This window comes from Phocoena sinus, chromosome 4 (assembly GCF_008692025.1).
Source record: "Phocoena sinus isolate mPhoSin1 chromosome 4, mPhoSin1.pri, whole genome shotgun sequence".
Taxonomy (NCBI): domain Eukaryota; kingdom Metazoa; phylum Chordata; class Mammalia; order Artiodactyla; family Phocoenidae; genus Phocoena; species Phocoena sinus.
In genome coordinates this window covers 45,543,842-45,688,020 of record NC_045766.1, presented here as the reverse complement: position 1 = coordinate 45,688,020, position 144,179 = coordinate 45,543,842, and the positions used below count along the sequence as shown (strand labels likewise).

At 36.7% G+C, this 144,179-nt stretch overlaps 1 protein-coding gene across 4 annotated transcripts; it reads left to right on the top strand.

The window, feature by feature from the left end:
- Positions 1-23,157: 23,157 nt before the first annotated feature.
- Positions 23,158-136,676, top strand: ZBBX (zinc finger B-box domain containing). Of its 4 annotated transcripts, none has more exons than XM_032631242.1 (20): positions 23,158-23,201; positions 29,436-29,552; positions 33,554-33,667; positions 36,325-36,415; positions 43,164-43,212; positions 44,083-44,156; positions 50,048-50,143; positions 83,902-84,060; positions 89,223-89,397; positions 96,953-97,073; positions 106,324-106,433; positions 106,814-106,914; positions 108,096-108,175; positions 110,193-110,332; positions 115,367-115,671; positions 119,335-119,488; positions 120,226-120,342; positions 127,704-127,961; positions 134,592-134,730; positions 136,489-136,676. In XM_032631242.1, exons 2-20 carry the CDS (start codon positions 29,485-29,487, stop codon positions 136,613-136,615), a joined length of 2,478 nt encoding a protein of 825 aa, XP_032487133.1. In that variant the 5' UTR covers positions 23,158-23,201; positions 29,436-29,484; the 3' UTR covers positions 136,616-136,676. The 4 variants fall into 4 exon arrangements, with proteins under 4 accessions (XP_032487133.1, XP_032487132.1, XP_032487134.1 ...); XM_032631241.1 differs by having other exon boundaries at positions 44,083-44,192; XM_032631240.1 differs by lacking the exon at positions 23,158-23,201 and adding an exon at positions 23,695-23,812 and having other exon boundaries at positions 44,083-44,192; positions 136,489-136,615.
- Positions 136,677-144,179: the final 7,503 nt, after the last annotated feature.

The window sequence follows — 144,179 nt, the reverse complement described above, 5'->3', positions numbered from 1 at the left end:
TCTAAGACAGGCAATTTTCTTTTAAACCAGTGAGGTAGAAATTGCACTTATCACTTCCATGCACAGTCCTTTGATAACTAAGTCACATCCCAGCTGCAAAGGAATCTGGAAAACATAGTCTCTAGCTAGATAGCCACATATCCAGTTTGAACCCTATTACTGTGGAAAAACAGGAGTATGGATTTTGATAGACCAGTAGCAGTATCTACCATAGAATCATTCAGAATATTTTCTGCATAATTAATTCAATAAAGTAACTATTGCTTTAGTGAAAACTTGAAAGTATGGGACATACGACAAGAATATTTTTAATGGGGAGAGAGTGAATAAGCCCTCTGTAGGCTACCTGGGCCTGATTATGAGTTGGGTATGGAGATGAGTTTACAGTTGCCTAAAATAAGCTTGGAGGAGAATATGGTAGCCAAAGATAAACATGGAGGCACTATGAGGGACTGGGGCACAGTGGAGATGTTACACTGAGCTGGTGGTAAGACCAGGTCAAGATCTTCCCAGAACTGTCTGAGAGCATATCAGTAATTATAACACTCGGATATTGTTTTCATAAACCATATTGCACCTCTATTTGCCTCTCTGATTGGAAAAGTCATGTAGATACAGACATTACCTTTGGGCATTCCTTCTATATAAAAATGTTTTAGCATTAACTTTAGAAAAAAACTATTTTAAATTAATGTATTACACTTGAGAGATTTCATACTCTTTCTTTCTGGTATCGTTATTTGGGTTTTGTTAGAAAATTTTAAAAAATATAGTGAAAGTTGTACATTTATACTTATGCATTTGAAGTTTTTGAAATGCTTGATGCTGCTGGGATTCTGTAGTTATGTGGTGATCTGGCGCCACCCAGCAGACCAAGTAAACATTGACGTAGTGGCCACTTAAGGCAGAGAGTGGAGCAAACAGGCAGAAGGTGCTCCTAGTGGTGGACTGAATGGGAAAGCTTCCAGCTTCGCAAGCAATAGCCTGTCCTCCCCGTTCCTGTGTCAGTAGGCAGACAGGCCGTTGAGGAGCTACTAGGAGAAAACTGATCTCTTGAGTTTGATTATTATTTTTCAAATGCTAAGTTCTACCCACAAAATGAAAACTTTTCCATCTTGCACAGTTTCCATTCCTTGCCTTCTTTTCAGGAATAATGTTAGGGCTTAGTTCTTGGTTGCCACTCCTCAAGGGCCTTCCCTCTCCCTTCCCCTTCCTTCCTAGAGTGGAAAAACTGAGAGAGCTCACTAATCTGCAGTGAAATCTGAAGTGTAAAACATTTTCCTAGATATATCCATGGTGCTCACATTGAGGACCATCCTAAGAAACATCTTATTAATGGGCCTACAGTTTAGTTTTCCCTTAACATTTACATCTTTTCCATACACACTTTCAATCTCATGAGCTCCCTGGAAAGTTTCTCCACTGTATAAATTACTAAGAAAGATGTGTTAAACTTTTCCACTGTTGGGAAAAATGTAAATTGGCTTTTGACCGAATTGCCTTTAAGCGTTTATTGATATTCTTCTTTATAAATGTATGCCTTACCTAGACCCTTCACACAGAAGTGGTGCTCATAAAAGCATATTATTAAGGGCTAATTATCTCTGAAGATGTCACTTAGGTTGCAAATCAACATAACATAAAGGGAGCTATGATAATCTCTTTTCCAGTTGGGAAGAATTTATTGGTTGCTTAAGTTGGAGAAAGCGCTTACTGCATCTTTCTCATCAGAGGCTTTTTCCTTTTTAACATCTTTATTGGAGTGTAATTGCTTTACAATGGTGTGTTAGTTTCTGCTGTATAACAAAGTGAACCAGCTATAAGTAAACATATATCTCCATATCTCCTCCCTCTTGTGTCTCCCTCCCACCCTCCCTATCTCACCCCTCTAGGTGGGCAAAAAGCACCGAGCTGATCTCCCTGTGCTACATCATAGGCTTTTTAATTGTTGGTGACAACGACTCACTGGAATGTCCTCTTCAATTACTAATTTCAGGTCAGGAGTTCCCATTCAGTTTAGAAGTTCAGGAAAGAAAAACCTATATTAATTTTTTCTTCACCTTCATCTCTCATTCTGTCTGCAATTCAGTGCAGTCAGTTTTCCATCCCACCTCTTCATGAAAATATCCTATTAGAGTTCGGGAGCAATCTTCTATTCCCCAAGTGCAATGAATGTGCTTCAGTCTTCATTCTCTTGCAGCATTTAGCTCCCTTGGACACTATCCTCATCTCGAATCAATCTCTTTCCTTGTTTTCTTTTTTTTGTGACATAGATTTTCTGGTCATCGTCTCATTCTTTCCTTCTCAGTCTCCCTCTCAGGGTCCTTATCCTTTGTCTACCTTTTCTATGACAGAGTTCAAGATTTCTGTATCATCTACCTTTTCTCATTGGGTTATTTCAACAATTCCAATGACTTCAGTCTCTGCCATTGTGTCTAACTTGATCTTTTTCCTGTTCTCCAGACACATAACCAGTACTCTATAAATGGCAGTTACTGTCCCTGTGCTGTATTAACAAAATAGTTGTTTTGATGAAGTATTCACAAGAGACTTAATGAGTGAGTGACTGAATGAATGAGTTCATGAGTGAGTGAATGAACAACAGCTGTCGTGATTTAATCAAACTTTCAGCAGCTTTAGCCTTTGCGTGGATTATCTCTGTAAGTTACCTTTTCTTGTATCTGATATTTGCTCATTCTCCTCGGTTTAACAATGGCTCTTAATTATCTACTCCTGTACAAGGTTTGGAATGAAGCCACATTGGCCTATGATAATACCCTGACTATTTAAGAACAATGTATTTCTGGTGTCTCACATGTCCTTAAATTTTGCTAAAAGTTTGCAAATATCAAAAACTAAACTTTCTTTCATGTGCTATCATAATTCTTTAGACAAAAAAGAGAAGGTTTTAGAGTAAATACCAACCAGCAGTGATTATAAACACTCATTAAAATTTTATATATTTGATTTGTACATATTACATAATAAATTCACTAGATATAGAAAATATTTCTTAGCTAATACAACATACATATCACAATTTGTGGCCTGTAATTTTAAAGTTCATAAAAATCCAGACAATATTTTTCTGAAGGAGGGGGGTTTTTATTTTCCACAGTAAAAGCATATTATTGACTATGTTATCCAGTCCTTCAGAGAATCTTATTCCTTTTTATGTTTGTTGTAGATTGACAGTAGTATATCTGACATTTCAAGATAAAATAAATTTGCATTTCACAGTGATAGTCAAATTGTCCCTTTTTGCTGTGATAAAATATTGAAAAGGGAAAAAAAAAAACCTAGTAAGACATCCTTACGCATCTATACATTTCTGAAACATAAACAAAATGAAGAATTTGAGAGCCCACATTGTAGAGGTCCATTATCTGTTATCTTGCTTGACTGAAAGGCTGTGTGACTGAGCAAGAATTAGAACTCATTCATTTTTTTATCTTGTAGCACACCCATGAAACAAAGTGCAAGGGTGAAATGGGCCCACTCCCAACTATGTGGATTTTTCTGTTGTATGTCAGGATGCCACCAGCCCCAAAGTACTTTGTTTCTTTTCTCCCCAACCCTTCTGCTTGATTGTCCTCATCTGAAACTTGGAATTTGCCAAGCTTAAACTAATTCTCATTTTACATACAAACACAGCCTTCTTTTTTGCCAGTGAGTTTAAGTTTAGTATTTAGAAAAATTTCCCCCCCAAAGGCTGCTGATTCAGCAGGGCATTTTTCCTTTTGAAAGGCAAAACCATTTTGAGTGAAAGTTCTCCTAAAAATGATTGTTTTTTCTTAGCCTTATGAGTTCTGTCATCGTCTGCATTTTTCTCAGCATAAAGGCTCCCTCTTGCCTTTCCCTTTTATTTATTGTCTGCTGTACTAACAATAGTTTTTCTGGTAGCAGGGCAATTTCTTACCTTCTGACTTCTTGCTGGTCAACACAACTCTCCACTTTGACATGTTATATTTGGGAATGAAATATTAATATATGAGACTAAGCAGTGTTTCAAGGAAGATAAAGTAAGGAAATAACACGTATCTGATAATTTTCTCATGACATGGAAGAGGAAAAGTGTGTGTGTGTGTGTGTGTGTGTGTGTGTGCGCACGCGTGCGCGTGTGTACTTATGTTGAAATGGGATAGGGAGTAATTTATTTATTTTCATGTCTCATCCATACAGTGTCTATGAGGTGACTTGTATACCTTTGCAAGCCTAGGGCAGTGCTCTTCCTTAGTCAAATGAAACTTAGCAATTCAACTGGTGGCTGAAGAAAAAACCTGAAAAGTGCAAAGAAATTGAAGTGAGGGAAGTCAAGTGAGATGTAGAAAAAGAGTTTGTGGAAAGGAGCCAGATTTCTACCACGAAGAATCTCTGTGCTTAACGAATATCTCAACAATTCTGCAGGCGAGTAGCTGAGTTCTTCATGTTTATAAATGAGATACTCAAAGGATTTAATGATTAAGAAAGAGAAAAAAACAGGTAGGCAGTGTCATGATTACCATATGAGACTAGGGCACATCGCCTTTCTCCCTGGTCTTTCCTCTCCAGTGACAACAACCAAATCCGACATTGTGGTGGTATTTTATTTAAGTCCTGCGAAAAGCAGAGACAAATCGTGATCGTTTAAGTTCTCTGAGGTCATTTTGATATATCTCAGTCTTCCTTACCCTTTGCTCTTCGAAAGAAAAGGACACAAAAAATTTGCTAATGCAGTTTTTCCAATTAAAGTGTTCATTGACAAAACCTTTAGACTTTAGTGTATCATGATCGTTGTGTTTATTTTGCAAGGACTTTGTCATTTGCACACTCTCAGTCATATATCATAAATATTTATAACATGCCCAGGCATTCATGACCTGTTTCAACAAAAAAAAAGAAAACAAAATGAGCTGCTACTTCTTAAGATAGGTCACATCTAGGTATAAAGATATAACAAAAATCTCTAGGTTTGTGAATCTCAATTTTACCTACCTTTTGAAAGTTATGAGTCCGTTTGGATACCACTTGGATATATAAATAAATAAATACACACACACACACACACACACACACACACACACACACACACCACACACAATATTTCTTTTCTATACACATAAAATACATTTCAAATGTGACCGAATTAAGATTTTCATGGAACTTCCTAATGGCATATTTTTTTCAAATTTTGATTCGTGATCTATCTGCATCAGAATTATCTAGATCAGGGCTTCCTAAACTGTGTGTGATGAAGGTCCTTTTTTTCCTTAATCTGTGGAGGACTGACATTTTTGTTCTATGCTCTGTGCAATGAGACAAGTTCACTAATCGTGGGGATTGGATGTTGCAGCAATGTCGGATGGTTCAGAAAGCAATAAGCCTCCTTATATACCAAGTAAGCCAAACCCTCAAACCAAAGCAGGCCACATGGCTTTCTCTCTTAATTCCATACTTTTGCCTTCACGCCTCCAAACTGGTAATTTATGATGTGTGTGGGCAGAAAGGCAAAATGGGCCAGAATCAAATAGAGAGATATATAAGGAAAAGGAAAAAGTGTGCACCCTGATAATGGTGAATCTGGTTTAAGTGGCCTCTTAGGTGAGCCTCAGGCCGGGCCAGTACATGTAAACTTCACAATTATGTCGGCAAGGCAGGGTGAGAAGGATGGCAGGGTCATGGTGAGGGGGCAGGCGCTGGTGCTTTCCTCGTCCAGCCTGTACTGAGTGGAGGAGAAGGGAGAAGGTGGGAGCACGTAAAGCAAGGTGTTGACGTCTTAGCCATTTCAAAGCCTTTTAAAACATGACCCAAGTTGGTCTTCTATATGCTGGAGTTGGGAAAGGTGGTGCAGCTCTTTCTCTGTCCCAGAGCAAAGGGGGCCGGGAGAAAAATGAGGCATGGTGCCTGCTCTGAGGAAGCTCAGGGCCACATGTGAATGGAGGAAACCAACATGTAATTTTTCCTATTTCCTTCTACAGTGTCTGGCATGGGTGTGGTATGAGCTCTAAAGATGTCACTCGTAGGTTAATTGATGTTGTCATAAAAATAAGAAAGTAAAAACCTTACTCCTTTTGAATATTTATTACTGTAGAAGCACATATGTCATGCTCTCCAGACCAAATTAAATGCTTTTATTTTTTAGGTATGTCTTTGTCCACATTACTTCGAGCAAAGGTGTCCAGCACATAGCATCAGTGTGTATCATCACAAAACTCACCACTTATAGTGCTTGCTGCTGTTTCATGTATGTGATCTTGTCTTTCCAACTCTTTGACTGAAAGACTAATGATAGAATACATTACCCTTTGAAACCGAGAAATGAAATATTTCCTGCCATATCAATAAACAAAGGATATCACAGTCATCAATGATTGCAACCCTCCAACATGAGGCGAGGAAACTCAGGGCTGAAAAGAATCCCTGCCATCTAACAGCCATCAGACTGCAGCCACTCCCTGTAGTGAGCCCTGAGGAAACTCAGGATGTGCCAGGATACTGGCCCCAGAGAGCTGAGGTGCACATCAGAGGAATGATTTCAGTGAGCCCAGACTCTTGCATCTTCCCATACATAGAAAAGCGCTAAATTCCTTAACTTGAGATATCTGGTTTTCTTCAATTAACAATAATTTTTGACGTTCCCAACTACCTGTCCTTTGTTGAAAAACTCCTATATATCCCGGCTCGACCGCTCACCTCGAGCAGTTTTTCAGAGTTATCTGAAACGCGCTCTCCAGGGCTGCAGTCTTCATTTTGCCCCCAAAAAACTTAACTCGCAGCTCTCACGTATTTTTTTTTAAGTCAACAAAATGTTAAAGGGTATTGTCTCAGCAATACTTAACATTGTATAGGAGTTTGGAGAAAAGTGGCTTAGAAACGGTTTCCCAGGTTTCTATTTCTGATCATAACAATATCCTTGTATTTATTACAGAATACAGATTCTCAGGTCTCCTGGAGATTCTGATTCACTAGATCTGATGTGGGGCTAGGAAACTGGAGATTTTAACAAACACCCCAAGTGAGTCTTATGATCAAGAAACACACCTATAAGGTGTCTCTCACTCTAATATTCTGTAATTCTATTGTAATCACCTGGACCATGAGGAATATATCTTTTTTTTTTTTTTAAGAATAGGTTCTTATTTATTTATTTATTTATGGCTGTGTTGGGTCTTCGTTTCTGTGCGTGGGCTTTCTCTAGTTGTGGCGAGCGGGGGCCACTCTTCATCACGGTGCGCGGGTCTCTCACTGTCGCGGCTTCTCTTGTTGCGGAGCACAGGCTCCAGACGCGCATGCTCAGTAGTTGTGGCTCACGGGGCTAGTTGCTCCGCGGCATGTGGGATCCTCCCAGACCAGGGCTCGAACCCGTGTCCCCTGCATTGGCAAGCTGACTCTCAACCAGTGCGCCACCAGGAAAGCCCATGAGGAATATATCTTTAATGGCTGTATCAGAGTTGACATTGCACTGAAAACAGAAAGGGTGCTCAGTGTTGATTTACTTATTCATTGATGAACATTCTGACAGACTCCCAGCCTTCAATTCATATGCATAGTTTACAGCCAGTGGTCTTTTGGATAATGACTTGGAAGTGTGAATATGTTGTTAGAAACAAGGTTATTGTGATTTACAAAACATTTCACAGCTTACAAAGTATTTTTATTATTTGCTCTCTTGAGAACTTCATCACAACCATCATGACGAAGTTGTTAAGGCACTATTATTGATATTTTACAAATCTGAAACTCATGGATGTCAAGAACCTACCCCTTTTTTACTCAGCTACTACATATGGAATAAAGATTCAAATTCAGTTCTCAGGATTCTTTATGATCTTTCCATGGTGCCAGGCTGCTTTCTAACACTAGTAATCCTGCCTATACTTACTGCATACCCAGCAAAAGAAAATTCACAACCTTATTCCCGCATAAAAAGACCAGTACTACTTGTGAAATCAGCTAAGACCAAAATTGATAACCATTATATACAAACTGTGAGAAAAAAAAGCAGAATATTCAAGAACATTATCTTATCCTAAGAAAGAATTTTAGTAATTCCTAACGAATCAAAGAAAATGCTTATCTAGAACAATCTGTAAATTCCTATATCTCATCATTTTCCCACTACAATCTTGGCCTTCATTCTTCTAAATGACATAAGTAGCTGGTGCATTTTTGAGAGGGTTGGGGAATGAACCCTAGGGAGCAAGTGAGAAAATTTTATTTCTTCCTTCAGAAGATGAATGAACGGAATTGGAGGGTTAATTGAGTCACAGGCCAGTTTTAATATGCCTCTATTTCCTCCCATGGCTCAAGACTGAGAACTAACTGAGGCCAAGTCCCCATCTTCTTTGTTCTTCCCTCAGGGTGGTGCTTTCACATGTGATCCTTGGACTATTGCAGGTACCTGTGAAATTCTTGAGATCCACCTCTTATGGCTAAATCAGAATTTCTAAGATTGGGTCCTTGATATTAATGCACACTTAAGTCCGAAATTCTGCCAGAGAGAGATTAACCTGATTGTGTATGCAGGCACAAAACTTTTTTTGAGAGCTTGTTCCTCAAGAATATGTAAAACTTTTGGCAACTTTCTGTAGCATGTATTAGAATGGATGAACATTAATGAAACCTTGCCTATTTGGTGTATGTAGCATTTTGTCTCAGAGGAGCTGCAATATCAGATGTTTACCTGTCTTTTTTTTTTTTTTTTGCTGTACGCGGGCCTCTCACTGTTGTGGCCTCTCCCGTTGCGGAGCACAGGCTCCGGACATGCAGGCTCAGTGGCCATGGCTCACAGGCCCAGCCGCTCCGCAGCATGTAGGATCCTCCCAGACCGGGGCACGAACCCGTGTCCCCTGCATCGGCAGGCGGACTCTCAACCACTGCGCCACCAGGGAAGCCCCTACCTGTCTTTTTTGATGGCAGAAAAAACATGAGTTTGAGAGGTGAAAAGACAGAGCAGCATTTTTTTTTTTTACCAATCCAGTTGTTATTTTCTATTTAATCTCATTAATCTGCATATTTTTTGGAAAATAAGCAACTATATTCTTTGACAGGATTATTAAATTCTAAATTGCATGTGACTTGTATTAGACACAATCAGAAAAGAGAATAATGCCTAAACCAATAATCTCCAAACAATTTCTAGTTGGAATAAAATATTTTTTAGGTCTTCAAATAGCAAATATTGCTTAGCCATAAGCTATATAAAGACTGGAGAAAAAGTTAAAAAGACACAGTTGAGAAATACTTCGAAATGTTAAGCTATAGTACAACTCCACCCAATGGATTTCTGTTGAATTTCACTTGTGCTGAGAAACACTATGTTTTTTAGATGCCATTCTGAATTTATATTTGATCACAATTATGTGAAAATTAAATGATTAGTGATATGGATGGAGAAAGGGCTGGAAAAAATACATCCAGATACAAACAGATTTGATAAGTGTGGAAAATTTGGAGTGAGTATATTTTCTATTTTAAAAATAGTTTCTACATCTTCACCTATCTTTCTATATCTATGTATATTTATGTAAACTTAATAGTGAAAAAGGTCAATAAAATTCACTAAAAGAAACATTTTACAAACTGCTAATGGGCAGGTTTTTGGGGCCTATAGTTTACATGATAAACAGGTTATACTGCTTAGCTCTTACATCATGTTTTTAATTGGTTGTGACTTGTAATTCAATAGTTCAATAAAGACAGAAGTGAGGTAATTGCATTTTACTTCCACCTTCTCCATTAATTTGGTTTTCTTATAGGCAAATTATATCTCTACTTCAGTTTCCTCTTCAGTGAAATGAGGACAACCACGTTAGCTACCTTTTTTTAAACTAATTGCCTTTGACAAATTTTAATATTATTTATTAAACTTTAGCATCAAAAATTAATTGAGGCAATGACTGGAAAGAATTGCAGGTATATGAAGAAAATATTCATTAATATTCTGTAAGGTAGTATCTTTATTTCTTGGAGCAGTTTAGAAATACTAGCAACCTAATACTTTTTGAAAACTAAACCCAAATAAATAATGCTAAAAAAAATCCCAAGATTGTGATAAAATCAATAAGAATGAATAAAATGAGTGGCAGTGGAGATTCATTTAGTTGAGCATAAGAAATAATTGGATATACTTCTTGAATCAGTTAAAACTTAAGCTGCTACAGTAATCTGATAGACCAGTTCCTGGCTATTGTTACAGTAAAATAAATTTTCTACCCCAAGGACAAATCCTTACTACAAAGTTAGATTTAATTTACTTGAGGAGGGAGGAAAATAGTGCTCTAATGTCCTTCTATAAAGTTGATTTTCAAAAATTTTATATCAAGTCAGTTATGGAACTTATTAAAATGAAGATTCTAGGAGACAGATTCAGTAAATCCAAGGTGAAGCCCCAAAATCTGTATTGGAAAAAATAAGAAGGATCTGTGGTGATCCTGATGGAAAAGGTCCTCAGAACTTAATAAAAGAAACACCAGGTCTACAACTTCCTGACTTCATAGTGAATTTTTGTCAGTATCCCAATTGTTTTACTCTTTGCCTTTGACAAATTTTAATATTATTTATTAAATCTGGCCATCTGATCCTGAAAATAAAAACTTAAGCTGCTAAAAATAAATTCAAATATAGTGGCTTTAAATAGGAAAGAAGTTAGTTTTTCCTTTTATAGAAGAGTCTGTCTGGGGATGGGCATCCAGACTGGAGATTCACTCACATTCTGTTGGTAAGAATTTAGTCATACAGCCACACCTACCTTTTAGAGAGTCTGGGAAATGTAATCCTTAAGTAGTTTACTATATTACCAGGTAAAAGGATTTTTTGTTTTGTTTTGTTTTAGGCTAACTAGCATTCTGCTAGCGATAGTTATATTTAGCTTGGGCTCTGAAAGCAGTTGGTGAAATCATTGCATCATCAGATAGAAACCATATCTTACACTTACTCCCTAGGGACTCTTATCTCATCCTATTGCTTTAAATTCCATCCATATGTTGATGATGCCCAAATTTATATTCTCAGCTTTGATCAGTGCTGGAAATATATCAGAGTGTTATAGTGAACAGTTTACTCATCCATCCACTTAAATGTCAAATCAGATAATGGCACCAACACCCATCCAAAATCTAGAAGCCAGATTAGACTTCTCCCCTTCGCATGAAGACAATCCCTGACATTTCCATCTTGACTTTCTTCCATTGTAATAGAAACCCTGAGTTTTAGACAGATACCTGGTCTCCCAGATACAGACTATATTTCCAGCTTCCCTCACAGCCAAGTGTTGTCACATGACCAAGCCCTGTTTAATGGAATATAGATGGAAGGCATACATGCAATTTCCAGGTCATGCCCATAAAAGAAGTGGTGGCAAATTGAACTCTCATACTTTCACATAAGTATTTATAGCAAGTTTATTTGTAAGAGACAAAAACTAGATACACTTAAATATCCATTAAAAGGTGAGTGTATAAACAGATTGTTGTATATCTATCCAGAAATAGTTCTCAGCAACAGAAGGGAACAAATTGCTGATATACACATCAACATGGAAAAATTTCAAAAACATTATGCTGAGTGAAAGAAGATTTACACAAAAGAGAACAAACTTTATGTTTATAATAAATTTTAGAACAGGAAAAATTATTCCACAGTGGAAGATAGCAGATCAGCGGTTGTTTGGGGGTATTAACTGCAAAGAGGCAAGCAGGAACTTTTTGGGGATGATATATATTTTCTCTATCTTGATTTTAGTGGTAGTTACATGTACACATTTGTTAAAACTCATTGGCTGTAAACTTAAAATGTGTGTAATCTATTGTATTACATTTTAAGTATATATCTCAATAATTTGGGTGAAAGAAAAGATGACCTTATTTACAGTAGAGACCAAATGGTAGCAATTAAAAATCAATCATGTTGAAAAGAAGCACTTTGCAGAACTAGAAATACAAATGGCCATTAGAAAATGTTTAAACTCACTATGAAGTAAATGCAAGTTTAAGATTTGAAAATTTTTATGATTGTCTCATATGAACTATTAAAAAAACAAACAGAGGATTCTGGTTTCTGGTCTGGTGAGCTTCTACTGGCAAGAAGGTTGGAAGTCACCATTCAGTCCTAACAACAAGTAAAAAGCTGAATAAACTGAAAAAATCAACAGTGCTTCTTAGATCCACAAGAGAAATGAGGTCACAGGGCCAACCACTGCCTCCAAATTATAGAGACCCGTAGGCAAATACAGAGAATTACAACTTTCTGGACCAGAAACATCCTGGGGAACCAGTGCCAGGGCCAAGAAACCTGAACTGTAATTGAAGAATTGAAGGAGGTGCAGTGTAGACAACTCAGAAAATTAAAAACTCCAGAAGGATCCAGTCATTGGAGGGACCACACACTTTTGTGTGTTTTGCCTCCTGAAATTCTACCAGGTTCTCACAGTGAATATTGGAGGAAAACCCTTTATGCTTTTGGCAAGGGGAGGGGAAAAAGTTGTTTTTAAATATACCAGAGCTTTCTGTTCTTCTTCAGAAGATTCACGCTTAGGAAAAATTATTTAATCAGAGTCTAACCTGCTGGGGTTTTAGCAGAGCCTAACTGACCTGGGGGAAGGGAAATACCCAACTCCAGCTTGCTTCAGTCATTCTGTCCCAGCTGAAGGGGAGGTGGAACAACTGAGAAGCATATGGGAAGATCACAGTCCAGAGGCTCAGGCTCACTAAAGGACTGAGACCTAGTCATAAAATGAACATTTCCCCTCTTCCCACACCTTTCAGTACATTACTAAAGGCCTACTTACACCAGTTCCTTTTACCGAGTGCATCATGCCCTGCTATCAGGAAGAACATTACAAGACATACTAAAAGGCAAAAAGCATAGTTCAAGGAGACAAAGCAAGCATCAGAACCAGACCCAGATATGTCAGGGATGTTGGAATTATCAGTTCAGAGGATATAAAGCATGACTGATATGCTGAGAGCTTTAATGAATAAAGAAGACATCATGCAAGAACAGATGGGCAATGTAAGCAGAGAGATGGATATTCTAAGAAAGAATCAAGGAGAAATGCTAGGAATCAAAAACATTGGGACAGAAATGAAGAATGCCTTTGATAGACTTATTAGTGGACTGTACATGGCTGAAGAAGGAGTCTCTGAACAGGAGGATATCTCAATAGGAACCTCCAAAACTGAAAAACAAATAGATTAAAGCCTAAAAAACCCCAGGATATCCAAGTGCTATGGGACAACTACAGAAGGTGTAACATACATGCACTGGGAATACCAAAAGGAGAAGAGAGAAATATTTGAAACAATAATGACTGAGAATTTGCCCAAATAAATGTCAGACACCAAACTACAGATCTAGGAAGGTCAGAGAGGATGAAGCAGAATAAATGCCAAAAACTTTACCTAGGCATATCATTCTCAAATTATAAAAAAATCAAAGATAAAGAAGCCAGAGGGCGAAACACCTTACCTAGAGAGGAATAAAGACTGATTTCTGCTTAGAAACCATGTGAGCCAGGAGACAGTGGAATGAAATATTTAAAGTGTTGAGAAAAACATCCCACTGACCTAGAATTCTGTAATTTAAGAGTTAACATAGAATTATCCTTCAGGAGGGAAGGAGAAGTAAAGAATGTTTCAGATAAACAAAAATTGAGGAATTTGTTTATAGTAGACTTTCTTGAAATAAATGTTTTAAAAAAGTTCTTTAGAGAGAAGGAAAAAGGTATAGGTCAGAAGCAGATCTACACAAAGAAAGGAAGAAATCTGGAGAAGGAATAAGTGAAGATAAAAAGAAAAACTTTTATGTTTCCTTATTTCTCAATTGAGCTAACAGACAACTGTTTGTTCAAAATGATAATAGCAACAATGTATTCAATGTTGTATATATATATATTCATATGTATATATAATGACGTGAATGATAGCAGTGATATAATAGAGGTGAGGGGAGAATTAGGATTATTTTGTTATTATAAGGTACTCATACTATCTGTGAAGCAGTTTAGTGTTATTTGAAGGTGGACTTGGATTAGTTCTAAATGTATATGATAAATACTAGGACAACAACTAAAAAGCATTTTAAGAAAGGTAAACTAACATACTAAGAGAAGAGAGAAAATGGAATCATGTAAAGTGCTCAATTAAAACCAGAAAAAGTAGAAAAAAGTGGAAGATAAAAATAACAAAGAACAAGAGCAAAAAAAAAAAAAAAAGTAACAAAGTTGTAGACATTAATTTAACTATATCAATAATTACTTTGAATACCAATGGACTAAATGGACCAATTAAAAGAGTGTCAGCATGGATTAAAAACCAAAATCCAACTATACATTGTCTAAAAGAAACTCACTTTAAAATAAAGACCCATATACAAAAAAGTAAAAGGATGGAGAAATATAAACCATGCTAACACTAATCAAAAGAAAGCAGAAGTAATATTAATTTCAGACAGAGCAGACTTCAGAGCAAGGAAAGTTATCAGGAATAAAGAGGGACATTGTCTTATGATAAAGGGATCAGTTCTCCAAGAAGACATAACAATTCTTAATATTTATATATTATATTTAACAAGTGTTCAAATATGTGAGGCAAAAACTGGAAGAATGGCAAGCAGAAATATATAAGTTCATTATTATAGTTGCAGACTTCAACACTCCTCTATTGGAAATGGACAAGTCCAACAGGCAGAAAATCAGTAAGGACAGAGTTGAAGTCATCAATGCCATCAATCAACTGGATATAAAGTACATCAATAGACTACTTTATCCAACAAGAGCAGAATATACATTCTTATAAAGCTCACATGCATTTTCACCAAGATAGACCACATTCTAGGCCATAAAAAACACAGTAACAAAAATAATAGAAATCATATAGTGTCTGCTCTCAGGTCATAATGAAACTAAACTAGAAATCAATAACAGGATGATTGCTGGAAAGTCTCCAAATACTTGAAAATTAAACAACACACTTCTAAATAACACAAGGGTCAAAGAAGAAATATAAGAGAAATGAAAAAATGTTTTGAACGAAATAAAAAAGAAGACACAATTTATCAATATTTGTGGGACACAGTGAAAGCAGTGCTAAGGTGAGAAATTTATAGTATTGAATACATACATTAGGAGAAAAGATCTAAAATCAATCACCTAAGTTTCTACCTTAGAAAACTAGAAAAATAAGATAAAATTAAATCCAAAGTTAGCAGAAGAAAAGAAATAAGAATTAGAGCAGAAATCAATAATATGAAAACAGGAAATCAATAGAGAAAATAATGAAACCAATAGCTGGTTCTTTGAAATGATCAATAAAATCAATAAGCCTCTATCCAAGCCACCTAAGTCAAAATGAGAGAACAACTCTATGTCCACAGATCTGATAACCTAGATGAAACTGACTGATTTCTTGAAAAGACACAATTTGCCAACACATATGAGAGATAGACTATCTGAACAGGCCTATATCTATTAAATAAACTGAACCAACAATTAATAAGCTTTTAAAACAGAAAGCACCAGGCCCAAATGGATACACTGGTGAATTCCACAAACATTTAAGGAAGGAATTATACCAATCATGTACAGTTATTTTCAGAAGATAGAAGCAGAGGGAATACTTCCTAATTCATTCTATGAGGTCAGCATTGTCCTTATAACAAAACCAGAAAAAGACATTACAGGAAAAGAAAACTACAGACCAATATCTCTCATGAACATAAATACAAAAGTCCTATCTTCAGGTCCATAGATACTAGGGATCACCCTTTATTCCTCAGCCTCTCATCTAATCAATTCCAAGTCCACTGATGAATTTTTCATATAAATATTGAATCCTTAAACTTTCTTTTAATCGTACTATCTTGTCCTAGGCCACTAGTATCTGCCTGACTGTAGCAATGGCTTTTATTCTCCCCTTTGTCAGAGTTGTGTGACTGTCACTACTCTTCTCCCTCTTCCCCACTTCTCCTAAGTCCCTTTCAAGTTTCAGTAATGCTGGACATTTTTAGATTCTCTAAACTTAACCATATTCTAACTCATCGTGGGGATGTTTGCCTATGCTTTTTTTTCTATCCAAAATACCCCCTAATTTCACCCATTCCCCCAAACCAGTCTGGAGCTTCTACTCAACAACTGGGCCAAAACCAGATAGGGCATCACTTAGGCTAAGAAGCCTTTCTTGAACCTCAGTTGTTGGGTTAGGTTCCTTCCTCTTTGCTTCTAGACTGTTATTTCTCATACAGTTTTAGTAGTTAATATTCTGAGTTTCTTGTCTGTACCTCCCATCTAAACTGTCTTTTCTGCAAGGACAGAATACAAATCTGTCTTGTTCATCATTGTAGCCATTATTTATCCAAGTAACTGGGACATAATAGGTCCTCAAGAAATATTTGGTGAATGTCTACACCTTCATGAAAGCTGGCTACATTAGATGCATATGGTTTTCTGAATTAATGTGAAGATGGATACATAGGTCATGTTAACTCACAGTGGGCATAAGAATGGTAAATCTAGTTTGTTCTATAGTGGAGAGAGTTGTAACAGCTCCTTTGGAATGTTTTGGGAGCAACTTCTGTAAAAGGTAAGGCTGTTATAAAATATTTCACAAAATATGCTGAAAAATCTGCCCTTGGGGATCAGAGCTGTAGAATAAAGTTGATGAAAGAAATTTACTGTTAGATATCTCATGTCAAACAAACCTTATAACTCTTGTTTTGTGCCTCCCAGCTTGAGTGCATAAGAGAAAAAATGCAAATTTTCCAAATGAACTACAGCTAACAGTGCATAAATCTCAAGAAGACAGTACGATACACTTATTAAAACTTGTCAAGGATCAAAATGAATGTCTTTTTCTCTGAAATGCCAGCCTTTTTCTTTTTAAGGTTAGCTTTTCCCTAAAGCTACATCAATTATAAATAACTGTCTGCTAGCAAAACTAGCACAGCTACACTTAAAGTAAATAAACTAAGGAATTAAGCTGATTAAAAAATAAACAAGAGATTTTACCTTTTTTTTGATAGAATGGCTTCAAAAGAATGCCAAATGACCTTCCTATCTTTGTATATGTAGGAATATTAATTTAAAATTATGAGAGACATAGATTAATGTTCAACCATTGTTTAAAATAATTCTCTGGGAATCTAACTTTGGACTTGCCTTATAAAGGAAGTTACTTTAGTATTACAATTCTGACAGTCATCTTAGTCAAGATTCTTTTTTCTGTACAACTGAAATCAAGCCATGCCAGTTTAAGTAACAAAGGGAAATTTATTTTAAGGATATAAGAGTGTATCATGGAACCCAAAGGCTAGAATGTAGCTAGTCCTCAGGAAAGGGAAAGCTTCCATAAAATTCTCTCCCTTCTTCCTTTTTAAAATTACTTTTGTCCTTTCTTCCATTTTTTTTTTTTGTTTTTCATTTTCTAGTCGACATGGCAGAATATTGTTAACCCAAGAATCACTCTCAGAGTCTCAAATATACATTCTCATGAGAAAAAATGTTGTTTGAATGTATTCACTTATTTATGGACTCTGTCCACTACATCATTACAAGGGTGGGCTGGGTAGTGCAGGAAAACATGGCTGCCAAAGCTCACAGATTGTTGCCAGGCAAAGGGAGGGAAAAGAGGGTCAGATTATTGGTGCACTATAGGTGTTTATTCATCTCTGGATGGAACCAAGAAATACTAACCTCATATTAAATTAGAGGATATAGTAAAAAAAAAAAAAAAAGAACATAATGTTATGTTCAAATAAAGTGCCTTTCTAGTTCACCTGAGTTCTATCTTCATCTACTCTGAACCTGTTTACCTAAGTTGTATGTAGGTGTAGGTGTATTTGTATTGGCAACACATGTTTCAGGGACCAATGCCAGTTCTTTTTTTTTTTACCACTTATGTAGTCCATGCTTCTCAGGGGTAAATATATGAATGACAGGATAACTGAGGATCACATTAATAAATTCATTCAGGGTGTCATGCTCATTTGTGAGGACCTTGCAATGAACACTGCTGGATAAAAAAGGCCAAGTATGAGTTTCATACCCATCTGTTTTAGCAATGTCGGATGAATGTCTCTCTCAAAACCACCTCCTCCATAGTTTTTTTCTTTTTTCCCCCTTTTTTTTGCGGTACGCGGGCCTCTCACTGTTGTGGCCTCTCCCGTTGCAGAGCACAGGCTCCAGACGTGCAGGCTCAGAGGCAATGTCTCACGGGCCCAGCCGCTCCGCGGCATGTGGGATCTTCCCCGACCGGGGCACGAACCCGTGTCCCCTGCATCGGCAGGTGGACTCTCAACCACTGCGCCACCAGGGAAGCCCTCCTCCATAGTTTTTTGAAGGCTCCTGGGACGTTTTCAAAACTCCTCCTTTAGCTTTGGTTACTCTATATATGCTGATGCCACTCTAATATACATGGCCAACCCCATCACTTTCCCAACAACTTGACCTATATTTTACTTTTTATTATTTCCAATTGCTATCTCAAAAGTAAAAACTTCAAAACTGAACTCATTTCTGTGCCATCTCTTCAATCCGCACTCTGAACTGTTCCCTGTTCTTCGACAACCACGTTTCTTCAGTCTTCAAATCCAGTTGGAGTTTATGAAATCCCCTTGAATCTATTATCTTTGGCCTGTGCCCTCTGCGTTGATTTATTCCAGACTCATCATTTCTATGTCAGACTAATATAACCACATTTTAAGCGTGTCACTTTGTCTCCATTTTCTCCTTTGGCTCTATTTTTACATTACCACCAGAATTATCTTTAAAAGATGCTGTTATAAGCATACTGAGATGATTAATTTCTGTTTTAAAAACAATTTTGTAATTTCCATTGTGAACAGTGTAATGTCTGAGGTGCTTTTAAATTTGACCCCAGCACAGCTTTTTATCCTATCTCCCTGCCACACATGGTATGTTTGAACCACCCAGAACTTCTGGCCATGCCACACACGTCTTGCTCCCATACTTTGTGAATATAATACTTGCTACATTACATATTAATTATTTGTTATCTCTCACCTCCCTCAATAGACAATGGGTTCCTCAAGGGCAGAGATACAGTCTTTGTTCCTATTTGTGTCCCTCTTAAGGGCAGCGTCTGCAATAGACGTGGTGTTGAATAAATGCTGGTTAAAAACACTATGCCCATCCAAAAAGCTTATACATTTATTTTTCAACTGGGAAACGACTGCACATTGCAGGAAGCAGGAATTTAGTATATGCCCTGATGATTTTCCTCCACTTTTGAAACATCAGTGATCATTGCCTTGTGTTATGGAAATTTATTTGCTGAAGAATTCTGTGTCATAGGTGACAGCCAGAAATTACAATGCTGAGAAAAATTATAAAAGGACAATCTCACCTCCTAACTACAAGTTTCTTCTTTTTCCTTTTTAAGTTTAGTCCTTAAGATATATTTAAATATATTTATATCATACTAATTTACATTTTTGAGAAATCTTTTTGTAATTTCATGTTGCATCTAAAGCTTGGCTACCCTTGACAATATGAAAAATCCCATACATATGTAATAGGACACATAGTCAGTGTCTGCCAGGGCATGAAGAAAGTAGATGCTCCATTTCAAAGTAAAGCTAAATTTCAGGACGTGTAAAAGGGAGATGGTGGAAAACATGTTTTACAATCCTGAACTGACCATCAACTTCTAACTATAAAAAAGTTTGAGAAGCCAAGAGTGGAGTGAAGATTGAAAGAGTGCTTTTGGCCAGTTTCTGGTCTGCCTTGTGTCCCATCTCCCTTCAGAAGACGAAGGCTTGGTACCTACTATCAAAATATAACTTCAAGAGTTAAGAACATTTTGTTCCATGACTATAGAATTTACATGTTTCTTTTATTCATTGAGGACGGAACTACTAGGACGGTTCAAAAATCTAGATGCAAATGATGTGAAAATTGTAGATGAAAAAAACCCTACCGATTAACATGTAACTTCACAGAAACAGAGCTTTATGATTAGTAAAAGATGATCACACAAAGGTACATTTTCCTAGAGGATAAGATAACCTTTGAGTGGGCTCTTAGAGTGTATCTGAAAAGACATGTAATTGTTCCTTTAACTTATTTCCAGGTTTTGGATAATGTCTGTTGACAGTCCCTGACTATCATTTCAAGCCTGGTAAGATGTACATCAATGGGTCCCTGCAGCTGGGGACACAGTTGGCTGGGTTGTTACTCCATCTGAGGAGTCAGAAGTGCAATTGTTAGGCCGGTGGGTTGCTGGTGTCTGAGCCAAAGAGAGGCTGTCCTGCGTTCCCACAGCCTGGCAGGGCAAAGGATGAAAGAGCGTTTCTGTAGGTCTGACATGGGACATGCAAAAACGTAAGAGAAAATGGGTCATTTATAACTCTCTCCAGGAGGACCACTGATATCCTGCAGAGAGAAGTGAGAATGATCATTTGATGCCTAGGGGCTCATAAGCAAAAGTCTGAGGAGAATGTGGCACCTGCATCCAGAGCAATGCAGGTAAGAAGTCCCCACTGGATGGAGTGGAGTGGTCTTTGGAGAATGGGCTGCTTTAAACACCTGGGAGGCTCATACCAGGCAAGTTAAGACTGTCCTGTTTTAACCCTCATCCTTTCCTGCAATCCTAACATAGGCAATCAATAAGACTGAAACATGAGTGGATGATGAGGAATGAAAACGCAAGCTTTTCTTAATGGTTGCTTGACTCCGGGCTTCCCTGCATTCAGGAGGCCCAACCACTGTGAAACAGAACAGCCTTAATGTTAAGTCACATGCAGAGTTTTGACAATTATGCGGGACTGGACATTTTTATTACTCATCTAAGAACTTTTATTACCTGTGAGTGACTAAAAAGTCCTGAGACCAGCCACAGTTTCCCTCCAGGTAGTGTCTACCAAGTACAAAATAAGGTTACTTGATGAGCTGGGCTTACTTAATGGAAGTGTGTGTGTGTGTGTGTGTGTGTGTGTGTGTGTGTATGAGAGAAAGAATGTGTCTTTTTAAGCATGACCTTGCAGTTATTTTTTTTGAATTCAGTAAGTCTGTGCTCTCAATTTCTTCATGGTTAGTTTTTATCTCTTTAAATTAAATTTCTAGTTCAGAAAACTTGCATTCAGATCTTGTCTTCAGACTGACACAATGAAGCATGGATTTGCCCAAACTCTCAGGAATACTGTCCTCCTGATACAGATGTGGTAACCTGTTTGCACAGTTGCTGGTGTGCCAGTTAAATGCATTCTGCTTCAGCAGAAAGGATATTTTATCTCTAGAGGTGTTACTGTTTCTACATGTTTCATTTTATTTTGTCACTAATCATGGTTTTGAAAAACAAGCACTTCATATTTTTCACTTTAGTATGTAACTTGGCATGGGATTATTTTTTGGCTCTGCTTTGTTTTGTATAAGTATGCATAAACTATTTCCCTAAATATAAGTATGATAATGTCCATTTAAGGCTTCTGAAAAGTGCCAGAATAATTTATACAATATTTTTATGAGTTTAATTTTCTATTGCGCCAGTCAATGCATTGTAAAAATTCTTTTCTGAAGTAAAAAAAGTGCTGTACAGAAGTCATCAGAGTTTTTATGCAACATACTGCTCTTGATTGAGTCAGAATTGAAGTTTGTTTACTGTTCCCTCTGTCTGGAATGTTCCTTGCTCTGACTGCCCCACGTCTTCCTCTATCCCTGCATTCAGAGACCTCTCTGATCATCTAACCTAAATTTGGGCTCAATTATTTTCTATTTCTTGATCCTTATTCTTCAAAGCCCCTGACCTATAATTATATGTTTGTTTATTGTCTTTCTGCTGGCAGTAAAATATAAGATGGACAGCAGGAGGGGCTATGTTTTCTTCACCGCAGTATTTTCAGAACCTGGAACAGTGGACTCTCAATAAATATTTGTTGAATAAATGAATCAAGGGATGCATACTGGAAATACCATTCCTGATCATTCAAAGAGCACAGCTGTCTGAGAAACACAGTCTTGCACAAGAAACTTCTAGTAGTATTACACATCCACTTGAAAGTTGTCATTGTATTAGATTTAAAAGAAAGACTTGGTGAATTTATACCATGAACAGTAAGATAACCACCATAGCCTCAAAACCACCATATTTTTCAAATATTTAGCACCTACTGTTGGCCTGGCTTAGTGCCAAAGACTTAACATACATTGTTTCATTTACTCTTCCATGTTACACCATGTGTGAACTAAACGTATCCTTACCTCATTTAACCAATTAAACTGGGTCTTACAGCTTACCCAAGGTCGCACAGTAGGTGAGTTGTGGCAGGACCAGGACTCAAACTCAGGTCTGCCTTCATTTCAAAGCCCAGTCATAGCCACATGGCTATCATTGTCTTTCTTATCCATGCTGGTTATAATCTTATATAGCTGACTGCCAAGGGAAAATATTTGATGTGTTCTTAAATGAGTATTGGCAGGCACATTAATGTGGAAAGCAGTGGTGCAAGAGTTAGTGTCATAACTATAATACTTGAGATTATTAGTCCAGTAGAAGATAGATTCAGTGTGGAGAAGCATAGGAATTTTTTTGACTGACTGACTGCAGAACCAACCAGACATCCTACTTGCAGCATATATATAAACAGAGATTAAAAACGACAGCATATTTAGGAAGCCAAAAATAAGTTCACCACAGGTGACACTCTGGAAAAGTTGGAGAAGTGTGAGTTGATATTCTCTCTCTCTCTCCCCCCTCTCTTTATCTCTCTCTCTCTCAACTCTTAAACTCACATACCCCCATGGGTCCTGTATTTGATATAAGGAAAAGAGAGTTCTAGGCTTGTCAAAGACTTAGATTCTAGGCCTGACTTTGCCTATTGTGACCTTTGATGAGTGACTGAACAGTATGTATGTGGGAGTTCTGAACTACTTGGGTTAATTCTACTTGCGTCTGCCATTTGCTAGCTTTGTAATTTTGGGTTGTTATTCAAACTTTCTGAAATATGGTAGGGGCTCAGTAAGTGTTAGCCAAGTGTTACCCACTCCAGCACAAAGCTCCGGCACCTTCCCTTTCCTTCTCTTCCTCTCTTCCTCTCCCTCTTCCTGCTTCTCTGCAGGGCTCCCTTGCTCCCTCTGCGGGCCGAGCGCCGCAGTACCAAGCCTTCTGGTTGCTATGGGTACTGAGGTAACGCGGTAACCAAGGAGACCAAGGCGGAAGCTCCAGACAGCTCTATGCGGCGGCGATGGTGACGCACACGTCTGGGGGCTCTAGGTGGGTCGGCTGGCTGCGGTGGCGGCGGGCCTCGCAGCCGGCGTAGCGGGCAGCACGCCGGGTCTGGGTGGTGCGGGGAGCGGGCCGGAAGGCGGGAAAGGGTACTAGGCCCCAGGGGAGCTGGGGGCGCCGGCCCAGCGGGTGTTTGTTGAGCTCCTGCCTTGTGCCGGACACAGTACCAGGCCCGCGGGCTGCAGGAAGCGGCCTAGACTGCCGGAGTTGGGAGTCTTATTTTATTACAAAGCAAAGACTTCCCAGCCCTTAATGCTAATGGAGACATGAACGAGGGTGAACCCTAAACAGTGAAACCAGGCCTTCGTCACATCACTTGTACCTCTTCTACAAGCCAGCCTTTTCGAATTAAGTCTTTTTTTTTTTTTTTTTTTTGCGGTACGCGGGCCTCTCACTGCTCTGGCCTCTCCCGTTGCGGAGCACAGGCTCCGGACGCGCAGGCTCAGCGGCCATGGCTCATGGGCCCAGAGTGTAAGTTTAGTGAGGGTTCTGGTTTAGTGAGGTTTAGTGAGGGTTTAGTGAGGGTGAACCTATGTGGTTCACCTTGTTCCTCATTGCTTAACCTGATACCTGGCACATGGAAAAAAGAAAACAAAAAGGTTTGTTGAAGTGGGTGTGTTTGTTTTAAATTCTTTTTTCATGGAGTTGATTATACAGTAAATTCAAAGCAGTAGAAAACTATTAAATGCTAAAACCTAGAACACTATTATTGACAGTACACTATGTGTAGACACTCTACTAATTGCTAGGGATTCAAAGATCAATGGTAGGACTACCCTCAAATATCTGGGATACTTGGGGAAATAACATCTATATAAGCAAAGCAGCAAAAATAACACAAGACAGAATATAGTAGCAAGTGGGTGTAATACACGTTATGTCCTTAAAGGAGAGAAGCTCGTTTCTGATGGAAGAAACTTTCATGGTAGAGGTGGCCTTTGAACTGGGCACTGAATAGAATAAAACTTGGTGAGCTGAGAATTGGAAAATAAAGCATAATGGAGAATCTTAAGTACCAAGCTGAGTAGCTGGGTATTTTTTTTTCCTGTGTTTATGGGGAACTATTTAGAGGCAAAATACAGAGCAATCTGACACTCAAAAGGGTTTCAATGGTGTTTAAATAAATTGCTGTAAAATTTAGAAAATAGTTTTGGTAAAAGAGTTCTTACTCTAAATTTCCTTTTTATGATAGGTTAAGAGTATGAAAGCGGGGGAGAATCTGAATGATATGAATTAGTTATTTTAAGTATGTAGAACAATTTAGATTTTAAATCCTAAGAGGAGCTAACAGGACTGAGAATAAAATTGTAATTTCTGGCTTTGTCACCAATCTTGGATGGGTGCCTTAATTTTCCCATGCCTAAAATAGTCACAAGAGAGCACCTAGGATAACAGTAGATTGTATGAGAATGGATGGGAGAAATAAACTATAAATATATAAAAGGACTTAAGTTTCTAAAAGGTATGATTTATAAATTTAAAACTTGTATTTTTATAATCATATAAAGTTTTTAGTTGATAGAGAATAATAATTATGTATTACTTTATTATTGTGCCTTTCAGACTTCTTTAAGCTCTAGAATTTCTTTAAGTCTGACCCAGAGGCTCATTATGTAAAAATAGATGAAATCAGGGCAGCTGTGGGTAAATCAGAGCCTTGATGCTCCCCTCATTTGCTTCTCAAGGTAGTTTCTAAGGCTGCCCCCTTCTCTAACCCTGAACTCTCTGAAGCCCTTTATAGGCCACGAATCAGAGACCTTTTGTTCAGTATTCTGCAAATTAGGGAGGGGGAGATCCCTACCTTTTTATACTGGATAAACAAACTGAAGTTCAGAGACCCTCTAACACAAAGGTCTTCTGAACTTAAACCCAGCATCTTTTAATATCACTTATTTTTATTTTATTTAAAACAATTTTTATTGAAATATAGATCATTTAAAATGTTGTATTGGTTTCAGGTGTACAGCAAAGTAATTCAGTTATATATATATATTCTTTTCCATTATAGGTTATTACAAGATATTGAGTATAGTTCCCTGTGCTATACAGTAGATCCTTGTTGGTTATCTAGTTTGTATATAGTAGTGTGTATATTTTAATCCCAAACTCCTAATTTATCCCTTCCCCCACCCTTCCCCCTTTGGTAAACACAAGTTTGTTTTCAATGTCTGTGAGTCTATTTCTGTTTTGTAAATAAGTTCATTTGTGTCATTTTTTTAGATTCCATATATAAGCGGTATCATATGATATTTGTCTTTCTCTGACTTACTTCACTTAGAATGATAATCTCTGTCCATCCGTGTTGCTACAAATGGCCTTATTTCATTCTTTTTTCAGGGCTGAGTAATATTCCATTGTTATTCTTCATGGAACTGCTTATCATTTTTAGTCAGAAATTATCTTAAAAGGATATCTTGCCCCTTGATATTTAAAACCAAACTTTTTCAGTTGTTCTCAAGGGAACTGGCACATAGAAGGTAAAAAGTGGGTGACTTGGGTACCATTTAGTGCCCTGAAGCAGTGTTTAATTATCAGATATTTTGGTTGGTTGAAAGATTGAATGCAGCCTGGATGTTAATCTCTGATTTACTTTCAGGGTCTATGGTAGGAGAAAATGACATATATTTATTTAGTAGGGCACTCAAGCATAAGATGTTATGCTAAGGACCACGTGTCCTTAGATTAGTCCTTTCCTTAGATTAAAAAATATATATATATATACACATATATATTTAAAATAAGGATTATATCAGGCAGAGAAACTGTTAAAATTCTTTTATCAATTTAACTATTTTTAATTAAATGCATTTTCATTTAACATTTCTTGCTTAGGCCTTTGATTTCTAAATACTATGGTAAATACCCATCCCCAAAAGTTTGCTTATTAGACCCCTTGAAAGTATGTGCTAAAGTAAGGAAAAATCCTTATTTATTGGCTTTTAAGTTTTCAGCTCTAAGATGATCTGGGTTGTTAGAAGAATCAACTAACCTTAGATAAGTTTTCAGTTATATGAAAACAGTGGTTTCCCAAATATCCCATTCTGCCAATGGTGTGATGATAAATTCTCTGAGTCTAGGGCAGCTCTTGAATACTCTGAGTTTGTAGATTTATAGAGCATAAATTCCTTGTTTCCATTCTGTCGCGGCAGACCTTGATGCTTGGGTTGCTTTCCCAAAATGGGAACTTATGTAGAAGGATCTTTCAAACCATCATGGGCAGTTCTGGGTCATATTGTGTGTATGTGTCTGGGGAAGAAGAAGGTTGGGGACAAAAATGATGCAGTCTAATAAATCAGGTAACTAGAAAATTTTCCAAATAACTACTGAACTTTTGGTATTCAATTATAAGAAGAAATTTATTGATCAAGGGACACATGGAATTATGAGGTTTGCATAACAGAGAGTATATCTGTATTTCCATGGTTCCATTAAGTGACTAAAGTTTTGTGCCTTGCTGTTTTTCCTGCTGACATTGTTATATCCTTGCTGTCCCAAGAACGGTGACTAATTCTCTGTTGGTTTCAGGAAAGGAAACAGGCAGAAGAGCGCGACTCACAATTATAATCTTCCTTTTTTTCTTCATGCAAGAAAATTGGCCTTTGTTTGTGGCTTGATAAAACATTTAATTGAGAAGAAGCCTTACTAATTGCATTCAGTGAAGTGAAATGCCCCCTGAATAAGGCTATTTATTGGCTAAATCACATTATCATCAGAGCTATAAATCTGAATCATCTCATCATAATGAAATTTACAGATTTTTCTTTCATTCATTTCAGTCCTTGTGTATCAGTTCAGCTTTATGCATAATGTACACACACATATAAAACTGTATATCTCAATGCATAAATGAAGTTAAGGCAATTTAAGTTATTTTAATTAATCAGACATATTAACTTTGGGGATTCTTTTATTTTAATTTTTGATGATAATGGTAATGATAACATTATGGAACTTTTCACGAAAAACTTACTGACAGTAGATGAGTGTCCAGCTGTTGGATTTCCTGATATAGGTCAAAAAGGGATACATAGACTCTCTGTTACTCTATGTCCTAGAAGTTTTTAAAAGGTGCCTTTTGTAGTCTCTGATAGAAATGAGACAAAGGTTTTACCTACAAAGAAGGGGCAGAAGCAAACCAAATTTTTTCATTCCTGTGGTATCTTTGGTTTTCTTTGACACTGATTTTAGCTTTGAGAGACAGGACTTGGTGGTTGAGAAATGAGTCTGAGTTAGACGTCTCCCCTAAGTACTTTCTTCTTTCAGAATGTCGCACGGTATTGTCTTTATTTGTGTGTTTTCCCCTTGACTGTGAGTCCTTTGAGGGAAGACACCATGTCTTATTTACCATTGTAACTTCAGTACCCACAATAGGGCTCACAAAGGAGCAGCTAAATAACTTGATTGAAGGCACAAATACACTTTGTCCTATGATGCAGCCATTACATTACTTACAGTATAAAATCCATTTTGGAATTCTCTTCAGAGAATAAATTCCCTTAGAATTTCCTCTAAGGAATTAAAAATCTACCCTTTCAGGCTAAATCTGATTTCTGGAGGTAGAGTAATTTGAAACTAGATTTGAGTAAACAAAGTAGTTGCTTCTGCTGGCCACCATCATTTTTAGTTTTGAATGAGGTATATAGCAAAGTAGATTTGTGTGTTTGTTGGATATATGATGGACTCTGCAGACAGTCTCAAAAGAGGCATTCCAAAAATGTTTTGATCAGTGGTTGCATCGTTGGAATTGTAAAATAATCTCCCAGAGATTCGATTCATTCGATCGTGTTGACTTTAATGTCACAGTAGACTTACACTTGATTGCTCCTGTTCTGATGTCTTCTCTGCTTAAGTCTTTGAGCATACCTTCTAGGCTTATTTCCTGTTCTTCCTTCTAAAAGTTTCAGTGATTCTCATTAGTTACAGAACACAGTACAAATACTTTAACTTGGGATTTAACGTCACCCATTATTGGGCCTCAGCCTACATTTCCGAGTTTACACCTACTTTTCCCCCTCCATTCAAGAGATGTTTTCTTCTAGCGGTGAGGAAAGTTCATCCCATCCATATCTTTATATATATTAGCCCCCTTCACCTTAAAGCCCCACTTTAAATGCTGTCCAGCTTGAATTCTCTTCTTTTGCTCCCCTCCTATATCTGTAAGTTTTATAGCCTTTGTAATTCCTACCTTGTTTTATGGCTTTGATATATAGGTCTTATATGCCCTATTTGACTCCACACTATTTGAGCCCAGAGAACAGATCTCCTTGGGCCTGGACTCCTTCATGTCTCTCAGTACAGTGCTGTGCATATAGCAGAACCTTAATAAATATTTATAGGGGTTATGAGCACATGGGAGCACATACATAAAATGACGGTATCAAATGGTTTGGGCATTTATGACTATGGACTCTATTATATTGCCTCATATTTAAGAGTGTTTGGAATTTGGAAATTTTGATTCATATAAAAACCTAATAGTTGTGCATGTGATTCAGCAGTTCAGCATTACAGAGTAAATTATTGTAGAACCGTGAGTAACTGGGATACTCAGGAAAGAGGGTGTTCTGAATAATTTAATTTTCTGGCTAACTTGGAGTTAGGCAAAAAATCTTTTTTGTTTCATTTCTTGTTGAAAAATCCTTTCTAAATATGCTAATTTTTGATCTTAGGCAAAGAGCATCATTAAATTTTTCTTTGATAAATGAGTATACTTGAATGCCTTTGGGTAATTATTGCATACCTTAGTTCTCATTTTACATTACCGTATATGTAAAAAAAAAAAAAGGTTTTCCAGTTTGGATTGTGTTTCTAAGGTTCTTTTCACTACCTACCTAGCTTTGGATATTATTTTTGGCTGGGAACAAATACCTGATATATATTGTTATAATCTTAATCATAGAAAGAGCCAGATTATGTGCTCTATTTGTCTTAAGGAATTCATTCTTCACTTTCAGTTTCCACAGTCTTTTGCTATATAATTATTGGTAAAATTTTAGTTCCGTCAGATATGTTATAGTTATAACTATATTAGCATATAAATATTTGTATAACATAATACATTTATCATTTATAATAATTTCTTGTTGTTTAACCATTGATTCGATTTTTTTCCCTCATAATGTTTTCTTGTTTAAAAATTTTCCTGAGTTATATGTATTTTCAAATTTGTAACGTTAACCACTTTATGTTGACGTAATTCTTTTGCCTTTGTTACTTTTTCAGAAGTTTCCGCCAATCACAATAATTTTTAGGCAATACTAAGACAGTAATCATGAACACCAAAGATTTTGTGGTTCTTCCATGGGGAAAAGCTGGAAATTCTGTAAAGCTAAAATATAAGTAAGTGCATATGTGTTTATTACTTAAATAGAATAGTTGCTAAAGTTTCTGTATTTTATAATTTAAAGTATTCTTTTCATATGAGGCTGTTTAGAGTTGAAATAAAATTTTGTGAATTCTCATCTCCATTTTCTTCATGTTGCTCTATTTTAAGAGAGTAGGTTTGAAATATTGTAAATCTATAATGGTTTAAAAATGAGGACTAAAATTACTTATGACACAAGAATCTATGCGAATTGGGTTCATCAACTATTGAAGCAATACAACAGAAAGTTACAAATATTTTTGTAACACTTATACAAAATTAGAAAAGAATCACCCTGAAGAAACTGAAATTTAGGGAGACTGTTAAAGTGAGAGACGAGACCTTTAAACAGGGAAGAGAAATCACTGACTACCCTTGCACTTTGCATCGTTAAAGGACTTTATGTTGAATTCACCTCTCCCAGGACAGGTATCTTCTGTCCTAGATTGCCTTGGAGATGCATTTGGACTGAGTCAGGCAATTCTGGGTATCCTAGAAATTTCAGGACATGGTAGGGGTACCAGAAGGTTCAATATACCATTTCCCTTTGAGATCATCTAGAGTCACTGGGAATTCCCAAGGCCTTCCTCTCAAATATGATTCAGGGCCAGCCATCATGGGCTGGGGGCAGACTGTCAATGTTTAATTTTAGTTTCTGAGTTCCCTGATCCAGATAAATAGTCCTGTGGGTACTCAGTGTCTTCAGAGCTTTCCTAATTCTCCCTTTGCTTTTGAGATACTGTGTGGAAAAGCATTTTGTCAACTGGAAAAAGTTATATGGCATTATCATTATTAGGTTTACTAGTTTTTGGTAGGGAGGGGAGCTATCCAATTGCTAGTATTACTAATTTTACTTTTTTAATGCAAAAAGAGAAGGGACAATGCATTTTGGTGATACGTTTTAAGTCTGTGTGTATATATCTATAAACATTCATCCAACAAACATTTGTTAAGTACACATAGTCTATACACTGTGCTAAGGAACAATGGGTACAAAAGAAAGAAAGTCACAATCTTTGCCCTCAGGTAGCTTGTGGAGGATGTGAATAAGTAAAATTACATTTACAAAGTAGTGTGAAACATGGTGTGATATTAAAGCACAGGTAGCTATGAGAACATGGCCCAAACTGCTAGGCCAGGGGTGAGGAGGTCTCCAAGCTTTGCCTGAAAGATGCAGTTAGTTGGGTAGTTACTGGGTGAAACTTGTTCAAAGGCACACAGACACATAGTCTGGGGACTTTCAGACATATCCAGTTCACTAAGATTTATAGAACAAAATTGGTGAGAATGGCAAGTCATGTAGCTAATAAATTAACTTGTATGCCACACTAAGGAGTTTGGGATTTATCTTGGAGGTGAGGGGTAATCACTGTTCCCTGGCCTGCATGTCTCCCTGGTCCAGCCATGAACCACAACCCATAGAAACTAGGGCGGGAACACCCATTCTATGGTAATTGCTCTGGAGTTTCTTTTCTTGCCCTTTACTTCTTCCAAGTCTATCTTATTTGACATTGTCTCAGCAATTGTCTTAATGTTGTCTTACGTTTTGGTGTTCTCCAATTCCTCTCTACTCTTTTCCAGCCTCCACACCATTTCTGTGGGCTGTTTCTGCCTCTTGGATTTGTTGTGTTGACACGGTCCCTGTGGGATCAACTTTAGTTGCCCTTCTGGCTCTGTGTCTAAGGATGTCTCCAGGAGGAATCTTTTGTCTTGCTCCAGACCCATGGAATTGCACCATCAACTTGACCACTTGGTCAGTAGGCCAGTTGCTTTTCTTCAGTCGCACCCCCTTCCTCTACCGTAGTGGGGACTTTCAGAACATCAAAAGTTTTGTAAGCAAACAAATGACACAATCACATGTGTGCTTTTGAACTCTTCCTCTGGAGGCGATGTGGAAAGTGTTGTGGGCCACTGAGACTTTGGGCCACTAATCCTGAACTGTGTCCCCAGCCCACCCCAGAGTGAATTAGTTCAGGAAATGGCGTCACTGGTCTCCTGGTTGCTCTTGAGATTATCTCAGGTTCCTTCCTTGTCCCTTCCTTGGTCAGTTACCTACTTCTGGTCAGTCTCCAACTCCAGTTAATTCTATTTTCTTATATTTCTCAAATGTTCCCATTTTTCTCTCCAGTGTCTCTGTCCAGTCAGACCAGCACAGTCTCTCTGTTATTAGGATTACTGAGATAGTCTCCTAACTGGCTGCCTTGCTCTCAGCCTTACACCCTCTGATTAATATTCCATTATACAGCCAGAGTGAACTTTCTAAAGTGCAAGTATTATTAAGTCTCAATTCTCTCAAAACCTTTTAAAAATTCTTATTGCTAATAGAATACAAATCCCAATTCCTCATTATGGCCTACACAGCTCTTCATAATCTGGCCACTGTCCACCTCAGCAGTTCCATTTCTTGCCACTCTCCCCGTCCTGCACTTAATGCCTGGGCACATGAAACTTCTAGTTCCTGGACCCACAAATCACTCTTTTCTACTTGTACCCACACTTTTCTTTCTTCCTGGAACACTGCTCTCACCACTTCCCTTTGACCGGCTAAGTCCTTTCATCCCTTGGGACTCAGCTTAGTCTTCACTTCCACCAGGTACTGTTCCTATGGCCCCAGGGGCTGGGTATGTGCCCTTTCTCTGTGCTCAGGTATCTCCCTGTACTTCTCCAATGAAAACACCATTATACTATACTTCAATTACCTTCACGTTTGTCTACGTTCCTGTCTATAATGGAAGCTCCATTGGGTCTCACATCCTATCACTTACGACAGTGCTTGTTTGTAGTAGGGGCTGAATTACTCCTTGGGGAACAGATATAATGAAAATAATGCCTCTCTTTCTCAATATCTTCACCAGCTTCTCTGAACGCTCTAGACAGTTTTCGCCTCCTGTCACTTTCCATATATCTTCCTGGACTGTCCACTTGGGGACATATCTTTGGCCCGCTTGCTCTTTGGTGGATTGCTCACCACCTCTCAATTATTTCCCTCTCTTATCTTCATTATTCTTATTCTGGTTCCTTGCCATGGCACACATACCCAAGTAGCCCACACTACTTGATTATAATAAGACACTAATGAAATAACGAAAGAAGAGATTTAAACTCATGATAGAGAGTGAAAGCTAGAGAACTAGGTTGGTTTGCTTCTTGAAAGAGAGACTCAGTGACTGAGGCTGACAAGGGACCAGAATTGTAGAATGGAGAAAATAGCTTGTGTCAAAAGCTTGATGAACTTCAGATATTGTTACGAAAGCTCTTGTACAGGAATCTGTAAGGGGGCTCTGCTCTGTCCTCTGAAACTTTTCTTCTTGTTGCTTCCCTTCAGTGGAAACAATAGGTGATGCTTGGCTCAGTTCCCATTTATCCCTTTGATGGCTCCTGTTCCAAGACCCTTGACAGGGGTTTTCTTCCTAATAGGCTCCAAGCAGGCCCTTCTCTCTCTCTCTTTCTCTTTTTGTATTATACATACATGGCATAAAGGTAGAAATTTATCGAAGTTTTCCAAGATGATTAATTTAGCAAAAATGTGTATTCTGCCCATACAGAATAGTTATTTTAAACACTATGATTCAAAGTATTAATACTTGAATCCTTTAAGGACAGTATGAAAATTAGAAAATAATTTTTATTTTATTTTCTATTTGTGTGTCATGGATATTTGTACATATATAAAGACATAGCTCATGTATAACATGAATTATGATTTGAGACCTCTAACAATGTAATAAAACAAAAGTCTAAGATTTGGAGCGATACCTTGCTTCAGGAGAATATTAATTGAAGGCAAATGCTAACTTTAGAAACCATATTTCAAAGACTACAAAGGAAGTAGTTAAAATAGTTTTTCACATATTTATTATTCATAATTTTAATTAAGGGCAAACCATAATATAAACTTAGTTTGCCTTTTTTTTTTCTTTTTGGGGGGTTTGTTTGTTTACCCCAAATGAACATTTTGCATTTAAATCTTATTCAGAAATGCTCAAGAACTGAGAATGGAGAAAGTACAGTTAGAGTTGGAGAACCAAGAGATGGAAAAGAAACTACAAGAATTCCAAGCGACAAGGAGCAAAGAAAAGGAAGAAAGAGGGTGGGTGACATTTGTAGAGGATTTTATAGGAATAAGATGAATTTTATTATAAACTGAAGTCCTTATGTCAAGAACTATTTTGTATATTATTGTCACTCCAATGACTGTCCGTCCTGAATGAATCATTTCTGGCTTTTCCTGATGAGCAAGCAATATTAAATTTCCCCTACTTTTTCTCTTTGTGTCCCTTTCCTCTGAACCTTATTTGGTCTTACATGTTCTTATTTCTCTTCTTACATTCCTCTTCTGAACCAGTTATAGTCTGGAATGTTGAGGACAGCAATGCAGAACTTGCCCTTTGCTCCCATAAAATTGCCATGAATAGGAGATTGCCAGTTTATGTGTAGGGCATTTTTATTTATTAAAAGACTTTTGGGGGGCAGGGGTTAACATGCACATAGATAAGAATCATTCAGACCCTCACGTATGTCTGAAATATTTTTAGCAAATGTGCTTTAGCTGAAATTTTATTAATGAGACTTCTCTAATATTATGCTTGCATATCTGTACTAATTTTACCGAGCATTTTGCTTTGTTGTAAAAATAATACATAAATATAATTAAAATCAAGTATAACTGATAGTTATATAATGAAAATTATCTCTTCTTCACTTTAGGCTGACTCCCAGCCCATTGTGTAGTACCACTTTTAACAATTAAAATGTTTCTTCCCACAAATGTCTTGTCTTTGTACAAGCCTATGTATATATAAGTGTTTGAATGTGTGTGTGTGTGTGTGTGTGTGTAGGTTTGTATCTGACATGTCTTTTACATTTTTCAAATGAGTTCATCTATAAAAGTCTGTGGATGGAGTCACATTCTACTTTTCTACTTGATATATCTTAGTGCTCTTGCCACATCAGTGCACAGGGATCTCATTCTTTTAGTGGCTGCATAGTATTTCTTTGTGTGGCTATAATAGCATTTATTTTTCATATCTTTATTAAGTTTTCAGTATTTTGTGATTATATATGCTGCCATGAATATGCTTCTACATATATTTTTGCTTACATCTATAAGAGTATCTATGGGATAAATTTCCACCCATGTAATTTTAGGTCAAAGTATATGGCAGTTTACATTTTGGTAGACATTGGAGAACTCCTTTCAAATAGGCTTCAAAAGTGCATAACTTTCTCCTACAGAGAATGAGTGGGCATATTTCATATGCTTTTGGTGGTACTAAGTATTACCAGACTCTTTGTGTATTAAATTTGCTTTTGTTTAGTATTCAAAATGATGATTCTCAAATATCTATAAAGTACCTTCTGAACCATTAAAGAAAATTCAAAGGTTTATTATAGTTTTAGTAGTGTTTGTCTTTAGAGATTAACTCTGTGAAAGAGTATTCATGAGCTATACACACAACCTTTCTAATAACCAGAGTATTGGTTTAATCAAAGTCATCTCAATGTAGTACATCCCAGGTGACAAAGTTTATTCTGTATCTTGCTGCTCTTATCCTAATGATCCAATGGCCAGTTCTCTTTTTTTATTGTGTTTTTTTTGGTTTTTCGTTTTCTTTCTTATTTTTTTAAAGATTTTTTTTTTTGTGTGGCATGCGGGCCTCTCACTGCTGTGGCCTCTCCCGCCGCGGAGCACAGGCTCCGGACACGCAGGCCCAGCGGCCACGGCCCATGGGCCCAGTGGCTCCGCGGCATGTGGGACCCTCCTGGACCGGGGCACGAACCCGCGTCTCCTGCATCGGCAGGCAGACCCCCAACCACTGCGCCACCAGGGAAGCCCTCTTTCTTATTTTTTTAAACCTTCACTAATTTGGATTTAGTTTGGGCTTCTCAGTGGATCATGAATATATCTGTGAATCAGAGTTCCTGAAAGCAGCCCCCAAGAGTAAATGTTCATTAGTTGAGGAACCTTTTCTAGATGTTTTCAAAAATGTTCTAAAGCTTGACTGGGTTTTCAGAATAGTTAAATGCTTTTCTAAGGTCACACAGATAGTAAATGTCACAGCCGGAATGAGAACCTGCTAGTCACTGGTCAGGAAGACGTAAAGTCTGGTTATCCAATCTTGGTTTTATGATTTATTATTTCTGTGGCTTTGGGCAAGTTTTTCTCTCATTATTATTTAAAATGGGAATTGGCCTCCCTGCTCTGTTGACTTCAAAAGATTTTGTGAGGCTCAAATAAAAGTACTTTGAAAACTGTAAAGCGAAACAGTTTGCCTTCTTTGAAAGCTCTGTTACCTTTTGCTGTGGGAGCTAATTTGAAGTCTTAATAGGAATTCATCACATAGTAGATCTGCTGAATTTTGGGGGGTCTTGTTTTGCTTCCTTTTTCTCTTTGCATTTGTGAACACTTAGCTTTTAAAACTGCATGACAATCTGTAACATTTCCTATAAATCAGTAAAGCTATCTTTAGTCATTGTAAATATCTAAAAAATGAAATTCTTCATCTGTGTTTGGACATTTCACTTTTATTCATTTCTTCTCAAAAATTCCAAATATAACAGAGCTATATTTTAGAATTACTGAGGATATTGTGGCATTCTTGATATTTCATTTTCATTTTGTGGTGGTCTGTTAAATGTTAACAACTGAATTTCCATTTTCTGAAACAGGGAAAATATATTTGTTTTCATTAAAAGGAGAAATATATTTAGTAATTACATTTTGTCTTCTGTTCATATATATTGAAGGTCAAGTGGATGTCGCTGGAAATCTGCACAAGTGGGCAGATTGGGTAATCAATCATGCATGATGTCACAAAATAAAGGAAATGTTATTAAGGTAAGAAAATACCATTTGATTCTTAGGCAGTTTGCTGAGAAGATATAAATTATTTTTTCAGATCTTGCATTCCCTTCCATACTTAAGAACCTCCTATTCTTGTTTTAACAAGTTTGCATGTTATTGGATTTCAATTGTATTTTATGGGCTAATATGCAACTTTCACTATTCAGATATGTTTTTGTTTTTCATCTGAAAGTTGATTTTTAAAAATTCATCTTCAGGTGAATTTTCTAAACTGAATTTTTCCATTCAGTTCAGTTCTGGTTTTTAGTATGTGAAATAGAACTATGTAGTTCTATATTAAGGTGAAAGCAAAATTATTAGATATAACAAAGGACAGACTTTTTTCTGCCTTTTTGTTATATCACATTTATTTAATGTATTTATGTTCTGCTGGAATAATAATTATTCATAAACTGTTGATTCCATATGTGAAGATACCCAAGGGAAAATGCTTTAAAATTCCCCAGCCATAGAATTGCTTTATCTTTACTGTGTATTGTAAAATATAACATTACATAATATTTAAGGTTAAAGGCAAATGAGTGTCCTTATGTAAAGAAAACTGTTTTGCTTCTGGATTCTTTAGTACAAAATCTGTGACTTTGTAAGTTTTAACTTCTATAGCTTTTTCTTTTTTATATACCTATCATTAAACTTTCATTGGGTCGGTTGGCATCTACAGACATCTTGGCACTTCTAACATTTTTGGCTTAGAAAAGGCATTTTATTCTTTAGTGTCATTCTCTTACTGAGATATGTTTCTTTAATTTTTGCATTAAAAGTTTTATAATCCACTTTGCATTTTTCATTATCTTTCTGAGACAGTGTTCCATACTTTAGATGTTGTTGTAAATATATTAAAAGTGCTGACTCTGTGATTATTGATTTATTTATTCAATAGCATTTATTAATGCTATTTATTTATTTATTTTTGCGGTACGCGGGCCTCTTACTGTTGTGGCCTCTCCCGTTGTGGAGCAGCAGGCTCCGGACACGCAGGCTCAGCGTCCATGGCTCACGGGCCCAGCTGCTCTGCGACATGTGAGATCTTCCCGGACCGGGGCACAAACCCGTGTCCCCTGCATCGGCAGGTGGACTCTCAACCACTGCGCCACCAGGGAAGCCCTGCTATTTATTAATAGCATTTATTAATGCTTCTTTGTCTTATACTGAATTATCCTTGTTCTCAAGGATATCCTTACCTAATGTAAAAGATGATGCACATATGTAAATATTTATAGGAAAACTCACTATGTAATTTTTGCCCTGTAGTGTATTTGTGCTTGGGAAATAATAGTTTAGCTCTACAAATATTTGAGAGTGTACTAGATATATTTGTAAGGAAAAGTGATGAATAAGTCATAATGCCCATTCCCATAAACCTCATAATTGATGATGAAAGCATGAGGGGTTGGGGAGTTACAGAAGGTGGGAGTAGAAATAAGATTGGGCAGGAGGGTAGGAGGCCTGAATACCAGACTCAGGAGTGTTGACTTTTTCACTGGGTGAATAGAATTCCCTGACAACTTTGAAGCAGGAGAGTAGCAAGTTTAAGGTAATGATGTATGATGGTTGATCTTGTTAATATCCAGTGCATTTGAAGTTTATATAAGTAGAGTTTAGAGCAAATGATATTCAAACTCTTTTGATCATGTACCACAGCAATAAAGAATATATTTTGAGGGCTCCCCTGGTGGTGCAGTGGTTGAGAGTCCACCTGCTGATGCAGGGGACACGGGTTCGTGCCCCGGTCTGGGAAGATCCCATATGCCGCGGAGCGGCTGGGCCTGTGAGCCATGGCCGCTGAGCCTGTGCTCCGCAACAGGAGAGGCCACAACAGTGAGAGGCCTGCGTACCGCAAAAAAAAAAAAAAAAAAAAAAAAAGAATATATTTTGAGAATGGACTTTCTATCCATGAATTTTTTATCTACTTATAAATATAATTTATTTATATACATACTAATATGTCATGTTCATTGTAAAACAAAATATGGAAATTAATCAAGGATGATATAAACATGAATAGATACTTCTTTTCTTCTCTTTGATCTTTTCCGAGCTCCCTCAGGCATGCATACATGCTGCTTTGGAGGCCACTGATATAGAAGCAGAGAGACTATTTATAAGTCTATTAAAAGGTCAGATGAGAAGAGTCTGAATGAGAACGTAGCAGAAGAAATATAAAGGAAACATGGACCCAAAACACAGTGAGAAAGGAAAAGAAGAAGTCAAATATATAACTGGTATTCCAGGATGAATTGCCTAGGAGATAGAAAAATAAAGGAGCTGGAAAGAAAAGTTCTGGTGTTTAGATTTAGAGCTAGATAGTTGGCTTCCTCCTTCTCTCCCTCCCTTCTACCCTCCTTCTCTTACTTTCTTTTCCCAGCTTTATTGTATAATTGACAAGTAAAGTTGTAAGATATTTAAAGTGTACAACACGGTGATTTGATATACATATACATTGTAAGTGAATTCCTTCTATCGAGTTAATTAACACATCCATATTTACCTTGTTTTTTTTTTAATAAAAACATTTAAGTTCTACTCTCTTAGCAAATTTCAAAGATTTCAGAGTTTTGTTTGCATTCTCATGTGTTAGTTGAAGCTGAGAGGGTAAATGTGCTCTCTAAGAATTTATAAAAAGGATAAGAAAGGTGTAAAGGATAAAGGGCAGGTATGAAGGATAAAGCCCAGAGAATATGGAGGCAAAGAGAACTTGAATATTTATTCACTATCTGTTTTATACCAGTCAACAGTGCTTTTCCTGTTACATCTCATTAAGTGCTTATATCACTCTTAAGAGGCAGTTGTTATTTTTTCCAGTTCCACAAATGAAGTAATTTAACATCAAAAAAGTTAAATAACTTGCTCACGTCAAGGGTCAGGGCCAAGATTTGAAATGCAGGCTTTCAGGCTAGTTTTAAGATAATTTGCCAGCTCTCCAGTAAAGGGAGCCTGAGAAGAGAAATAATGGGAGAAATAGAGTCAAAGTAATGTAATTTCATAGGAGATGAAAGTAAAGGAGGACATTTTTAGAAAAAAAAATGGAGAAGTCAACCTTGATTGATGTATTCGTAATGAAAAAGTTGGGTTTAGTTTTAGCAGTGTTTCTCAACAGGTGGCAATTTTGTCCCCCAGGAGACATTTGGCAATGTCTGGACACATTTTTAGTTATCACCACTGAGAGGGATTTTTTTGATTAATGGTGTGTAGTGGCTACAAGCCAGGGGTGCTGCTGAACATTCTACAATGCACTGGGGAGACCTCACGACAAAGAATTATTTGGCCTAAAATGTCAGTGGTACCAAGAACAAGAAACCCTTTGGTAGACTATATAGATTAAAATCCTGACTCATCTCATTAGCTTTGTGATTTTAAACAAATGATGTAACCTTTCTTGGGCTACTGTTACCATATTTGTAAACATGCATAACAGTACTTGCTGACTACTCCACAGAGTTTTGAGCAAGGTGTGAGATAATATGTGTGAAACCAATTGTAATATTAACTGAAAATCACATTAAAATGTTTATTTACGGAGAATGAGAATTTTTAAAAACAATAAATTTGATTTGATGGTTGGATTGTTATCAGATGTAAAAATATATTTCAAGTGGTTGAAAAAGAAAGGCAGGTGGCAATGAGTAAAGGCTAAAGTTTCAGTAAACATGAGGACAGAGGGTGATCTCTCAAGGCTTTAATAGGATCAAGGAGACTTTATATATATAATACAAAAATATATAAACAAATACTATATATATAAATACTGTGTGTGTATATATATATATATATATATATGTGTGTGCATATATATATATATATATATATATATATATTTAGAATCATGGGGAAGATGTGAGCCACTCTGTAGCTGAGGGATAGATTCACTAGTGGAAGAAAGATTGAAGATTCAAATGAGAGAGGTGCCAGTTGCTGAGGGCTTTGAAGAGGTAGCTCCTTGAGGAGAGCCTGGCCAGGGGAAGGAGGGCACATTTTCTCTGAGACAAGAAAAATGGAAGAGAAAACAGGTGGCAGTAAAGGTACATTTTTAGAGGTTGTTTTTGACAGGCGGTAAGGCAGGAAGCTGTGGAAAAATACTAATAGGAAGACCTTGACATTCTTAGTAAATTTGAAGGCAAGATCATCTGTTCAGATTAAGGAAAGGAAACGGGGTGGATCTGAGGTTTTTGGAATGGAGAAGATTTGGAGTAGCCAAATAATGTGAGAATCATGTTTGAGGTTTAGTAGCAAATGGATGAATGGATTGCTGAAGAGCCATAAGAGCCCACAGGGCTTATTCAGCATGGATTTGTAGGGGACCCAGTTGCTATTATTTCATCACAATGGTTGGTAGATAATGGGAGGTCTAAGAGGAAGGAGGTAAGGAGATTGCAGTTTGCACTGAGAAACTCTGAGTTTGGGATTTTGAAAGTATGGCCATTCAGATTGCTGCTTAGGTCCAAGGTTTGGTCATAATGGTCAGGTGGCTGAGGAGGCACTTAGATGTTCATAGTAGTCAGCACGTCGGAGGGTTTTCAGCATCAGGATATCAGGTGAACATGGACAGTAAAGTCTCCACGATCATCACCCAGAAATGTGCTGGAGAGAAATACTGAACAGACTGCTGAGGTTTCAGGTGGAAGAGGATCCTGGGTATTGATAAAGGTGGTAAGTGGATGGTGGGGACCTTCAGTAGAGGCAACTTCACGTATTGGTGAAAGCGGACCAGTATTCTGGAAGCAGCACTGGGGAGCAAACAGGGAGAACATTTTCCTTCTCTCCTGGTGAGTGAAAGGGGGTAGAAATGGAGCTCTTTCCTCTGGAGAGTTCTGTGGAGAAGGTTGAGTGTGAGGAAAGGTGGGTCCAGTTACTGTGAACTTTTGGAAGAGATATTTTAAGGAAATTTTTAAGGCATAAGATAAAGGACTTTAATAAGGGCTTCATGGAAGGGCAGAGCAGCCTGGACGGAAGGACAAGTAGTGGAGAATGGCAAAGGTTGAGTAGCTAATTGGATTAAGAATGAGGATATTTGAAAAGGTGGCTTGTGGAAGGAGTGTGGGCCCAGCATGGTGGATTAGGACATTAGTGGCAGGATGGAGGCATTTGTGAATGCCAGGGAGGCCGATGAATACAACGTAGTCTGACCCCAAGGGCCCAGATGATATGTCTGCGTGGTAGAGACACTAAGCTGCCCTGACTCCTGATAGGACCCCTTTAGCATCTCCTTGTGGAGTCATAAGTGGGTTAATAAGGTATAGGCTTCAGTATATTGAATTCCTGGTGTTTTATATATACACACATATGCATATCCATATATCTTTATGGTGTTTGTCTGTGTGTGTGTGTATCCCTGGTCCAACCCTACTCCACCCTCATCTCTTTCCCCAACAGATAAAAATCAGACTTAGGAGGAAATTCTATTTGCCTAAAAATAGTAAGCTAGCAGTTTGTTCATTGAAATATTTGTATACAGTTTGATTCATATGAAGTAAATATGGCTATATTCATAGAGCAGAAAAATATTATTCACAGTAACAAGAACAAAGTATAACATGTCCCTAGTAATGAATTCATTTTGCTTTGGTATATGCATTCTGCCCAGGTAGCCTATAAACACATAGATCATGTTGCAATTCAGATGTATCATTAAGGTAATAGTATTGGATAATTTGGTTATAAAAAATAGGATTAAATTATCTGTAACTTGTACAACACTGCCAGTTTAAAAATAAAAGTGTGGTTCACATAAAAATTGATTATTTCAATTCTATTCTCTTGTCTGCTGTGTTTGGTACATAGCATTTCAGCAGCTCCTTAAAGAATGGGAACAAACAAATGCCCTTTTGAAGCAAAAGCACTAGATTCACTGAAAATAATTAGGCCTAAATTTTCAAAGATGACTGCAGTTGGTACAGCCATAGACATAGAGGCAACCATGATTCTCATATTCTCATGTACAAATTGGGCAATTGAGCATGCAAATTGAAAATTGAAAATGAGGCATGAATTGACAGTGTGTGTATAAGTGTGCGCCATGCTCCGTGAATGTCTGTGTACTTCAGACGTTGGTTTTAATAAGACCAAGGCAAGTATGTGCAATTGGAGAGTCTGTTTTGTTTCTTAAACTCTTAAGATCCAAGGATTTTAAGTGATTATTTATTTGAAATACCTATCCATAATTGTTACTTACTCAATTTTTTTGGCTACAACTTGGGAAAGTCAGGGATCACAAATAATATATTTGAAGGTTATGCCTATGATGCTTAAACATGTGGTTCTCTGATTTGGGCAATTAAGATAATAATATTAGCTTCTACAGTTATGTGAGCAGAATAGCTTAGTCAGAATTCAGCTTAGATTCAGTCTACACAAATATTAGGCTTTGTGTGTTTCAGAAAGATCAGAGATAGAAAAGGCTTACTGAGCCTTTACAATATCTGAATTCCAGTGCTTTCCTAAAATCATTTCATGGTGATATGTAATTTTTGTTTAAAGATAATTTGTGACATTAAAAAAAAAACTGGTTTATATATATTTCCAAAATATATTTTTCTTTTATGAATTTTCTCTTGATTTAATTAAAATTCCTATATATGCATTAAAGATCTCATATTATTCTTTCAAAATGTTTGTTTTGTTCAAGATGCACCAAAATGTTATGGCTTTATAATATTTTTATTAGTAACTTAAACTTTATTTGAGTTTGTATACCTGACATACAATATCTATTTTATTAATACAGCTTTCTGCTGGAAAAGTGAAATTAAAATTACTGAAGGAGCAGCTTCAAGGTAAACAGTTTACCATTGTATTATTAGATGCTGAAGGTATAATTTCTTTTTTTTACATTTGAATTACATAGAAAATTTAAGTACTAGAACTGTTCATGCAGCATAAAGATTCTAAACCCCAAAATGGTGACTCTTTATCTTTGATACTCAAAATATATTTTATCTGTATTTTGGGGAGGGGTGCTTATTTTATGTCAAAAATCAACTTAGAATATGATCAAAATAATAGTATTTTTGAAAAGTGAGGACTTTCATAGCATTGTTCCTTAAACTCTAGGAAGAAAATTTTAGCAGTATAAAATCATAGATTGAAATTTTACTCTGGGAAATTAAATGAATATTGAAAATTGCTTTATATTTTAATACATTATTTGAAAATAGCAAAAACCAAAAATAAAATTTGAATTTACAGTACTTCTAAAAGAAATAAGATTTTTAAAATAGAGGATAAACATTTAATTTGGATAGTTAAGATAATTTGATAGAACAAATTATAGAAATATATATAACATTTATTATAGAAGTTGTTCTGTGTGGGCTTTAGTTTGATCCAGAGATGGGGCAGAAGACTATGGGAATTCTATCCAAAGCATAGTTTTTAACATCTGTAATTTTACATGTCCAGTTCAACTGAGTTTACAGCAGAATGGATATGGGTGGATATGTGTGGCCCTGTGGTCACAGTGGGTGGGAGGGGGACTGTGGGCTCCCTAGTCTACTGGGAAGATTAGACTTGGCTACATGCCATTCTTATTGGGCAACTAATATTTATATACTGTTTGAGAATTTAGAAATGTGCATAATTTCCTTTATCAATCAGAAAACTGAACATTGTATTTTAATGTGATTGGTCTTTTTTTTCCCTTTCAGAGCCAGTGAAACAACCATCTAATTATAAAATGGCAAATTCTTCTGAACATGAAAAACCCAAGATAAAAGGGAAGGTTTGTGGGCAGTGTGAGAACAAAGCCGCTCTGCTAGTATGTACACTGGAGTAAGATCAGACTTTCACACGGGCTCATACACCTGTCCCAACTTAACCTGCTTGGTAGCCATGTCTTTTTCTTCATGATCATTACTAAGGGTGAAGTGTGCAGGCTGCCAGGAAAGGCTAATGCTACACGATGCCCTGAATCTCATCCTCTCATTCTTGTTTAAAGACACCACCTAACTTTTGTCCTCTCTCCCTTGGATCGTGCCTATCAGCACAAGAACATGCAGTATTTCTCGAACCAAAACTGGAACAGAAATTCTTCTTTGGTCCCCACATCTCCCCCTGTACCCCTTTTAGTAACATTTCTAAAGAGTTGTCTACACTTGCTGTCATCACATTATCTCCTCCCATTGTCTCTCTCTCTCTCTCTCTTTTTTTATTGAGGTATAATTTACCTACTGTGAAATGGACAAATCTTAAATGTATACACCCCCATCAAGATAATAGAATACCCCAGAAGGTTCCCTTGTGCCTTTTCCAATTAACTCCCACTACAAAACCAACTACTATTCTGATTTTTAGCAGCATACATGTAGTGGTGCTAAACCTATTGAAATTTATATAAATGGAATCGTATGGTATGTATTTTTCTGTGTAGGGCTTTGTTGTTTTTCTGTATTCTTGACCCCTTAACGTTGGAGTGCCACAGGGCTTAGTCCTCAGGCCTCTTCTCTTGTCTGTTTATACTTGTTCTTTAGGTAGTTTCATCTATTCTCTTGGCTTTAAAGCCCATCTTTAGTTTGATGGTTCCCAAATTTACATCTTTAACTCATATCTCTCCCCTGAACTTTCAACTCAGACTGCCTAATCAACACTTCTACTTGGATTTCTAACCAAAATCACTAATTTAGTGTGTTCAAAATTCAACTCTTAATATTTCCCCATCAAATTTTCTCCCCCCAAGGTCTCCTCATATCAATAAAGGTCAACTCAAACATTGCCTGTCCTAACAGCTCTTTATAAAACAGCAACAGCTGAGATGACTCTATAGTTTTGTGAAGCTGCCTCATTCATCTACATAACATTTATCACCCTTTAGTGTATGTTTATTTGTTTATTTTCCACTCACCCACAATGTAAATTTCATGAGAGTAGGGATTACTTTTGTTCCCTGCTGTGTGCTTACCACCTTGAATTATGCCTGCAATTTAATAGGTACTCAGCAAATGTTTGTTGAATGAGTCATTTCTTTAAAGCGTTTCTGTTATTGAAAACACTGTTATCATTGAAGCTAACTGAAAGGAAGATATCCAATATATTTTGCAATTAAAATATTATACATACCTAGGAAGCAGTTTTCCCCCAAAGAATTTGATTATAACTAATGTTTGTGGATCACTATAACTAATATTTATTAAATTTCAGAGAATTTAGTTATAATCACTTCTGGTTTAAGATTGTATTACTAGCCTTATTTCATGGCAGTTGTAACTGAGCTCAGAGAGTTAGAGTGCTTTAAGTCTAATAAAGCACTAATAATATTAAATGTAAAACCCTGGCTCTTGGAATAATGCTCTTACTTTTACATCATACATCATACTATTTTTCTCCTTACTTGATATGATGGTGGAATTTTAACAAGTTATACCTATCCAGAAAAGTTAAGAAAATATAAACAAATGCTAATATTCCTGAAGTTTGAAGTATGAAAGCTAAAAGGGTCTTATGGCAGAATTGAATTGTTGGATTCCACTGTTCATGATCTGAAAAAGTATTTGCATAGGAGCTATGAGTTAATATTTCTTATTAATCCTCTTCTATGTTGAGCACTTTTTAAAGGCCATGGAGTTCAAACAATATGGCATATGTAGATAAGATTTGACTTGGAAATAAAGGATCTGTTTTTCCAGAGAGAAGGAAAAGCAAGCAAAGGACATTCCCGGACAGTATAAATGGCATGTGCCTTGGCTGGAAAGCAGATGGGAGTGATGAAGTGTGCAGTGATTACAAAACTGATTTGCCTGAAAACTGTTGTAAATAGAAGTCAGGGTTTAGGCCCTAACCATTCTTAAAGAATTTACTAAGATTTTAAGAAAAGATGTTCTTTGATCTGAAATGAAAATAATATCCCATGATATTTGTTAAAAGCACAAAAATTATTTAAAAACTCAAGCTCGGTAGATGTAATGAACTCTATAGTGTTGAACTCTGAGGTTACCTTGTGTTCTTAGCTTCCATCATTCTAGATGGTCATGCTGACTGGATAATCAGAGTCAAGCTTTCTATATCTTATGACAGGACCTTAATCAGGGAAAATTGTACAGGAATGGGAGGTAGGGAGTCAGAGCTTACATTTTGGGGGTTTGAGTCTCAACTTTACCTGTTGTTAGCTATGTGAACTTCAGCAAATGACTTAATTCTTTTGTTTCTGTCTTCTCCTTTGTAAAATGGGACAAAGCGGGTAACAGTAGTATAATGACCTCAGAGTTATTGAGGATAATGGTTAATGCATGTGAAGTATTTAGCATTGTGCCTAGCACACTGAGAAGAGATAGTAAATTGTATGCCTTTTGTTGTTGGCACATTTTATATATGTTGCATTCATATATGTTGGTGGTAAAAATAAAACCCCAAGTTTGCAGATTTCTTATTTTTAAAAGAAATTCCAGTGGCTTTAGGCTGTTTCTACATAACAAAAGTGAAATGGATAGTTAAAAATTACATATTAATTTGGCAAATGTGGATACTTTAATTAAACTCAAATGGATTCTGAAGGCTTAGCATAAGTGATCTAACCTTGAACAAATTAAAAAGATATTTGCTAAAACAGCACTTTAGTACTCCATCATCAAAGAAGCATCTGTGGTGGAATGGCGTCCTTATCCTCATTTTTAGTATGTTCCTGCCAGTTATACAAACTACCTAAAAAGATTTTCCAGTTGGTGGTCATTTTAACCCAATTTAAATCCAAATATGCTTGTATAACAAAATATATAAGCTTACTCTGTGACTCCAGCTTTGATCTTCCAGTATAACATCTGTTTGGCTACTTTCATTGAAAGTCTATTGTTAGCAAATATTTGGCTTAGAATTATATGCTGAAACTGACTCTCAGTCCTCTATATTACATTGTAAAAATGGTGCCGAACATTTATGAGAAATTCATTAAAATATTAGCTGGCATGTTGTAGAATACATTTTGAAGTCTACGTTAATACAATAATACTTCCATATGTGTATGTGAAATTATAGCTTTTAATTTTTCACTTAAAAATTATGGATTTAGATAATGTTTGTATCATCATTTCTCTAAGAGACTATAGCTCTTGAAACAGGAGTTGAAAGGCTAGGATTAGTTCCCGTATAGGGATAGTATTTATTTTTCTTCCACTAAAATTATAAATCCAGTTCTGTGTAGCTGTAATCACATTTGAAAAATAATTTGGATTTTGATAAATACCAGACCATGCAATCATTTGACATTTTGGCTTTATTTTGTTGCAGATTTTATGAAGGTTTTCTAATAAATGATTAATACTGAAATTAATGGTCAATGATTATTAGTAATGTGGGTCTTGGGTAAGAGCTTAAGCTTTGAACCAGACTCTGGGGTTGAAATCCTGGCTCCATTAGCTGTATGACTGGACACATTCTCAATCATTATGTTCCTTTGTTGCCTCATCTTCACAATGGAGGTACAATGGTCATGCTAACCTTATGGGGTTATTGTGAGAATTAAATGAGATGGAACATACGAAGCCCTTAGAACAATGAGTAAGTGCTCCCTGAATGTTGTGGATATTGTTATTGTTATTTGACCCTTCCTTTTTAGTTTCATTTTAGTTATATACAACTTCCTACTCTTTTAACCTATTTTTGGAGTGTTGTCCTAATCATTTCATATTTAATAAACATGGCTACATTATTGTAGGTAACTGCATCATCATGTGGGAACTTGCAATACAACTTTAAAAAATTAATGGACTCTTATTGGGTTTTATTTAATTTTTATTGAAATATAGTTGAATTACAATGTTGTGTTAATTTCAGGTATACAGCAAAGTGATAGATATATGTATGTATATATATTCTTTTTTTAAAAAATAATTAAGTTATTTTTGGCTGTGTTGGGTCTTTGTTTCTGTGCGAGGGCTTTCTCTAGTTGCGGTAAGTGGGGGCCACTCTTCATCGCGGTGCGCGGGCCTCTCATTATCGCGGCCTCTACCGTTGCGGAGCACAGGCTCCAGACGCGCAGGCTCAGTAGTTGTGGCTCACGGGCCCAGTTGCTCCGCGGCATGTGGGATCTTCCCAGACCAGGGCTCGAACCCGTGTCCCCTGCATTGGCAGGCAGATTCTCAACCACTGCGCCAACCAGGGAAGCCCTGTATATATATTCTTTTTCAGATTCTTTTCCCTTATAGGTTATAAAAAAATATTGAGAATAGTTCTCTGTGCTATACAGTAGGTCCTTGTTGGTTATCTGTTTTATATATAGTAGTGTGTATCTGTTAATCCCAAACTCCTAATTTATACCCCCCTAAATTTAGTTTCCTTTTCTTCATCCAATACACTCTAGTGCATTCTTACTCCCTGTGTGGTCTGCACCCAGCAGCTGCATGGGCGTCACCTGGGATCTTATTAGAATGCAGGATCTTGGGTCCCATTCCAGACTTCCCAAACCAGCGTGTGCACCGTAAGGAAATCCCAGGAGATTTGTATGCATGGTACAGTTTGAGAAGTGTCACTGAATTGAGCATCAGGTCACCAGTGACCCGTACAAGGCAGAAGAACCTGGTCTGTCTCTCCCCAGTCTGCCCCAGCTGCTTTATGCTTATTATACCCTGAGAGAGGGGAGAGGAAGGAGGGGGAGAAGGGTGGTGGGCACCCTAAAGGGAGAGGAAATGAAAGAGAGCTAAAGGGAGTGTGAGCTCCCTGGCACAGACTTTCTGACACTGTCTCTCCAGGCCTCATGCTTTCTTATTTGTACTACTGGATGTTCTCAACCTAGGCCAAACTCAAGAAAAGGGGGGCTACTAGCCATTTGCACTATTTTTTTTTTATCATACTGTAAAGGGTGTTAGAGTGGCTGTACGTCTGCACAGTAGTAATTACTCTTGCAGTAAAAATTCCATTTCCTTTTCTCACTTTCACCCTTGCTTGGCACCATCATAGGTAGAGATATATCACATTTTCCAACTTATCCGCAAATTTAAAGAATGACATTTTAGCACCGTAGAGAACTTGCAAGACAAATATACACTTGTCTGTAATCATTTCACCAATCATAAACATTGCTGACATGTTGATGAAGATCCATCCAGTTTTTTTTCTTACACTTTTTTTCCTTTGAGTAATCTAAGAATGCTTTAAAACAACATTTTGAGAATCACCAGTGAAGTAGTGCCATTCAAAGAAGACTGTGGGGAATTTTGGAGACAAATAGTATACACATCCTTTGAAACTAATTTTGTCATGTAAATCAATACAGAAAGATAAAAGAACTCATAATGAAATAGTTTTGACCCAGAGATATTGCTGTTAATTTTTACCAGGTTAAGAAGTTTGATCTGAGGTTGCCGTTTTTTTAGTGATTTATTCAGAAATTGTACATACATACATGCACTTAACACATATATCTAAAACCTACTTACAGCTATTATATTTATTTTGCTATGAGAGTAGTTGAAGTTTATAAGTTAATTTTTCTCAAAGTTACATCTTAACTGAGACAAACTCAGTTACATCTCTTAACTGAGAAGCCCGTTTCCTTGGGCTTCTCAATTCGGCTGACATCTAGGTGTGTAATTGGAGAAGTAAAGATGAGAGCAATGAATTTTTTATGCAAGTATTTTCTCAAAGTCATATTTTATAAGACTGTATGATTTTTCAATATCTTTTAAGGTATGCCTTGAATGTGGAGAAGATTATTGTTCAGGATGCTTTGCTAAAATTCATCAAAAGGGGGCACTGAAACTCCATAGAACAACTCTTTTGCAGGTATGACTGTTTAAAACTCTTTACTTGTAGTGTATTTGTAAAATGTTTCCACACAAAGACATATAAAACATGTTTAATTATCTAGAATTTAGGATGATTTGCATTAATTTGTAAAATTCTATTATCTACAGTCTTTACATATGACTTAAAATTATTTTACTGAATGCTAATCTGGATTTTATTTTATTGTTTAAACTGTGCTTTAATATAGCTCCTGGAACACTTAGCTTGATTAGAGTTTTTACATTACACATTCTATCTGTGAACTTGACATTTAAAAATTAGACAATATTTTTATCTATTGTGGTTTCAAATGAACACATGATTTGTTTTAAGTATTACTTCTATCTAGTTTATAAACAGAAGTCTCTTGTTTTCTTCTCATGTTTATTTTTTTTAAATTTGTCTTTTATTTGTCCTCCCCCACTATTTTTTATTTTTTTATTTTATTTTATTTATTTATTTATTTATTTTTTTTGCGGTACGTGGGCCTCTCACTGCTGTGGCCTCTCCCGCTGCAGAGCACAGGCTCCGGACACGCAGGCTCAGCGGCCATGGCTCACGGGCCCAGCCGCTCTGTGGCATGTGGGATCCTCCCGGACCGGGGCATGAACCCACATCCCCTGCATCGGCAGGCGGACTCTCAACCACTGTGCCACCAGGGAAGCCCCCCACTATTTTTTAAATAAGCTTATCTCTCAGGTTTCTACTTTTCCTCCTACATATCACAAACTTTTATTTATCCTCATATAGTTGTTTTTTGAAATGCCTAAACTCAAACGCTGTCAGATGGCTTTAAGATTCTAATACTTAAACAATAATTATGGTTAAATATTGATATAACATTATACCAGTTATGTTTGATGATGCATTGTTTTGTCATAGATTTCATTCATTGTGCAGGGTCAGTGCTAGGCAGTGACCCTACACAGATGAATAACACTAGGATCCTCCTCTTAAGGACCTGGAAATAAAAGTGAGAGTCGAGTACCTTGTATAATGGATTGAAGGGTTAAATATTATCTTGTAAATTTTAATATTGATATCTGTATTTAGAAAGGTCACTGGTAGACTTCAATCTTTACATGTTGCTTCAACATATATAAATAAATATTGGTAGCTCTCACAGATGCTGATGACCCACGTCATGATAACCACAAAGCATAAAACTGACCTTACTTTTTAATCAGTATTTACCGAAGTCTGTTAACTTTTGAGTGGCTAGTCAGTGTTGAGAGCCTTCTGGCAGAAGTGATGGAGGGAAAACAAGGAAATCCACCAGCTGCTCCCCTGCCTCAGGAAGTATCCTAAGACTGGACAGTCACAGGAAATGAAAATTAATATATACAAAAGTGAGTGTAATTGTTAATATGCAAATAATATAGAATTTAACTAAAGGTACTCCACTGTAAGGGTAAGGAGTGTAATTTCCCACTGTGAATTCTTGTTAGAATTTTCCATTCAATGATTTATTCAGCACATTTTCTGAATTACCGCTCAGTGATTTTAGGCACTGTGCTAGCTGGTGTGGAGGATACAAAGAAGAATCAGACATGGCTCCTTCCCTCGACTTCAGTATTTGACCTTCAAGGTTTATCTAAGTCTGATTCTCTTTTCTCTCTCCCTTCCTTCCCCTCTCTTTTCCAGACCTCTGTCCCTTTCTGCTTCTCTCTCTCAGTCCTCCCCCACCCCCCACATTCAATTTCAAAACACAGTCAGACTTTGCCATGATATGGTTTATTGTAATCCAGAGGCAGATATGACATGGGTCAAATCATGCTTACTAAAAGTTATGTGACATAGCATATGTATAGTAAACATTGAGTATTTTTCTATTCCATGTTAATGTCATTAAAATGGATATATTAGATATCTTAACATAGAAGATGATTTTTGTAAATTATATTCTTATAAAATTCTAAATGTGGAATTGATGCTGAAGTGAGAGAATTAATACTTACTGAGTGTAAGCTTCATCTCATCCCAGCATCACATTTTCTAGTTTTGGTTGCAGGGGAGGAAAGGTTGGTAAGCCAGAAATAGCAGAATGGTATTTAAGTTCCTAGTGAATTTCTAATTGTAGAAGATGCATTCATCTCTGGAAATTAACATAAATGAATTTCATAATATGTATACAAATCAAAGAACATAGCAAGTAATAATGAATCCTTGAGAGTTTTTTTCAAACACAGGGATTCTCTTATGTATATATTTTAAAGTTAAATAATGATAAATAGCTATATATCTTCTATATTTATGTTACTCTTCTGGATTGCCCTCTAGTCTGTGGAGACCAAAGTTGCTACTTGATGCTATCTTGAGGATTTTCCTGGGAAGTTCATTGTCTGCTGGGGAAGTCAGATTGTGAGGCTGACCCTTAGAAAAGAGCAGACAGAGACCACCTGTATTGGGAGCTAAACATACATGGTTACTACTCTCTTTGTATATAGCATCATTTTATGTACCCGGATTGCTAAGTAATGAAATACTTTGAAGGAGCTATCTTTTTTTAGGTAATTCAAGTAAATTTGAGCCTTTATTTTATTCAACTAAAATTTTAAAATTGAAAGAAGTTTTTTTTAAAGGAAGCTATTTCAGAATATATAACCTACTCCCTCCGATCTTAGTAAAGTGTACAGTGGACAGAGTCTCACTATATATTGGTGACTCCTGCCCATTATGTTGACCATAATGCTGTTATAACAGTTAATAGGAGGTCTCAACTAGCTGATGTAATATGTGTCACTACACATTCATCCTCAGAGATTTGCTTTTCCGGTTAGTACTTTATTTTTGCTCCTCTATCATGGCCTTACCCATTCTGTTATCCCATCTTGAATTTAATCCATTGTCCCGTTAGCTATCTGCCATTTTCTTATTATTTCTGTGCACTGTTTAGCCCTTTGTTGTTGTTGTTTTTTTCAGTCATCTTGCTTTTTTTCTTCTTGTTTCCATCATTCTTCCCTGTGCATTAAGGTAAGGTTCTTGATGCTGTTGTGTCTTGGCCTGATGGCCATTGTTCAGCAGCGAGTGGATACCTCTTTCTGTTTAGCCCTCATTAACCAGCCATAGCATTTTTAGTTTTCCACCACTTTGGTAACTGTCAAAGTCATGAGATTTTCTTTTGTACACCTGTAACTTATATAATATTGTACAGCAGCTGTATCTCAATTTTAAAAATATGCAAACTGTGAAGACAAAGAAAAAGAAATCATGAGATTTTTTTTGTTGACTGTTGAATTCATACCTAATCTGAGAAGTTAGAGCAGACATCTTATATCTGAATATTAAGCATTACTATATAAAAAGCAAGCATTCTAGGCTAATGACTGCTATACTTTATATTATTTAACCTATGTTGGCATTTCTGGTTATTATGAAGAATAGCTTATTTTGAGTGTTGTTAATCATTTCAGCCCCCAGCCTACATACCAGTGAGTCTTTACAAAGTTCACAGTCAGTAGGGACTATTTTGTCCTGGCATATTTTGTTTCACTTAAGAGATAAATCCCTGAAAGATTGAAGACAAACTATTACCATTTCCATGTTGACTAACATAATTTCAAAGGGTCTTTCTTTTGATTTACAATTAATACTTGGAAGTGATTTCAGCACAAGTTTTTTTTTTTTTTTTTTTAACCTTCTCTAACCTCTGTGAAATAGTTAATTATCTGCAAAATGATGTGTAAATTCATGAGGGGAATTACCAAGGATGAAAATTCTACTTCTGTATTTAGAATGATTTTCAACACTAAGGGTTAAAACAAAAGGTTTTTTCACTTGGTAAGCCTCACATTGGTGAGAAATAAGGCCTCAATATATCAGGAATTCCTATTTCCTTTTAACAACAAAAGATCAAAGAAGAGACAAGGTTAATCAGAGATAAGGGATAACGGGGGGTGGGGGGGTGGGGGGGTGGGGGGCGGGGGGTGGACAAACAAAAGGCATTTCGTTGTGAGGTGTGACATGCGCAAGGGGAGGCTGGATTAAGAAAATCTTTAATAGATTCTGGTATATATATTTTCTTAATTAGAATGGAGATTTTCTTAACTGGAAAGGAGAGACCTTGGGAAGAGGGGTGGTTAGTAATGAGAGAAGAGATAACTGAGGTAGACTTTCTATGTTTTCTAATATGAGGCATCTATATGCAGCCTCTTCACTTTTTTAACTATGAAGTAAGGTATACCTACATAAATATGGATTATAAGTGGGAGTATTTGTTTGCTTGAACATACCTACAGGAAAATAATTACCAGGCAGAACCTCAGTTATCATAATACTATTTATGCTTTCCGACTTCGGTAGAAAAATGGTCGATTTTTTTTCTTTCATTTGACAATGACCAGTATCAGCTTTTAGGCTCACACTACCATTATCCTGTTAATGTTCAGGATAATACAGTAATTTTAGGCCATAGCTGGTCCTTTGGATAATATCGTGGTTGCTTACTTGGATGATCCTAATGTACCCGTTTTAAATGCTGTGTACACACATAATGTAGATGCTATGTGTGCCACCCAGATCTTCCTCTTTAGAAATGAGACACTCACTACCCTAGCTGCCTGGAATGTTGCCTGCATTTGTATCATAGTTGAGTCTCTCCCCTGGAATTGCCTTTGTCCAAAGAGAACTGCCACCTCCAAGCTTACACTCCATCCCTGGAGGCAGCCCATCCTCTGGGCCAATAACTGCTCTATGTTAGGGTACAAATTCCCAGCTACTTCTTGCCTCAATTGGGGACAACTCCGATGGGCCATCACAGCTCCTCCCTTGGGATTGGCAGTTGCATAAAATTCAACTCTCTTCTTTGCCCAATTCTGCTTCCTTCACTCGCCCACAGGTGTTCTTCTCAGAGAACTCCCCAGTAAAAGTCAGGCAGGCAAATCTCAGAATTGGTTTCTTGGCCAACCTGACTTGTGACAATATGTAATTCAGAATGAGATTACAGTATAGATAATTGTTGGCCAGTTTCAGAGTGTACTGCAATTTTTGAAGAGCAATATATAACATCTCTTTCTTCACTTTCCATGTTCTAAACCAATTGAGAAATAGGTATTAGAGTCAGAAGGTAGAAATCAAAATATCAGTTTTATTATCGATACAATCAGAATTGGTGGTTGTAGCATGGGTGTTCAGACAGATCAGCTTCCTGCTATTTCCTGGAACTGAACTTTTTGCCCTCCCCGCCGCCCCAGTGTTATAGACAGGGCAGGACCTACCCAGAAAAACTCCTTAATGGAGATCTAGACTGGAATACATCCCTCTCTGGACAGGTAGCCCTTGAAGAACCCAGAAAGGGCAGAGGTCAGCACACTCACTTTCTTCTCCCAAAGTCTCACAAATAAGATAGAAATATAAGGATGGGGAGTAAATGTTCCCTCAAAAAGGAATTATCATAAATTCCCATGATTTTAGAGTCCAGGTAATGTCAATATCCTAAAAAATTTATAAATTTGCTATTTATAAATATTAGTGTTACACATAAGAAAAAATAAAATATTTAAAATATATATAAACAACTGAGTATTGGCATGCTTTTCTTTCTTAAATATAAATAATTCTGTATGATTCAATATGATTATAACTTTGAACTTCTGTCAAGGGATTTTTTAAACTATATTGTTATTGACTTTTTACTCTTTTATCTCTTCTGATAAATTTCAAATCTTGTAAGGAGAGGAACTATTTCTGTCATGTTCATCACTGTATTCTTAGTGCTTAACATTGTACCTGGCATGTAAAAATCTCATTTTTGAATGAGTGAAAGCATGAATAAATCCTGAATGATATGAGCAAGCTCGTGAAATAATTTAAAATTACATTTTAAATGGCAAAGTTTATTTCTCTCTAAATTTTGAAAACCAAAGATTGGACAATTAAAAGAACGTATGGTATGTTAATATGTTGGTGAAGGGTTAAGAAAAGCTTTTCCTCTTGTGTCTGAGAATTTGACCTTTAGTTAACTTTCTAGCTCTTTTCCTGGGAAACAGATAAAGGTCCTAATGTCACCTATGTTCCTAGACAACATATTCATGGTAAACGTGACTCCTCATTGGCAAATTGCGTCTAATGGGAGGACTATAAATACTTGGGGTAAGCCACAGCTCCCTGAACGTGGTGAGCTTTGTAGCTGGCACGTGGGCTGTGGGGCTCTGGAAACCTGCAGATGGGGATTGACTCTGGTGGGAAATAAGGCTTCTAAAACAGGTCTGTCCCTCATCTATCTGAGCTGTACTTTTGCGTGAACTATTGCAAGACTCCCAAGAATAACAACTGATGCTGTCCCATTGGTAAACTGTTGTTCCTGTTCTTACCCTTGTGAGCAGACTGTTGCCAAGAGTGGTTTGCTGACAGCCTGGTGAGTCTGAAAGTTTAGTTTACCCAGGTAGACTCCTTGGAGGGCATTGCAATTAAGTCTTTGATTAACCAAAATTTCTAAAGACAGAATGATGGCTTACCCAAAAGATAGATCAAGAGCACTTATAGAGGCATCATAGACAAGAATTTTTTAAAAACAGTTTTATTAAGATATAACTCACATACTATACAACTTATCCATTTAAAGTTTATAATTCAATAGATTTTAGTACATTCACAGGTATGTGCAACTATCACCACAGTTAATTGTAGAACATTTTTATCACTTCAAAACGAAATCCTGTACCATTTTGCTACTATTCCCATCCCCCCTACCATCCTCCCTGTAATCCCCTGGCAACGACTTATCTACTTTCTGTCACTATGGATTAGCCCATTCTAGATGTTTAATATAAACTGAATCATACAATATGTGGTCTTTTTGAGTAGCTGCCTTTACTTAGTATAATGTTTTCAAGTTTCATCCATGTTGTGGCATGTATCTGTGCTTCATTTATTTATGGCCAAATAACATTCCATTGTATGGATATATCACATTTTATTTATCCATTCATTGTCTGATGGACATTTGGCTGTTTCCACCTTTTGGCCATTATGAATAATGCTGCTGTGAATATTTATGGACAGGTTTTTGTGGGCATATGTTTTAATTTTTCGTTGCTATACCTCTAGTAGTGGACTTGCTGGGTTGTATGGTAACTCTAGTATTTAATTGTTTGAGGAACTGCCAGAGTGTTTTCCAAAGTGGCTGCTCCATTTCACACCTATCAACAGAATATGAAAGTTCCGGTTTCTCTGTGCCCTAGCCAACAGTTATTAATCTCACTTTTTGACCTAGTGGGTGTGAAGTAGTATCTCATTACGGTTTTCATTTGCATTTTCCCGATTACTAATTATGTTGAGCATCTTTTCATGTGCTTATGGCCATTTTGCAGTGCTAGGGTTTAATGCAGAGGTGGCCTGAATTCATCTCAAAGGGAAAAGAGGGTGTTTCTGTAATATTTATGCTAAAAGAATCTTTAAGATAAAACTCATATATGCAAGCTCAGAAGCTTGCAGAGATGTTGTGAGGATCTGATTAAATGACAACAAATATAAAAGTATTCTGCTCATAGCAGGTGCTCCATGCATTAGGTTTTATTATTCAGGATATAGTATTTGTAAAAATTCAATGCAGTTCTTAGACCATCTAAATTTAGAATCTAGAAAGCAAAGTATTTTAATGATAATGACTCTAAAGAATTAATGAAATTGTTACTTTTGGTTTTAGGGATTTTTAAAAAGTGTTATAGTAATACATATTTTGGAAGACTTTTGTGAAAATACAGTGAGGTAAAATTTTAGAAAAATACAGACCTCTTCCTTATCCAAATAGGAAATAATAGAAGCTCAATATTAGAGGGGACCATAAAGATCATTAGTCTGAGAACCTGTGACTTGCCAATAGAATGTGACAAAGGTCAAGGGGTTTTGCAGATGTAATTATGGTTCCAAATAAGTTGATTTTGAGTTATCAAAAAGGAGTTTATTCTGGGTGGACCTGGCTTAATCACATGAAAGCTCTTAAAAGGGAGACCGAGGCCCTCCCTGAGGTCAGAGAGATCCTCTAGTTGGCTTTAAAGAAGTAACCTGCTCTGTAGTGAGAGGACCTGGGAGAGGGAGAGGGCCACATAGCAAGAAAGTGTGGGCAGCCTCTAGGAACTGAGAGCAGCCTCAGGCTGGCAGCAAGCAAGAAAACCGGAACTTCAGTCCTGTAGCCTCAGGAACTGAATTCCGTCAACAACCTTGTGAGCTTGGAAGAGAACCCCAAACTCAGGAAGGAATGCAGCCTGGCCCACACCTTGCCTGCAGCCTTCTAAGATCTTGAGCAGAGCATCCAGTTAAGCTGGAACTAGACTCTGACTCATGGAACTCATGAGATAATAAATGTGTGTTGTTTTAAAAAAAATCATTAGTCTAACCACATGTCTGACCCTTTAATCAATCACATTGATGCTGATTATTTGAGGAGTCTTTATAATTTACAGGTGCTACCCATATTATCTTACAGGTTTCTCATGGAGTCTGACAAATTTTACAGTAGTTTTTTCTTTTTTTTTTTTTTTACTATATTTTATGTTCATTGGTATTTATGGGATAAAAATTGTCAATTGTGATGTACTACTTATACATAGTAGTAGCGTTACTATGTATAAGAAAACGAATGAAAAACTATTGATTGTTATTTATTAGTGAGTTTATTCTGCTATGCCTAAAAATCTGTAATTCAAATCATTGCATATTAAATCATTTGTTCTTCATGTATCTCAAATATGTATAATTGCTAAAAGCAGCTAAGTCATCTGGATACATTATACATGTAATATTAGTTGAAAACAGTAGTAAGTACTTGCTAAGATAATTAATATAGTGTATAATTATATGGCATCAAAACTGCAAATAGAAAGCAGATTGCAGGTGTGAATTTCCTAGGTGGTTTTCTTGTTGCTATTCTGGCTCACTTTTAAGATTGCTCTCTAAATAGAATTTTTAATGTTGCAATAAAATTTGAAAGGCTGAGATCACATTTTGTTATTTTTCTTAATAGCAAGTGATTTAAAAATTTTGACAATATATAATTTTTTAGTTATTACATTTATATTGTCTTATTTTTAAATAGTTTAATGGCATTAAGTGTGTTTTATTTTGTTACTCTCACGTTACTTTATGATAGTACTAAATATTGAGTCCAGATTACTTTTATTTGACATTTACTGTCTATTGAATAGTAAATTGCATTTATTATCTGAGGCCTGTGTCCAGGTACTTGCTTATTTTTTTATCCCTTATGTGTCAAGGAGGAATAGTAACACATAAATCTTTGATTAATAAAACCTGTGGTTTCCATTAGATGTTTAGAGGAAAGGTAAATCTAAGGGTCCTTTAAGTTCTACTTAAAGTTATATTGAAATGATGCTGGAATAAGCAATAAACTTCAGTCAAATGAATTTCACACTTCCAGGATTTGATTCCTAACTAGCTTGCAATAAGTAGTTCTTTATACCATTGACATTTTTGTACTACTCATGCAAATTTCGTATCTGTTTTTAGAAATGATGAGCAGAACTGGATTTGAAACATGATTCTGTTGTGAGTTTCTCTGTTGCAATTTTCTTTCATCCTATAAATATTTAGTTTTCTCCTGTTTCTTCATGTATTTATATGGGGACTTTTAGTCAAACTCTGTTTTTCTTTCTGGTGTCTGCTATATGGAAATTCCTGTCCTTTTTTCTTTACCTTTCAGCTGGCCTGAAGTTGACATTTTTCTTTCTTTCTTTTTTTTTTTTTTTTTTGTGGTACGCGGGCCTCTCACTGTTGTGGCCTCTCCCGTTGCGGAGCACAGGCTCCGGATGCGCAGGCTCAGCGGCCATGGCTCACGGGCCCAGCCGCTCCGCGGCATGTGGGATCCTCCCAGACCGGGGCACGAACCCGTGTCCCCCGCATCGGCAGGCGGACCCCCAACCACTGCGCCACCAGGGAAGCCCTCTTTCTTTCTTTTGATCCTAACAGTAGACGAAAACTTTGGTCAAGTCCTTTATTTATGGATACCTTTTACTTTGATTTTCATGGAAAATTCAGAGTTGACCCTATGGTAAAGCCTCTTTTTAGGGAATAAATTTGTACTAAGACTATCTGTAAAGGTGGATTCATCAGAAAAGCAAAATAACAATTTGCTTTAAGAATAGAGTATATATTTTAATAATGTGAAAAAATTGAGAGATGAAGCTCCATCTTGATCTCAGAGAGACAGCAGCAGGGTCTTAGTTCCCTGCCCAGGAATCGAACCTGGGTAGCCTGAATGAAAACCAGGAATCCTAGCTACCAGGGGCTAGAGGCTAGAAGCAAAGTTCCCCCGGCTCCTGCCTCATTTGAAAAATCAATTTCTTAAGGAGGCAAAGACTGTAAAAACAGGTACAAAGTTTATTATTAGAGACACAGTGCAACATGTGGGGGAGAACACAGAGAAACTGTTTTTTAATTTAAGACAGAAGCAAGGCAGAAATACACACCTGGAGAGAAAGGGTGTGGGCATCCTCCCTAATGAGGAAGAGTGTAGTAAAGAGATGGTTAAATCATTTGTACAGGGCAGTTAGTCCAGGTCATTGTTTACCTTTGACCAATGATCTCACTTCTCTTCCCACATCTGACCTGTTCTAGGACACTCCCCAACATGCCTGCACATGTTGCGTTTTACCAAGATGGATTCCAGCACAGAGGCTAGTGGGAGGTTTGACAGCACCTATTATGGGGTGGCGCCCCTCCCTTTTGACCCCCAAGGAGCCTTTCTGCACATGTGCAGTCGGGGAGGTCTCCTTGACCTCAAGAGTGGTCATCTTATCTCTTTACTCCAGCAGAGCTCAGCTCCTGTCATTAACTTGGTCCTTGAAGTGTCTAGAGAAAACAAAGCTCCAATTTTACTCCGCTTGACAAATACCATCTGTCCAGCCCAGGGGTCCGTCCACCTCTTACCTCAGTCTTTTTCATTCTTGTTTATTGGGTTAGGATGTTCATAGTTATGTATTTTTATAAATAATTTTTACTCTGCAAAGATAGTTTTACTAGGTGGAAATTTCATGGGCTTATTGCATCTTATCATAGATACATGATAATTTGAGAAAATTTATCTGCTCGGTATGTTTAGTATTCCTTCTTTTCTATGTAGCTTCCAACTCAGAGAGATTTAGTATGGTTTGTTATTGTTGATTTTAGTTAACAGGTTTATCATCATGTACTGTATTTAATATATATATATGTATATATATAAATATATAAATAGAAATACGCTAGCAAAATAATCTGTGGAGGTTTCTTTGGATAAATATACCTTTAGCAAATGTTTTGATGAGTTTTAATAAAAAAGTCTATTTTACTATAAATTAAAGCACAGTTCTTTAGTGTACATGTATTACTGCCGTAACAATATACAATTTCTGAAAAACTTCCCATTCTGGATAATCCCCTACCTATCTAATAGGGCTCCAGGAAAAATTAGGGTTAGGGGAAGGCCACTCAAATCCCATGGCACTTTGTAATCAGAGCCCTAACAAAAACAGTTAACCATCCTTATAAAACCACTGGCACATGTTCCTTGAGGACTTGTGTTTCCTTCTCTGTGATACAGGTCCTGGTAGTAATTCACTTCTAATGACATCATTTTTGTCAAAAACGAAAACTCTGAATCAAACTGTTGCCTCCTTTCTTAATCCATTGTTTTAAATGAGAGTATCTTTATTACTTCTTTATCTGCACTCACATTTTTTCCAGATAGCTTAACTTAGTGGAATGCATGGTCATTAAAGTCATTAAAGTAGTCTGTACTTGCACTGTGGGGAGGCATTTTTATAGATTTTCAGCTTTTTTTCCCCCTAAGATCTTTATAAATTGCTAAGATTTTGGCTTTAATTGTGAGACAGCTTGCCCCCAATTGCCTCAAAACAGTAATGTGCCGGAAAAGAAAAACTTAAGAATCAATAAAACTCCATAGTTTTATGCTGACATCATCCCCTTATTTACCAATTGCATATGAGTTAATTCACATCAAAGAAACTAGAAAAAACTGTACTTGGGAAAATATTCTCTGTATGGGAGGGAAGTGTTTTCTCAAAAGTAAGGCCAAAAAACCCTATATACCTATACATATATATATACATATATATATATATATATATATATATTCCTTTTTAAAAAATTCCATTAGTGCATAATTTCATCTTCCTGAAATGACTTTTATAGTTAAAAGCTATCCAAATTCCAACTGTGTTCAACAGTCATTGTAACCAGTGAATTCATAATGTTTCTTGGGTTCTGTGTATATGTAACACAATTTTTTCTGTGTATGTGTATATGTGTACACCTCTGTCTCTACCTCTATTATCTATTTGCCTAGCAAGTACCAATAAAATAACAAAACTCTTCTACGGGAATTAGAGTTTTCCATTTTTTAAATGTTTATCTATCTATTTATTAGTCATCCATTTTATACACATCAGTAGAGTTTTCCATTTTTAATACAAGGCTGTGGTTGCAGTAAATCTCTTCTAAAATTTTGCAGCTGGAAAATCAGTGAAAGTTAGGACCATGAAAAGAGACATTTCAACATTTTGTTTCAAACTTAGGAAGTAACCGTCGGTCTAAATCACATGTGAACTTCTTTGAGCTGGAACTTCTGGATCATATAAGGATGCATGGTTATGTCAACATGATTATTAATGTTGCTGGATAGCCAGGGTTTGGGATGATGGTGCTAGAGTTTTGAAACACTGACACTACCATAAAGTGTATCATTTTTCTAACTAAACTAGAACTTTTACTGTTGGATCTTAACTTCTATAAGGTGCCATCCATTCCAAAATGCTATAAAATATCAACCCTCTTTACTTTGATTAATGATACATTGTCAGAGTGATGAATTCTTCTAGAGTGTAATTTGAAAGATAATATCATTCTAGGGAGAAAAAAAAAGTTCAGGCGAGAAGTTAGAACAGTTATCCGATGAAATCCTACCATCATGCAGTGTAGTGAAGGCTGTGGGGAACTCTGGAAATGCTGGTAGTAAATCACATTCTTTGACTTTAGTTTAAGCCTCTCTCTTACAGTGAGATATATGATTTACTATGTGCCCTGAAGGCTGTTTTGTCTTGATTTTTAAACATTTTTGGCATGTAGAGAAGTTACACAGGTCATTTTATTCAATTTTAGTCCCCTCTGCCTCCTATTAGTTGCTACCTATGAGTACTGCTATATGTAAATTTTTATGAAGATGGAAATGAAATTCTCTTCGAGTTAAAAAAAATTTTTTTTATTGTGGTAAAAGTCACATAATATAAAACATACTATTTTAACCATATTTAACTGTGCAGTTCAGTGGCACTAAGTACATTTACATTGTTGTGCAACTCTCTCCATCATCCATCTCCCGAATTTTTAACCTTCCTGAAAGTGAAACTCTGTCCCCTTTAAACACTAACTTCCCATTCTTCCTCCCCAACCCCTCCCCACCCCTGCCCTTCGGCCCCTGGCATCGACCAGTGTACTTTCTGACTCTATGAATCTGACTATTCTAGGTACCTCGTATAAGTGGAATCAACAGTATTTGTCTGCACCTAATGTATATTGAAATGTATTTCTAAGGTTAACTTAATAAATGTCCTGCAAACAGATTGTACCTTCTTTTTTTTTTCCTGTGCTATACACATTTACCATTGCAACCAAAGAATAAAATACCTAGGAATAAACCTACCTAAGGAGGCAAAAGACCTATATGCAGAAAACTACAAGACACTGATGAAAGAAATCAAATATGACACAAATAGATGGAGAGATATACCATGTTCTTGGATTGGAAGAATCAGCATTGTGAAAATGAGTATACTACCCAAAGCAATCTACAGATTCAGTGCAATCCCTATCTAATTACCAATGGCATTCTTTACAGAACTAGAACAAAAAGTTTTACAATTTGTATGGAAACACAAAAGACCCCAAATGGCCAAAGCAATCTGGAGAAAGAAAAATGGAGCTGGAGGAATAAGGCTCCCTGACTTCAGACTATACTACAAAGCTACAGTAATCAAGACAGTATGGTACTGGCACAAAAACAGAAATATAGATCAATGGAACAGGATAGAAAGCCCAGAGATAAACCCATGCACCTACGGTCAACCAATCTATGACAAAGGAAGCAAGAATAAACAAGAAGAAAAGACAGTCTCTTCAGTAAGTGGTGCTGGGAAAACTGGACAACTACATGTGAAAGAATGAAATTAGGACACTCCCTAACACCATACACAAAAATAAACTCAAAATGGATTAAAGACCTAAATGTAAGGCTGGACAATATAAAACTCTTAGAGAAAAACATAGGCAGAACAGTATTTGACATAAATATTTAAGTTTTAAAATTTGAAAATATCTTATAATACATATTAGACAGTGTTATGACACAACATTTATAGTTATCTATTTTAAATGTTTTATAACAATAACCTTTACATTCTTGTTCATTGGTTACTTATTACTTAAAATGATAGTTGATATATTTTTAAGTGAAAGATAATGTGTTTTGTGTTGGAAATCTACATGTGTTCTTCTAAGGAAAGACAAAAGCTGCAGGGATATACACCAAACTGTTAATAGTGGTTACCCTTGAGAAGTAGTATTCATGAATTGGAAGGAACCTCTGTTTCTTACTTTTTAGTGTGATGGCATGATGATTTATTTTCACTGGGTTTCTGTAATTTTTTTTTAAATGTTGCTAGTGTAAGTCTAGGTCTGTGTTACTATTCCTCAATGGGAATCTCTTGAGTGTTTGGGGCAGGAACTTTTCTTGAGGTGGACCATTCCTCACAGTTCAGAATATGTATTAAACCTGGTTATCATCCATTAAATGTTAGTAATGCTCGTGAAAACCCAAAACACCTCCCCACTCTTCAGGTTTCCTTGCCTCAATTGGGAAGCACTGATCCTTGCATTAGTTAGGACTTTTTACACTAACTTAGTCAAAAAGAATTTTTTCTTGTTATTAAAGACCTCACAGATGTCTCATTGTATGAGAGTAGGGGTCATGTAGCTGAATCATGGTAAGAACCAGGACTGGATTTTGGAAATTGTTGAAAGACTAGGCAGACTCCGTCTTCCACTTTTATTATTTTTTCCTGTATATCTACTTTTTTTTCTTGTAATTAACAAATTATTAACAAATTATAATAGAGGATCAATGACAGAGAGATCAATGTTGCTTTCTTGATTTCTAATCTAAATCTTCATGAGCTCAACCTGGTGCCCACTTATTGTCCAGTGAACCGTGGCCCAGAGGGCAGAAATATGTTGAGCAGTTGTATTTTCCATGGTGGGGCTGGTGAGGATGAGCACTGCTGTGGGTCAGGAAGAAATTATGATAGAAGAGGACATGACAAGAGACTGAACATTCACCCTAATACAAGTTTCTGCTGCAGTCAGCCTAGTCTCGTCTATTGTTTTATTGTTTAGTCTAAATTCCTTTTATTGAGGTTTAATTTACATACTCTGAAATTCACATTATAACTGTACAATTTGATGACTTAAAAAAAAAAGATTTATTTTTTGGCTGCGCTGGGTTTGTTTTTCATTGCTGCACACGGACTTTCTCTAGTTGCCGTTAGCGAGGGCTACTCTTCATTGCAGTGCACAGGCTTCTCATTGCGGTGGCTTCTCTTGCTGTGGAGCACAGGCTCTAGGCACACGGACTTCAGTAGTTGTGGCATTCAGGCTCAGTAGTTGTGGCTAGTGGGCTCTAGACCGCAGGCTCAGTAGTTGTGGTGCACGGGTTTAGTTGCTCCGCGGCATGTGGGATCTTCCTGGACCAGGGCTCGAACCCGTGTCCCCTGCATTGGCAGGCGGATTCTTAACCGCTGCGCCACCAGGGAAATATCAATTCAATGATTTTTTTTTTTTTTTTTTTTTTTTTTTTTTTTTTTTTTTTTTGCGGTATGCGGGCCTCTCACTGTTGTGGCCTCTCCCGTCGCGGGGCACAGGCTCCGGACGCGCAGGCCCAGCGGCCATGGCTCACGGGCCCAGCCGCTCCGCGGCACGCGGGATCCTCCCGGTCCGGGGCACGAACCCGCGCCCCCTGCATCAGCAGGCGGACTCCCAACCACTGCGCCACCAGGGAAGCCCAATTCAATGATTTTTAAAGTAAATTTACAAACCTGTGCAATAATCACTACAATTGAGTTTTAGAACATTTCTATCACACCAAAAATTTCCTAGTACTTTTTTGCGTTCAATCCTTGCTACCACTTCCAGCCCTGGGCAACCACTGGTCCGTTATCTGTTGCTATAGATTTGTCTTTTCTAGAAATTTCATTTAAATGGAATCATTCCTATGCAATCTTTTGTGTCTGACTTATTTCACTTAGCATAAGATTCCTGAGGTTCTTCCACAGTGTTGCATGTTCATTGTAGTGGTTCATTGCTTTCCAGTGATGAATAATATTCCATTGTATGGATATATCATATTTTGTTTATTCAGTCATCAATTGATGGACATATAGATTTTTCTTTAGACTTTTGGCTGTTAGGATAATGATGGTAGGCGTATTTCTTTGTGTACAGGTGCTTGTGAAGACATATCTTTACTGCTCTTGTGTAGGTACCTAGGGGTGGAATTGTTGAGTCCCAAGGTTAGTACTTGTTAACTTTTCAAGAAACTATCAAACTATTTTCCAAAGTGTCTGTGCCATTTAACATTTCCTTTTTGTTTTTGGGGGGGTGCTGTGTTGGGTTTTCATTGCTGCGCACGGGCTTTCTCTAGTTGCGGCGAGCGGGGGCTACTCTTCATTGCGGTGTGCGGGCTTCTCATTGCAGTGGCTTTTCTTGTTGTGGAGCACGGGCTCTAGGGCACGCAGGCTTCAGTAGTTGTGGGACGTGGGCTCAGTAATTGTGGCTTGCGGGCTTTATAGCACAGGCTTAGTAGTTGTGGTGTATGGGCTTAGTTGCTCCGTGGCATGTGGGATCTTCCCTGACCAGGGCTCAAACAGTGTCCCCTGCATTGGCAGGTGGATTCTTAATCACTGCACAACAGGGGAAGTCTGCCATTTTACATTTCTCACCAGTAACATATGAAGGTTTTATTTTCTCCACATTTTTGCCAAAGCTTGGTACTGTCAGTATTTTGCATTATAGCTGTTCTACTATGTGTGTAATGATGTCTTATTGTGGTTTTAATTTGCATTTCTCTAATGACTAATGAAGTTGAACATCTTTTTATTTTCTTATTAGCCATTTATATATCTTTGGTGAAATGTTTATTCATATCTTTTGACCATTTTAAAATTGGGTTATTTGTCTTTGTTTATTGAGGTTTGAGTTCTTTATGTATTCTAGATATATGTCTTTATCAGATATATGATTTTCAAATATATTCTCCTAGTCTATGGCTCAACTTTATTTTTTAATACAAATTGAAAAATTCAAATTCTAGGTCTTTTACATTTCCATATACATTTTAGAATAAGTTTGTCAATTTTAGGATAAGGTTGTCAATTACTACAAAAACAAACAAACACAAAACTCGATAGAATTTTGGTATAGAATATATGACATTCTCAGATCAAGTTTCATTGATCAAATTTCATAACAAAGCCTCTATTTATCTTTCTTTCATGGGTCATGTTTTTTTTTTTGTTTTTTTTGTGGTATGCGGGCCTCTCACTGTTGTGGCCTCTCCTGTTGCGGAGCACAGGCTCCAGATGCGCAGGCCCAGCGGCCACGGCTCACGGGCCCAGCTGCTCCACGGCACGTGGGATCCTCCCTGACCAGGGCATGAACTCGTGTCCCCTGCATCGGCAGGCGGACTCTCAACCACTGCGCCACCAGGGAAACCCCGTGGGTCATGTTTTAAGTGTCATCTTTAAAAATTTTGCCTGATCCAAGGTCCTTAAACTTGCCCCCTATATTTTATTTCATAAGATTTATAATTTTAGCCCTTGGATTTAGAGCTACAATGCATTTTATTTTGTATACGGTGTGAGGTAAGTGTTTGTAAGTTCATATTTATGCATATTGCACTCTAATTGGCCCAGTACTATTTGTTACAAAGGCTATCATTTCCCATTGAATTTCCTTGGCATCTTTGTTAAAAGTCATTTGAACATAAGGTCTTATTCCTGGACTCTGTATTCTGTTCTTTTGATCTATTTACCTAGCCTTATGCCAATACTACACTGTCTTGATTACTGTAGCTTTATAAGAAGTTTCGAGATCAGGTGGTATAAGTTCTCCAATTTTTTTCTTCTGTTTAAAATTATTTTGGCTCTTCCAGATCTTCTACATTCCATATACATTTAAAATTTTTAAATTGTGGTAAATCATACATAACATAAATTCTACCATCTTACTCATTTTTAAGTGTATAACTCAGTATGTTCACATTATTGTGCAATCAATCTCCAGAACTTTATCTTGCAAAACTAAAACTTCATCCCCATTAAACAACATTGTACTTTGTTTCTATGACTTTGACTATTCTAGATACCTAATATAAGTGGAATCATACAATATTTGTCTTTTGGTGACTGACTTATTTCGTTTAGCATAATTTTCTCAAGTTCATGCATGTTGTGGCATATCAGTTTTCCTTCTTTTCTAAGGTTGAATAATATTTCACTGTATCTATATACCACATTTTATTTATCCATTCATGCACTGATGGACATTTGCATTATTTCTACCTCTTGGCTACTGCCAAGAGGTAGAAACAATGCTGCTATAAACATGGGTATGAAAATATCTCTTCAAGATATTTTGGATATATACCAAGAAACGGAATTGCTGGCTCATATGGTAATTCTATACTTAATTTTTTGAGAAACCCCCATTTTCCATAGCTGCTGAACCATTTTACATTCCAATTAATAGTGCATGAGTGTTCCAATTTCTCCACATCCTCACCAACACTTGCTATCCTCTGTTGTTTTGATAGTAGCTATCCTAATGGGTATGAGATGATATCTCACTGTGTCCATATACATAATAGGATAAGTTTGTCAATTACTACAAAGAAAAATCTTGATGGGATTTTTTTTTTTTTTTTTTTTTTGCGGTACGCGGGCCTCTCACTGTTGTGGCCTCTCCCATTGTGGAGCACAGGCTCCAGACGCGCAGGCTCAGCGGCCATGGCTCACGGGCCCAGCCACTTCGCGGCATGTGGGATTTTCCCGGACTGGGGCACGAACCCGTGTCCCCTGCATTGGCAGGCGGACTCTCAACCACTGCGCTACCAGGGAAGCCCCTTCATGGGATTTTGCGGAGTCCGTAAATCAATTTGGGGAAAATTGCCACTTAACAATATTGTCTTTCAGTCTATGAACATGATTTTGTTTCATTTATTTAGATCTCATTTTATTTCCTTTGTCAATGTTTTGTGGTTTTTAGTCTTAAGTTCTTGTGCTTTTCTGTTAAATGTTTTCCCAAGTATTTTATTCGTTTTGAAGTTACTGTGTATGTAATTCTTTTCTTAATTTTATTTTCAGGTTGTTCATTGCTAGTATATAGAAATAAAATAGATTTTTGAATGTTGATCCTGAGTTCTGTGACCTTGATGAACTCACTTATTATAATAGTTTTTTTTTTAGGTACCTTGGGATTTTCTACATAAAGGATTGTATCCTTTACAAATAAAAGTAGTTTTACTTTTTCCTTTCCAACCTAGATGCCTTTTATTTCTTTTACTTGTCTTAATGTGTTACCTAGAGCTGCCAGTAAATGTTAAAAAGAAGTAGTGAGTGTTTACTTCCTGGCTTTTTTTCTGATTAAGGGCAAAGCATATAGTCTTTCACCATTAATTCTGATGTTAGTTATAGGTTTTATTGTAGATGCTCTTATCAGTTGGCTTATTACAGTACTTGATCTTCAGATGTTATGATTGCATTAGTGGGGTATAATTTCACTTGGTCATGCTGCATAAGTTACATGTTGGTGGATGGAATTTGTTAATATTTTGGGAAGGAACTTTGTATCTACATTCATGTGGCATATTAAGCTGTAGATTTGTTTTCCTGAAATGTGGTTATCTACTTTGGTATCAGGGTTGTATTAGCCTTATAAAATTCATTTAGAGGTATTTCCTTGTCTATTTTCTGTAAGTGTTTGTATTGGATTGGTTTAATTTCTTCCTTAAATGTTGGATAGAATTTGCCAGTGAAGCAATCTGAGTCTGGGATATTTTTCATGGGAAAATGTTCAGTTACTAATTCAATTCCTTTACCTTATTATTCTACTTTTCTTCTTTTTCTTGAGTCAATTTTGGTAATTTGTGTCTTCATTGAATTTGTCCATTCAATCTAAGTTGTCCATTTGTTGGCGTAAATGTTTCAAATTCCACTATAATCCAGAAATTACTGTAGGTCTATAGCGATGTTTTTTATTTCATTATTGATTTGTTAATTTGTATTTTACTCTGTTTTTTTTCTTGGTCAGTTTAGCTAAAAGTTTATAAATTTTTAAGTCTTTCCAATTTTAGTTGCCTTGATTTTTTTGCAGTTGTTTTTATTTCATTGATTCTACTCTGATCCTTATTTTGTGAATTCTACCTCCTTTTGAACTTTTTTCTTTTCTTTTCTGCCTTCTTGAAGTGAAGCTTAGATTATGATTTTAGATTTTTCTTCTTTTCCAAAATAGCACTGAAAGCTATAACTGTCACTTTAACCACTGCTTTTACTGTATACCATTCATTTCTATATGTTGTGTTTTTATTTCCAGTCAATTTTCTAATTTTCTTTGTGACTTATTTTTCATCCAAACATGATTTAGAAATGGGTTGTTCAACTTCTAAATATTTTATTATTTCCCAAAACTATTTGTTCCTGATTTATATATTTTTGTTGAGATCAGAGAGCATACTTTCTATGATTTCAATTCTTATGAATTTATTAATACTTATTTTATGTGGAGCATATGTCTGTCTTGGAGAATGTTCCATGTAATCTTGAAAAGAATTTGTAATCTGATGTTGTGAGGTTGAGGATTCTTTAAATGTTATTTAGGTCAAGTTACTTGATGTCGTTAAAGTTTTCCATGGCCTTACTGATTTTCTGCCTAGCTGTTTCATTAATTTCTGAGAAGGAGGTATTAAAATTTCTAATGGAACAGCTAGGCAGAAAATCAGTAAGGCCATAGTGTTAATGATAATGCTAATGATGTTGCTATATATGATTTTATGCTTCTAAAAGAAATTAAGAAAATAAAAGAGAAAATAAATACTTAAGCATCTTTTCTATTTACTCATGTATTTATGCTTCCAGGCCTCTATCTTTCTTCTGGTAGATTTAATACCTTTCAGCCTTAAAACCTTTCTTTAGTATTTCTTGTAAGGCTGATATGCTAGAAATGAATGATCCTCTTTCTGAATATAAAATTATCTTTGGCAGTTTTTCCTTTCAGCACTTTGTATCATTCCATTACCTTCTGGGTCTCCATTTTCTCAGATGTGAAATCAGCTTGTTATTCATACTGATGTAGCCTTATATGTAGTGAGTCATTTTCCCCTTTTTCCTTTCAAATTTTTCTATTTGTCTTTGGCTTTCAGTAATTTGATTATGCTATGTTTTGGTGTGGATCGCTCTATGTTTATCTTTCTTGGGACCTGTTGAGCTTTGTGGATTTTTGAAGTGATAATTTTTCATCAAATATGAATATTTGGGGCCCTCATTTCTTATAATTTTTATGCTCATTTCTCTGCCTCTGATATTCCCACTAAATGTATGTTGGATGCTTGATGCTGTCCCATAAGTCTTTAAAGCTGTGTTCTTTTTCTTTAATCTTTTACATTTTTCTTTTCAATTTAGATGATTTATCTTGGTCTGTCATCAAGTTGATTGAATCTTCTTCCTTTCATATCAAATCTATTGTTAGTTTATAGAAGTCATACTCAAGAATTTTCACTTGGGTTTTTTCTGTGATTTCCATTTATAATCAGCGCTTATATAGATCTCATTTTCAGGATCATTCCATTAAGTGTTTGTCTGGTCCACTGCTCTTCCCAACTGGGACCAAAACCTCAGGCTGTCAGAACCGAAGGTTTTCCCCATTCATTTATAACCAAATTTTCTAGTTCACTGATAATGCCAATGTAACTTCAAGACTCTGTCCTCCCCTGGCAATCAGGCACACTCCCTGTTCAGCAAGGCCAGTCTTGCCTTAGTAATTGACAGACTTGGGAAGGGACATTTAATATAGGAATAGCCCCATGCAGGGAAGCCTTACACTTTTACTGTTCTTCATTAATTTCAGCGTAGTTTTTCTTGAATAAATATTTCTTAATTTGTTTGCTTTTGGTTGGTTTCCAGAGTTCTGAAATGGTTTTTAACAAATTTATCCAGTTTAGCATTTGTTTTATGGTGATAGAATTATTTACTGACCTCTTCATTATACCGTCGTCAGAGGTCTATTGAATTTGGCAGGAATTCTATTTTCTGGATATCTAAACTGTTTATCTTATTTACAGAGAAGTAGTATGCTATCATGATCTAGATAAAATGATAGCAGTCATTTGAATGCATTTCTTTATGTCATCACTCTGCTAGGTGTTTTTCTTAAAAGATATGTATTCACAACAGCCCTGCAAGGTAGAGATTGTCTTCATTTTACAGGTTCATTTTAGGCTTAGAGAGGTAAATGATTTGCCCTTTTGTGCTGTTATTAATAGTGCCACTTATTTTGTCTGTGTTGACATTGACTCAGCTTGGGTATAAGGAATGAATGTTCAAATGGAATTTTTCGTTATTTTTATCTCAGTAAGTCAATTAAATTAGATTCAACCAATATTTCTCAAGTACTTACCAGCATCAAACAATGTTCTAGTTGCAAAGCATGAAGGACAGGGCTGCAGGGAGGAGAATTTTATATATATATGTGTGTGTACACATTTATATATATGACATCGTCCCCCCTCTCAAGGAATCAAGTAATTCATCATCACAAAAGAGAAGATAGATATTTTCAAACAACTGTAACACATGACTAGGTGTTCTGACATAGTGATTCTCAAACCTTAATGTATGTTAAATTACATATTAAACTGCAGATTCTGATTCCGTGAGTCTGAGTGGGACATAGATTTCATATTTTTAGCAAGCTTTCAGGTGATGATAATACTATTGATATATGGATCACACTGAAAAGCAAAGCTCCAGCATAGATGTAAGCTGGGAGTTATAAGAGCACCCAGAAGACATGAGGTTTTTTTGCTGTGGTTAGTTAAGGAAGAAAACATCATCTCAAAAGGATAAACAGTTTGCTCTTGGAGTGATGTCAACATCATGGTAACATGAGATGCTCTGTCTCTCTCCTTCAGTCTACAACTAGTAAAACGTCCATAACTCAGCAAAGCTTCCTCTGTCCAACACACTAGGATGCCAGAGAGTTCTACACGTCTGTACATCTGGAAGTGAGTGGACTGGAGCACAAAGAGGAGGCAGAACTGTTGGAGCATTGGAGGTGGTACCCATGATCCCAGCCTGCTGACCATGGCAGGTGATCCCACAGCCCCAGAGAACCCAGTAGCAGAGCACATAACTCCAGAATCCCAACTGCAGTGGCACCCATGGTCACAGGGGACCAGGCAGCAGTGCTGGCGGCAAGGGCCCACAACCATGGTCCCTCTATCCATGGTGGGTGCCTGTGCTTCTGTCCTCCCCCTACCTTTGGCAGTGGCATCCTTGAACCTGACAACCCCAGATGCAGCAGGGGTACTCTTGACCCATGCTACTCTCCCCACAATCCGGGTGACCTTGGATGCGGTGGGGTGTCTACTACCCTGGTGTCCCCAGTGGCAAAATGCTAGCAACAGCAGTGACACTGGCACAGCAAGGCACCAGCAACCCCGGAGACCCAAAGAGTGACAACTTGGATACTGAGGACACCTCTGACAGAGGCAGTGGAAGGTGGAAAGTGCCCATTCTCAAACATAGCCAGAGGCAGCTCAGGTAAGAGAAACCAAAAACTTGTGCTGTAGTGCCACCTACTGAAAAACAAAAGAAAGGCTTCTAATATATACCAACTTGTTTAACTGTTAGAATCAAAGCTAAAAAGCTTTATCTAAATAAGACAGGTGTTTGCTACTTCAAATGCGCTGGCAGAGGAACAACTCCTCAAGCACCATGAAAAACCACGATAACACAGTATCACAAAAAGAAAATGACAATTCTCTAGAAATCAAACTTAAAGTCATAGAATCATGCAATCTAACTGATAGAGAATTCAAAATAGCTGTCATGAGGAAACTCAGTGAGTTACAAGAAAACTCAGAAAGACCGTTCAAATGAGCTCAGGAATAAAATTAATGAACAGAGGGAATACTTTAGCAAAACTGAAACTCTGAAAAACAGAACAAACAGAAAATCTAGAGCTGAAGAACTCAATAAATGAGATGAAGAAGGTATTAGAAAGCACTGGAAATAGAGACAATATGGAAAAAAGAATTAGTGAACTCAAAGATATAAATATAGAAGTGATTCAGGTAGAAGAGAAGAGAGAACTAAGATCTTTTAAAAATGAAGAAATTCTATGAGAACTATCCACCTCCATTAGGAAAGGCAGCATAAGGATAATGGGTATCCCAGAAGGAGAAAAGAGGGAGAAGGGAGCAGAGAGTTTATTTAAAGAAGTAATAGCTGAGAACTTCCCAAATCTGAAGGATCTGGAGATACCAGTCCAGGAAATTAAGAGAACATATTATTATCTCAGTGCAAAAAGACCTTCTCTAAGACACATTATATTAAAACTGTCAAAAGGCAATGATAAAGAATTTCTAAGGCAACCAGGAGAAAAAAAAATAGTAACTTACAAAGGAACCCTCATCAGGCTATCAGCAGAAACTCTACATGCCAGATGAGAGTGGAATGACATTCTCAAAATATTGAAAGATAAAAACTATCAGCCAAATTTTTCACAGAACTAGAACAAAAAATTTCGCAATTTGTATGGAAACACAAAAGACCCCGAATAGCCAAAGCAATCTTGAGAACGAAAAAAGGAGCTGGAGGAATAAGGCTCCCTGACTTCAGACTATACTACAAAGCTACAGTAATCAAGACAGTATGGTACTGGCACAAAAACAGAAAGATAGATCAGTGGAACAGGATAGAAAGCCCAGAGATAAACCCACGCACATATGGACACCTTATCTTTGATAAAGGAGGCAGGAATGTACAGTGGAGAAAGGACAGCCTCTTCAATAAATGGTGCTGGGAAAACTGGACAGGTACATGTAAAAGTATGAGATTAGATCACTCCCTAACACCATACACAAAAATAAGCTCAAAATGGATTAAAGACCTAAATGTAAGGCCAGAAACTATCAAACTCTTAGAAGAAAACATAGGAAGAACACTCTATGACATAAATCACAGCAAGATCCTTTCTGACCCACCTCCTAGAGTAATGGAAATAAAAACAAAAATAAACAAATGGGACCTAATGAAACTTCAAAGCTTTTGCACAGCAAAGGAAACCATAACCAAGACCAAAAGACAACCCTCAGAATGGGAGAAAACATTTGCAAATGAAGCAACTGACAAAGGATTAATCTCCAAAATTTACAAGCAGCTCATGCAGCTCAATAACAAAAAAACAAACAACCCCATCCAAAAATGGGCAGAAGACCTAAATAGACATTTCTCCAAAGAAGATATACAGAATGCCAACAAACACATGAAAGAATGCTCAACATCATTAATCATTAGAGAAATGCAAATCAAAACTACAATGAGATATCATCTCACACCAGTCAGAATGGCCATCATCAAAAAATCTAGAAACAATAAATGCTGGAGAGGGTGTGGAGAAAAGGGGACACTCTTGCACTGCTGGTGGGAATGTGAATTGGTTCAGCCACTGTGGAGAACAGTATGGAGGTTCCTTAAAAAACTACAGATAGAATTACCATATGACCCAGCAATCCCACTACTTGGCATATACCCTGAGAAAACCAAAATTCAAAAAGAGTCATGTACCAAAATGTTCATTGCAGCTCTATTTACAATAGCCAGGACATGGAAACAACCTAAGCGCCCATCATCGGATGAGTGGATAAAGAAGATGTGGCACATATACACAATGGAATATTACTCAGCCTTAAAAAGAAATGAAATTGAGCTATTTGTAATGAGATGGATAGACCTAGAGTCTGTCATACAGAGTGAAGTAAGTCAGAAAGAAAAAGACAAATACCGTATGCTAACACATATATATGGAATTTAAGGGAAAAAAATGTCATGAAGAACCTAGGGGTAAGATAGGAATAAAGACGCAGACCTACTGGAGAACGGACTTGAGGGTATGGGGAGGGGGAGGGGTGAGTTTTGACAGGGCGAGAGAGAGTCATGGACATATACACACTAACAAACGTAGTAAGGTAGATAGCTGGGGGGAAGCAGCCACAAGGCACAGGGATATTAGCTCGGTGCTTTGTGACAGCCTGGAAGGGTGGGATGGGGAGAGTGGGAGGGAGGGAGACGCAAGAGGGAAGACATATGGGAACATATGTATATGTATAGCTGATTCACTTTGTTATAAAGCAGAAACTAACACACCATTGTAAAGCAATTATACCCCAATAAAGATGTTTAAAAAAAAAAAAAAAAAAAAAAAAAAAAAACTATCAGCCAAGAATACTCTACCCAGCAAAGTTATTTTTCAGATATGAAGGAGAAATAAAGCATTTACCAGACAAACAAAAGCTGAGGAAGTTCATCACCATTAGACCTGCCTTACCAAAAATGATAAATTAATTAGGTTGTTAAACAATTATAGCATAGAGGTTAAAGGGGAAAAAGCAGTAAAAATAAGTATAGACACTTCAATTTGGTTACAAACTCACAACATAAAAATGGATAATTTGAGACAACAAAAACATATAAAGGGGAAGAGGACAAGAATGGAACTTGAATAGGCAAATGAAGATAATATGCTATCAGCAGAAAAAGGACTATTTTATCTATGAGACTTTTATATAAACCTCATGGTAACCACAACACATAAATCTAGAGCAGAGGCATAAAATATAAAACAAGAGGAAACTGTGAAAAACATTGTAGGAAACTACCAAAGTAAAGTGGCAGATAGAAACACAAGGAAAAAGAAACAATGGAGATATAGAGCAACCAGAAAACAAGATAAAATGGCAGTACTAAGTCCTTATCTGTCATTAATCATCCTAAATGTGAATAGATTGAACTCACCAGTCAAAAGACACAGAATGGCTGGATGGATTAAAAAACAAGAACCAACTCCATGTTGCCTCAGGAGACTCATGTCAGCTCTAAAAGCAGACATAAGCTTAAAGTAAAGGGATGGGAGATGATATTCTAAGAAAATGGTAGCCACAGGAAAGTGATTGTAAACATACTCATATCAGTTAAAATAAACCTCAAGCTAAAAAAGTAACAAGAGACAAATATGGACATTATATAATGATAAAGGGAACAATTTATCAAGAGTATATAACATTTATTAATATATTTGCACCTAACATAGGAGCACCAAAATATATAAAGCAATTATTAACAGACCTAAAGGGAGGAATTGACAGCAACACAAAAATAGTTAATAGTAGGGAACTTTAATACCCTGCTTACATCAGTGAATAGATCATCCCAGTCAGAAAGTCAACAAGGAAACAGCAACCTTAAATGAAACATTAGACCAGACAAATTTGATAAATTTGTACAGAACATTCCATCCAAATGCAGCAGAGTACACATTCTTCTCAAATGCACATGGAACTTTCTCAAGAATAGACCATACGTTTCGGCACAAAACAAATATCAATAAATTTAAGACAAGTGAAATCACGTCAAGCACCTTTTCTGGTGACAGTGATATGAAAATAGAAATTAATTATAAGAAGAAAGCTGGAAAAGTCACAAATGTATGAAGACTAAACAGCTTGCCAATGAACAACTGTTGGGTCAATGAAGAAGTCAAAGGAAAAATAAAAAAATACCTGAAGACAAAAATGAAAATACAACCTACGAAAATCTATGGGATGCAGCAAAAGTGGTACTATGAGAGAAGTTTGTAGCATTACAGGCCTGACTCGAGAAACAAAAAACCTCTCAAACATTCTAACCTTACACCTAAAGGAACTAGCAAAAGAAGAACAAATGAAGCCCAAAGTCAGTAGAAAGGAAATAATAAAAATCAGAGTGGAAATAAATGAAATAGAGACTTTAGGCAATAGAAAAGATCAATTAAACAGAGGTCATTCTTTGAAAGGATACAGTTGACACACTTTTAGCTAGATTCACTAAGAAAAGAGGAGGTTCAGATAAATAAAATTAGAAACAAAAGACTAAAAATTACAATGGATACTACAGAAATACAAAGGATCGTAAGAGAATGTTACAAATAGATATACACCAACAATAGGACAACCTAGCAGAAATGGACAAATTCTTAGAATCAATCTTCCAAGACTGAATCATGAAAAAATAGAAAATGTGAATAGACCAATCACTAGTAAGGAGATTGTAACAGTAATCACAAACCCTCCAAAAAGCAAAAGTCCAGGCCTAGACAGCTTCATGAGTGAATTCTACCAAACATTCAGAGAAGATTTAATACCTATCCTTCTCAAACTCTTCCAAATATTTGAAGAGGTGGGAATGTTTATTTTACAAGACCAACATTACCTCGTTACCAAAAACCAAACAAGGACAGCACAAAAAAATAAAATTACAGGCCAATATCGCTGATGAACGTAGATGTGAAAATTCACAACAAAATATTAGCAAACCAGATATAATACATTTAAAGGATCATGTACAATGATCAGGTGGAATTTATTCCAGGGATGCAAAAATGATTCAACATTCACAAATCAATCAACATGATATACCACATTAACAAAATGAAGGAGAAAATCAAGTAATCATCTCAAAAGACGCAGAAAAAGGACTTGACAATATTCAACACCCATTTATGATAAAAACTCTCAATAAAATATTCAAAGTAATAAAGGCCATATATGACAGATTCACAGCTAACATCATACTCAATGATGAAAACCTGAAAGCTATCCCTCTAAGATCAGGAGCAAGACAAGGATGCCCACTCTTACTACTCTTATTTAATATAGTATTGAAAGTCCTAGCCAGAACAATTAGGTAAGAAAAAGAAATAAAAAGCATCTAAATTGGAAAGGAAGAAGTTAAACTGTCACTATTTGTGGATGACATGATTTTATTTACAGAAAACCATAAAGACTTCATTGAAAGGCTATTAGAATAATAAACAAAAACCATAAATTTGCAATCAATATGAAAAAGGTTGTGTTTCTATACACTAGCAACAAATTAGAAGAGAGAGATATTAAGGAAAAAATTCATTTACCATTGCAATAAAAAAATAAAATATCTAGGAATAAATTTAACCAAGGAGGTGAAAGGCCTGTGCATGAAAACTATTAACAATATTGCTGAAAGAAATTGAAGAAGACACAAACAAATGGAAAGATATTCTGCAATCATTGGAAGAATTAACATTGTTAAAAATAACATATGAGTGATATATTTTTCACATATGTAGGAACTTTTAAGTATTATAAAATAGCATGTAATAGTATTGTGAATTTCTAATCTTAATGATTCTGTTAAATTTTATACCTCTTAGGGGATAGATGGCTTAAGTTTGTTGTATAATTCTACTCTTAAAGAATACTTTTAACTTTGTTGCTCAAAAGTTTTGTTTTTTCAAAGTTCATGTAGCCCTCCAATTCCCCTCTCTCCTGCAATATGTAGGTGAGATGAGTGAAAGGAGTATCTCTATTCCTCCCTTCAATGTGCTAGTGCTTGGTCAAACATGAAAATAAATAAGCACAATAAATGTAATTAAAAACAAGGACTTAACAATCTAATCTCTGCACAAGCAGTTGTATATATCAATGTTATATATGAAAGTTGTTAAGAGAGTAAATCATAAGAGTTCTCATCATAAGGAAAATTTTTTTTCCTATTTCTTTAATTTTGTATCTATATGAGATAATGGATGTTCACTAAACTTATTGTGGTAAACATTTCACGATATATGTAGTTTTGTTTTGTTAAATGGAAGGAACAATGTTCATATCCATTATTAGAGATACAATTGAATAATTTTAAGTTTCAGAAAGTCAAAAGTAAAACATATTTCCTGTGTTAACATAATTTGTTAGGGAAAAGGGATTAGGCTGGAAGAAGGAAGACCTTGATTCTAACTCAGGCCGCAGCGTTTTGTATCCACTTGGCTTTGACCTAAGCTTTATGAGCTTGGGTTTTCTTGTCTAAGTAATGGGGATCACAATTCTGTTCACTTTCCTTGTAAAATTCTTTTAAGAATGAGAAAAATGAGTATACATATACACTCTAACAACCAAGAAGAGTAATATTTAAATGTAAGGTGTCATGGGAAAAAAAATTCACATTTATTGGCATTTTATTTATGTTGAATTAATGGAATCTTAAGACATTTAGATATAGGATTCCAATTTATCAGTTATTCATGATATTTATCTTATTTTTTAGCACTAAATTTATTTATTTGTTTGTTTTTATTTTTGGCTGTGTTGGGTCTTTGTTGCTGAGCGCAGGCCTTCTCTAGTTGTGGTGAGCGGGGGTTACTCTTCCTTGTGGTGCGCGGGCTTCTCATTATCATGGCTTCTCGTTGCAGAGCACGGGTTCTAGGTGCTCAGACTTCAGTAGTTGTGGCATGTGGGCTCAGTAGTTGTGGCTTGCAGGCTCTTGAGCACAGGCTCAGTAGTTGTAGCGCATGGGCTTAGTTGCTCCGCGACATGTGGGATTTTCCTGGGCCAGGGCTCGAACCCGTGTCCCTTGCATTGGCAGGCAGATTCTTAACCACTGCACCACCAGGGAAGCCCACTAAATTTAACTTAAGAATAAAATCATTTTTTTGGCCATTTAAGGGTCTCTTAATATGCTACCTAAAACTGTTATAAAAATTACGGAATCATTGATAGCAAGATTCATTTTAGGACAGAAATAATCTTTGTTCTATGCTATTTAAATATATATATATATTTGAATGTTAATTCTGTCTTGATAATTTTATATAAAATACTATTGTTTTTTGATATTTTTTAAAATATAAACTAGAAATTTTAACCACCTTTGAAGTCAATAGTACTTTATTCTAGGCAATTTAAAATCAGGTTAAATTGGATTACTTCTCTTAAAAAAAAATTTGTTAAAATGCAGATGTTTCTGGAAAAATGAAACATTACCATTGGCTTAATTTCCTTTTTTTCTTGATAAATCAAGTTTATTCAGGTTTAATTTATGAACAATATAATCACACGTTATTTCTGTGTCCACATTGTTTAAAAATTGTGGTAAAATACAAAAAATGTAAACATAATCATCTTAACCATTTTTAAGTTCAGCAGTGATAAGTATGTTCACATTGTTGTATAAAATGCACTCCTTTGAAGTGTGCAGCTTGATTAGTTCTGAAAATACATTACAATACACTTGTGTAATCTTCAGTATAAATAAATACACAGTATTTCTATCACTCCCCAAATGTTCCTTTGTGCCTCTTTATAATCTCCACTAACCCCAAACCAAGTAATGTCCTCAGGAAGACAACAGGTGCTGGCAAGGATGTGGTGAAAAGGGAACCCTCGTACACTGTTGGTGGGGATGTAAATTGGTGCAGCCACTATGGAAAATAATATGGAGTTTCCTCAAGAAATTAAAAATAGATCTACCATACGATTCAGCAGTTCCAGTTCTGGATATATAGCCAAAGGAAATTAAAACAGGATTTTGAAGAGATAGATACACTCCTATATAGCATCATTCACAATATCTAAGATATGGAAACAACCTAAATGCCCACCAATAGGTGAATGGATAAAAAAGATGTGGTATATATGCACAATGAAATATCATTCAGCCATGAGAAAGGAGGATATCCTTTTGCTATTTGTGACAACATGGATCGACCTTGAACACATTATGCTAAGTGAGATATGTCAGACAGAGAAAGACAAATACTGTATGATATCCCTTCTATGTGGAATCCAAAAAGTCAGACTAATAAAAAACAGCAAAATGGTGTTTACAGGGGACGGGGCCACGAAGGGGATAAGACTGGTGTTTAAGGGTACACACTTGCAACAAGTAGTAAATAAGCCATGGAGATCTAATGCACAGTATGAGTATAGACAACAATTTTGTATTATAAATATGAATTTCTTTTAAAAATAAGGACTGCTTAGGTCTGTAAAGGCTTTTTGATGATCTTTGGGAAAATTTGGAGCAGATGCCATAGGTTTGTATATGGACAGCAATATGTGTGCATAGGTCATTTTAGTCACTTTTCCTAGATAAATTTATTAATTCAGTATGAAGTAACACTAGTTAATTTGATGTTCACTGATTTATTCCAGAATCAGATTGCAGTGAATCTTAATAGATTTACTAAAGATCATAACTGGAAAGTAGTCTTAGCTATTTAAATAGGTAGCTAGATGAAAATTTTAAAATAGGCACATTTTCATGGGAGAGTATAAAATAATCATTTCTGACCCCTGCTGAAGTTTTCCTCTATCTTGAGAACATTTGCTAAGAAGTAAGACCTATTACTTGTGTTCCTAATGTCAGGTTTTCAGAGAGTCTCCGAAGTGCCTGCATCTCCCCTCTGGAGTTTGTTTGGTTCAAGCTCAGATGGGATCCAGAATCCTGCAGGGTCTCCTTGGGCAAACCAGGCTTATTGCCGATGGGAAGTCCTTTAGAGAATAGGGCCTTCCTGAGATTTGCCTGTTCTTTTCCGGCCACTCTGAAGGCACTTGAAAAGGCTTTTTGAATTCTTGTTTCCCAGTTATTTATTTTAATTCTGTAATTCTCCCTCTCCCTCCCCCAGCACCTTATTTTTATGTTATTTTGCCATATGCTATTTACCAGGCACTGTGGTAACCACACAAAGATCGAAGAAGACATGATGTTTTTCTTCTGTGAACTTTTATGGTGTAGACAGACATCAAAAGATGATATAAAATCAATACTGTGTGGGCTGGTAGGAATCTCCACAGTGTAGGAAGAGGGTGCAGAGAATGGGCGCCTCATGCATCTGTGGGAGGGCGGCAGGGAGAGATGCCTAGACCCATGGGAGTAACTTGGGGTGAATCTAGCAGGAGAGGTAGGAGTGTGCCCAGCAAAGAAGATAATAGAGGAGGGAGGGCCTTCCTGGTAAGTGAAACTCATGAACAAAGACATGGCGAGAAGAACAACTTGGAGTTTGCTAGGGCACTTCTGGATGTGCACTTTTGAGTAGTTGATATTTTCTAAAGATGTTTTATCACCAACAAAATACTCATTATGGCTTATTCAGGCTCCCGCTAGATTATACTTAGTTCTTTAGCCATGATGTGCGCAAAATAGCACACCTACCTATTTAGGGTCGATATGGTGGAAAGGCTAGGAGTCATTAGAATTATACACACCTGGGGTCACTTCCCAGCTCTGCCACCCACTCACCATGTGACCAAGGGCAAGTTATTTAAACCCTCAAAACTTTCCTTTCTTTATCCCTAAAACAATGATAAAAATAGTTATGCTTTAGAGCTGAGGATTAAATAACATGTTTTTAAGATACTTAGGATAGTATGAGCTCAAACTAGCCCTTCAGTAGATGGCAGCTGTCACTATTATATGGTTGATGTAAATGGCAATTTGTATTATTAAATATTAAATAAAATGCATTGAATTTTATTTATTAGTCATAGAATAATGAAAACAGGATTTAATATATCTAAATTAGTTAAGATGACATATTAGGCTTTTTATTCCTATTTTGTTTACTTATAGGCAAAATCTCAAATATTATCCAATCTATTGGATGTTGCCCATCAGTTTATAAAGAAAGTTAATCCGGATGAACCCAAAGGGGAGAATCATTCTACAAAAGGGATTAGTGAAAGTCAGCATAAAACCAAATCTCTTCTTCTTCAGGGGAGCAGCTCTGAGGTAAGGTGAGGAAAATATAGTAGACATTTTCTGTCATACATGATCATGGAAACTGTCATTCATATACTCAAGTAGAGCTGTAGAGTTTTGGAGATTATTTGATCACATTGTTGGTTAATATGAATTTGTTTTTTTATTAATCAGAAACACTTTCACTGTAAAAATCCTTTTAAAGAGATTGCTTTGAGTTCTCTGGCTACTAGTTTTTTGATGAACGATCCTTTGATCATATTGCTTTCCAGGCATTTTCACCACATCAGGAAATGAATCTTTGGGAGAAATATATATAAAAAAAAAAAACCACAATGCAATATAACAATTTTATATTAATCAGGATCTCAGAGAGGCTAAAAATATAAAACCTTGCCAAGTGTTTTAGGTGAGAGGCAATTTCACAGTTATTTAAAATCAGATTTATACCAAATTGTGTGGTCATTCAGATTGATTACTGATCCTATGATGTACTAGATAAGCTTTCATCAGCTCATGTTTGTGTTTTAATAATAGACTTGTTGTATTGATTCTTTAGCAAGAAAGAAACTTCCTCAAATTTTGATCCTTGTAATTAATAATCCTCGTTCTTTTAGATGCCATTAGCCTTTTCACTGTAGTTCAGAAATAGTAACTTGGCCAGAGTCACACAGCTTGTTACTTTGTGACAGAATCAGACTTGAACTTCAGTCCCGTGAGTTCCTAACCTTTGCTCAGAGAACATAAAAGAAAACATGCACTATGGTAGTAGGCCCTCTTTACAGCAGAGAAACTACACTTGAATTGTCCAGGAAGGTTAGCAGTTTGGCATGAATTTCACTAATAGACCTGCCAAGGGTGCTTGTGAATAATCACTGAATGAGTTACAGTCTTATTAGAATAATAATGTACTGAGGACCGACTATGTGCCAGACACCATCCTACATATTTCACGTGTATTATCTCTTTTTACCCTTTTAGAATTTTTTTCTTTTTTTTCAGATGAGAAAATAGTGGCAAAGCGTTTTTTTTAATTGCCCAAGATATCATTGATAGTGGAACTTCAGTTTGAACCCAGGCCTTATGACCCCAAATTACCTGCTTTTAACCATTACCCAGAGGCTATGGTTTTAAGGGTTTCTCCTTCATGCCTGCCATTTTATCTAATTTATCCTACCAATAAAATAGTGATAAATCAACAGCTAACATTTATTAAACACTGTATGCTAGGCTTAATCCTTTAATTGCTTTATCTTATCCAATAATCAAAATAACCATATAAGTTTTACATTATTATCTCACTTAACAGATGAGAAAGCCAGAGAGGATTTAAGTAACTAGCTCTACTAGAAAGCTACAGAGCTACTCTTTTGCCTGCTCTTTTAATCCCTAAAATAAATGCTGCCTCTTGTCCCCATCGGTAACTGTGTATGCTGTATAGACCCTCCACCCTCCACCCCTGGTCTTAACTTAAAGCCTTTAATTCAGTGGTTTCATCCAGGAATGCACATTATAATCAACTGGAGAAACATTAGAGAAACACACATGACTGAGTTTAGCATCTCTCTGGGTGGGTCCAGATGTGTGGTTTTAACACCTGCTCAGTCATTCTGGTGAGTAGTCCTGCCTGGGCATCCCTGCTGTCGACCCTCAGGTGTGCACCTGTACACAGTGCACACACTAAAGAAATATCCCCCTCATATGCTTGGTGCTACTCTGTGCTGAAGAGCAGAGGTTCTCCAACTGCAATAAGCATCAGAATCACTGGGTAAGTTTGTAAAAAATGTGCATTCCTGGCCTGCCACTCAAACTTCGATTTTTTTTACATCTAGGTTGGGCCCAGGAATCTGATTTTTAATTGGCTTACCAAGCAATTTGAATGCCTGGAAGAGTCAAAATGTTGCTAAAGCCTGATATCTGTCTTAGGACTTTTCTTATGGATTCAAGCCAGTGGATATCCTTGGGAATGGGTGCAGTTCATGAAAGAACTTGCATTTTAGAGACTGAAACCTGGGTTTGAAATCCTGACTCTGGCTTTCTAGCTTTGTAACATCGGGCAGTTTACTTAAGCCTTTTGATCCTCTGTTTCCTTTTCTGGAAAGTGGGGATATTAAAACGTATTTTGTGGGGTATCATGTAGCCTACAGGGGTAATGGATGCACAGCATTGGATTCCATGTGCTTCTTCAAATTTCCTAGCCCCTGTAGAATCGGGCAGGGTCCTGATGTGCTCTGAGTGGAAGTGAAATATGACAGTTCTGAGCTGAAACATTTAAGAGCCAATGCACTATCCTCTGGCTTTTTCCTATCCTGCCACCGCTGCGTGGAAGCCAAGTATTCCATAGGCATAGCTGTAAAATGCAAATGTCTCTGATTCATTGCTTGGAAAGGAGCTGCCCTGGAAAGCTGCTAGAATCACCAGAATACTTGACTCATTTTGTATTAAGCACTGAGTTTTCAGTGCATCTTCATGAGTGCAGCATACATATACACACGCATTCACATATTGCTTACTGAGTACCTGTAAATACCTTCCCACATACTTCTAAGATTCGGTATTTCCAAACGAAATTCATCATGTCTTCTCCAAAACCTATGGATGTTACAGTTGGTGGCAGCCTCTCTTCTAGCTTTCCAAGACAGCAGGAACATTTCTTTTCTTTCTTTTTTTTTTTTTGCGGTACGCGGACCTCTCACTGTTGTGGCCTCTCCCGTTGCGGAGCACAGGCTCCGGATGCGCAGGCCCAGCGGCCATGGCTCACGGGCCCAGCCGCTCCGCGGCATGTGGGATCTTCCTTTACCGGGGCACGACGAACCCGCATCCCCTGCATCGGCAGGCGGACTCTCAACCACTGCGCCACCAGGGAAGCCCAGGAACATTTATTTTCTATAGTCATTTCTCTTTCTCCTTTGCATATCCAGTCAGTTACCCCATCTCATCTTAAAACCATCTGAAAACTCTTGAATATTTGGTCACTTCTATTCTTATTGTTATTCCAAATACTGAAATTAGCTTTTGCTTAAAGTGCAAAAAGATCTATAAAGTGAAAAGTGCATTTTCTTCTCTCCCCTTCTAGAAGTTAATAATTATTCTACTTTTGTATGTATGTATTTCTTAACACAAATATTAGTATATTGCATACTGCTCTGCAAACATGCTTTTTACACTAAACAATAGTTTTGCTGTCCATATAAGTGTATTCCACAGCCTTCTCATTCTATATAGTGGTTGTAAAATACTCCATGTATTGGATATAAAATAACTTTTAAACTATGTTTTCTCTGATCAGCATTTATACTGTTTTGTCTTTTGCCAGTATAAACTATAGTATAAAAATAATTTTGAAAAATATTGTTTTGCATATATATGAGTATATCCATATGATAAAATCCTAAAATTCTTAGGTGAAGAGGGTTATGCATTTGTAATGTTGATAGATATTGAGAAACGGATGTAAATTTGAATTGGTTTCCTTGCATCCAAACTCACTGTTCTCCAATTTCTTTCTCTCCCACACTACTGTGTGGGACTCTTCAGTAGCTACTGGGTGGGGCTCTTCAGTAGGTTTGCATTTCCAATATGTTTTAGTGTAATTTTCTCTGGATGGCATGCAGGATCCTTTACAATCTGCCCCTACTTGTCTTTCCACCCTTTATATTTTCTCATATCCCACTTTTTGCTATAGCAACACAACTGCATACAGTTCCATGCCACTGTGTTCTTTAACTCCATGCCTTAACATATATACCATTCTCTCACTCCGGAATACTGCCCCTGCCACTTTTTTGTCCATAGGATTCTTGTTTATCTGAGTTAAATTCCTGCTCTTTGCTTCTATTTCTATTTCTGTGTTTCTGTGTCAACGACTAGCATAGTGTCTGTAGGTTCCAGATGCTTTTTGTTTATACTGAATTTTATATATGCATATATTTAACGATTTTCTCTCAGTTGTCCTCTGACAATCTGCCTGGTTTTTTGCAATTAAGGGCTGAACACAGAGGATTCTACTGTTGTATCTAGAAGATACACATGGAGATTTAGCAATTTCATCAGTGTAGGTAATCCACATTTGATAATTCAGCATTGGCGTGGAACTTATTTTGCTTTAGTTTCCTAATTTGGCTGTGTTCTCTGATTCACTGGATAACTGCCAAATCCTACCTTTATTTTCTTCTGTGTGTTCACAGTGGATCTATATTTTGTATGGAATTCATCCTTTCCCCCGGTCATTACATTGAGAAGCAGGCAGTGTTTCATCTGCATTCATTAATTTGTCCATTCATTCAGCTAACTTTTAATGAGCACCTACTTTGTGCCAGGCACTACTCTTGGCACTGAGGAAACAGACAACATTCCTGATCCTATTAACATTCTAATGGGGAGAGACCAGCAATAAACAAACATGTAGAGTAAATTCCCATGGAGATAAGTTATTGAGAGAAAAATAAAGCAGATAAGAGATTGGAAAGTCGGGGAGAAAGGGGCTTTGTCTTTAGGGTCGTCAGTAGCGTCATCACCTATTCTCTGAGTATGTGACATTTGAGCCAAGACCGAGTTAAATGAGTGGAATGGCTGTGTGAAGATATGAAGAGGGACCATTCCAGACATTGGATATAGCTAGCACAAGGCCCTCGAGTGGAATATGCTTGATGAGTTCCTAGAACTGAAAGAAGATAAGTTTAGCTGGAGCAGAGTGAATGAAGGGGAGAATTAAAGGAAGTGAAGTGAAAGGCAGGGGCGTGCAAGGCTGTGTACAGCCTTGTAAGTCCTAGTAGGAACTGAGGGTTTCACAGGGAGTCATTGGAGGGTTTGGAGCAGAGAAGTGACATCAGATTTACATGTTAAGAAACTGTTCTTTCTGCTGTGGGGAGGTTGCAGGGAACAGGCGACTGGAGAAGTAGGATTAGATACAAGTTTATCACTGCTTTCCAGGGAAAACACTGGTGGATAACTTAATGATAAACCCTCAGTCCTGTAGGCTCTAGTTTTAGTACTTTCTGAAGAGACCGTTTAAAACTGTCTATAGTTTTAAAGAAATCAGTAAAGCACATAAATAAGTACAACTTAAAAACATTCTATTCTAAGTTTAAAAATAATGTGTGATTCACAATGCTCAGTAATTAATGCTACATGTATTGTAAGATACAAAACATTTAGTAAAGCATACTTAGATACACTATTAATTGTTTTAGGTAGAACTTTCAACAACAAAAGAGGAAGAATGTGCAAATACAGGAGATAGGCTCTTGTGTGAAGGGCCATTTGTTGAACAAGCTCCTGCCCAATCCTTTCAAGAAGTTCTAAAGCAATGGAGAACTGGGCATCATGATGACAATGAGAAACAGAAGTTACATGCAGCAAAACCAGGTACCGCTTTTTTTTTTTTTTTTTAAATAAAATGAATGCTTTAAAATAAAGCTGAATTTATTTTATCTCCATTCTCCATGAATATAAATGCAGTGTTCAGAAACACTGAAACATTGGGATAGTAGTTTGATATAACTCTTCAAAGGAGTAGTCACTCTATGACCATTGGTTTAGTGGTTTAATATTTATAACCCCCTGAATTGGGCATTGGGGATATATTTGCCTTTGTTTCCTACGTAAATTCAAGCTGTCAAATGAATAGAGAATTAGATTCTCTCAGCTCCTCTTCTAGCAGAAAGTTTTGTCAGAACAACTATTCCTTTTTTGAACTGTAATTACAACCCATAAAACAGGGCGATCTATGAGATGAGAGGAATAGAGAATTTTCTTGTATGTGTCTTGAGAAATATATTTCAGGGACTGCTGTGAAGTTCAGGGGGATAATTAATTTGTCTTTTGTTTTTCTTTCTTTTTGAAGAAATATTTGTTTTTATTTTTCCTTGGTAATTTTCACACCCATATTCTAGACATTGAAGATCTGGATGACCGAAGCGTACAGTGTCTTTTCTTTGTTTCCCAGTACCTTTTGAGGGAAATCATACCTTTAGAAGTATTCATTTATTAATTTTATTACTCAGAATCTTGTTGAGGCTTCCAATTGCTTTTCATTAAAAATAAAATATTAGATAATAAACTTAAATCATGTAACTTAGTTGACAGCATTCAATTTTATGATTTTTATTTCATTTTTTCCCAGTGAAGGACCTCTCCTGATTAGTCCTCTTTTGTAACATAGTGTAATTCCTAATGTCAAGATATCACACACCTTATTCCCAATTAAAATCTGATTTTTTACTAAATAATATTCTCTCTTTCAAATATTTTTCCTACATTTGTTCATGATACATCAATTTTGTTAATACTTCCAAGACTTTATTTGTATACCCTGTTTTAGCATGTACATCAACATAACTCTCGTTGACTATGTTATTTTATGTGCTCTTTTATTTGTGCTTTCACATTTTAATGTATTTTTTACTCTGAAAAGGATTAAGTCTTCTATAGAAATACCTTTTTGATTGTCCACTTTGAAGACATAGTATTTAAAAATAATGGAAGAACTGATATGTTGTAGCTTTCCTCTATAGGCTGAAGATTGTGGATAAAGATGCTTAAATGGAATTGAACTGCCTGATTTCAAAGGAATCATGGAAACCTGGAATAGTAGAGGCCAGATGTTGGCATATAATTATCAAAGTTATAGTGGAAAAATTACCAAAATAAGGGGCAAGGAAGACTAGTAATTAGATTGTTTCAGTTCACAGAGATCTGTGGTACTAATTGGAGTACATAAGAATGAAAAAGTTTGTATAGACTCCTGTTTTTCCTATCTGAGTAGAAAATTTCCATCCTGATGCACAGAGACCCAACTTGAGCTACCGTACTGGGAATTCAGAGTTTATTATAAAGTTCTCAGCCCTAAGCCACACCACAAATCTGAAGCCCCTTGAGGTAGAGGCTGGGTCCTTTTGCAGGATTTTGTAGTGTGGTCACAGGGTACACTATGAATCTTCCTCTAAGCTTTCACTACAGAATTAATGGCTATTTACCAGGATAAACATGCACTGAGGAAAGGCAATGCCCAGACCTTCAGAGGGGTTATTAGATTCTGGGTCTGAACTGACAGTTAGACACCCTGGAGACCCTAAGTGCCACCATAATCCACCAGTCAGTCTTAGAGATTTATGGAAGTGGAATGATAGATAGAATCTTATCTTTATTCTGTCTCATAGTGCCTTGGGACTGTGGGACCATTATGTAGTTATTTTTCCAGTCTTGATTCTGGTGAACGGATGTACTTAGTAACAGGAATAATGCCTATGTTGATGGTCTGACCTGTGGCATGAAGGTTGTTATGGTAGTACGTAAGTAGAAGACCCTAGAACTGTCTCCCTCCCTTGCCAATGTCCATGCTAATAAAATACCATGCCAGAAGCAATACCTGGGTATTGCAAAGATTAATGCCAGCATCAAAGACCTGAAAGATGCAGGAATACTGCTTTTTATTATATTTCCATTTAACTTACTTATTTGTTACAAAAGCCAATGATCTTGGAAAATGACTACAGATTAAACTTGATCTGATGATGATGATACAGGTCACAGTTGCTTTTCTGGATGTAGTGTCTTTGCTGGAGAAAACCAACACATTCTCCATGGTTGGAGGAGGGAGACAGCTATTGACCTAGCCTAGGGGTTGATTTTTCTGTAAAGTGACAGACAGTAAATACTTTAAGCTTTGAGGGCCATTCAGAAGGGCCATACAACTTTGCCACTGTATCATGAAAGACAATATATAAACAAACGAGTGTGACTATTTTCTAATAAAACCTTGTTTATGGATACAAATTTGAATTTTACATAATTTTCACATGTCACAATATATTATCCTTCTTTTGATGTTTTTTCAGCCATTAAAATATGTAGAAACCATTCTTAGCTTGAAAGCCATACAAAAGCAGTGGGCCAGATTTGGCCCAAGGGCTATAGTTTACTGCTCCTTGACATATCAGATGTATTCTTTTCCATTTCTATTAATAAATATAGCCAGAGATCGTTGATATCATATGGGTTACAGTATACCTTCACAGTCTTGCTTCAGACCTACATTAGCTCTCCAGCTTTCTAGCATTATATAGTCCCAAAGAACCTTGATTGTCTTGCTATTGCACAAAAGATAATGTTCGCCCATTAGATTGATGGCATGATGCTAAGTGGATTTGGTGAACAGGGAGTATCTGTTGCAGAATGATTATATTGGACCCTTTCCATCATGGGTAGGGCAGTAATTTGTCCTCATGGGAAAAGCTACATATTTCAGAAAAGGATTTGCCTTCTCTTCCTGTAGTGTATCTGCCAGCAGAAGCTTTATTTGTCACTGTGGTGTCTTACACAATGAGTGTCTTAGATCAAGACACTCATTTTATTATGAAAAAGGTATAGGCATAGGCTCATACTCATGGAATTCACTCATCTTACCATGTGCAGCACTATCCAGCTAGCTTGATAGTTTTGTGGAATGGCCTGCTGAAGGTTCAGTATGGGTTCCAGCTCAGAAACAACATCTTGTGAGTTTGGGTGCTTTTCCTACAAGGGGCTCTATATTACATGAAACTCCGGCAAAACTTCCATTAAACAGGAAGCTGAGACTACCCACTGCCATTTGGGGCTCATCAGCACTGAGTTAATAGTCAGGAAGGGTCGCTGTACTGACCATGTTGTTTGAGCACAAGTATGAAGGAACAATTAGATTGTTATCATACAATAAAGAAAAGATAGACTTCATCTGCAAACCATTCAGTGGCATACTTAATTTTTCTGTGTCCAGTAATAATGTTCATTGGAAAAATGTGGCAAGCCAATGAAAAGAGGGCTTCTACGGTCTTGAATCTTTCGAGAATGAAGATTTTAGTCACTCTACTAGGTAAAAGGGGTTGGCAGACAGTAAGGTAAACAGAATAGGTGGTGAGAGAAGGAAGCTATGGTAAACAAATCAAGGTAGACTTCAAAACCAGCTACAAAATGAAGAACCGTGGCAGCTAAGTTTTATATTGAGTAATTGTTTTTTTTTCTCCTCTCTTTTTCCTGATACCTAATATGACACATACTACTGGTATCTAACATTTAAATTTAGTTGGGAGTATCACTAAATTGAAATCTCCCTCTGATACATAGTGGCTGTAGAACTTTGTGTTCCCTGTGCTTCAGACATGAGTTAGTTTAGTTTTGTTTTGTTTTGTTTTCAGAGGAAGAGACAGACAGACAAATGGATGCTTAGATGCAAACTAAGTAGACTCTGTCTCTCCAGATCCGTTCTTTCCCATTTCTGCCCTACTCTGTGCCCCTAGAGGTTGATCTTTAGAGGCTGCATCACGTGAACTCCCTTGTTCTCTGGCTTCTGGTTGGGTTTGACCAGTTGGAGACACTAGCAGAACATTGAAGGGTGAGAAGAAGGAGGTAGAGGTATTCACTCTCCCTCTCCTTTATGTGCTGAGATTTTGCAGTTACTGCTTTGTCTGCATATATCATTAGCTCCACTCAGATGACCTTTCATCCACAGCCATTGCCTTCCATGACTACTTACAACACTTGCCTTACTTTGTCCTCTCAAGCCTAGGGTTGGTAACAGCTCTCCACTTTTTTAGTCTCTGAGTGCTTCAACATCACTTGTTCCCTTAACCTTAACATGATTATAAGTTAGTCCCTTCATTTGATCTTCTTCAAATTACCCCTTTGAGTTTTTTCTTTCCTGTCAGAACCCTGACTGATAATTAAAAAGGGATTTCTAAGAAGCCAAGATTCAAGTTGAAGTCTAGAAAATGAGTTGGAGAGTGGAGACACATTAGAATGTACGAAGGCTCCATGATGAAGAGAGCATATCGTGTTAATGGAACTGAAGGTAGATGTGCATGGACCTCAGAGAGCAGTTAAAGTGTTGTGACCTCAGAGAGCAAGGTTGTAGCACAACAAGCTAGAGAGGAATTACATTTAGTGGCTTGGAAAGACAAGGCTACAAACAAGGCAAAGTGTGGCATAGATATAGGAGGAAAGTTGGTAAAGTGTATTATCATAAAAACCCATGGAGGACAGTGTTTTTAAGTAAAGAAATGAGGTCAACAGTGCGGTTGCCATGGAGAAATCATTAAGATGAGGACTTCAGTTGATATAATATGTGATTTTATTTTGCCTCAGAGTATTATAAATGTGATTGTTTATGTGCGTGTGTATTATATGTATGTGTCTGTAAATATTTTCCTTTCCCTAAGATATTAAGCAGATGAAAAGAACATTTATAAAATTTATATACCTTATGGAGAAAAACAAAACAATAAGAACCTGTTCTCTTCCTCTTCCCTCCCCTCTAAGTGATTATCACTAGCCTGGATTTGTATTTTTTCATTCCCTTGATTTCCTTGCAGTTTACTGCATGTGTGTATCTCTAAACAATATATTGTTAAATTTGCATGTATTTAAACATTGTGTAAATGGAAAACTAGTATATGTACTCTTTTTCAACCTGTTTAACTTATTCAACATAATTTACTGAGATTTACCCATAAAGATGTGCATAGTTGTATTTCATTCATTTTCCCTGCTTAAGAGTCTTATGCTTAAAAGTCTTCTTTATATGACTACACCACTGTTTACCTGTGTAAATATTGATGTTTGTTTAGGTTGATTCCCATTTGGGGTAAGAAAGAGGTAGAAGTACTTACTTTTCCTCTCCTTGATATGCTGAGATTTTGCAGTGACTGCATTTTCTACTTATGTTACAGAGCAGCACTTAGATGACCTTTCATCCACAGCCCTTGCTTTCAATGACTTCTTACAAATTTCTCCTACTTTGTCCTCTCAAGCCTAGGGTTGGTAACAGCTTTCCATTATTTTTAGTTTCTGAGTGCTTCAACATCACTTATTCCCTTAACCCTACCCAGCAAACACTGCTGTTTTGAATATTCTTGCACAGGTCTCCTAATACACATGTGTACACATTTCTAGGTGTCTCTTCCTGGGAGCAGAATAGCTGGGTCATAGGGTGTCTGTGTCTTTAACTATACTAGGTTAACCTGAATTTTTTTACCAGAGTATTTGTGTTAGTTTATACTCCTCTCTGCAGTATATAAATGGTTTGGCTGCTTCCCATTATCACCAACACTTTAACTGTCAGTTTTTAAAAATTTTTGCTGGTCTGATAGAGATGAAATTGTATATTTCATTTGTGTACCTCATTACAAATGACATTGAGTATGTTTTCCTGTGTTTCTTGGCCATTAGCTTTGAATTTTCAAGTGTTCTAGTGATTTCTGTTATTGATTTCTAACTTGATTACGTTTCAGTGAACTGTAATTTCATTTCCTTCAGTGTGAAAGGCAAATACTTACAATGGCCTAGAAGGTTCAATGTAATCTGAAGTCCCTATCTCTGTGATCTCACTTCCTATTACTCTCTCCCTGGCTTGTTCTGTTTCAGCCACACTGGCCTCCTGGCTGTTCCTTAAATACCTTGGGCAAATTTACCTTAAGACTTTTAAAAGCATTGTCTATTAAGGAAAATACCCATCATCCCTTACAGAACTTCACACAAAAGGTAGCTAGAGAACCATTAAACAAGGGAGCAAACCAGAACCTCAGTTCCATAGCTTGTGTGGCATTGTTCAGGGAGACATGACTCATGAATCCATGTGTTCTAGATTTGTTTTATGTAAGCAATTTGAAACAAAGCTTATCCTGCTGAATGCATTACGTAGCTAAAGTCTCTCTTTCTAGAAAATATCATTAATCTGTTTGCCAGAAAGTCTAGTTATTAGCATATTCACAAGCAAGTTAACCCAGGCTACTTGCCATATTTATTTCCTGGGAATGTGCCATTGGTGATGGGAGAAGAGTGAGTCCCAGGTCAGCTGCTTCATCTCCTTCCTCCTCATCACCCTTCTAGACTTGGGGGTTATCTCTCAAGCCAAGAGACTCTTCTCCATGACCTGGACAGAAAAAAAAGTGAGTCCTCATTTTTTTTCTCTTTCAGCTTCCCTGCCGGGAAATATTTTGTTTTCTTATGAAAAGGAGGACTCACGGTGGAGGGCTCTCCTTTTTTCTATGACTTGCTCTTGTCCTTGACTCCTACTCTTTCAGTTCCTGCATTCTGATGGTGGTTCCCAGAACATCCTCCAGTTGCTTTCTTCAGCACTGCTCTACACTTTGGGAGGAATAGGAGTGGATGACTTACATTCTTTTGGTTTATTTCTATTGCTGGCATTTGGCTGTTTCTAAAAGCTATTTATTAAAGGCTGCAGTATGAGCTTGGGATTATTCTCTAGTTTCAGTCTATAAAAAAATAATTGTTTCCCTCTTTACTACTTCTCTATCTTCTCCCACATTTTTCCTCCTGTTGTGGTCATTATGGAAAGAGGGCTAATATCTAGGAGGGTGGAGAGACTAGTAACTCTGTATTTATGCTGCTTTCTTTCCCAGAAATCTCCATCAGTTCTAAATATCTTTGAATGGTGGTTTTAATTTAGTAGTACTTCAGAAACATCTTAAGCATCTGGAAGTAAGTTGCCATGTAGATATAAATTCATGAGGACAGTTGTCTCCTCCAGGTGCCATTTTGAGTTATTTATTTTCTGTTTCCCATAATGTGTAAATATTTTTGTCAGTGGCTCTAACACGTACCTTTATGTGTGTGTGCATTTATAGAATATATAATGAATCCATTTGTATTTATCTTTATCGTGTAAAATAATTAGTTGCTTTAAAAAACCTTGTGAATCATAAGATTTTTTTTCATTTCAAGAAATTATTGAAGAAAACTATACAGTAATATAATAAATCACCAATATTTAACACTTTTGCATCATTTAAACCTAGAACTATTGATTATACAGACAAATATCAAAGCACATTTGCCTCAAAAATGGTGAGTTCTATATCTTGAGAGAAGATGTGCTAATTTGTAGACTAGGTTACCTTAATTATGCATATTATGTTTATTTTTATAGAGTCATTGGAAGAATGTGAAGTACAAACTAATCTGAGAATTTGGACAGAACCACTTACGATTGAATTTAAAGAAGACAGTCTATCCTACATGGAAAAATTATGGCTTAAAAAACACAGAAGGTATTTTCTGATTTTTTGCATTATTAGTAAGAAATGTAAAAGCTATTTACGATCTGTGTGTGACATGCTTTTTTGTAGCACTGTTATTTTTGCACTTCACATTTGCATAAATAATTTTAAAGCAATATTAAATCCCTGTGAAGCTTCTACCGTTCTGATAAGAATTTTAATTCTATTTATGTATGTAATGTGTGATTGATTTAGGGTTTGCCTTGAGAAGTGGAAATGTGTATGTGGGAAACAAGGCACAAATATGGTATAGAATTTAAACATAATAGCAAAAATAATGTGATAAATGAAAGCTTACTTTGAAGAGGTAATTTTTGAGCTGTACTCTTCAGAAACTTTTAAGTTACTTTTAAAGTTACTTTTAAGTTAAGCAGACCTTTGATTTTATAGTTTTATTAATAGTATTCAAATATATTTTATTCAAAGCCTATATCAATAGATGTAGCATTTCATAAGTGGTTTAAAAGTTAAATATCAAACCAAATCGATGACTGAGTACATGTTGGAGTCATGCATAATTTTACCATGATATAAGAACCTTTAAAGGTACCTTTAAAGGCCATGGTCTCAGTTTCCCCTATAGCAGTGCTACTCACACTTCATTGTGCCTATGAATCAGCTAGAGACCATGGCAAAATACAGATTCTTCTTCAGTAGGTATGGGTGGAGCCTGAGATTTTGCATTTCTGAATTTCTGATAGCTCCCATGTGATACTGCCGTGGGTAATGCTAGTCTCTGAACCACATTTTGAGGAGCAGGGTGTTAGAAAACCTGTCTAGAATGTACCTGAGGAGTGGTTTTCGAGCCCTTGCTTCATTCACTTCCAGTCATACAAAACCATCTCCCGAGATGACCCACTCCATCCTTGGAACATTCTGTCTCCTATGATATCTCCTAGTGAGCTGCAATTTTTTCTGACTAGTTGCTAACTTGGTCCTAATTCTACCAATTAAACCAATACTGAGCCAATTGAATCTCTCCTCTTCATGGTATCCCTTCATATTTTTAAAAATCAGCCCTCATGACTTCCTTGAAGCTTCTGTTTGACAGGTTACCATCTGCCCCCACACCCCTTCAGCTGTTTTTCATGGGCAGATTTCTTTTCTTTTAATTTTTTTTAAAAATTTTGAAATAAGACATGCAATCAAGAGTTACAAAACAACATGAAGAATTTCCACTTGCCATTCATTCAGCTTTTCTAATGGTAACATCTTACATAATCATAGTGCATGTATCAACACCAAGAAATTAACATTAGTACAATATAAATCACTAAACTACACACTTTATTTGGATTTCACCAGTTTTTGTCACTAACGTCCTTATTCTGTTTCAGGATTCAATTCAGGATCTCACATTGCAGTTTTGTCCTATCTCCTTATCCATTGCAATTCCTCAGTCTTCCCTTGTTTTCATGACCTGGACATGAGTACTTGCTGGATATTTCATAGAATATACTCAGTGTGGGTCTATCTGGTGTTTTTTCATAATTAGATTGAGGTTGTGCATTTTGAGGAAGAATGCCACAGAGAGGATGCACCCTTCTCAGTGCATGATATCACCCGATCATACTATCAGTATATCTCGTCACCTGGATGTTAACCTTGAACACATGGTTAATGTGGTACTCACCAAGGTTCCCTGCTGCAAAACCACTCTTTTCCTTTCATAATTAACATTGTGGTCTGTTCAAGCTGTCAGAATACCATAGACTGGGTGGCTTATAAACAGCACACATTTATTTTTCACAGTTCTTAAGGGTGGGAAGTTCAAGATCAAGGTGCCAGCAGACTTGGTGACTGGAGAGACCCAGCTTCGTGGTTCATAGAGGGCTGTCTTCTCACTGTGTCCTCACAGGGCAGAAGGGGTGAGAGGTCTCTCTTGGGGAGAGACTAATCCCATTCATGGGGGTGCTACCCTCTTGACCTAATCACCTCCCAAAGGCTCACCACCTAATACCATCACCTGGGAGGTTAGAATTTCAACATACGAATTTTGTGGGGACACAAACATTCAGAAGAGAGCTTTCTGCTCCTTGCCCTCCACCAGTTTATGTCCTGCTCGCATGCAAAATATGTTCATTCTATACCAATAGCTCCAAAAGTCTTAACTCCTTCCATCATCAACTCAAAATTCTGAAGTCTTAATTCTAAAGTCTTATCTAAGTATCATCTAAATCAGATATGGGTGAGATTCAATGTCTGATTCATTCTGAGACAAATTGCTCTCTAACTGTGAACGTATGAAATCAAACACGTTCTGTGCTTCCAAAATACAAAAGTGGGACAGGCATAGGATAGATATTCCCATTCTAAAAGGGATAAATTGGAAATAAAAAAGAAGTAACAGGTCCTGAGCAAGTCTGAAACCTAACGGCGCAAATACTATTAGACCTTAAATCTTGAGAGTATCCTCTGCTGTCCAGGCCCACTGGGATAGAAGCCCCACTTCCGGACACACTGAGGCAGCAGTTCTGCCCCGAGCTTTGCCTGGCAGGGGCTGGGCCCCCAAGGCTCTGGTTGGCTCTGCCCTGTGGCTTTGAGTGGCCCCATTCCTAAGATGGCTCTGAGCTCGGTGACATGCCTGTGACTCCCCTGGGTTTGAATTGTGTGGCTGGTCTAGTCTGGGGTCACAAGGGCAGCCTTGCCCCCAGGGATTTACTGGGCTGTTGCTCTAACGGGGCTCTCTGTGATGGGAGAGATAGCCCTGATGATTTCTGAATTGCCTTTGGGATCATTCTTCCATTGTCTTGGATAATAGGTCATATCTTCTGTTTAGATGGCTGACTGATCTCCCTGTGAGATGATCCTTTGGCCATATACTTCCTATTCTCTCCTGTATAGGTTGTGTCATACTTTTCAATATAAATATAAATAGGCTGAGAATGTTCCAAATCTTTAAGTTTTGCTTCTCTTCTGATTAATTCTGTCTTTAATTCATTTTTCTCTTCCTTGCATTTTGTTATGAGCAGTCATGAGAAACCAGGCCTCTCCTTCAACACTTTGCTTAGAAATTGCCTCGGCCATATGTCTAATTTCATTACTCACAAGTTCTACCTTCCATAAAACACTAGGACATGAATGCAATTCAGCTAAGCTCTTTGCCACTTTGTTAGCAAGGATTGCCTTTCCTCCACTGTATGATAAATTGTTCCTTACTTCCATCTGATACCTCATCAAAATGGCATTTACCATCCATATTACTACTGACATTCTTTTCAGGATTACTTCGGTATTCTTTAAGACTATTGAAGCTTTTTCTACAGCTCTCTCTTTTTTTTGAGCCCTTACCAGTATTGTCTTTAAAGGTCTATTAATAGCGATGTAGCCTTTTCCTAGCATGAACTTCAGACCTCTTCCAGCCTTTACTAATTAGCCAGCTCCAAAGCTGCTTTCACATTTTAAGGAATTTTATAGCAGCACCCCACTTCTGGTACCCATTTCTGTCTTTGTCCATTTGGGATGTTATAACAGAATACCATAGACTGGGTGGCTTATAAAAAACAAACATTTATTTCTTAATGTTCCTGCGGTTAGGAAGTCCCAGATCAAGATACCAGCAGATTCAGAGTCTGGTGATGGCCTGCTTCCTGGTTCATAGGAGAAATCTTTTCATGGTGTCTTCGCAGGGCTCTCATGAGCCTCTTCTATAAAGGTGCTAATCCCATGTGGGGACTCTGCCTTCATGACTTAATCACCTCCCAAAGGCCTCATCTCTTAATGCCATCACACTGAGTGTTAGAATTTCAACATATGAATTGGGTGGGGGGGGACTTAATCACATCACAGTAATAAATATTTTAGGGGAGATACTTTGAGATGATGCAAAATTCTGTTTTTCTTTAAACTTTCATCTACTAATTTTAGCATTTGTCAGTGGATTTTGCCTGTAGCAGTTATTACTCTGCTGCTCTAGTGGGGATTTTCTATTTCCTCTATTCCTTCTACATTTATTAATTGGAATTCTTCAAGGAAGAATATCTCTTTTCCCACTTTGGTTTATTTATTCAATTGTTTGTTTATGTGGACTCATGGATATTTATTTTATTTTGGATTAATAGCCAATAAGATTGTCATTTATTTTATTTTATTTTTTTATTTTTTTTAAATTTTATTTATTTATTTATTTTTGCGATACGCGGGCCTCTCACTGTTGTGGCCTCTCCCGCTGCGGAGCACAGGCTCCGGACGCGCAGGCTCAGCGGCCATGGCTCACGGGCCCAGCCACTCCGCGGCATGCGGGATCCTCCTAGACCGGGGCACGAACCCGTGTCCCCTGCATTGGCAGGCGGACTCTCAACCACTGCACCACCGGGGAAGCCCCGATTGTCATTTATTTTTTGACTCAAGTTCCTGCTTTGATCACTGAGAACTCCTTCAGGTTGACTTCTCGCTCCTTTCAATACGTTCTTGCCATTTTTTGTTTGTTGGTTGGTTTGCGTTGAACATCTCTTTATTTTTCTAGCACCTGAGATGCATTTTCCTGTCCTAACCCGGGAATCATTTTTCCAAGGAACCCTGATTCCTTTTACTGGAGACTGTTATTCAGAAACCAAGATCTCAACTTAGGTGTGCACTTTGCTACTCAGGAGTCATAGATCCTAGGTTTTCTCAGAGAACATCTAGGAGATACATGTATATATACTAACCCAGGATACACACACAACTAAATTTACTTCTGTACCTGTCTACCTATTAAAGTAAACATGAGTTAATATTCATACATCCAAGCCAACATCAACTGGTTCATTTACCTTCTCCCTTTGCTTATTTGTGGTTTCTTTCACCTGCAGTGAGAATCCTGGCTCTCAGTTTCTATAATATATTTATTAATTTATCACCCTTAGTATATGTGTAAAGTAGTTTCAGAATCTCTAACTAATTTCACTGTGAGAAACAAATTTACCAATTAGAGTACACTGTGTATAGTGCTTTCTACAGTATCCAGTCAAAATCTTGTTTTCCAAAGTTGCTTAGGCCATGGCACTCATTACTTTCCCATCTCCTTTAGAGTGGTTCTACCATTCTTTGGGGTATGCCCATATCCTGAGTACTTTTTAAAATTTGAATAAACTTGTGTACAGTTCTGTGGGCTTTTGCCAGTGCCTAGAGCCATGTGTTCACCACAGTACTGAAGAATACAGTTCCATCACCCCATAATCCCTCATGCTTCCTCTTTCTTTAGTCAACCCTTCTTCCTCAACCCATGACAACTATTGGTCTGTTTCCATCCTTATACATTTGCCTTTTTCTGAATGTCATGTAAATTAAATCATAAAATATGTAGCTTTTTGCATCCTTCATTTAGCAAAATGCATTTAAGATTCAACCATGTTCTTGAGTGAATCAAAGTCTGTTCCTTTTTATGGTAGAGTAGTATTTCATAATCATGGTATATATTTTATCCATTCATCTGTTAAATAACATCCTGCTGGTTTCTAGTTTGGGGCAATTATGACTAAATCTATTATAAACAGTTGCATATAGGTTTTTATTTGAATATAAGTTTTTAATTCCCTGGGTAAATACCTGGACCAGGATGGCTGAGTTATATGGTAAATGTAGGTTTATCTTGATGAGAAACTGCCAAACTGTTTCCGAAGTGACTGAATAGTTTTGCATTTTTTTCTGTAATGTGTGAGAGTTCCAGTTGCTCCACATCCTTGCCAGTGCCTGGTATTCTCAGGTTATTTTTTCTTTTGATGGTTGTTTTAACAGGTGTGTAGTTATATCCCATTGTGGTTTACGTGGCAGGGTTTTAAGTTCGTACATAGACTATTCTGGTTATTCCTATGTAACTATTGTCCAAGTTGTCTGTATCTCTTTTAAAGTATTATGTCCATAACAGTCTTTCAGGTGTGAAAATTAGTAGTGTATATCTGTCAATTGCCTCTTTTTAGCTTAGGAATTAGTACATAAAAGTAATCCCAAGGTCACTTATCTTTTTTAGTAGCTGCCTTTCAAGGCCCTTCACACTGAGTTTCCTATACAGTAAAAGAACACTTTTGTTAAATGACTGACTTCATTTCTGCCTGTAATTTTCATATTTTATAAAAGGCTTAACAGGCTTATAAATATATGTTCTATTGCATTTTGTTTTTATATCACTTTTCTATTTGGATAGTAATGATTTTTGTATATTACCTGCCAATACGTAAGTGTTGATACACCTTAATAGCAATCTTAATATCTCCAGTGGTTCTTTCTGTAGTAGTTGAGATAACATTGGTTTATAACATTATATATATGTTTCATGTGTGCAGATTATATTTCACACTGCAACCTGCTCACGACCAAAAGTTTAGTTTCCATTCGTGACTGTGCAGTTGACCACCTTTACTCATTTTGCCCTCTTCTACTCCCCTTCCCCTCTGGTAACCACTAATCTGTTCTCTGTATTAATGTGTTTGTTTTTGTTTTGTTTTGTTTGTTTATTTTTGATTTTTTTATATTTCACTTATGAGTGGAATCATTTGTCTTTCTCTGACATTTTTCACTTATGCTATCAAGGTCTATCTATGTTGTCACAAATGTCAAGATTTTATGTTTGCTTATAGCTAAGTAGTATTCCATAGTGTGTGTGTGTGTGTGTGTGTGTGTGTGTGTGTGTGTGTGCGTGTGTGTGTGTATAACCACATTTTTATCCATGCATCTGTTGCTGGGCACTTAGGTTGTTTCCATATCCTGGCTACTGTAAATAAAGCTGCAAAGGGATACATATATCTTTTCAAATTATTATTTTCATTTTCTTCAGATAAATACCTAGAAATGGAATAGCTAGATCATATGGTAGTTCTATTCTTAATTTTTTGAGGAATCTCCATACTGTTTTCCATAGCGGCTACACCAAATTACATTCCCACCAACAGTGTATAAAGTTCCCTTTTCTCCGTATCTTCTCCAACATTTGCTATTCCTTTGTGATGATGGCCATTCTAGCAGGTGTGAGGTGATATCTCATTGTGGTTTTCATTTGCATTTCCATGATGATTAGTGATGTTGAGTATCTTTTCATGAGCCTGTTGGCCATCTGTATGTCTTCTTTGGAAAAATGTCTATTCAGATCCTCTGCCGATTTTTAATTGGGTTCTTTGGTTTTTTTGTTGTTGATTTATATATCTTAGATATTACTTAGATATTAGTTCCTTATTAAATATATGATTTGCAAATATCTTCTCATTTGGTAGGCTGTCTTTTCATTTTGTTGATGGTCCCCTTTGCTGTGCAGATGCTTTTTAGTTTGATGTAGTCCCACTGGTTTATTTTCTCTTTTGTTTCTAGTGGATCTTTTAAATGCTAGGAAAGTTTCATGAAAGAGATCATACAATTTGGATTTAGAGTATTTTAAGGGTGGATATTAAAAATTAGCTGGTATTTCTACTCCAGTTCCCCTACTCTTTTTATTATATGTACTTCTCAGTTCTAGCTGATCATCAGAAGCATGGGGGGAGGTTTTTAGAATGCTGATTTCTCCTCCCGGCCCCAGACAGACCTAAAAATCAGTGTTTTTAAGGATGGGTATGAGACTCTGCATTCAAAAAGATCTTCTCTGGTGATTCTGATGCAAACAGCCTAACACTGATTCACAGTGTTAGAACCATTCATCACAAGAATGATTTGGTCAATTTGGTTTCCCCAAATGAATTGGTCAATGCTCAATACATATTTGTTTAAATTTTAAAAAAGGAAAATCTGGTGAAGTAATCCTATTCTAAAGCATATGTCATCTTTTATTTATGTGGCATGATCTTTTGACAAAGCAATTGTGTTAGGGTCCCAATCCAGAATGTAGAGTTAATTTATTGACTAACTAGTTGTTTGTTCATGGGCAAATCACTTTAATTCTCTTGGTCCAAATTTTATCACCTGAAAAACATTGAGTTTGGAATAAATAATCTAAGGGACCCCTTCAGCTCCAGTGCTCTATTAACTAGACTCTATAAGTCTTTGGTTCAGGGCTTTCCTCCTAAAATTAGGTAAGTTTTCACTTCATGAAGGAGTATCTGGATATTAGTACAGTTATGTGTATCAGTGATTGAATTTTTAGTACAGTATATCTATGTCAAACTGGAAAGAGGCTGGTGACCAGATGCCAGTTTGTCTTTGAACTTTACTCTTTAATATTTTCCATCATTTAATTAAATTTTGGATGTAAGATGACATGCTTTTCAAAGCTGGATAATATATAAATATTTTGGAGTGTTCTGATATATACATTACATATACTGGGGAAATGCACATAGTCACAGTTTGCCAGGAGATCATTAAATTTTTAGTACCTTTGCAAATTGTGAGAGAGGCAATATAGAGTAATGATTAAGAACATGGGCTCAGGGAGGCAGACTGCTTGAGTTCAAATTGTCTTTGCTGCATTTACTACCTGAATGACTGAACAAGTTGGTTTACTTCTTTGTGCTTTAATTTTCTCATCAAACTTAGATAATATTAGCACCTATTTAATATTCCTGTTAAGATTCAGTACCCCAAATTGTTTAGAACATAGCCTGGTACATTTTTTGCATTATTGTCACCAGCTAATATTATTAAGAAGGCCCTGACTTTTATATGGGGACTCAATGAGCATGCATAATCTAGAAGAGCTGTGCGGTTTAAGGGCAGTTAAAAAGTGACTCCCTTCCTCATTGTTTGGGACTATCCTTTGGAACCAAATGCACAAGGCCTCTAAGAATTCCTGTGCTTCATTGCCTTGTTTGTGAGACAGACCTCACCAGACCTCATTGTTAATTAGATAATAGATGCTACAGCCGGAACACCTAACATTCTTATCGTGGAAGCCTATTTTATTACGCGACTGGCTTGGTGGAAGTTCAGAAAAATGTCTTCAGTTCTCTTAGAACTTATCAACATAATGCCAAGTCTGTGAGATACAACACACATTTGTAAATTAGCGTTTTAAACAGTGTGATATGTTTCATGGATTCCATGTGTTTTTTTGCAAAAATACCGAATTCTATCATAACTTTGATTTTCATCCTAAAGGAAAAACAATAAGATATGAAATTAAAAACTTGTGTGATGTTCATTTGATTTACAAAATTATTTTAGTGGATTAAGATTATGTTATACAGTTGTACTTTTCTTCTGTGAATTAGAGGTATGGCTATGGTTTTCATTATTAATTTTGTAGACTCACTTGTTTGTGAAATAAATCAAGATCTTGTCTGGAGAAATTTCAGATAATGTACTTCAGGCTTTTAATTGCTTCTTTCTTGTTTTGTAGAACTCCACAGGAGCAACTTCAAAACATGCTAGTGGACACCTTTATACCTCAGTGTAAAACCGGTAGTAAGGCACAGTGTTCTCAGAATGAAAATGATGAAGATAGTGATGGTTAGTTCAGCCTTAATTAGATATTTTCAAATTTACTATTTCAAATTATATACACTGAGCATGAATCAGCATCTGCTTTTCATTTTCTTTACTGTATCGTTCTCAGCTGCACTGTGTACACTTTATCTCCAGATCAAAGTCATGCACACTCTCCTTGCCATTCTCTAGATTTACTTTGCCTTAGTTTAAATAGTTTCATTTAAAAATCGAATGTTAAGTAAATGTGTATTTTTCTTGAACTGGGAAAATTGACAGTATTTATTCCTTTGTGTGGGTGCACAGGAGAACATTCTTCTTCTATTGTTGCCTATGTTATTTGAAGATGAATTATCAGGTAAGGTATATGCTTTGATGATATTATTTTTAATCTTATTTTCTAGCTGAAGATATCAAAATACAACCCCCAGCCCTTTTTCTGCCAGTAGAAGAATTAAACATAGAGAGACCTGAACCATCTCTAAAAATAGTCGAACTGGATGATGTAAGTTCATAATGACCGCTCATATTACTTAACAAACAGGAAATTCATAACATACAGTTACAACTACATGTTATTTTCAACAAGATTTCTTGTTGAAATAAATTTACAAGTATATAACAAGTATTATAAATTTACAAGTATTTGAATTTAAATATGCTGACAGGAATACAACAGACTGTTATTTTAATGTAGACAGTAAATTTGTGAGCTAAATTGGTATTGTGTCATAGTATGGGAGATGAGAAGACGTTTCACTCTTTTAACTTGTAGAAATGTAGTTTAGTGTTTGTTTTATTTAGTTCTCTGTGTTATCAGGCTTTTTAACAAAGACTATTCTCATTATATGATATTTATTTAATAAAATTTGTATAAATTTAGTTTGTTGAATGTCATTTAATATTTTCTATTTAAAGGAAAGATAGTATTAAGATTTAAGGGATTTAGTATAATAATAAATTGAATACAAACCTCTAGAAGACACCAGGTAGAATAAGCTGGAGCTAGAGCCAGTCAGAGCTAGAGCTCCAGGCTGAAGGGTTAAGTTGTGATAAACTCAGTGCCTTTCTGACTTTCTAGTCCTCTAGTAGCTGAGTTACCCACTGTCCTCAGCGTTGCTCTTACTATGGTTGTCACAGAGAAGGACTACAACGAGGAAGTACCTTTTTAAGTACTACTTTCTTCTCGAGGTTAATAGCTTCTGCTGTGTGTGTGTGTGTGTGTGTGTGTGTGTGTGTGTGTGTGTATGTCTGGCAACATTTTTATTTCTGCTCTGGATAAATAGAAGATTCTGAACAAATAAATACATACATGCATGTGTATTTGTGTGTGCCCTTCATTAAATTGTTGATGCATATGGTATGACATGCTGGCCAGAGAATGAAAAACATCTTAATCACTGATCTACTTGGCGCTTAGTAGTTACAAAATAAAACCTAAGTTGTTATATTTGGTTCTGGGTGTGATAGTAGTGATAAATGTACTGACACAGCAAAAGCCCTCAGCAAATATCTGTTGAATTTGTTTAGTTCTCCTAGAACTAATGCTCTATGGCATATAGTCAGAGAGCTCATGACATTTCTTTGTGAGAAAAAAAATTCTCTAAATATTATGCACAAATTAGCTGGTTAATGTATTATAAATTTGTTGAACATACTAATATTATACAACATGCGTTTAATAAGACTGATGAAGCAGAATTTGAAGAACCGGGAAATGTCGTGCCTTATAAAGTTGAGTTAGCAGTTGCAGACAGTCAACAAAGGTAAGATCTTTCTAATTCACTTTTGATACTTATTAAAAACTCGTAAAACATTAACTATCTCTTGAGAAATTCACAACATTAAAAAAATGTGACTTTAATGTTAGAATATATTTTATTTAAGCCATGTTTAAATTTGGGTACAATATTGCTAATATTTATCAGCATTCAGTAATTAGAAAATTATCTATAATGATATGTTTATACTCTTACCTAATATCTGGATTATTTAATAGATGCTTCTGTATTTAGGAATTGTTATTATTTGAAATGGCCTCCCAAGTCATATATTTCATATGAACTTCCTTACTTTCTCCAAAGATACTCTTTGGATTTTTCTTCAGTTTGTTATGAACCCTAAATAAAAACAGGTACGTTAATAAGTTGAGAGACAAGAAAATCCCCCAAACTATAGATTACTTCCTAGGTAGATTTTACTGTGTGATAAATTAAATAATGAATCATAATGATTCAGCTTGTAAATTTTTTTTAGAATTTTGTCATTTCCAAATGAAAAATAATATCTAGCTGTATCTGTTAGTAATGCTAAAAATTATTCTAAGTCCTCTTTGCTGTTGAAACTTTAGCTAGGATTTCACGTTTTGACTACAAAGCATTAAGTTGGGTAAACAGCAGAATGAAGTTCCTATTAAGTAGCCCCTACACCGATTCTTTGTTTATATGTTCAGATCACCTTAGGCCCCTGTCAGCATTTTGGAGCAGCAGTGGGCCTAAGTGATGCCCTCAGACCCAAAAAGCCCCACGTTTGGACACATAGACCCAGATATTTAGCAGCAAATGTGCTTTTGGCAGGAGACAACCTTCTGGTCAGTATATAAGAGGTTTATATGCACTACTATATCCCTAAGGAAATGGATTTCTACTCTCAAACTTGATTCTTTTATATATCTTATCACAAGTCTTTGACCTCCATGTTAGACAAGGCAGAGAAAGTTACTGATTACAGTTTGGCAATAGTTTTGCATCTTGGGTTTGGAGGTGCCCATAGAGCGTGTCTTTTCTAAGAGTCATAAAGCATCATTAGTGACACAAGAGGACCTTTTTGGTTAAGCATAATCCATGAGTTTTTATGATGGTACTATGTAGAGCTTACATAAGGCTATGTAAGGCTTTTGAACCTACAGCACGTAAGGCTTTTGAACTCATATAGTTCATGATGAACAAATAAAAAGTTTATTTAAGCAATAAAACCTTGATTTCATGAGCTTGATGAGATTGAAAGATAACTCTCCAGTTTTAGAAGAAAGACCATGAGAAACCAAACTTATTTCAGAATATTTTTTTTTTTTGGTGGTACGCGGGCCTCTCACAGTTGTGGCCTCTCCCGTTGCGGAGCACAGGCTCCGGATGCGCAGGCTCAGTGGCCATGGCTCACGGACCAGCCACTCGCGGCATGTGGGATCCTCCCGGACCGGGGCATGAACCCGTGTCCCCTGCATCGGCAGGCAGACTCTCAACCACTGCACCACCAGGGGAACCCCTATTTCAGGATATTTTTAACAAGAAACTGTCAATTAAAAATTTGTAGTTAAATCAGGTTTGTCCCAGTTGCCTATTTCCTTTAAATTCATAATACTGTTTAGTTACTTGTAGTTCAGAATTGTCCACAGTACGTTGAAGCAGATATTAAATTAATGTGAATAACCCTATTCCCTTAAGGTTTTACTGTATTTATTTATTTATTTATTTATTTATTTATTTATTTATTTTTTTTGTGGTACGCGGGCCTCTCACTGTTGTGGCCTCTCCCGTTGCGGAGCACAGGCTCCGGACGCGCAGGCCCAGCGGCCATGGCTCTCGGGCCCAGCTGCTCCGCAGCATGTGGGATCTTCCCGGACCGGGGCATGAACCCATGTCCCCTGCATCGGCAGGCGGACTCTCAACCACTGCGCCACCAGGGAAGCCCCTACTGTATTTATTTTAATAAGCTGGGTCTTTTAACTTTTTTATATATAATTTCTTTCAACTCTTTTCTTTTGCTTGTCCCTAAACATGAAAGTTGCACATTTCATGATTATCAGAATACTTTTCTATATGAAAATGACATCCATCAACATCATATTTTCACCAAGGGAAAAACACACCTCTTACATCTTCATCTGAGCAACAACACTTCTTATTGTAAAGATGACTCAAAAGGTAACTTTTTTTGTTGTTGCTTAATATTATTAATGGTGAATGTTAGTAACTTAATAAAACCAATAGGTATTGCAGTATGTAAAAGCTTTGCCTATTTTGCTGTTCATTTTAAACCCAGAAGATTTAGTCCTCAGGAGAAAATTGGTTGAAAATACATAATTTTCTATCAAATACTCTTTTTGGTCAATGGACAATGGTATTTGTATCCAGAGGAAAAAGCAGCCAGTATAGGACTACTCTAAAAGTTATTATGGACTGAGCTAGCATTTAAAGGATTACATAGATGGGTTTTTAGTGACAAAAGTCTGATTGACACTTTTGTCCTCCCTCCCTTGCACTAAATCTTTTCCTAAAATATTTAAGTTTGTGTAAAGTTTCACATTAGTGGTAAAACCAAAACAAATCATCTGTTTATATATCTACATTGTTATTACTAGTAGTACCCTTGGGATCTATAGATTAGAATACTGTGTGCTAATGTCTGGTTTTAATTTCTAGATGCTGAGATCATCATTTAAAGACAGTCATAGCAAAGTATCCTGGCCTGCGAGTCAGGTTTTGTTTTCATTTCTGCCTTAAGTTGCTGTGTGACCTTGAACATGTCACTTCCTTTCTTAGATCTCACTTTCCGAAACTAAAATATGGGAACTAGATTGTTTCTAATCTGCTTTTATCTACTTAGGATTTTATATTATCTACTTAGGATTTTCAGAAAAACCAATAAATATATCTTATGTGAAGAATTTTAGAGATGCCAGAGATCATTATTTAAAGTGACTAGTTGTAAAACTGATGATTACCTTTTCATTGGGAAACAGATGGTAGAGAACAGTGATTTGTAGTCATTATGCTGGTTTTAACATTTTCAGCTACGAAGCCTCTAAATCATATGACAATGAACTATACCCACATGGGAATTTAGGACTTTACAGGGCTCCAGGTCTAAGCCAGAAGGTATTTTTAACCTACCTGGAGCATGGAGTTCCAATTGCCTTTGGGAAAATGCTGAATACAAATGCCCATTAAGTGTTACTTTAAAGATACTTAATTTATTTGAATAGACTTTATTTTTTAGAGCAGTTTTAGGTTCATAGGAAAATTGAGCATAAAGTACAGGGTTCCCATATACCCTCAGACTCCACAAACTCATATCTTCTTCCACTATCAGCATCCCAAACCAGAGTAGTACAAATTACTTAACAATACTTTGTTAAAATCAATGAACGTAGACACATCATTTTTACCCAGAATCCACAGTTTACATTAGGGTTCACTCTTGGTGTTGTACATTCTCTGGGTTTGGACAAATGTATAATGACTTGTATCCAACATTATAGAATAATACAAAGTAGGTTCAGTGCCCGAAAAATCCTCTGTGCTCTGCCTTTTCACACAAACTTCCCTGCTAACCCTTGGCAATCACCGATCTTTTTACTGTCTCCAGTTATGCCTTTTCCAGAATGTCATACAGCTGAAATCATACAATAGTCTTTTCAGATTGGCTTCTTTTACTTAATAATATGTATTTAAAGGTGCCCCATGTGTTTTCATGGCTTGGATAGCTCACTTCTTTTTAGTGCTGAATAATATTCCATTGTCTGAATGTACCACAATTTATTTATACATTCACTTATTAAAGAACATCGTGGTTGCTTTCAAGTTTTGGCAATTATGAATAAAGCTGTTATAAAAATCCATGTTTGAGTTTTTGTTTGGACATAAGTTTTTAACTCATTTCGGTAAATACCAAGGAGCACAATTGTTGGTAAGAGTATGTTTAATTTTGTAAGAAACCACCAAACTGTCTTTCAAATTGACTTTACCACTTTTCATTCCCACCAACAGCAAATGAGTCTTCCTGTTTTTCAAACCCTTGCCAATATTTGGCATTGTCAGTGTTTTGGATTTTTGCCATCCTAATAATTGTATAGTGGTATCTCGTTTTAATTTGAAATTCTCTAATGATGTATGATGTTGAGCATCTTTTCATATGCTTATTTGCCATATATATCTTCTTTGATTAGGTGTCTGTTAAGGCCTTTTGCCCATTTTTTAATTGGGTTGTCTGTTTTCTTACTGTTGAAAATTTTAGAGTTCTTTTGTATATTTTGGATAATAGTATTTTATGTATGTGTTTTGCAAATATTTTCTCCAAGTATTTGGCTTGTCTTCTCATTCTCTTAGCAGTGTCTTTCACAGAACAGAGGTCTTTAATTTTAATGAAGTCCAGCTTATCAATTTTTTCTTCCATGGATCCTGCCTTTTGTGTTGTATTTTAAAATGTCATTACCATAACCAAGATTGTCTGGATTTTCTCCTATCTTCTAGGAGTTTTATAGTTTTGCATTTTACATTTAGGTTTATCATTCATTTTGAGTTAATTTTTGTGAAGAGTGTAAGGTCTGTGTCCAGATTTATTTGGGGATGTGTGGATGTCCACTTGTTCCAACACCATTTGTTGAAAAGACTATCTTTTCTCCACTGTATTGCTTTTACTCTTTTGTCAAGGATCAGTTGCCTATATTTAAGTGAATCTGTTTATGGATTCTCCATTCTGTTCCATTGATCTATTTTTATATTTTTGCTAATACCACTTTGTCTTGATTACTATAGCTGTGTGATAATTTTCAAAGTTGGATAGTGTCAATCATTCAACATTGCGTTGCCTATTCTGGGTGTTTGCCTCTCCATATAAATTTTAAAATCACTTTGTCAATATATACAAAGTAACTTGCTGGCATTTTGATAGAGATTGCATTGAATCTTTAGATGAAATTGGGAAGAACTGACATCTTGACAAATTGAGTCTTCTTATCCATGAATATGAACTAGCCCTTCACTTACTTAGTTTTTTGATTTCTTTCATCAGAGGTTTCTAGTTTTCCTCATGTAGATCTTACTTTTTTTTAAGATTTATACCTAAGTATTTCAATTTTTTGTGTGCTAATGTAAATGGTATTGTGTTATTAATTTTAAATTCCACTTGTTCATGTTGGTGTGTAGGAAAGCAATTGACTTTTGTATGTTGACCTTATATCCTGCAACCATTCAATAATCACTTAGTAATTCCAGAAGTTTTTGGTCAACTCTTTTGGATCTATACATAGACAATCATCTGATCTGTGAACAAAATCAGATTTATTTCTTCCTTCCCAATCTTGTACACCTTTTACTTCCTTTTCTTGTCTTACTGAATTAGCTAGGGCTTCCAGTACAATGTTGAAAAGAAGTGGTAAGAGTGGGCATCTTTATCTTGTTCCTGATCTTAGAGATAAAGCTTTTAGTTTCTTATCATTGATTATGATATTAACTGTAGTTTTTTTTTTTAGGTAATCTTTATTAAGTTGAGGAAATTCCCCTTTATTTATAGTATGCTGAGAGGTTTTATCATGAATGAGTGTTGGATTTTGTTGAATGCTTTTTCTGCATCTATTGATATGATCCTGTGATTTTTCTTCTTTATCCTGTTGATGTGACAGGTTAGAATAATTGATTTTTGAATGTTGAACCAAGACATCTATTTTTTATGACTTAAAAGGGCTTCTAATGAGACTAAATTAAATCATATCTGTACTTTCTGTATTGCATTTTAAACATTATTAAGAGGCTGTGTTCTCACCTTTTTAGCAGCAATAAATCCTAATAATGGAATTTTACAATCTTGCAAAAATATTGTAGAGGTTCGTTGTAGACATTTATACGTAGGAAATGGCAGCTCTATCTGCAACAATATGAGATTCAGATAATTTCTTTTCAAGTTTAGTAGGAAAGTACAGCATTACCATGAAAGTTTCATTAAATTGAATAGCTTTTATAAAGTTTTTCTATAAAATATTTCTCTGACATACAACTTATTGCATTTCTCACAGTACTTGTGCAATTTAAGAGGTGATATTGGAAGTGGAAGTTCTAAGTACTGTATGTAATTGCTGAATTGTATAAACATTTGATTGCAACAAGTAAGTCCTTTGGGCTGTAAGGCAGTGTTTGTATCACTGGAGACTATTTTAGTCATAGCCTTTACTATTTTCACTGTCTGTTTATAGAGGTAAGACATGTATATTGGAAAGAGAATACGGGATAATCAGATGAAGCTGTATTCAGTCTGGATAAATGTGTGTGTGTGTGTGTGTGTGTGTGTGTGTGTGTGTGTGTGAGAGAGAGAGAGAGAGAGAGAGAGAGAGAGAGAGAGAGAGAGAGATAATGAAAGCAATATGGTACAAAGCTTTTTAAAGAATTTTTATTCTTAAGAAAATCTAGAACAATGTTTCATAATCCTGGTTGCACATTATAATCACCTGGAGAACTTGGTGGAGGGGGAAAAAAACAAAAAACAGTGCTTAAGTCCCACTGTCAGTGTTTGATTTAATAGGTTTGGGGTCAGGCCCATACGCTGACGGTTTTAAAGAGTACCTTCAGATGATTCCATTGTGCAGCCAGGTTGAAAACCAGTGATCTAAACCAAGTGATTTTTTAAAGCAGACATAATGAGGTGGGTGACTAATATAATTTTGCTCATTTTGTAGTTTTTCAGAGGCAGGTGTCCCAGCTTAAACATTTCTATGCCCCTAAATGCTGCTGTTCTTTCATCTGGCAGATTTCCCTTTGCCCTCTCCTCATTACTAGTCATGCTAAGCAAAAGAGGTAAAATGTGGGAAATAGGGTTCCCTCTGTATTATGTCTCATAAATTGCTGATATAAAACTTGAGTGGGAGAGAGGGTAGGAAAGTGGGAATTGAACCACAGGCTGAAATGAAAATTTGCATCAATTTCAAGATTGCATTACAAACAATATCTTGTCCCCCTCCATTACTTTAAATAATTTAAGCTTGAATATATATATAATTATCATTTATGAACATAAGCCATGTAAAAGTATTTTAACACTGAGAACTCAGTAAAGAAACATTGGTTAAAAAAATAGTGTTTAATGATAAAAGTTTATAGCATAGAACTTTTGGTTAGTGAACAGTTTAATCAATTTATTTGTTTATATTTATTTATTTAACTTTTGTAAATATGTGTTTTCAACAGCAGGAACTTCAAGTGCAGATTTTGGTGACGTGAATCCTGATGCTTACTCTCCTGCTGCTGAAAAATTAGAGGAAAACAGCTGTTTTGAGAGAAATTTCAAAGAGGACAGCATAGATATAGAAAGTAGTCAAAAGTATGACGATTCCTGCATATCACTTGAGAGCAAGGATTCTTTGCCAAGTACAGATTTAGAAAAAGCCTCCTTTAAGGGGAAATTATCTCAAGAGGACAAGGAATCCTTGGAATTTAGCAATCTGCATGAGAGGCCAAACTCTGAAGATTCTAAAACTACAGAGTCACCACTGGTAAATATCAATTATGTTTATTGTATTAAAAATTTTATAATAAACATAAAAAATTCATATTGACACAATATATTCTTAAATGTTACTTCCTATTGAATTTAAAATGTGTGACCTTATAGTTGAAGAGTAACTCACATGGGAAAGAATATAAATGACTTGCAGAACAAATTCTAATATGGTAAATGCCATTATAACAAATGATTTTCTATGACAAATAATTTAAGGCCCACCTCATGCACCATAGTAAGAGTGCTGTTACTTTTCTAAATGAAATTCATTATTATGAATAATTTACTGTAATAAATCCTTTCTAGCTTTCTACTCTATAGTCACTGGTTAAAATGAAAAAAAAATGCAGTTTTGTAGATAAAACCAGTTTTTGTGCCTTAATGTAAATATAAGGTTGAAAGGGTAATTCTTCAGGAATATGGCTAATAAAGAAATAGGGGTGTAGTTTTTGTTTCTTCTTAGAGAAAAAAAGATAAAGTAGTTCATTATTGCATTATTGCCAAATTTAAAAACTATATTTGAATCTCTGTTCTATGTACTAAAAATCTTAAGTAATTATGATTATTAATAATAAGTTATTTAGAAATTGGACAAGTCAAATGTTAAATTATTTGGAAATTGAGGAAGTCAAGCACTTTAACAAGACTTTACAGTCATTTGTAATGAATCTTCATGGTGCCTAAACTGAAGGAGGGACCAAAAAAGTTGAAGAATGAATATTGAGTTGCTGCTACTTCTGCTTAGGGGTTTGGATTTCTATGCCCACTTAGTGACAGGTCTTTTTCCTTTTCAAAGTGAGAAATTAGAATTGAGACCTCTGCAAAAACCTTAGATCCCTAAAAGTCTGCTCAGTCTCTGAAGGAATACACAAGGAGACATACTCACAGGTACAACAAGATGAAAGGAAACTGATTTTTGCAGGGGATCTGGCCCAAGTCAATAAATACCTTATCTGAAAAATGGAAATCTTGGACTTTAATCCAGCTTTGGTTTAGAGTTTGAATGTACATTTCTTACTTGGAATCTGCAAGCCAATAAATTAACACTAATGTTGATCCTTGTCTATTGATGCCGTGATGTATCTGGCAAAAGTAAACCCCAGTCCCTTCTAGGAAGACATTCCCACAATTTAGCCAATAACAGATTCCCCAAATCAACGCCCACGGCAGCTGAGCTTCTCCCTTTCCCCCAGTGAAGAAAACAATTAATCATAGAATGAATTTCTGCAAAGAGAACAAACAAGGACTCTGGTTTTCCAGTTTCCACAGGGCATCATATGGAGGGCTAGGTGACACCTGCCCAGGCTGTGTGCTGTGTTATAAGAGAGGAATTCTGAGCATATAGAACCCAATTCTTTTATACTGGGCGTCAGCCTGCCTGACCTCTGCCCTGGGGGGGACATTATTTTCTGTAACCTAATAAAAGACATTTGGCAAAACTCACAGATACATTATCTGTGGTAATTCACATAATGGAAAGCAATGTAACAATTAAAATGAATGAAACATAGCTACTTTTATTAATGTGGATACATCTCAAAAATGTGATGTTAAAATTTAAATATGAAAGGGTACATAGAGTAAATATAAGTCTGATAGCATTTTTGGAAACATTTAAGATAATTGGAACTTTTTATGGATACACTCAGATGAAATAATAGTCAAAAACTTACATTGTAATAGTGTATGTCAACTTCAATACAATAATATAATAAATTCTACTTATAAAGTCTAATATATATATTTTTGGTATAGATATTTGAAGCAAGTCTTTTAAATTACTGATATTGTGTGAGAAAGTTATATTATGTGTTGTACATATCTATATATTTCATCATTAAAATTGAAATGTTAAAAAACTACTAATTTTGATCTCTTATACTACTATTGTAAAAAAAATAAGTGGCAAATGATTATATCATAGAACCACAGTGCTTTACACTTAGTGGTAGAATCTACTTTCTTTTCATCCCTAATGACTCTACATGAACTGCTTTTACTCTTCCCCTGCCCTAGTAGAAACCATTCCCTGAGCAGAAACTATTTAGAAATCAGTTCTGCTCCAGTAGAAAATTCAGGAGTGGACAGTAGGGGCAATTTTAAGCAGTGGCATTACTTGACTTCAAAATGGAGTATAAGACAGTACATTTTGCACTTCAGTTTCCAGAAATTGAGTTCTTCATAAAGGTGTGGAATTGAGTACTAAGTTGTAAAGCAGCAGCAGTGAGGTAGGGGCAAGTGCCAGGAAGAACATGGACTAGTCGGGGGCTCTTGGTTTTGAATCTGAAACCTCCAATAGTTAACTTGGTGACTTTGGGCAAACAAGCAAATTCACTTTCATTGTTCTCTGTTAGCCTAGGCTTTAAAAGAAACTTCCATATTTTCAATTGTCTAATCCAAATATGAGCTCCACTAGAGCTGAAGGGGTCCTGTGAATTTTTTTTTTTTTTTCTTTTTTTTTGCGGTACGCGGGCCTCTCACTGTTGTGGCCTCTCCCGTTGCGGAGCATAGGCTCCGGACGCGCAGGCTCAGCGGCCACGGCTCACGGGCCCAGCCACTCTGCGGCATGTGGGATCTTCCCGGACCGGGGCACGAACCCGTGTCCCCCGCATCGGCAGGCGGACTCCCAGCCACTTCGCCACCAGGGAAGCCCATTCCTGTGAATTTTTGATCAGTGTCTGGGAGAGCCAGTGAAGGCGTCATGAGTAGGGTGGACTTGGACTTGTCTTTGAAGGAAGTGCGTTATTGGTCACTAGCTTGGTTTTGTAATATCATTTATATGATTTATACATTTGAGTAGAGTTATCGTAATTTTCTTTGTGTGATTACCACCTTGAAACAGACGGCATCTGGGCATTAGTTAGATACATTAGGGAACTGTTAAATACTGATAGCCACTCTGATTGTATTTTAAGTCCATCCAGAGCTCTCACTGGTACGTCTCCAATCTGTTTCCTACTAGACCCATGTACTTTTTAAATCCCATATTTATATTCTTCCCTAGGATGAAAGCATAACAAAATATGAATTCATAGGGTGGTGGAGTAAGCCTAGGCTTCAGATCAGCCAGATCTATATATTCAAAATCTAGGTCTGCTAGTTTCTACCTGTATGAACTTCACAAATTACTTAGCTCACCCTTGCCTCAGTTTCCTACTGGTATATTTTATTCATGGTGAATGTTTTGTTAACTTGGATTTTCTCTGTGACCATGATCAGATCAGATTTGTTTCCATCAGTATTTTACTTTCGTCTCTGAATTTATTTTATGTATAGACAAAGACACTACTAATACAAAAGCACAGCATATGAGAGAGACTCTATTTTCCAGAGTAATTTATGTGCAAAGACACTGAGGGAAGAAAATAAAGGAAAGGAAAGAGATAGGAAAACTTTACTTTTTTTTTCATGAACTTCTGTCCTCCTTAGATTTGATGGCAACTTTCAGATTATTACTGTAATTGTGGTTTATGCATTTTTCCAAATTTACTCTATATAAATGTTGTGTTATTACTTATGTCTCCACAACTAGAACCTAAACTTGATGTGGGCAGAATCCATGCCAAGAACATAGTCGGTGCTCAGTGAATGAACGTGTTGGTTTGTGTGGATGAGATAAAATAAACTTAACTTTGTTGAATATTTTGTTTCCTAGTTATTACAAGAAATAGCCCTCAGAAGTAAGCCCATAACTGAACAATATCAAGGACTTGAAAGATTCTTTGTTTTCGATAAAAATGAAAGACTCAACTTACTTCCTTCTCACAGCTTAGAATGCAGCTACTCCAGTACTAGGATTACAATTGCAGGTAAATTCAGACATAAAATCAGACAGCCTGTGGACCAAGCTAATAGTTTTCTGACACCTTTTTTTAAAACAGTTTGTCAACATCTTAGGAAATACTGGGCAATTCTGTTCAACAAATAAATCATTTTCTTCTTTTCTGGCTGGAATTATTAACCCTGTGTGAGTTGCCATATATTTATATTTAAGGCTACTGTCAGAAAACATGGCTATAATGAGACTGAGAGAGATTATTTTCGTATTTTAGAAGTGTGGCCCTTAATAAATTAATAGTAATTCTTCAAATCACTTGATTGACTATCAATCAATCAACGTTAAGTATTGTACGATAATTCTTAAATGCCATCTTAAAATCTTAGGATCTGTGAGATTTCTGAGACATATCCATAATTTTCTTTTAAAGCCATGTCTTGGTGTCGCCTGTATTCTTAAATTTCCTATGTATTCAAATATATTTTTTCACATACAAATGATTATATTTTATGTTATATTGCTGTATACTTTTAAAAATATTTGTTTCTGTTCAAACTTGTATGTGTGTGTGTGTGCAATATCTTTGCAATTTAGAATTTTTCCTTTTGTATAATTATGAGATTTTCTTTCATAACATATACCTCACTGTTATAAATGTTTTTTATTTAGCTAAATATTATCCAGTAAGGCAATACATATAATAAAGCAACAATATGGATGTCTCCTCTTTGTCAACTTTATATAATTTTACCACTTTTCCATTTTTAGGAGACAGAGAATGGATCCCAGACCATAGCGTAAGTGCCTATGCTGATAATGCAGTTGCCTTGGGTGTTCTGAAGAGAGCCCAGAACGCATCATCAAGGAGAACACAGCAAAAGACTGGTAAGATTGGCTGTAAGGCTGCAGTGCCATATTGGTGGCTCACTTCATTTATTAGTTTGTCTCTTAGCAGTTTACTAGGCACCTGAAAATTAGTTTTTGCAGTTACTTAATTTAAACTTACTCATTTAAACTGTCCTGGACTTTTATTCCAAAACCAAAAAACCAAGAGTAGTCTTTATTCTTCTCAAAAACATAAATTTTACAGTCTTAGCTCCTTTCTGTAACAATGTATTAGAGATTAATATTTTTAAAATGTAGCTCAGGATATGGCATATATTTTGAACAACCCTTATAAAATACATGCTGGGTTTCATTACACTTTCAGGAAAGAGTATATCTATACTAGATTTTGCATACTCCTCTTCTCGATTCGTATTATGATCACACAAAGCCATAAGGTTGCTACTTGCTGCAGTGGTTAAGAAACCTCTGCTTTAAACCTGATGCTTAATATGTTGACCCTGGAATCTTGATTTCAGTTCATTAACTCTATCTTCTAGCCAAAATAATTTCAAGATTTTCTATAGGATAACTCTTTCGACATATTGAATGCTCATTGCAGTATTTTCCTAGTGAAGGCATGCAGAGAATTTTGGCATGATTAAAATCAATAGTATTATTAGATCATTATTGTTACCCTAAAATACCTTCTGAAGTAGGTTTGCTTTGTGCTGAATTTCATATGAAGTTGTAATAGATGACTGAGGAATTAAGGCAATTCAATACACGTGTTGAGTATGACAGCACTGTGCCGGGCCCTGGGAGAAAATGGTTGCATAAGGCACGTTCCCTGATCTTTGGGAGAAACACTTGACAAAGGGGACTGTTTGCCTTCGTCTGAAGGCCATCTTCAAGCTAGAAATTTAATTACATATGATTTGTACAAATATGTAAGGTTTATATGTCTCTCTTGCCCTAAATCCTATGATTAAAACTACTTGGCTAGCTTAGATTCTTTCCATGTGCATTTATGTTGAGAACCTGTCAGATTTTAAAAGGTATTTTTTTTAGTGGAAAATCCATTCATTTATGATAAATGTTTTTTGGCTCTATAATTAGAAACCTATTCTCACATCAAAGTCTAGGGCAGCTTTAAATATTCTGGCTGCTTCCTTCTGAGACAGTCAAAGATACTTCTTAAAGTCACTATATATTGATTAAAAACAAGTTCACATGCATGCTATGAGAATTTGTTACTAAGACAAATGTTTTTTTTTTGAAGATGTTGGGGGTAGGAGTTCATTAATTAATTAATTTATTTTTGCTGTGTTGGGTCTTCGTTTCTGTGCGAGGGCTTTCTCTAGTTGTGGCAAGCGGGGGCCACTCTTCATCGCTGTGCGCAGGCCTCTAACTGTCACAGCCTTTCTTGTTGTGGAGCACAGGCTCCAGACATGCAGGCTCAGTAGTTGTGGCTCACGGGCCTAGTTGCTCCACGGCATGTGGGATCTTCCCAGACCAGGGCTCGAACCCGTGTCCCCTGCATTGGCAGGCAGATTCTCAACCACTGCGCCACCAGCGAAGCCCAAGACAAATCTTTATATGTAAGTAGGCAAATGCCTTTAAGTATCAACTTAGAGTGATCAGTTGAAATCAATAATTTACTATAAAAAACATTTGAAGGAGCACCTACTTGAGGCCTGGTGCTGGTGATATAAAATAAGCCTTCTTCCCAGAAGCCCAAAAGCTTAGAGTCCAGTTCAAAGGCTCTCGAATGTGAGCATGAACATAATCACCTGGGAAACCTGTTGCAATGAGGATTTTTCATTGTCACTCTTAGAGATTCTGATTCATTAAGGCTGAGATAAGGTCCAGGAATTTGCATTTATTTTATCAACAATTCCATGTCATGCTGATGTAGATAGTCCAAAAATCATACTTGGAGAAAACTGCTGTTTAGACATGTAAATACATAAATTGTACCATATGTATTAATAATAAAAGGTTTATGAAAGAACCACGAGTAACATGCTTCTGGAGACTGATAGGTAACTAATAATAGTACATATGATCAGTTATAATAGAGGTAGATGCATGTGCAGTCTTTTAGGAATGGAGATAGTAAAATAATTGCTTTGCCATTGAAACATGTTGATATTTAAGATGTTAGAGAGTAGGTGACATTTCAGCCAAATCTTAAAGCATTATTAAGACTTCCCAGTTAGAGGTGGAAAGAGATGGCTTTCTGGACAGAGATAGTGGCCTGAAATAAAAATGAAATTTTCCTGACTGTGCCACAAGTTACAGGAATCTTATGTTCTGAACCGATGCCAGTATATAAAGGAATTCCTCTTTCTGTAAGATGTTTACGTTTGTGAATGTAAAAACATGATAGCTATGAAATACATGTGTGTTGAGCAGGAAGTCCATTGCTTCTCCCCACCCGCTGCCCAAACCTACTGCTCCCCGACTCCGACTTCCTATCTCTGTAATCTGAGGAAATTATAGATTAACACTGATCACAGTTATACTATAAATATAACAGAAGAAATTGTCCTTGGTATTAGCTCAATAATATAGGCTATGATTACTAGTAAGACCAGTGAAATATTGGGAAAATAATGTAAAATGGTGCTTTGGGTTACATTAATGGGCATAAGGATGCCGATATATAAAAAATATTAATAACTCACTGAAGAGTCTTTAATACAATAGTAATTATTACTATTCTAAATAAAACATTAGAAGTGGATGAAACATAAGCAGAGCAACATGCTTTTTGCATACTGTTTCAATAACAAGTGGCATCCTGACCAAAGGACTCAATATTTTTTCCCTGGATAAAGGTCGCAAAACATTATTGTCTTTTTTTTTTTTTTTTTTTTTTTTTTTTAAACATCTTTATTGGGGTATAATTGCTTTACAATGGTGTGTTAGTTTCTGCTTTATAACAAAGTGAATCAGCTATACATATACATATGTTCCCATATGTCTTCCCTCTTGCGTCTCCCTCCCTCCCACTCTCCCCATCCCACCCTTCCAGGCTGTCACAAAGCACCGAGCTAATATCCCTGTGCCTTGCGGCTGCTTCCCCCCAGCTATCTACCTTACTACGTTTGTTAGTGTGTATATGTCCATGACTCTCTCTCGCCCTATCAAAACTCACCCCTCCCCCTCCCCATACCCTCAAGTCCGTTCTCCAGTAGGTCTGCGTCTTTATTCCTATCTTACCCCTAGGTTCTTCATGACATTTTTTTCCCTTAAATTCCATATATATGTGTTAGCATACGGTATTTGTCTTTTTCTTTCTGACTTACTTCACTCTGTATGACAGACTCTAGGTCTATCCATCTCATTACAAATAGCTCAATTTCATTTCTTTTTAAGGCTGAGTAATATTCCATTGTGTATATGTGCCACATCTTCTTTATCCACTCATCCGATGATGGGCGCTTAGGTTGTTTCCATGTCCTGGCTATTGTAAATAGAGCTGCAATGAACATTTTGGTACATGACTCTTTTTGAATTTTGGTTTTCTCAGGGTATATGCCAAGTAGTGGGATTGCTGGGTCATATGGTAATTCTATCTGTAGTTTTTTAAGGAACCTCCATACTGTTCTCCACAGTGGCTGAACCAATTCACATTCCCACCAGCAGTGCAAGAGTGTCCCCTTTTCTCCACACCCTCTCCAGCATTTATTGTTTCTAGATTTTTTGATGATGGCCATTCTGACTGGTGTGAGATGATATCTCATTGTAGTTTTGATTTGCATTTCTCTAATGATTAATGATGTTGAGCATTCTTTCATGTGTTTGTTGGCATTCTGTATATCTTCTTTGGAGAAATGTCTATTTAGGTCTTCTGCCCATTTTTGGATGGGGTTGTTTGTTTTTTTGTTATTGAGCTGCATGAGCTGCTTGTAAATTTTGGAGATTAATCCTTTGTCAGTTGCTTCATTTGCAAATGTTTTCTCCCATTCTGAGGGTTGTCTTTTGGTCTTGGTTATGGTTTCCTTTGCTGTGCAAAAGCTTTGAAGTTTCATTAGGTCCCATTTGTTTATTTTTGTTTTTATTTCCATTACTCTAGGAGGTGGGTCAGAAAGGATCTTGCTGTGATTTATGTCATAGAGTGTTCTTCCTATGTTTTCTTCTAAGAGTTTGATAGTTTCTGGCCTTACATTTAGGTCTTTAATCCATTTTGAGCTTATTTTTGTGTATGGTGTTAGGGAGTGATCTAATCTCATACTTTTACATGTACCTGTCCAGTTTTCCCAGCACCATTTATTGAAGAGGCTGTCCTTTCTCCACTGTACATTCCTGCCTCCTTTATCAAAGATAAGGTGTCCATATGTGCGTGGGTTTATCTCTGGGCTTTCTATCCTGTTCCACTGATCTATCTTTCTGTTTTTGTGCCAGTACCATACTGTCTTGATTACTGTAGCTTTGTAGTATAGTCTGAAGTCAGGGAGCCTGATTCCTCCAGCTCCTTTTTTCGTTCTCAAGATTGCTTTGGCTATTCGGGGTCTTTTGTGTTTCCATACAAATTGCGAAATTTTTTGTTCTAGTTCTGTGAAAAATGCCAGTGGTAGTTTGATAGGGATTGCATTGAATCTGTAGATTGCTTTGGGTAGTAGAGTCATTTTCACAATGTTGATTCTTCCCATCCAAGAACATGGTATATCTCTCCATCTATTTGTATCATCTTTAATTTCTTTCATCAGTGTCTTATAATTTTCTGCATACAGGTCTTTCGTATCCTTAGGTAGGTTTATTCCTAGATATTTTATTCTTTTTGTTGCAATGGTAAATGGGAGTGTTTTCTTGGACATTATTGTCTTTTGATATTCTTGCTCCACTGTGTAAATTACTGAGAATTTATACATTAAAAAAATGTATTTTCTAAGAGTTCCTGAAACATATGGGAATATTATTTACATTGCCAATGATAGCATAAGTTACTTCCAAAAGGAATTTCTTATGTTTTATAATCTACAAATTGGACTTTAAAAAAAAATATGGGATGATCCCTTTAGTTGTGGCATTTTTCATTAGTGCCCGTCTTAACTGGTTCTCTAATCTTAACCCTAGCAATAACACTAATAAGCTTATACAGGAAACACCAGAAGAAATGACATACCTAAATGAACAAAATAAAATCAAGGACCAACCTGAAGCCTCACTGTCTTTCTATGTTTTAGGTACTTTAAATTACACTTTGAGTACATGTCCAGTAAGAAAGATGGTCTGTCTCTTTGCTGTGTGCTAAGCATAAGTCTGATCCAACCCCAGTGTACTTGTTTTTTCTCAGCTGGGATCAATTAACCTCTAATACTGTAGCAGCCAGATGTTGTTATAAGAGTTCAGCAAGCGTTTGTACTCTCCTGAATTTTCTGAAGGGCATCTACATTATGTTAAATTTTTCTCACCTCATGTTTGCCTGTGTTGGCAGAAGTCCAGTTCTTCCTAATAATTTCTTTTGTTTGTTTATTTTTTAATATTTATTTTTTCTTATTAGTCATCCATGTTATACACATCAGTGTATACATGTCAATCCCAATCTCCCAATTCATCCCACCACCACCACCCCCTGCCGATTTTCCCCCTTGGTGTCCTTGTTTGTTTATTTTAACGAGTTTTAAATTCCTTTTAATTTTGACTGAGACATAGCACAATACAAATAGAAGGGTGTGGTTTTCTCCATAGATCTAGAAGTTTCCATTTATATAGCTGAATTACTGTTATACTCTCTGACCTTTACTTCCACCATAACTGTTCCTACGTCACTCTTGGGAATGGCAAGTTTGTTTTTCTTGATGGCTATAAATAAAATATTGATTCCTTACATATTACAGGTAAAATCATTTCCAAATTCTAGTCATTAAAATAAATCTTAGGGATATTTACATTTATTTTTTTAAAAACATAGGCACGTTTTTGTCAGTTATTTTTCTTCAGAATTGTCTCTGAGCACAAATAGACACAAAAAGGTCAGAATCTTAATTTATTCACAATTTCACTCCCACAAAAATTGTTTTCAAAATTGATTTCTGAAATGTTCGTTAAAATTGGTGCCCTTTGGGACTTACCTTAGTTTTAATCGCTTAAATAATTACATACTGCATTAAGATTCTTCTTAGGGTAGTAGCTACCTTCAAAATAGATCTTTTAAGTTAAAAATAAAAGACAAACTCAATAATCATTAACCGTTTAATACATGACAATTGCCTGTAGCCAGGCAAAGCATATAATTGCTTTATATATACTTTATATAAAGTATATATTGGAGTATAATTATACTCCAATATGTACTTTATTGGGGTATAATTGCTTTACAATGGTGTGTTAGTTTCTGCTTTATAACAAAGTGAATCAGTTATACATATACATATGTTCCCATATCTCTTCCCTCTTGCGTCTCCCTCCCTCCCACCCTCCCTATCCCACCCCTCCAGGCGGTCACAAAGCACCGAGCTGATCTCCCTTTGCTATGCGGCTGCTTCCCACTAGCTAGCTATATTTATCTAAATCAGAACAATGATTCAGGATATTAAAAATATACCTGCACTATGCATTTCCAAATTTATGCCTTGAATATTCATTCCCTTGGCCTTTTTTAAAGAACCTTGTGAGCAGTACCAAATGATATATAGTTATGTTCTGTTAGTATGTTTTGAACGGATTATGTTTTCCTACTATGAAAGAAACACACATATTGAAGAAACCAACTAAGTCAACCTTTGAAATAGATCAAGATAAAGTGGTCACTACCCTACTGGAACAAAGTGATAACCTGACTCAGATCTGTGCTTCTGGAACTTTTCCACTGAAGCGCCCTATAAAGTGGCTGAGAGTGAACTCATATTTAGCAAAATTAGAGATGTGTTCTCAATTTCTTTAAAGCCTGTGTTTCTCTAAAAGATTTTGCATACTGGTCTATTTTGTCTCCATATCTGTTTTAATAGAAGAATGTTACACACCATCAAATAAAATTGGTTCACTAGGAAGTGGTACCATGTTTATCCTATCCTCTTACAAGACACAGTGTGGCATTGTCCTAGAATTGAAGATACAGGGCACAGTGGTTGGCTATGGGGTAGATGATAAGACTGGGGTGTTGAATTGTTGTGGAATTGACTGGGTTTACAGATGTTTTGTTTTAGTTAATATTAAAATTAGCTTGCCTTTCTCTGAATGTAGAAAAAATTTGGGAAGAATAACCCAGAAGTGTTCTTTATGACATAGGGAAAGTAATTCGGGATTCACAAATTGAGGCAAACCAAAATGGATGATAATCTAAAGTTCATTTTCTCATAAACTCTGTTGCATGAATTTAACAGTTCTAAGTTCAGGGGACTGGTCTTTTGTATCTTTAAGCACTCATTCAGAATTTTAAAAACAGTTGATTTAAATTTTTTTAATTTTAGGCTGGACATCACAGAGACCTTCAACAGCAAATTTACCACTTTGCAACTCTGTGAAAAGAAGTTCCAGCTGCCTTTCCTCTTCTCATCCCCAGTCAAGAAATACAGCTGCTCGATCACTCTCTAGAGCTGCTTCTGAAATTTCAGAAATTGAATATATTGATGATACTGTCCATGACGAGCCTTTCTTAGACGACACTGCTGATCAACAAACCTTAGACAGTTTGGAAAAAGAATTAAATGCACTGAGAAATCCTGCAGGTAATGCTATTTTTTCACCATAGACAACATTAACTCTGCCTTCCACCTGATTCTTCATATCATGCTCCAAGAAAACAAGCCTTTCCCTTCTCTTTTAACCATCAACCTTTGTGTCTATTTTCTTGACTATCCCTCGATGTCACCCTGAAAATGTTATAAAACATATGGGTGCCCAGCCATATCAGAGATAGTCCCCTTAGCTCACATAACACACAGTTAAATTGTGGCTTAAGGACCTTCATTCCTTCATGCGGACATAAAAAAATTTTTTTTCTCCTTCCTACAAACTCAGTGAGTGGCTAATCTCTGTTGCTTTATAAAAGCCGTTGCCCAACACACTTTTGAGAAGTGAGCTGTTCGATCTTTTTTTTTTCATTTTCCCCCGGTACGCGGGCCTCTCACTGTTGTGGCCTCTCCCGTTGCGGAGCACAGGCTCCAGAGGCGCAGGCTCAGCGGCCATGGCTCACGGGCCCAGCCGCTCCGCGGCACGAGGGATCTTCCCGGACCGGGGCACGAACCCGTGTCCCCTGCATCAGCAGGTGGACTCTCAACCACTGTGCCACCAGGGAAGCCCTGTTCGGTCTTTTGAAGCACTGTTCCTCAAGTTTCAGTGTGTACGCAGATCCCCCGGGGGTCTTGTTAAAATGCAGATTCTGATTCTTATGTCTGGGGTAGGGCCTGAGATTCTGCATTTTTATAAGACTTCCCAATTTTGAACCTTTTATTTTGATTCATTTTTAGAAGTTTTGATTGTGGTATTCTGGAGAATGTCTGAGTCTTTATGGTCAATTGGCAAGTTAGCTAGATTAATTTAGTGGATCACAGTTTTTTTCCTCTGCGCTCAGTAGACATTTCTCCAGTGTCGTCTGTCCTTGGATATGGTGCTAGTTATTTGGCGTGGTTTTTCCATTTAACTTTTGTTTGGTTGAATTTAATTGTCAAATACTGCTTTCCCTCAGGTAGAGCTCATGGTAGCTCTACTACTGGAGTCCTGTCATGTTTGAGAATGCTTGCTACCTTTGTATTTGAATGGCAAATTGACTGCGGGTAATTTCCTTGGGTCACTTTTCTCTTCAACCTTGAACATACTGATTCATTGTCTCCTGGGTGTGAATTTGCTATGAAATAGTCTGAGGTCTCCAATTTTTTACTTCACCCTCTCTCTTGCATGTGACTTGCTTCTTTCCTGACTGGATGTTAGAAGAATTTCTTAATCTTTGAAATTCAGTTACTGGACTAGGATTATGTTTCAGTGTCAGTAATTCAGTATTCTTTTTTTTTTTTTTTTTTTTGTGGTATATGGGCCTCTCACTGTTGTGGCCTCTCCCATTGCAGAGCACAGGCTCCGGACGCGCAGGCTCAGTGGCCATGGTTCACGGGCCCAGCCGCTCTGCGGCATGTGGGATCTTCCCGGACCGGGGCACAAACCCATGTCCCCTGCATCGGCAGGCGGACTCTCAACCACTGCGCCACCAGGGAAGCCCAGTAATTTACCATTCTTAAAGTGCTTAAGTTCCTCCGTATTTTCAGAGAAATTGTCTGCTGTTGTATATTTGAGTTGCTTTTCTGTTCCATTTGGCTTTCTCCTGCTGAGACCTGTTTTGTTTATGTTGGATCTTCTTACATTTTCTTCAACTGTTTTAACCTGTTTTTATCTTCCTTTGCATTTACTGACATCTTCTATGTCAGAATTTCAAATTTCAGCTGATTTTAGTCCATTCGTTATTGATTGACTTAATAAACTAGCCCTTTACAGGTATTGCTTTGACTTTTTTTGGTAATTTTTACTTTGATATAATTTCATATTTACAGGTAATTTCTAAGAACACAAGAATAGTACAAGGAACTGCCAGTTCACCACCTGTTTGTCTTTTACCTCATTTGCGTATATGTACACACATACACACACACACAAACACAACACTTTTTCTGAACCATTTGAGAAGAAGTTATAAACATCATGACCCTTTTCTAAAAAATACTTCAGTGTATTTTCCACGAACAACAACATTTTCTTATATAACCATGGTACAATGATCAAAATCAGGAAATCTAACAATGATACCCTATAATTCTCTAATACACAGTGCATATCTAATTTTTAAAAATTGTCTCAGTGATGTTCATTATAGCTTGTTTTTTTCTGGTGCAAGATCTAGTCCAGGAACAAGTGATCATTTAATTTATTATCCTTTTTGATGTCTGACATGTTGTTGTTTGATCTTTGATATTAGTTTTATTCTTTTTAAAAATGTCATTTTCATTATTTCTTCTGTAGCCCAAGGACTTATGGGGGAATTTTGTTATGGTCTTGATCTGTTATCTACCAGATTGGTCTTTCATTTAATCATTCTTTGTGTGCTATGGATTCTTGGATTCCAGTTTGTTTGCATAACTAGTTGCTGTCAGTTCCATGTATCTTACTTGCTCACATGCATTGTGGGTGGCTTTGCTCATATCTTCTGTCTTTTCTGATATAGTGAGACTGCATTCTCCCTGAAACTCTCTCCACCTGTACTGAGATGTGTTAATCTTCTCTTTGGAGCTACTATTTGGGGGTTGGCTGTTGCACTCTTTTCTGTATCCTGCTGGCTCAAAGGCACAGGAAGGATACATGAAGGACTGGGGAGTTTAACCTCTTTTGTTGGAGGATCTGGGCTCTTTTGTCTTTTTTTCTGGATTTTATTAAAAACCAAACTTTACTGGACCTGATTTCAAGTGTGTTCTGTCCCTGGGGGGACACCTGCAAGTTTGCAATTTTCTTGCCTCTGCTGAGATCTTCTGGTGGATGTTTTAGGGCTTAAAAATATTTATAATGTTTTCTCCTTACTTCCCCTTCACCCACTTTTCTCTAAATCCGTGTGGTATTAGTGAGACTTGTCAGCACCTTAGATGGCTCTCCTTTTCCTGTTAACTAGTTTGTGTACTTACTGGGTGGGGAGGGGAGAGGGTGGACAGCAGTAGCCCTCAGCTATACCTGAATGAATCTTCTGTTTATTCCTTTGGTTGTCCCTTGTCAAAGTTTATTATGTGAACTTGTACCTCTTCCTTTGGTTCTTTTTATGATTTTATTTTATTTTTTATTTTTCTGCTTTTTCCATTCATTTCATTAGGGGTTGGGGGAGGAGAGATTGTGATCCATCTTTACCTGTCATTCATTTGCCTGACTCCACATTACTAAAAATCAAATGGAAATATCCTTGGAGGTAATTCTCACATTAAAAGCCAATTCTAAAATGAAGCATGTCAGGTCTGAACTGGATCAAAAGGATAATCATACAATTTTAAATCAGAAGGTGAAAGGTTTTTTATTTTGATAAATTGATAAGTTCCATTATTTACAAATGAAATATTTTAAAAACAGTAGTCTTTCTTTGTTTCTAACCTCTCAGCTTTTCCATTTCCTCTGTCAGGTTTGTCCTTACATGCTTCACTTTTTCTCCGTGTCACTCATTTCCTCGTACTCCAACACCAATATTTTCACTAGAATACATAACTTTTCATATATAAAAGGAAGCACCCACTATGTAGGCTGTGAACCGCCAGGGCTTTCTGATAGTTCAGGAGCAGAATGCAATCACCCAGGAACAGCTCTCTTTCTATCTGGGAAGATTGGCCTTGGATGAGTGCACAGCTTTGGAGACACTCACCTGGAGCTGAGGAAGGAAGAGGACAGCACATCAGTTGAATCGTCCCAACAGTCAGTGAGGGGACAGATGCTATGGTGCAATCAGGCCTTACTCTAGAAAATTCACTGATCCAGCACAGGCTTTTGTGTTCTGTTCAGCATCACTGGGCAGAAAAATTCCACCTACATGTCACTACCCATGGTGCATTCTGGAAAAACTTCATGAGGTCTGGTGTCACACAGACACAGCTACACAATTGGACTCTTAAGCAAATATATATGAGTTCGCACCCCGGTGAAACCTGCCTTTTTGTGAGCAGCAAACCTTCTGACTTGTTTTCTGTTAGCTCTAGGATAGATACATCCACTTCCTCTAAGCTCTAGGAAAAGAGCCAAGGAGCCTGGAGAAGAAAAGACAGAAAATAACTATAATACATTGAGTAGTTTCTCCTTTGACTCTGATTGCTGAAGCTGACAGTAGAGCCATTTCAAAAGGAGGTGGGGCCAGCAGGGGGCTAGGGATGTGCGCGCGCACGTGCACGTGTGTGTGTGTGTGTGTGTGTGTGTGTGTGTGTTTGCGCGCACGTGTATGCAGGTTGCAGATACAGCTTCCTGCTGAATCAGGAGACAAGGGGCAGCAAGGCAGGGTGGTTGAGAATCAGGCTCTGGGGCCAGGGGTCCAGCTCTGAAACTTAGAACCACCAATTCCTACCTTCTTGACATTGGGCAAATTACTTTCTTAAACTCACGCTGCATCAGTTTCCACGTATGAAAGATGAGTATGATAATAGGCCCTATCATAAAATTGTTCAATGATTGAATTTGAGTACAGGTATATATTAGATACTATATTTATAAATATTTTCTCTCTCCGCACATACACATCCACACACACACATGCACACACACATGCATTTTAACATTTAAGTGCCTAGCACATAGTCTGTCCTGAAAATACTGTTAAATTATATAAGAAACCAATGGGTGGCGCTTTTGACATACAGTAAGGTATGGTGCACTTGACAAGTCCAGTTTTTAGTCAAAAACATATAAAAGCTGTTTCTATTCTAGAACTATGTTTTTTTCTGGACACTTTGAGGATTATAGTTAGCTATAGTTCAGGCCGTATTTTTACTCTCTCCACAAATATCTTTGTAAATAACACTATAGTCACTCCCTTAATGAACTCAACATACCAGTATAATTTACTTACCAAGGTACTTTTTCAGTTTTGGGATATTGTTATAGCCTGAAGAATTTGGAAATATCAGAAGATATGCATTACGAGAAAGTATCAGTAATAATACACAGTAAAGCATTCATCTTTTCAATAGTTAAAAATGATTCATTTGTTTTAAACTCATTCTGATTTGTGGTTTAAGGGTTTTTGTGGGGCTTCCCTGGTGGCACAGTGGTTGAGAGTCCGCCTGCCGATGCAGAGGACACGGGTTCGTGCCCCGGTCTGGGAAGATCCCACATGCTGCGGAGCGGCTGGGCCCATGAGCCATGGCCACTGAGCCTGCGCGTCCGGAGCCTGTGCTCCGCAACGGGAGAGGCCACGACAGTGAGAGGCCCGCGTACCACCACCACAACAACAAAAACACAAAAAACTTCAAGTTATTTCTAACCAGCCCCCCACCACAAAAGTATCTTTTGTCAAGTGTATAATACTCGTAGTCTGATGTTTGGTCCTTCTGATCTTGGCGCTGTCATAAGAGTGAAGGGAGGAACAGCAGCCAGTAGTTTTAACAGTTTTAAAAGTCTCCATAACATAACCTCATGTATAAGTTAGATGGCTCTTACAACGTTATCAATGACAAAACAAGGGCATTATGACCTAACATAGCAATTGTATTTATTTCTATACTTGACTTTTTGGTAGTTCATATAAGTATATGTTCGCTTATTTAGCTTGTACTATTTGTCCTTACTCAGGCTGAATCACTGGCCAGATTCATGAAAATGAAGAAGATTTAAGGCTTCACCCCTTTCACATACACATGGCTATTACCTACCCAAACAAAGCAAGGAAGTCTAAAAAGAAAGGATAGCTTTTCCAAGACTAACCATTGACTCAGACTGTGTGTGGGCAAACCTTTTAATTCTTAGAAGATAAAAAGATATAATAAAGTATTTAACATTCAGGCAAGTTTAGGAGTTGCCCAGTATTGTAACTTTAAAGAGGCTCACTTGATTTTCTTTGGAATTTTGGGAATTTTCAGGGCATTTGACACTTAAAATGTCAAAAAATCAAAATTCGTATACTAAAAAATCAATGTGGGTGGGTAAAGTAAGTCAGATAGAGGAAGGCAAATACTGTCTATACTACACTATCCAAAACTATACAAATATCACTTCTATGTGGACCCAGAAAAAGCCAAAATCATAGAAACAGAGAAAAGTGGTGGTTACCAGGAGAGGAGAGTGGGAGAAATGGGGAGATGTTAGTCAAACAGTATAAACTTATAAGATGAATAAGTTATAAGATGAATAACTTCCGGGGATCCAATGTACAGCATAGTGATTATAGTTAGTAATACTGTATTGTATACGTGAAAGTTGCTAGGAGAGAAGATCTTAAATGTTCTCACCACAAAAAAGAAATGGGAGTTATGTGGAATGATGGAGGTATAAGCTAACACTATGGTGGTAATCATTTTACAATATATGTGTCTCTAATCAACACATTGTTGTATACCTTAAACTTACACAATGTTACATGTCAATTGTATCTCAAAAAAGCTGAAAAAATTGGGAAATTTGCTAAAAATAAGTCAGTGTGATTAACGTGACGATACCCATGCCCTCATTTGGAATCGCAGATCAAACATACCTCACATTCAGCCCACCCCACCAACACTGAGAAACTGAGATGATTGAAAATCTGTACTGACCATCTTTGTACTGCTTGTAGTTTACTTTGAGTAAACTTCCAGCACCATATGCTGTACATTTGTTTCTTGAATTTATGTGTTGACAATGCATGAAATAAAATATTTCAGATCCTTCAGAAAAACTTTACAGCCTAACCTCAGAAGAGTTACCAGCCTTCAACAACCATTCGCTGAATACAAGTCAGACTACCCAGAATTTCCGTAAGAGCTCACGTGCGACGGACCCATGTGGAGTTGAGGAACAGAGGTAGGTTAAATCTGCAGCTTATATTTACAGACAGTGCATAATAAAATTTTTGACAAGCCCCACCTAGTTATCTTTACTACAAAAAGAAAGATTGTCCTCATGTGTGTACTTTATATGTCCATTCTTTGTAAAATGTTTAGGTCCTTTGCTGACCTATTATCAGGATTTAGTGAAAGGCTTATGAAGTTTTTACTTTAACGTGAAGAGATAATTCTCTGCTGCACAATGTGTGTCAGGAAAATGAAAAAACATTTGGAATTTAATAATCCTTCAGCATTTCTTCTTATATTGAAAAACAGTTGCCTTGCTTGCATTCATTAACTTACTGAATTTCAACACTTTGCCTTAATAGCCTCTTACTCAATGTATAGAATGGAATATTGAGAAGTCTCCTTGAAATCAAGCCTAGATCATTAATGATAGCATATTTTAATCTGTATAACTTCGTTGTTTCCTTACATAAGAACATTTATTTAGAGACGGTGATCTGTTTATAAGGAACATGGGTTATACTAATAAATCTTTAGAAAAGTAGTCTGTCATATCAGGCTACTTTTGACATACTGGAATTCCCTGAAAAAGGAAGAGGGATTCTTCTAAAAAGACTGAGATAAATGTAAAATTAAAATCCCTTGAATTGTAAATTCCTTTGATTGGTTGAAGTCTAATATTGCAGTAAAAGGGAATCAAGAGTCCATTACTTTGTCTTTCTGAAGGAGGAAATCATTTAGCTGTGGTCCGAGGATTTTTGCATTTCTAACACCACGAATATATTTTTTTAAGGGATCAATGTAAAGTTGCTATTTTTTCCCTAAAAAAGTCATTAAGAACAAAGTAACTAAACCAACTTCATGCTCTCACCACCGTTTCATAAAAGGAAAGACATTTAGTACTAAATATAAGGAGAATATACTAATAGAATAAAGCACAGTTCTTTAAAATTAAAAATTTCATGAAAAAGTTATTACCTTGTCCTTCTTTTCTCAGACCAGTGAAAACTTTTTTTTTTTTAATCACAGTTAGATATGAACTGGTCCACCAACAAGAGTTTAGGAAATGCTGGTTTAGCCTGTGTTGGGCATAAAATCCAAAGAAGAGTTCTATCTGTCACAGGGTGAACTATTATATATTATTTAGTAGCATACATCGGCTGAAATTCTAGATAACTTGGACCAAAATATCTGAACTATGCAGGCTCTTCTCTGTTCCCCCATTCTATGTCTTTCCCCAAACTTCAGACAGCAACACACTAGAGTTTCCACGAGTTCCTTTCCACCATAAAATAAAATAACTATATAATTTCTGTTCTGAATTTTGGCTTTGGCATATCTTGACTGGCTATCCACATAGTCCTAATTTACCGTACCCAAAAGAGGTGATTTATCTGGCAGTCTATTCACTGGGATTCTGTTAAAGAGCCAATGTAATGATGAATGTTCTTAATGATGTCCCAGAGGCTCTGTAAGTTTGTGAAGTACCTTCTGAATCATCAATGAACGACACAAGAGACCATAAAATCTTCTCTCCTTGGTTCCACTGTGGCTTTATTTCTTGGGAGAGGGAGAATGATGGGGATCTCTCACTACAAGGAGGCTTGGTGTATTGGGCACATCGAAAATTATGGTCTCAGTCTAAGACAGCCCCCTCACGTCTGCCTGCCTCCGATGACTTCAGCGTGTATAGTATTGATCAGAAGATAAATGAAGAGTTGAAACCTGGTTCTGTATATTGTGTATTGATCTTTTCATGTATTTCCAGCTCTTCTGAAAAAGATACTGAAATCCAGTCCTTGCTGACAGTTTCTGAAAGCAGTACGGATGAGGAGGAAGAAGATTTTCTTGACGAGCAACATGTCATTACACTCTCGTGGTCAAAGAGTACCTAATGATCATTTGTTCATTACTTTTTCCATTTTGCACCCAGAATAAAGCGAACAACTGAAAAAAGTAATCAAGTGATTACGTGTCCAGGTGCTGGAGATTTTTTTTTTTTTTTTTTTTTTTTGCCGTACGCAGCCTCTCACTGTAGTGGCCTCTCCCGTTGCGGAGCATAGGCTCCGGACGCGCAGGCTCGTGGCCATGGCTCACGGGCCCAGCCGCTCCACGGCATGTAGGATCTTCCCGGACCGGGGCACGAATCCATGTCCCCTGCATCGGCAGGCGGACTCTCAACCACTGTGCCACCAGGGAAGCCCTGGAGACTTTGATGATTGTCTCTGATACTTCAAGGTTTGCAGACTAATAAAAGTTAGTGAAATTACAAGTTTAAGGGCTTTTTCTTCCAAATGGTATATTGTATGTCAAATACTAATCTATATCGCAGATCATATTAGTAAAATTTAGTGAAATTTAAAAAGTAAGTGGCGGGGGGTGGCGGTGGTGTGATGAATTGGGAGATTGGGGTTGACATATATACACTAATATGTATAAAATAGATAACTAATAACCTGCTGTATAAAAAAATAAATAAAATTAAATTAAAGGAAATTGATAAAAAGTAAGTTATAATTATGTCTCTAAGAACTTATCATAAGATGATACATGATTATCTTTTTAAAATTAATTAACTATTTTTATTGAAGTACATTTGATGTATAATATTATATAAATTAGTAAATGATTATCTTTAAAGTAACACTAATTGTTAAATTACATTTTAAATAATTATGTCATCAATGTACATTTGATAGCCAAGTTATACTTGGTAGTATCATTAATTGAGCCTGGAATCCAGTTTTTACTTTGGTGATTACAGTTTTTTTTTTTTTTTTTGTATTGGTGTTTTTGACATTTATAGAAGTTCTGGTAACATCAAAAGTTTCTGCTGGAGGAGAAAAAGGGGACCTAAAATAAAGTGGACATAATACTTGCCATTCTCTGTTCTAGTAAAACACAGAAAAGATTCCCTAAGTATCTTATTTGGGGAGGGTCGGTGTGAAGGTTAATTTTTTGTGTCAACTTGGCCAGGCTAAGGTACTCAGATATTTGGTCACATTTTATTTTAGATGTTTCTGTGAAGGTATTTTTTAGATGAGATTAACATTTAAATCAATAGATTTTGAGTAAAGCAGGTTACCATCCATAGTGTGTGTGGGTCTCACCCAATCGTTTGAAAGTCTTAAGAGAAAGAAGACTGAAATCCTCTAAGGAAGAGAGAATTCTGCCTTCAGACTGATTTCAGGTTCAAGCTGCGACATCAGCTCTTCCCTGGCCTCCAGCCTGCCAGCCTGCCCTATAGATTTTGAATTTGCTAGCCATCACAATTGGTTCTGTTTCTCTGGAGAACCCTGACTAATTCAAACATAGTCAGTTTGAAGGACTGTTGTGGTAGCCAAAGAAAATAACACATTTGGAAGTGTTTTGCTAGTCTTGAGTGGTAGTGGATCTTGGAGTTGGTAGGTGTTCAAGGTTTTACGTAATTTTATAATGCAAGGGCTTAAAAAAGAGCAGAAGACGACATGGGAGGATTTTTATGGATATCCCTCTGTGACACTTTAGGACACTTTCCCCTTAAGGAGTCTGTTGACCTATCAGAAAAACATCCCTACAGGTTGGTTATGCTATCACCACAGTATAGTCATATCTCGGGGTTCAAACCCTTCTTCTGAGTAGTACTCCAAGATTCTAAATTCTGAGATTCTGGGTAGAAACCTCTTACACAGGACTGATGTTTGTTTAGTGTAAATTGATCTTGGATACTTTTTTCACAGCATCAAAAAATTGTACTGGCATTCACAAACATCATCTACTGACAGGATAGAAAATGATGGTGAAGAGAACCTATAGCCCTTTCTATGTCTTTTAGCATAAAAATGCCATTTATTAAAAGTGATTAACAAAAGTGAATAATAAGTAATCAGGGAAGCCAATCATAGTATCAGACTAAAATTTTTCAGAAGAAATATCTTAAAATTAAGAGCGTGACTCCTCTGTAATTGTTACTGTTCTCTTAGTACTTCTACTGCAATCCTATAGAGAGACAGCAGTGAGTCACCCTTGAATCTTTGTCATTCGTGTCAAAAGCCCTTCTGGCATCTTATCCTGAGGCTGCTAGCTTTCTGAATTTTAGTATCTAAGTTTAAATGGAGATTTCCTCTTCATCTGTTCAGAAAGGAAAAGGTAGTTTTTCTTTTTAACGTGTCTGCTCAGGTTTAAAGTTTCTTGGCTTCCCCTCTCCTCCTTTGTTCTAAGACATCTTCCTTTTCCCTTTTGATGGAAAAGAAAATTGTTCCTCTGGGTGCAATTTATAAAACTCCAATGTTTTTTCTCAGACAAAAAGACAGGAGATGTTGTCTTATTCTCATTAGGAAAGTAGAACCACTACTATTCCTTCTGTGTATTTGGCCATAGCTTGAGTTTTTTATAAACTAGCTCAGAAGGAGATTTTATAAGATGCCATTACCTTTTACAATATAAGAATTTTGAAATAAAAATTAAGCTGGTAATTGGTTGTCGTCAGTACATTTCTGGCCAGAATTTGAAATAAGGAGTGTACCAATGACTTTTCATTTGACTTTTAATATGACATTGAAATTAAACATGAGGGTCCTCTGGGGCAGAGCAGACCCCCTTCTGCCTTTATTTGCTTCCCATAACCAGACATTTAGAAAAGTTCCTTAATTCATTTGCCATTAGTCTAATGAGGAAATAAAAACTAAATAAGATTAGGGTCTTTGCCGAAGCAGCTTCAATGTGCTCTCTATCTGGGAGATCAAGCTTAAAAATCACTGTGAAAGGCATGCACCTAGTTCTGACTGTGGAATTGAGAGAGTGACAGACATTCTAGAAGAATCACAACCATATTCCTAATTCTAGAGTTAGTATAGTGTGCTTCTAGCAACTACTGGACAACTGATCATATGATTTTACATGCATGTTAGGATTTAGCAATTTATATGCAGATTTGCCTCTGGTGTATAGCCATAGGAAATTCTGTAATTTATATAACTCTGGCCATACACATGATAGAAACAAATTGAAATTAAATTATATTTGATAGTTTTAATATGTTGTTTGATATTCACTGAAGTCATTTACATCTGGTGCACTCTGTGTGTCACACAACACAGGCCAGTGGCACACCCCACCTTTAAGACCACCTAATTCTGTGTTTATATGTGAGGTACACAAAATTTTTCTTAAACACATGAATGTTACACAATGGCTCCATCTCTGAAATAATGTGCTTAAATATTTTAAAATAATTGCCTTGATTCAGAAAAACCAGTTCTCTTTGTCCTATGATTCAGTTGTTGGAAGATCTTGAGCAATGCTTAGCTCATCTTGGTTTTGGGCACATGCAATTTCTCATCTCCAAGGTCTCAGAATGTACCTTCTCAAGAGACTCTCTAACGTCTATCTAAATTAATTCCCCTTGTTCCTTTTATTCTTTCTCACAGCATCCTACTTTTTCCTTGTAACACTTATTAATTTATTTGTGTGGGGTTTTTTTGATGTATGTCTCTCAACTAGATGATACAGTTCTATAGAACATGGATTATATCTGTTTTGTTCACCACTCTATTAGCTTAGCCCCTATCATGTGCCTGGCTGAGATTGGGTGGTCATTAGTAACGAATGAATGAATGAATGAATGTGCAGGATCCAACTGATAAGCTGTCTCAGTCCCTAACTTTTCCTGAGGGGAGGCAGCATGATATATGTAGTGTGAGAAACACAGATTATCAGGTTACACTGTTTACTAGACGGCAGATTACTTATTTGAACATGTTTCTTCATGAATTGGAGGAAAAGACTGTCTTGACTTAGCTCAAAAGATGGTGTGGGGACTTCCCTGGCAGTCCAGTGGTTACGACTCCGTGCTTCCATTGCAGGGGGCACAGGTTCGATCCCCGGTCAGAAAACTAGGCTTCCACATGCCGCGTGGCACAGATAAAAAAAAAAAAAAAAGATGGTATGAGCATAAAGTGCAGTAATGAGTGCAGAATCCCTTTGGGAACTGTAAAGGGCCCTACCATGCTTATTATCATTTCTCATGAGTTTACCCTACAATCATGGAATATACAGACAAATTAGAGGATGGATTAGTGAATTTAGAACCAAGTTGACATAAATGATCCATAAAAATCACTCACTATCAAAAGTGAAGAATGCATTCAGTGAGTTGGGCAATTAGATTGAATATTGTATAAAGCTGGTGTTTTTGTTAAAATCGAAATATCTGATTTTGTTAAAAATCTTTCTGAAACGTTATTTCCCTGTGTTTATAGATTTCTTCTATCATGCAAATTCAGAGTTTTTGAGTATTATAATTGCACTGGTACTTTATAAACACCCTGTGCATCATACTTCCAGAAAGGAGAAATTTAAAAAACATACTATTTATACCTCCCCAAATCCGTTTTTATAGAGTATTCTGTTTCATCATAATTTTCATCCCTGTTATTTATTACTAGCCACATTTGCATGAAAACAATCTTTATTTCCTCAGAGTTCATCTGTGCCTGTAGTTTATCCCCTACCTAAAGTCATAATTCTTTGTTAGTGACACCCTGATTGTTCGCTGGGTAAATGATTATGATGTTGCAAACAGGATTATGGCTTTAGCTGGGGAATAACCAGCAGGCATAGATGAACTCTAAGGAAATAAAGATCCTCTTCTTTTAATGCAAATGTCTTTTAATGCAAATGTCTTTCATATTAAGGAAATATTCTCCACGAGGTGACAGTTATGTTTAAAATGAAAAGAATTGGGCTTCCCTGGTGGCGCAGTGGTTGGGAGTCCGCCTGCCGATGCAGGGGACACGGGTTCGTGCCCCGGTCCGGGAAGATCCCACATGTCGCGGAGCAGCTGGGCCCGGGAGCCATGGCCGCTGAGCCTGCGCATCTGGAGCCTGCGCATCTGGAGCCTGTGTTCCGCAACGGGAGAGGCCACAACAGTGAGAGGCCCACGTACCGCAAAATAAAAAAAAAAATAAAAAAAAAATAAAAAAAAAAAAAATGAAAAGAATTAATTGATTGATGGGATTATCTTGTGGGGTTTTTTTTTCAGATACATATACTATACAATAACAGTTATGGAAACATCAGTGTGAAAGTGCTCTCTATATGCCCTTATTTCTCCCGGAAGGAAGCAATATGTGAACTGTTTTCTATCCAGAAAACAAATACACATTATTCTACATACAAATGCTTAGAAAGATTTCTAAGAGGGGAAATGTATTTCATCCCTATTTACAATTAACTAAACCTTATATATTCAAAATTAGTTAAGTGTGAAAGAAATGTTTTAAGGTGAGTTTGGATATAATTTCACATTATTTAGGTAAATGTAATACTTTTATAGGATAACGTTTTGTTGTTTATTCAAACGATTGCAGAGTTCTTAAACAGCTTCTGTACTTAAAAGAAGAGAGCTGCAAGTGGAGGCATGAGATAAACAGATGCACATTTTATTCTTCTAAAGCAATCATCACATCTACTTTCTCCTCTGACCTCCTATGCTGTAGCCCTGGAAGAATATCTTGTAAGTTAGACTACTGAATCAATTAGGATTTGGTTTAATTTTATATTATAGGTAACATCAAAGAACAGTGGAATAACATGGAGTGTGTTCCCCTTGTATGTCAAGTGTGGGATTAGGCACCTAAGAGCTCCTCGGGCAGTACATCTCACTATGTTGTTTCCATCCTCAAGGTCCTCTTGTCATAGGAGAAGGTTGTAGATCTTTGGCCATCACAATCTGAGTTTGAGGCACCGAGAGAGGCGGCAGTGGGGAGAGAAAGACAGGCACCTCCTCGCTGAGGCAGTTTGCTTGCAACCAGCCTTTCTGGAAATCTCACACAACACTTCTGCTTACATCTTATTGGCCAGAATTTAGCCATGTCTAGACGCAAGGGAGCTTGGAACTGTAGCTGCTTAAGTGGTCACATTGCTGCTCAAAATAAAACTGGGGCTGTGTTGCTAGGGAAGATGGGGAGAGTGGATACTGGGGCAACTGGCCTCTCTGTTAGAGAATGTTATTCTCATCACTGATCCACAGCTTCTTGCTTTCAGAATATATGGATTTTGAAGTTAATGTGGTTTGAAATATGTGGTAGAAACACCTTTTGAGATTTAAATAAGTCAAATTTAAGAGACACTGCTATGCTTATATCATTCAATTTCTTACAGAAACCGTACCTCTTTTTTAGTCTGAAAGACGAGTTACACAATACAGAGACGTCATCATTGTTCAGCTTCAAGTTTTCACCTTAGGGCTTCTTGAAACACATTCCACATCTCCTAAAAGTTCAGTCTTTGGGCTGGTGCCCAAATCCAATCTGCTTTAGCAAAGACTTTCAGTGCATTCTGTTAAAAATACTGTGATAGGAAATATTTGTCTCAGATGAATGTTCCAATATTAGGCTATTTTGAAACCTATAATGGAAATTTTCACAAGAACACGTAGAGAACAAATATAAAATAATTTCTTCTTCTAGGACTGCTGAATATTTGTACAGTAGAGCCAGAGATTACAGATGGTTTCAGAGGTAAAGCCTTGTGTTTATGTTCCCATAGGGCAGTGCTTAAATCCTTTATAGTCCACATATAAAATGAGAGGTTAATTGCTTTCAAACTGAGTTCTGGGGACTGTTAAGGTTTCTTGATCTGGTGGGAGGGTATCAAGGGGATGCCCAACAAATGCCCAACTACAGATGCATCTGTAGTTGGATATTTTTTTATATAAAGAGGTTCTTTGTAAAACTGAAGAAGGAATTCTGTGAGAAAAGTTAGAGACCCTTGGCCTAGTGTCCTAGGAGGTCTCTGGGCCCTCTCTCAGGCTGGTATTCTGAGATTTATGTTGTCACAGAATGTTAAATGTTGTTAAGATATGTGACTGGATTTTTATATCTTTGGTTTAAAACCAGACACCAGAGAACCACAGAGAGAAGATAGTTTCTCCTCCTCAGTTCTTTGGAAGGTATCCAAACATTATCCAACCTTAGCTGCCTGTATTGCCAACTGAATTCTAGTTAGAATTTTTTCCTCATGTGTGGAAACCACTCAAGATACTTAAACTGGGCTTATTTTAATGAGAAGTGGAATTGTATGGAAATCCAAGAACAGGAACTATAGAAGAGTTGGCCTCACAGGGATTTAGGGTTCCTGGACCTGAGACAGTTCTCCACCAGGATGGTCGTGGACACACATGGGTCCTTGATTTTCGGGGGCAAGTTAGTTCTGTTTCTCCCTACTGACTGACTTCCTACGTTCACTCGTCCTTTCTGCTTATGCACAGGGATTTAATTTATTAATGTTCATGCAGGCCTCTTATTCTGCTCACAGCCTCCCTCTCAGCACTACTCAGACAGCTAACAGTCTCAGTCTCTTGAGTTGGTTTTTCAGTTCCAATTCTAGAGAGAGAAGCTAGATTGTTCCAGTTTATATTTGCAAACCAGGTAATGTGGTTGCCTAAGGAGGGCCCAGGGCTGGGTCAGGCTCAAACAA

Excerpts from the sequence above, each read along its gene's own strand:
- ZBBX (XM_032631241.1), top strand. The coding sequence starts at position 29,485 with ATGAACACCAAAGATTTTGTGGTTCTTCCATGGGGAAAAGCTGGAAAT. Across the intron at positions 50,144-83,901 it reads ATAGAACAACTCTTTTGCAG|GCAAAATCTCAAATATTATC; the intron begins GTATGACTGTTT and ends GTTTACTTATAG. Across the intron at positions 106,434-106,813 it reads AAATGATGAAGATAGTGATG|CTGAAGATATCAAAATACAA; the intron begins GTTAGTTCAGCC and ends CTTATTTTCTAG.